At 38.9% G+C, this 144179-nt stretch overlaps 8 protein-coding genes across 11 annotated transcripts; 3 read left to right on the forward strand and 5 right to left on the reverse strand.

Annotated features, from left to right (window-relative positions):
• Positions 1-2500: 2500 nt before the first annotated feature.
• Positions 2501-19645, reverse strand: plpp1a (phospholipid phosphatase 1a). Of its 3 annotated transcripts, none has more exons than XM_042508765.1 (6): positions 19379-19645; positions 15801-15955; positions 11419-11699; positions 8068-8125; positions 5668-5844; positions 2501-3789 (listed from the first exon to the last, which is right to left on the reverse strand). In XM_042508765.1, the coding sequence occupies exons 1-6, from the start codon at positions 19434-19436 to the stop codon at positions 3670-3672; spliced, it is 849 nt and encodes a 282-aa protein (XP_042364699.1). In that variant the 5' UTR covers positions 19437-19645; the 3' UTR covers positions 2501-3669. The 3 variants fall into 3 exon arrangements, with proteins under 3 accessions (XP_042364699.1, XP_042364698.1, XP_042364697.1); XM_042508764.1 differs by lacking the exon at positions 15801-15955 and adding an exon at positions 13373-13524 and having other exon boundaries at positions 19379-19518; XM_042508763.1 differs by lacking the exons at positions 15801-15955; positions 19379-19645 and adding exons at positions 13373-13524; positions 13949-14048.
• Positions 19646-21097: 1452 nt separating this feature from the next.
• On the reverse strand, positions 21098-59436 carry csgalnact1a (chondroitin sulfate N-acetylgalactosaminyltransferase 1a). Its single transcript, XM_042509546.1, has 8 exons — positions 59321-59436; positions 45048-46317; positions 40105-40321; positions 38038-38139; positions 27263-27441; positions 25835-25929; positions 25516-25597; positions 21098-23192 (listed from the first exon to the last, which is right to left on the reverse strand). Exons 2-8 carry the CDS (start codon positions 45862-45864, stop codon positions 22897-22899), a joined length of 1788 nt encoding a protein of 595 aa, XP_042365480.1. The 5' UTR covers positions 45865-46317; positions 59321-59436; the 3' UTR covers positions 21098-22896.
• Positions 59437-64470: 5034 nt separating this feature from the next.
• nxnl2 (nucleoredoxin like 2) lies at positions 64471-67977 on the reverse strand. Its single transcript, XM_042509764.1, has 2 exons — positions 67370-67977; positions 64471-64904 (listed from the first exon to the last, which is right to left on the reverse strand). The coding sequence occupies exons 1-2, from the start codon at positions 67669-67671 to the stop codon at positions 64736-64738; spliced, it is 471 nt and encodes a 156-aa protein (XP_042365698.1). The 5' UTR covers positions 67672-67977; the 3' UTR covers positions 64471-64735.
• Positions 67978-68895: 918 nt separating this feature from the next.
• On the forward strand, positions 68896-71155 carry gng10 (guanine nucleotide binding protein (G protein), gamma 10). The gene is made up of 3 exons (XM_042509799.1): positions 68896-69109; positions 70743-70870; positions 70966-71155. The coding sequence occupies exons 1-2, from the start codon at positions 68933-68935 to the stop codon at positions 70866-70868; spliced, it is 303 nt and encodes a 100-aa protein (XP_042365733.1). The 5' UTR covers positions 68896-68932; the 3' UTR covers positions 70869-70870; positions 70966-71155.
• Positions 71156-72955: 1800 nt separating this feature from the next.
• Positions 72956-79894, forward strand: btc (betacellulin, epidermal growth factor family member). Its single transcript, XM_042509798.1, has 5 exons — positions 72956-73288; positions 74046-74153; positions 77428-77545; positions 77742-77888; positions 78660-79894. The coding sequence occupies exons 1-5, from the start codon at positions 73249-73251 to the stop codon at positions 78805-78807; spliced, it is 561 nt and encodes a 186-aa protein (XP_042365732.1). The 5' UTR covers positions 72956-73248; the 3' UTR covers positions 78808-79894.
• Positions 79895-89463: 9569 nt separating this feature from the next.
• Positions 89464-90814, forward strand: rxfp3 (relaxin family peptide receptor 3). Its single transcript, XM_042509879.1, has one exon. It carries the CDS (start codon positions 89597-89599, stop codon positions 90812-90814), a length of 1218 nt encoding a protein of 405 aa, XP_042365813.1. The 5' UTR covers positions 89464-89596.
• A 4499-nt stretch (positions 90815-95313) lies between these two features.
• slc45a2 (solute carrier family 45 member 2) lies at positions 95314-119067 on the reverse strand. 2 transcript variants are annotated; one of them, XM_042509451.1, is made up of 9 exons: positions 118442-118489; positions 118139-118204; positions 116536-116985; positions 112706-112882; positions 104853-105223; positions 102630-102773; positions 101492-101615; positions 99454-99659; positions 95314-95604 (listed from the first exon to the last, which is right to left on the reverse strand). In XM_042509451.1, the coding sequence occupies exons 3-9, from the start codon at positions 116930-116932 to the stop codon at positions 95383-95385; spliced, it is 1641 nt and encodes a 546-aa protein (XP_042365385.1). In that variant the 5' UTR covers positions 116933-116985; positions 118139-118204; positions 118442-118489; the 3' UTR covers positions 95314-95382. The 2 variants fall into 2 exon arrangements, with proteins under 2 accessions (XP_042365385.1, XP_042365384.1); XM_042509450.1 differs by lacking the exon at positions 118139-118204 and having other exon boundaries at positions 118442-119067.
• Positions 119068-127058: 7991 nt separating this feature from the next.
• Positions 127059-138599, reverse strand: amacr (alpha-methylacyl-CoA racemase). Its single transcript, XM_042509347.1, has 6 exons — positions 138331-138599; positions 136469-136725; positions 134846-134989; positions 133180-133340; positions 130495-130681; positions 127059-129122 (listed from the first exon to the last, which is right to left on the reverse strand). The coding sequence occupies exons 2-6, from the start codon at positions 136713-136715 to the stop codon at positions 128713-128715; spliced, it is 1149 nt and encodes a 382-aa protein (XP_042365281.1). The 5' UTR covers positions 136716-136725; positions 138331-138599; the 3' UTR covers positions 127059-128712.
• Positions 138600-144179: the final 5580 nt, after the last annotated feature.

Here is a 144179-nt window from a genome sequence, read left to right on the forward strand (position 1 = left end):
GCTTTTTTTGGCCCTGTTTTTCAACATGATACGCTATGTTGCGTCTCTAGAGCAATAATAAGTGGTTTCCAGCCATTTTTGGGACATGTCAAAATTTTGAGATTTTTGCCATAATTTAGATGATTTTTGCCATTTTTTCAACTATAGTATGCGATTTTTTGGCCATTTTTCAACCATTTTGCTATGCTTGGTGCATCTATATGAGCTATAATAAGCTTTTTTTGGGACATGACAAAATTTGAGATTTTTGCCATACTATAGTATGCGATTTTTGTCCATTTTTTCAACATGCTAAATTAACACTTTTTGGGCTTTTTTTTTGGCCCTGTTTTCAAAATAACATGCTATGTCGCGTCCCTAGGAGCAATAATAAGTGATTTTCAGCCATTTTTGGGACATGTCAAAATTTGAGATTTTTGCCATACTATAGTATGCGATTTTTCGCCGTTTTTTCAACATGCTAAATTATGACTTTTTGGGCTTTTTTTGGCCCTGTTTTCAACATGATATGATTTGGTGCATCTATATGAGCTATAATAAGCAGTTTCCAGCCATTTTTGGGACATGTCATAATTTGAGATTTTTGCCATTCTATAGTATGCAATTCTTCGCCATTTTTTCAACATGCTAAATTAGCACTTTTTGGGCTTTTTTGTTGGCCCTGTTTTCAACTTGATATGCTATGGTGCATCTCAATATGATATGCTATGGTGCATCTAAATATGATATGCTATGGCGCATCTATATGAGTTATAATAAGCAGTTTCCAGGGGTTTGGCCCTGATATCAACATCCTACGTTATGGCACATCTCCATGCAATGAGGAAAATTGCAAAATTTGACGTCATAAAAATGGCTGAAAACTGCCTGTTATAGTGCGTACCGTCATGTCCTAGTGTAGCTTCTTAATAAAATGTTCAAAAAAGGCCAAGAAATAATATAGCATGTCGAAAAAACTACCGAAAATGTGATACTATAGTATGGAAAAAAATGTCATAATACAGCATGTCCAAAAAACAGCTGAGAACCACATAAAATGGCAGTACAGCCTCTAACAAATGGCTCCACAGAGACGGCAACAACGACGCCAGACAGTTGGAAAAAGTGTAAAAACAACACTTTATTGATTATTGTCAAAGCAACTGGTTGAAAACCCTTTTGTGGTGGCTCTCTGTAAAGAGAAAAAACTAATTATAACAAACAATCAACAGAACAAACCAAAAGGGATGGAGGTCACGGCCAAAACGAACACAAAGGTGAAAAGCCGCTGAGCCAGCCCACAGAGGGCTGTCAGACTCAGCGCCTTTCCCATAACTCCCTAAAAGAAAAGAAACAAGGGACCTAACTAAAGTTAAACAAAGACCGAAAACTGAACTACCGGAAACCTGCAATGCAAATTAAAATAACAAAACTACAACAACAAAACCCTGCAATCTAGACATGCCGGGGGAAGAAGAAAATGAACAAAATCGAGGGAGAGAACCCCTACAAACCCGGCTGCTGTGCTGCCTCCTCCTCGTGTTGCGCACGTGTCAGAGAGAGACGGCCTAACACTCCGCACCTCCTTACCTGCCCTCCCCAATAAGGGAATTGGCAACAGGTGCACAGGAGGGCGGAGGGAGCGCACAGAGAGAGGACAGCACACAGCAGCAACAACACACTGTGTGCCTAATTGCACACACAACCAGGCTGCACGCAACAATGCCATGACACGTCATGGCATAAAATGTTGCAAAAAAACGACAGAAAATGTCAAATTGACACGTCCACAAAAAAACAGCTGAAAGCCACATCAAACAGCATGTCGAGAGACATCATAATATAGAATATCTAAAAAAACAGCTAAAAACAATATAACAATATAATAATATAGCATGTCGAGAAAAAAAAGGCAGAAAACGTCAAAATATGACATGTCCAAAAAACAGATGAAAACCACATAAAATTGTACGTGGAGACACAGTTCAGTAATAAATGTTGAAAAAACGTCCAGAAACATCATAATATAACATGTCGAAAAAATGACCAAAAACGTCAAAGTATACTATGTCGAAAAATCTCAAAATTTGACGTGTCCGAAAAACAGCTGAAAAACCACATAAAATAGCATGTTGAGACACATCATAATACAGAATGATTAACAAACGGCCAAAAACGCCATACTAGAGCATATTGAAAAAATAACTCCAAAGGCCATACAGTATATTATGTTGTCATAATCATAATATATATTCTCTATATTATTCATCTTGACTTAGTAGTATGGGACCTTGGAAAAAACCTTGCCTTTTCAATTGGCTTTTGCAGTTTATTTTTCCTTTCCCTATATATATATATTTCCAATATATATATATATAACCCCATCATGAAAATTTGTTTCACTTCCGCTCTATAATGTCCTGTTGAGTTGTGATCCCTCTTAAGTTGTAATATCAATGACTGAGGATGTAAACAGAAATGTTTTTCATTTAGGTGAATGCATCTGCATGGAAAGAATACATTGAACATTCATGCTTTTATTATTATTATTTTTACCACGAGCAGAGTTGTTCATAAAATAATTGACATGATTGTTTATATATCTGGTTGGTAAAGTTGGCAAATCTACTTTTTTTATGGCTCATGACATAATACACTTACATATCATTTCTGTTCATGTTAACAAGTAAAATGGCTTTATTTTTCCTTATTTTAGACATTTGTACATATTTAACTTTTTTTCAATAAAAGTCTGTATGCTGACTTGCTTTTACATACAGATTATACAAAAGTACATTGTTTCTGTTCACTTGATGTTTATATTAGTTCTAAGATACACAGGCAGCTGTGATAGCAGCAGTAGCAGTCCAGCAAAGGCAACACGGGGCTTTAACTGACCGTCTACTCTCCAACTCTCTAACCAAACATGAATCAAGTCAAGCTTCCTTCCTTGACTTTTAGGTTAGAAGGTTGGAGAGTGACATGGCGGCCTGGAGGCAGCAGCTCCAGATGTGAGGCAGCGTTGCCCTCTGGTCTAGGATCAGCTTTAGACTCCAGCACTTGGAGCCTTGAGAAGCAAACATTCCTCCTATACTTAGCCCTTAAATTAATACTGGACCTAAGGCATAAAAGTTATGAGACTTGGACGTCTCTTTGGGTGCTGGAGTCACCTGAAAACTGATCCTGAATCAGATCCTTGAGCAGACTGACTCCAGGTGAGGGAAAGCACAAAGCAAGGTTACATTCACAGGTTTCCAACCCTCCTCTCTCCCAGCAGTGGTCAGACCCTTTAGTGGGCACGTGCAGGTAAATCTTCCCACCAGTGCAGTAGATAAATACATGCTAAATGGTTCCTGTCTTTACAGGATCTCTAGCCCCTAACCTACATCTGTCTCAGTCACTTCAGCATATCTACAAGGCTTGGACAGGTAGTCGGGTCCAGACGGAGAACTGGTGGACAAGACAGCCTAAAAGTATAAAAATCTTAAAATCTGAACAAGCCTGAGGTGCAGCACCCAAAATTTTCTTCTGGGATGCACAGCCATCCACTGAGTTCCACAAAATAAGAATCAATCGTAAATCCATGCAGGGTATTCAGGGATGAGAGTTTGGGAAAAATAAAAGGCAGGGGTCCTGGGTGTGCGTTTGGACAGAGCAGTGAGGCGTCATTCCTCCACCTCTTCATTTAGCTTAATTGGGACTCTCAAAGTGGTTTCCATTTGTCGGGGTCTCCTGCAGAGTTGTGTGTGGAATGTCGGCCTCTTTACGGGCATCTACGCGTGGCTTGAAAAAGTCAGACACGCAGAAGACCTGCAAAATACAGGAGGAATGTGAGGCTTAATTATTTACATCTGTGGTTTGAAGGAAAAACAACATTTGAGGGCGATCAATACTTTTAGACGAACTCAGATGAGCTCAGGGAGAAACAGCAAGGTTGGCTCAATCAATGTCATAGTAAAGTGGTCCATAAATAATCAATTTAAAATGTCATAGTATAGTAAGTCCTTTAAAAACTCATTAAACATTGCAAGGAATGTTATTAAAAAAATAAAAAAACAAAATGATTGTATGCCACGGAAAAATAGAAAGAAAGCGTCACAGTGTAGTATGTCCTATAAAAAAAATCATTAAAATGAAAGTGTCATTAAAAATGTCATAAAAATATCATAGTATAGTATGTCATGAGAAAAATCATAAAATGTAATACTAAGTATGTCTTCCAAAAGAGCACAAAAAAGTCATACTGTAGTATGTCGTTCAAAACACCACAAAAGTCATACTATAGTATGCTGTCCACAACACAATAGAAAAGTCATACTATAGTATGCTGTCCACAACACAATAGAAAAGTCATACTATAGTATGCTGTCTAAAATACCACAAAAAAGTCAATATCTTGCCCAAAACTGCATTAAAAAGTCATAGTTTAGTATGTCATCCAAATGTGCATTAAAAGAGTCATACTACAATGAAAATGTCAGACTATAGTATGTCGACCAAAATACCACAAAAAAATAATACTATAGTATGCTGTCCAAAATACCACAAAAGAGTCATACTAAAGTATGTTGTCCACAATACAATAGAAAAGACATACTATAGCATGTCCTATAATGTGTCTGATTGCCTGAAGAATGTCTTCCAAAATACAATAAAAATGTGATTGTACAGTATGTCTCCAAAAAGTAGAAAAAAGGTCAAAGTATATGATGTCTTCCAAAATAGCATAAAAATGTCATACTATAGTATGTCATCAAAAAATACCCACAAAAGTCTTAGGATAGTATGGCGTCAAAACTAACACAAAAATGTCATATATCATAGAATACTGTCAAAAAACAGCATCAGAAAGTCATAGTATTGCATGTCATCCAAAATTGCCTAAAAATACATAGCATACTTCAGTATGTGGTCCAGAAAGAAAGAAAGCATGTCATCTAAAATAGCATGAAAACATACTATACTATGTTGTCCAAAAAAGCATTAAAAAAGTCATACTACAATATGTCATCCAAAATTGTATACATATAGTATGTTGCCTAAAATTGCAGAAAAAAGTCATAGCATAGTAAAATGTCACATTTAAATATGTTGTTTGAAAAATCTTCATAACATCATAGAGCATGTCATATACAAAATCATCCAAACGAAAAAGTATCTCTTTAAAAAAAAAAATCGTAAAAACATCATAGTGTAGTATGTCAATAAAAAAAAATCATAAATGTGATCGTAATTATGTCATTTGAAAATCGTCAAAATATCATAGTATACTGTGTCATTTAAAAAATGATCAAAACATCATCGTACAGTGTACAAACGTCATAGGAGAGTACTTTGTTTAAAAACATTATCTAAATGTAATATTGTTGAAAAAAATTAAAATATAGTATTTTTGTATAGTATTTATTTATTTATTTAGAGTAATGACATCCCAACAGTCACACAATTATGTCCAAGGATCGAACAGTTTTTTCACACGCACAGCGCATCATCCCCCCATCGTAGTTTCAAGGACACCTTTTACAACTCTCTACCTCACTTCCTGTTATCTTTCCACTACTGCAAACTCATTAAGGCAGAAAATGCCCCAAAAACAATGATTTAATAAAAAAAAAAGCAAATTTGCATATTTCCAAAGAAAAAGTCAAACTACTTCTTTAAAAAGTCAGGTAAAGTCACATGACTCACCACCAGGATAGCCATGAGGGCACCCTGCAGGAGTCCCGTCAGCACATCGCTCCAGTGATGTTTATAATCAGACACCCTCGACAATCCCGTGTACACTGAAGCAGCAATCAGGAAAAACTGGATTGTGGGTCTCAGCAGCCTTGCCCATTCAACCTGGAGTCGAGCCTGCAGGTAGAGCTGAGGGAGACACGGACACGGATTACTGGAAAGAAAATGAGCTGCAGTGATATGCAGATGACTCAGTGTTTTTACACTACGGCACTACGGAAAAATCTTTGAGCAAACTGTTGTAAACATTTGTCAATGAAACATCCTCTTTTTCTTTTTTTTTTTTTTTTTAAATCAGCTATTATTATTTACTTCCTCCTCTGTCATCTAAAAAGGGTGAGGAAATCTGCGGCAGGCCACATTTCATTTCACAAAACTGACCTTGAATCAATAAATGTTACTGGAAGAGGAAACTGGTGGAACAGATTGTTTATTCTCACAATCTAATCTGATGATTAAACATCAAACCACCCCGGAGCATTTATCATGAAGGTCAGCTGAGCGTCATACTACTCTGTGGCACAAACTTCAAAACTTCTGTTTGTATTAAAAGTAGGGCATGTCTTATTTTTGGTTTCAAGAATAAACAAGCTTAACCGCTCCATCCAGACACTCCTCCTCTCTTGTTAGTCTTTATTTGTGACACAGATTCTGTTGTTTAATTGTGTAAAAAAGAAAAGCAGGCTTGACGGTGAATGTTTAATTGCCAGTCACTGCTTCTCGTACTTGAACTTCCACTTTATGCAGAGGGAGTTTTGTGCTGGTGCCAGGACTTTGTACCCGTGCCTATTTATATCTGCTGGTGTTGAATGAATCAGCAGCCTATAAAGTTTATCAGGGATGGGCAGTAAAATTAGCTCTGAACAAACACAACACAGGAATGATGCTATAATTCTCTGAGCTGAACAACTGTCATCAAGCAGGACATGCGGGCATATAAAAAAAATCCTTAAACACCGAAGTTCAAAGCGTAGTTTGGCATTTTGGTAATACATTTATATGCTGTCTTGCAAAGTGGTACCAATTTGTCATACTGAGAGGCATTGCAAACTAATGATGTATCTAAGAATTGTGTATTTGATTTATTCATTTATATGATGATTTAAAAAAATATTTTTAAAAGTTAAATACCTGTACATACATTTGAATTATTTCCCCATAAAATTTGAATTTTAAAATATTTTATAGAGATTAGATTATGTATTAAGATAAGGTTATCAATTAATTCATTCGTCAGAACCATTTATACTCTTATGGATTGCTGGGGGGGTTGAGCCTATCCCAGCAGACATGGGGCGAGAGGCGGGGTACACCCTGGACAGGTCACCAAAGTGTCGCAGGGCTGACAGAGACAGATTAGATTATTTATAGAGGATTAGGTTATTCTGCAATGTGTAAAGCAATCCTCTTCTTTACACTGAGATTGTAACTGCTTGTTTAACTTGTCACATAGCTACTACTGGTAAAGGCTATTGACGTTGCAGAATTACTACTGAAACTCGGCCACTGTAGCCTATCAACAAAAGCATTCCTCCCTCCTCTGCAAGGGGCCTCCCGCCCACCCTGGAATTCGGAGCCCTTTTGAGTAGCTCTGATTACAATGAGAACGTGACGTCTTACTTAAACGAGACAGATCCTTAAAGCCATAACCCTGACCCTGTCTGCTAAATTAAAAGCTACAGCCATGAGACTGTTTGCATTAAGACTGGAAACAGTGGGAAACAGCTAGCATGGCTCTGACCAAAAGTTAAAAGATAAAGCCTACCTGCACCTATCATCATTAATAAACACGTTACATCTTATTTGTCTGATCCCTATAAAAACTATGTTTCCCATAGATTGTAAAAACAATGGATGTAGGTGTCACCCATAGGTCTGTGTGACTACTGTTTTAAAGCCTTAATTTCAGCCCTTCAGCTGTCACCATCTTGGATTTTTGGAGCCAGATGGGACCATATTCGGACGAGAGGGTGGAGCTGTGGGGGATTGAGGGTTGGATGTGACTCACAGACTGTAGCATCGCGTCGCATACAGCTCGTCACTCAAAGCGGGCCACCCTTAATGATGCATAACTTTAAGACTTTTACCCAACGTACAGGAGTCAGAAATGCTGAAATTAGCTTTAGAAACTAAAAATGGTTTTTTTTTGTACCAGGCAGCAAACATGTTTATTTCCCCTGTATAGTTGGGCATTTTAACATAGGGGTTTGACAGTCAGTCTGGTTTCTCAGTCAGCCTCAAGTGGCCAATCAAGGAACTGTAGTTTTTGGCACTTGGCTTTATTTGTCAGCCCTGAAGGCTGTCGTGTGTGATGTAAAATGATTGCCAATCAAAACTGGTTCAGTTACTTACAGCCAAGAACAGCATGCAGTACATGGAAAAAGAGGAGTGGCCGGAGTAGAAGGATAGCCTGCAATGGAAAGACAAAAGCATGGCTCAACACTCTGTTATGTGCTTAATTACTCTGCTGCAGTAAACATACAAGACATCTAGTCTGTCATCTGTATTATTAAAACTGTTCATTAGTCAGATACACAAACCCACACGTCATTCTGGCGCACCCGTATTTGGGGTTGACGTTCTTTGACAGGTGCGTGTTTGCTGCATTAATAAGAAGTGATTTGTGAGAGGAATGTAAGTGATGTGATGAAGAGTGACAGCGAGGCAGAAGCAGGCTCTCCACTTCACTCTACTTCACTCTATTTCCTGTTCATCATGACAGTGCCGTGTTTTATACGGTTGTCTGGACCACCTCGCAACAGCACAGTGTAATATTACTGTACACCACTTTGGTCCTCACTCAAATATCTCAGCAACTATTGGATTGAACTGGGTGCAGATATTTATATTTCCCAGAGGGTGAAATGTAAGAACGTTGGTGATGATTTCACTCTCCATCTAGTGTCATTAGTAGGTCAAAGTTTTCAGTTATATATTAAAATATTTCAGCACGTTCGATTAAAAAATTGCCATCATCAGGTCAAAAATTGTATTTGTAAACGGTAAACTCAGTGAACATGGTAAACATGGTATACCTGCTGAACATCAACATTATAGCACGTCTGCATTTAGTGCAGACGTGTTAAAGTGTAGGTAACTGGATTTGATCTCAGAAGTTCCTTGTATGACAGGTAAAACGTCTTTACGAAACTCGAGCAATGCCAGTTGCTTACGATTTAGCACGTAGAATTACCACGACCTGGACGACTGAGAATCTTACACAGATAACGATTTGAGCATTAACACTGATAAAATACTGTCAACAGTGGTGCCAAGCAAACACTGCAAGCTCCAGCTGTGTCACCCTGAACATTCAGATGGATTTGGATTTACTGTCAGTGTTCCTGTTATTCAGCAGTCTGCTCTAGAAGTGATCCCAATGATTTTGTTCAGCACTGTTAGTGTTGTTATAGTTGTGGTGAGGACTCCAGGACTACTTACGTTAAAACGATTTTTGGAACCATATGTTTACAGTTATTGTTAAAGTTATTGTGCTCGGTCATTTGAAGTTATTCAATTATCAGCTAATCATTACAGCACCAACAGTGTTTGTTAGTCGACAATCCAGGCTTGACCTTAGTAACAAGACCCAACTGGCAAATTAAATAATAATGTTGAACTGACCTCTATACATCCTCTGTGATATCACATTAAAACTGCAGGTTGTGGAGGCTCCACTCAGTGTACATTTATAATGTCCGTTTGATAAAAAAAATTAGCATGCATGACAAGTATTATTCATCAAACCCTCCAAATTTGAGTTCCTACAGTTAAATATCTACTCCTAAATGCAAAAAAAACACACGTATAAACTCCAGGCCTCTTCTGTCCTGAGGAAGTTAAACTGAGGCAAAGGACGCATCATATTACAGTAAGATGATCCAGACCTGCTCGCTCCTCTCCTGCTGCTGTTTATTACCTCTACTAGTGACCGGCAAGCCATCAAAAACACACACATACACACACACACACACACACTGTATAAGAGCTGGAAATACAGTTTGTCCTGACATTACTCTTAAAAGCGCTGGATGTCTGCCTTGAATCAGCAGATTATTTTTTTGGCCAGCTGGTAAATGTTTGTCTCATTATGCTTTATTAAAATAAGCAGACTGCAGGATAGTGATGAGGCTCCAGGAAATATCAATAATAGTGCAACACACCCAGGGAAACGCCCAATAGATAATTTAGATAGATGATAAAGGGGTCGGTGGGCACATTTTCATTAAGCTCGCCAAAAACTGTTTGAGAGCGAGGCAGAAAATAAAGCACTCTAGCCTTTAAGCAGAATAACCTACTTTACCTTTACGCAAAGTGGAGCTGAAAAGAGTAGAAAGCTCCTCACAGCTCGTAATAAACCCTTCTTAACACTGATACAATCTGCACAGCTCAAGTCACTATTTAGGCCCTCTGCTTCTATAATTACTGCTGCTCTCGGTGGTCGTGCCTACATCAGAATGAGAAGTGGATATCCTCTCCTCCCACTATATTTCCTCCTGCTCTGAGCTGATAAGGGACGGTGACGTTAAATCAAAACAAGCTTTACATTCCTGTGACATTACTCAATTCTGCTAGTCTCGTGTGCTGCGGCATTTTGCTAAAAACACTTTCACAATCCATGAGCAGATACTGTACTGTGAACTAAGAGTTGCACTTAATGGGGCCTGCCATAATAGTTTTATCACCCCTATAAATAACACCATCATTCAAGCAAAACAACAAGAACCTGGAGGGCCAGATATTTAAATGAGGAGCTAATTTCAACAGCAAGCAGCTAAAATCTAAATCAATGAATTTCTAAAACTTTTCAGCGCATTTTTACCCCATTTCCATGACTTTATTCAGGTAGTTTACGATGGGTAGGGCTAAATCAAGACACAGCCGTTCATTATTAAACATGCACTTCTCAGGAGTTTGTGGAATTGCTGGTGCTTGCTACCTTTACTCGCTTGTTAGAAATTCCCGCTGCCAACTAGCTGCATATGCCACTGGCAGGCTTGACCCGACATAAGGGTACTTTTTAGAGAATGGAAAACCGAAGATGCTAGAGAAAAATTACAATCCATTTTGAAGTGTTCGAATTGTAATTTTTGCATTTATTTCTTTATAAACAAAGATTTATTTTTTATTTTCTAAAAATTGTTTTGCAACCTTGCCTGAACCTGAGCTTTTGTGACAGCTTTATAAATGAAGGCTGATTGCTGTCATGTCCCTTCATGCTTCCTTCATTTAAGTGGATCAGTGGCCCAATACCCAGATGTTGCTCCAGATCACGAAACTTTGTGATTCAATCAAATGTGTGCATCTGATTGTATCAATTAGGTTTCAGGTATCCTGGATCAGAGATCAGGTATCTTTAGTTTGAGTACTGTCCTCAAACAGCTTGTTCATGGCTAATAGTTTGATCTGCAGACTGGAGGGATTTCAGTTTCTCTCCTGATGTGACAGCAGGTTTCTTTCTCCTCAAAGGGGGCTTGATGTGATGTTGATCTGGTCTATGTGTATCAAAAAGGAAGTTTACTATCATATATGAAAAAGAAAAGCGCCAAATCTTCACATTTGAGTAGCTGGAGACAGAAAATGTTGAAAAATTTTTTTTTTTTTTCTTTCAGTTTATCGATTAATTGTTGGAACTCTGCATTCATCCATACGCATTTGAATGCTATAAAAGACACACAAGGTTTAAAATGAAGCAATACATACCTGCCCTCATTGACCATCGTGGCGTCTCCACTGCAGGTGAACTCTTCAATATACTCCCCTTTTGTGCAGTTGATAAGTTTCCAGTCAGGTTTGCACACATCCAGGAAGTGTGGCCTGAGACGTCCAATAGAGTACTTGGCTATGTCGGTCAGAGACTGGCTCATCGCAGCACCAAAGAGGAAGGTACCGACAGCTTTGTAAACACTGGAAAGGTAGCTGCCGAAAGAGGACTTGGATTTGATGCGCTTTAGATAAACTGAAAGGCACTCGCCAAAGATCATCTGTGAGGGGGAAGGGAAGGAGAGCGAGGAAAGGATACAGAGTCAGAGGTTTGTACAGAATTACAAAAATGGAAATTACACATGCAACTGAATAAAGTTAACGTCAGAGCCTGATATATTCCCTAAGCTGACAATCGCTAACTGAGTCGAAAAAAACAGGTATGGCGTTTTTAAAAAAATCACATTTTCACAAAATTTCTCATCTTAGAAACCATATTTAAACAGACATATTGACTTTTTGGGATTTAAACACATTTGCTTTCTTGCCAAGAGTCAGATGAGAAGATTGATACCACTCCCACATCTCTGCGCTGCTGCTACCACCAGCAGCTTGTTGACGTAGCTGGTGGAAATATATAATAATATATAGTTTTTGTACGGTTAAGCAAACACAACATTACATTTTAGTTGGTGAGCTGGTAGACAGATTTTTTTTAAAACAGAGGCTAGCTGTTCAGTCGCAGGGGTTCCTACACATTCATTAATTTGTGACGGCCCTCCCTATGAGTTACACTGCTGCTGAGGAAAAAAAACCCAAAAAGAGCTTCATTTCCAGACTTCTTGCTAAGCTAAGCTAATTATCTCCTGGCTGTAGCTTCATATTTAATGGGCAGATATGGGATTGGTATTGATCCTCTATTCTAAAGCTTGGCAAGAAAGCATATACGTTTATGTCCCAAAATATCAAACTATTCCTTAAAGTACACTCTTTAACTCTCATCTGACAGACAGTGAGCACATAATTTTGGAAATACACGGCAACAGGATGATGTCCACTTAAAATAAACATTTTGTTTGATCCTAAAGTTTAAATTACATCACGCCTTGATCGCAAAGTGAATCATATTTGAGCTTGTACGGTTTACTGTATTCATTATGTGACATGTCAGAAGAATTATTCATGAATTCCTGTTAAGGTTTATGTGCGTGTGGATGTGTTTGTTTTGCAATACTTACGACAGGTCACAGGCCCGGAGGCCGTACATTCGTTTAACAACAATGCTGTTGATGGGATCTTATAGCTATCACTCCGCTGTCAGTATCTTTAAAATCTATTAATAAGATAACTAGCAACTCCTGTTGATAAGTCACTAATTATTACAGAAAAGCTGCTTTGCCTTAACTAACCTCAGGTTGTTTTACACACATTTTAAATGGAAGTTGGTCTGTTTAATTATTTTTTTAGGTAAATCCTGCAGTATGGTAAGTCTTTAGTGAAAGCATATTTTCTCTTTTTTATACTGAACTGACACGAGTCTCTCTTTTAAGTGCCGTCACATTTTTTCAATTCTATTCAGCGTCAAATGACTGAGGTTACCACTGCGCTGCTTGTGAACACTTTCACATCTGTGATATTTATTGTTGCAGCGGCTGCAGAATCATCTGGGGCTCCTGACTTTCACAGATAAAGTTGTGTCTCAGGTCACCTTTCTGTTTCACCATCAAATGTTAGCGTTATGAAAACGTCTACGTTTTCTACAACATGCAGTTAGCAAATTAACTCACAGTTAATGGTAATGAGGCTTATGCAAGCAATTCAAAACAAATACATCATTGCAGAATAATGTATTTAGCAGCAATCGCTGATAAAGAGAAAGGAAAGTGTGAAAGTGGATGAAGGTAAGCACTGCATAAAGAGAACTGTTAGCAGAAAACAAAACAGATGCACTTACAGTGATTATTGTGACAGGAATCATAACACCTCCTAACAAAGCAGCAGAAATGGTGTCTTCTTTAAGGGGGTACTTGATTGTATCATCATTACAGAAAAAGCCCCGTCGGAAAGGACTGTGCTGCACATTGAGTACTACAAATGGGACTCCAGCTAGCAGAGAAGTAATGAGAGAAAAAAATTCAGGTTACAAGAACATGTCACCCGGCCACGGACCCCTACCCCTCATGCAACATTGTGTGCCTGTGCAGAGCAGGAGACAGCAGCCACATGAAAGATGTTTGCATCCTGACCAACTTTCATGAAAATCAGTGTGAAAATATCAGTGGTTAAAGTGTTGGCAACGAGACAGACATTGCTGATAAGGAATCAGATGAATCAAACATAAAGTCACAAATCTGACATTTCTGAGCAGGTTATCAAGCTCATCACTTTCTCTGTGATGCAGTGAGAGATGGGTGTCATTGTGTTTCGATGGTCGAATTACCACCAACGAACCCACAGCGAGAGAAAGGAAACAAGACGCCCGCAATGTACGTGACTGAAACGGTCATATATTGCACACTTTCTCACTTACTTCTTCTCCCACAAGTGACATTTGACGTTTCTTCTTTAGAGCAAACTGACACACTTAACGTCTTCTTTATACTGACTTTCCACATATTCTCCCACACCTTCTTCTGGCAGACAGTGAACCATGAAGTGAGTTAAAAAAACAGACGAAAAGTGTCACAGACTGGGATTTTAACAACTCATGAGACATTAGAACCCACAGACAAGAGATGGAAGAGATAAATCGCAGATACCACAAAGCAGAAACAGAAGGCAGACACACACACCAGCAGCACTTTCTGCGTCTGTCGTTCTCCAATAACAATCACTCTCGTCCAGAAGAGCATTCCAGCTATTTTAAGGAACAGAGGGACGCAGCACGCAGCTTGCACGGCTGATGCACTAATGAAATACAGTGACAGAGAGCTCACCCAATAGATTAACATTAAATTGAAATTAAAAACAAAAGCATGCCTGTTCTTACTTCACAGTATCCATATTTTATTAGGTTTTCTGGAGTATAATTAGCTAATTCCCTAATGGCTTAACTAATCTGTGGTTTACGTCTTTTGTATGAGTTTGTGTTTTTGGCTGGTCCAAATGTTTAGTGGTTGAACTGTTCATGAAAAAATAAAACCTCATGAAATCAAACGCTGACCTGTAGCAGTGGTTCCTGACCTTTATCCTTAAAGGACTCCTTTTCAGTTATTGTTGAAACAGACAACCCCTGACTAATTTTATATGATATCTAAGGTATAGCAATAACATCACAGAACTGATAAACTGCATAAAAACTGCATAATTGCAGGAAGCAATTTACATCAATATTGGGCAGATTATTTAACAATAATAACATACTTAATAGGCTTATTTTTGTTTGACAAATTCAGTATTTTCTTCATCCTGACTCTTGGCCATTGTTCTATTAGCTTTTAGTTGTTTTAAGTATGTACTTTTCTAATGCCTTTTTTTAAAAAGTTCATATCTTGAATAATAATCCCGAAAAATGCAGTATTCCTTGAGGGAATGGATAAAATATTGAGAAAATTTTTTACTGTATTCCTATTTTAAACATTTTCTTATATTCCCCTTAAATAAAAGCTGGATTTGCAACCCCCTCATGAAGGTTTTGTACTTTGGTGGGGGTCTGGGGTTTTTTTTGTTTTTTTAGCAGAACGCTCAAAAGCCAAAAGTCACCCCCATTTCCGAAAAATATGATTTTTTTTCGTCAGTGGTTAGGGTTAGGGTTAGGATTAGGATTAGGTAAGTAGAGGTTAGTTTCCAGGAAATGAATGTTTTTCCCCAAAGCAGCTTTATGCGTGCGTGTGTGTATGTGTGCAAAAAGATTTCACATTTACTGATTTCGTTGTATTTGTTGTTTTTAAGTGGACACCCTCCTTTACCTTAAGCTTTTCATACACAGCTGTGAGAGCTGATGTTGGTGAACACCTCCAACAGTCTCACAAGCTACATATGAAACCATAGCAGAAGTAGATAAAACTTACTTTGCTCATCTGCTTTCAATACCAGGTAGCTGTGCTATTGTTAACAACCACAGAATAACTGTCTGTATTATGAAAACAGGAAGCTTGCCGTTCTGAATACACACTACATTATTTGGCTCTGGAAATGTACTGGTATTTCAATGTGCCGGTCTATCAGTCCCAACAGACCGTTCTCACAGCAGACATTTTGACTCGCCATCGCAGGAAAAGCAGAAGTGTAGCTGATAATCGATTACAATGGCTGCTTTCCATGTAGGTGCGCCAGCTACCGGCGTCAATGCCCTGCCACACCCTGGCATTTATCTGTTACACCTGCTATTGACAAGTCAACATATTTGCCATGGGAAAGGTATTTCAGTGACTTCTACTTACGCAGCTAATGGGCAGGCTGAAGCCCACAGTGTAGAGCACTGTGGAGGTGATTGTGCTGTGGTGGAAAGGGTACTTGATGCTCTCATCGTTACAGAAAAAGCCCCTCTGGTAGGGACGGATCTTACCCAGGTTAAAGGCTGCCAGAGGCAGACCCCCTGTGGACGGAGAGATCGGGAGGAGTTACCGCTGGAGGAGGTAAAGAAAAATGCACGGCAGAGATCGAGAAGGTCCCAAAGCAAAGTGTTGAGGTCTTTAAATCTGTCAACATTCACACAGACGTGGATGATGGTGCTCTTTATCATCACAGAAAATTAATAAAATTTGTGTGACAGAAATAAAAGACCCCAACCTTTCTAGCAGCCCAGTTACAGGATAAGACTGTCTATGTTTTCCTAATGTCATCAAATTCAATGAAAAGACCAAAACCAGCAACATGAGCCCTCAATATGTAACATTTGCTCTGACTTCAGACATTAACAGTATAAACAATACCTATATAATGTATAATAGAAATGGTGAATTTATTTGGCATAGGCCAAATGTGTCATGAATGTGGCACTGTATTGAGTATTTCCCAGCAGTGGGACCAATTCATCATTTTGCGAGTCACAGGTTAGTCTCAAGTCTTTGCACACAGTTCCTGAAGTCAAGCCCCTATTCCTAAACTTTGAGCTGAAACCTTAACCAGTCATTATGCACTCTTCACCAAATCTAATGCCATTTTAGGAGTAATATATTACATTTTACCAAAAACCCCCGATTTTTTTTTTTTTTTTCCAATTTTGTATTTCTTTATTAAAACAGGTTTGTGGGTAGTTGTGTCTCAATTCATTGTTAGTTTTGGTCTTGGAGAGATTTGTTAACAATAGGAAAAATACTGCCAGTCATATCCTTTGACATGGAGCCTTGAACAGACACTCTGCAGCATTAAGAAATTAAACAGCAAACACACCCGCCAGCTGTGACTTCATAACACAAAAAAATGTTGAATGTTGCTTTTGGTAAGTTTCTCAGCAGAGAGGATTGAGAAGCTTTTTGTTTGAGCACTGACTCATATATTGATGTGAAAGGAGCTGTGGACACAAGCTAAGCACTCCCTATAGATAAAATACCATAAAGATAACAGATTATGCTAATAGGACTTGACAGTTTAGAGTCTGAATATAAAGCTGCTGTCGTTCCTCTGGTTGTTTGGCCTGTTTAGCCCTTTGTGTGCCAGCAAAAAGACACAGTTGTTCAGCCAGTCAAGCAGAAAATGACGTATATAATGAGGTATACATTAATAACGAGGCACGCACACAGAATACACACAAACACATGAAGATAGGCAAACATCCTACAACAAACTACATTTTAAGTCAGTCTGGTATCTCTGTTCTGTCTGCCATTTCCGCAGCTGTTGACACCGTCAGCTGTGCCATGCTAAGTTGATCGCCCACAACAGCTGGAAATGCCAAAAAGTCAGGACAGAGACACTCAGGCCAACAGCGGGACTTGCAAGTCACTTTGTAACTGCTGCAAAAGCAGCCGTGTTACACTTTAACTTGTTCCCACAACTACTACTAAAGGACAAACACACAGATGATAAGAAAAATGCAGATACCTAACATAAATACATGAGGACATTTAGCAGTCTGCTCAATAATTGTGTTAAAAACCAAATTAAATCAGCTAAGTAAGAAAACCAGAACATAAATAGTTCATCGCTGCATTTTATGCACTCGAGATGATCGCAAATTCTTTCAGTTCTCATATTCATCAAGCTTACGAGTCAAACCTTGCTATATGTACGTGCATGTTTAGTCACATGCACTGTGGAAACAGCCTGGGTCTGGAAACAGATTACCACTGATGCTTATAATCTAATTTGTCAATATCAGAATAATCCAGTTTGCTTCTGCATCAGTCAGCCTAATAGCACACTGAGATGGTACGGACGTACTGCTCCACGCTGCACAAAGCACTTACAAAGTTAAACAATATTAAATAAGTCTGTAACCTTGAAAGTACAGGAACAATTTAAAGTCCCCCTCCACTCACGAAACACTGATATGATTTTTGCCACAAAAATGTTAAATTAGTCACCTGTTGATAACAATCCAAACACAATTAATCACTCTATCTGAGTATTTTCGTGTAATACTATGTTTGAAACATGTCTGGAGGGGATCTTTAAAACATCTTGTACACGGTGTAAGGGAGGCCATCGCTGTGTGAGTCATCGTACGCAATGATCGTTCATAATCAGATTTTCAAAGCTCCGGGGACAAAATGTCTGTGCCTACACTGCAAAACTAAATGTACAGCGCTGTGAGAATTTGTACAGTGATTCATATATCCAGACATTAAAGACTTTAACACTGGATGAGAAAAATTAAGAAACTGTTAAGTGTCACCACACTTTCAGATAATGTTTAACATTTGAAACAGTGTTAAGATAACTGGAAAAATAAACTGGAGTTCACAAATTCTTCAATTTGAATACAGTTTCCGGACTGATATGACTATGGGCTCTCGCATGTGATGTCTTTAGACTTTCTAAGGGGAAGACCTGCGGTTACACAAAACAAGAAAATGTGAGTGGCTTGAAAACATTAGCCTGAGAACCATTAAAACACTGTTTCTCAACACTAAGTTATATTACTGATAGAAAACTTGTGTTTTGCAGCTGAATCTAAATCAGTTTATAACCATAAATGTGGACTTTAATGGCCAGAATTTAAGACAGTAACTGTAACTTTTAACTTCAGAGAGTTACAGTGCTGTGAACAAGTCTTAGACCACCATGGATTCTTTAAGCAAATATATGAGACTGTCTCTTTAAGATACAAAGAATTCAGAGAACGTGTATAATGCATTTAAATACCCCAAAAAGTAAATAAACCAGAGTATTAGTATTGTAAATCTCATTTTGTTTGCTCAAGGGAGTTCAAGACATGTTAAGTGAAAAGGGAGCTCACATGAAATATTATAGCCTGTTGAATTTATTTTATTCTGAAACATTTGCGTTTTTTAATACTGTATACATATTTCCTGTATGTTCGGGGCATAACTTAATAAAGAGACTACTGAGAAATAAATATGTAAAATAAATAAATAAATAAATAACGAAGTTTAAGGTGGCCTTTGACTTCTGCACAGCACTGTACTTCAGTACAATCATGACAGAAGTAATAATTTAAACACAGCCTCATAACTAACTAGTTAGATGTCTGTGAGCATCTGAAACAGCAGAAAAGACGCTGAGTGGCACTCATTAGCATACAATGGACACAAAGGACATGTAGTCCTGAACTGCACTGGAGCAAAAACTACAGCAACTTAAGGGCTATTTAAAAAGATGCTACACATTTATTTAACACATGATATTGTTTGATTAGTAGCTCCATTAAAAGGTCAAAATAAACCATATTAACCCATTAAATGACACTCGCGTGCAGCTGAACATTCACCACTCCCTTCACGTGATGGCAAGCCGATAAATATCTAAACAGTAGGATTATATCAGATCACAAATCGGCTTACGACAATAACAGCAGCAGCAAACAGTCAGTAAAAAAAAGCATATAGGTACATACCTAGAATGAGACAGGCTATGTCGAGCAGGACAAAGGGGATTCCTCTTGTCTCGAACATGTTTGCTCTTGTCTGTCTCAGTCTCGACTCCCTGGTTCGTAGTGTGTCCTCTCCTGTAATAAACACCAGGAGGATGCCCCTCCTTGGGACGTCGCTGCTGCCGCAGTTGTTTCCGACGGAGTGCGAGATTAAAAAAAGGTCGCAAATAGTGTAAAAACACGATAAAACGTCGACGCCCTCCTCGTGCGTAACCAAAACAGCGTCCGAGCCGCAGGACAGCACATATCAGGAAGAAATGTTGTTGTTGTTGCTGTTGTTGGTGGTGGTGGGCGGTGAACTGCAGCAGAGCCGATAACTCCGCACGTCTATCATGTTGGTTTGAAAAGCCGGTGAATAAAACAAAACACTCTCACGGAGGCTCGGTCATTTGCGGTGACACTTGTCTTGTGTCGGTGTGTGTGTGTGTGTGTGTGTGTGTGTGACCTGTGGCGGATGAGCAGTTTAACGACAGTCGGAAAGCGCCGCCGAGGGCTGCAGCCATGGACGTATTGGCTGCAGCTGCTGCAGGCCTGCCGTGCCGCATTCAAGTGCCAGCGGAAATGTGGGAGATACTTGGATTAATCAATTTTGAGCGCTCATAAAGTTATTTCATTAGTAATAGAGTGGGGAGTAATGAGTCCTGAAACGCGGAAGAACATTATATGAAGTTATACATGTAACTATAATTAATTGTCTCACTTAACTAATCTCTGTATGCATTAAATTAAAAAACAGTGTTTATTGTTATTATTACCATGGTTTGTTTGAACACTTCAGGGACGAAGAGGAAGGTACTTCAGCAGCACACCTGACATTTTTATCAGCTCACTGACACCATCTAGTGCTTTGGAGTTTAAGCTACACTAAGAAAATAATAAAATATTACTGAAAATGGTGATTCACATCAATAAATAATGGCTACAAACTTTTAGTTACTTTTGAAATATATTTCCATCAACAGGTGCAGCCAAACTAACAGGAGAGCGAGTATTCAAGCAGTCAGCACGTGCCCACATTGTGCAGAGAGAAAGTTTAATTAGTAAGTGATTGAAAGCACCGTCTGAATTGTTCCTTTTAAGAGTCTAATAAAGAACCGGATTAATTTTTTTCTGTCTTTTGTTCTCTCATGACTGTCTTTTCTCCAGCTGTTTTGATTGACAGGTGCAGACTTTGCAATTAAAAGTATCATGAAATGCAGCAGCCATTGGGAAAATGTGAGCTAAGAAGATCAAATACTAGAAAAAGAAATTTTGAACTAAAAAAAATTAAAAATTAAATGAGCTCCAACATAAACTCTGCTTTAAATGTGAATAAGCAGAATAACATAACACAAAAGATAATAAGGGCTGACGTTTGAGAAATGTATTTGTCCTAATCCCATGGTTAAGTTATGCATTTTATTGACATATATTTATTTATTTATTTTCTATTTTTTTTAAAATATTTTTTTATCAAAACTGAACACTTTGGTTGCCATATTCTTTCCTCGCATGTCCCTGAAAGAAAAATCAAGGCCAGTTAATCAGTTAATGACATTTTTCTCTTACAGCAATGGGCTTTCCAAGAATAAAAGTAATAATTTTAACATTCTCTCATATCTTTGTATTATATTCCACCTTAAAGCTGGATAAGACTAGATAATGACAGCAGATGGCATAAGCAAATATCACAATGAAACATACTCAATGCACAAATATGTTTAATTCAACTCATTTACATGAAGTGGAAAAATAACGTCATTCAGTCATTCAATGTTTTTTTATATACAAGGAATGTTTTAATGGCTAACAATAAAAAACATGATTTAAAAAGTGCCTCTTTTCACATATTTGGTCATCCACCAAGAATACAGCTTGTTTTGATTGAAGTGCTGTAGCTGTATTTATGGGGGATTACATTAAAAATAATGTAAAGTGACCAATGAGGCACTAATATATCTACACCTACAACGACTCCAGTTTCGGTGACTGCTCAGTGATACATGTAATATCATTTGATCGATTTAAGCAAAAATATTAGATCCGTACATCTAATTCTGACTTGTAACAGTAAGTCATCGTCAAAGTCAGGAAAACAGTGTTACTGTCAGTCAAGAGTCCTTTCCTTTGTTCATCCATTATGTATCAACAAATTAATATTGTGACAAAAAAAAAAAAAACAACAACAACAAAACACAAATAAGTCTACATTATGTTTTGTCCTTTAAACAATCTCAAAATAAAATTATCTTTATTTGGGCATAAATACATCTGTCTCAGAAGGCTTACTAGGAAAAAACAAATTTTGTTTGTTTTTCTTTGTCTCAGCACCGTTCATTATTGAGAAGAACAACTCACACGTAATACTGTCCAGGCAATAACTGCATTTGCAATTATAATCCTTATACATGGTGGCATTTACAAAATAATAACAAACATAAATTATAGGAATGAATAATTTATCAAAAATAATGTTTTACAAGGTCATTCCAGGCTTTAAAAGAATCCTTCATTGTTTATGCACTGACATGTTGCTCACTTTCAGTCCACTAGGTGGCTCTGTTTCCCTAAACATAAAAATACACGTGTTCAGTTCTCACTCTGAAGAGACTGTTTAGGGTTTATTCACAGAGGGCACTTGGTTTAGAGACACTGTAGAGCTCAAACAAAGGTGCTGTGTTTTCGTTCTGAAAGGCCTTTCTGCAGTTAAATACATATGGACATTATATTAAATGTACAGATACATGTTTCAGACGGGAGATCTGTTGATTAATGTCCAACGAAAAGTCCGATCCACTTGTATCGATGAATTCCTCAAGTCAGTTCTTTATTCATCTTTATATCATGGTTTCCTTTAAAGAGCAACAAAGTGCTCGGAGTCCTCGATGAGTAAAAAGTCTTCACATTTTTCATTAAAGGAAAAGTTCGCCTTTTTGAGAAATATGCCTATTATTTTCTTGCAGAGTCAACAAGAGGAACGGTCTCACTCTTATGCCTGGGCCACACTGTATGCGTGAGCAGCGCATGATGGCTACCTTGCTGAAATGCTGCAGCTCGCACGCTTGTGGTATAAAAAGCTGATTCTGCACTGTCAACAACAAAATATATTTGTATTTCTCAGTGTCTGTGACAGATATAGACATTGAAACTTTGAGGTGAAAGGTCCTATAATGTCAACATAATTATCAAAACACCATTTTTACTGTCTATTTTTGCCGTCATGCAGTAAAAATTGGCGAGACTCCGAATCTCTAGATGTGCCACAGCTGAGCAGCAATCGAGCCACGCCTCAGCAGCGCTGCTCTCACAGGCAGTGTGGCACAGGTGTTATATCTGAAAGTGGTTTCAGTCTACTCATCAGACTCTCAGCAAGAAATCCAATGAGCGTATTTTCCAAAAAGTGTTGAACTTTTCCTCTATTATCGGATGTGGTTTAGCTCAGTCGAATTCATCGGCATTATTTCAGCTGATTGCAGTCTTTGCAGTGACAATAATTCAACTCCTCATGTCTTCTTGGGGTTCGAGTTCTGCTGCTGTTTCTGTTTGCGGAGGTGAGCTTCAATCTCGTGCCTGAAGAACAGCATCCCCAGCTGGCCATGTGACGCCTCGTTCATGGCCTTAGACTGCATGCACATGCGGTACTGGTCTGGAGGGAGCTCGTCAGCACAGTGTTTCTCGTGCCACAGGTGAAACAAGCCTCGTGACGGTGCTCGGACCACTAGGAGATTGCTATGGAGGTACTTCCTGTACAGGTGGACATCTTCGCCGCCCCAGCCTTTGATGTCGATGTCAAAACCTCCTGGAGATGAGAGACGTTAAATGCATTATAAAACGCAACTTAATTGTACTATCATAGGATGTGGTATTGTGGAAAATGATAAGCTTTTTGATATGCAAACTTTTCTGAGTAACTTCAGTCTCTGGTGCTCTGTTCACTGCAGCTGATTGTGAATCCTGATTAGGGTTTACAGGATGTGATCATAATCAGTCTTCCCTCCCCTCTGCCTGGTTTGTTGTTTCATGAGGGGGCGGAGAGGACATTCTGGACCGATGCTGCAAAACAGTCCTCGACGAGGCATGTTTAAACCTGCATCTTTAAACGCCTGAACCATGGGTGTCTGCTTATGCTCACACTTTGTGTCTCTCTGCAGTTTTATTTTGATTATTCTGTCTGTCTCTGTCTCCATTTTCACACTCATGCTTCAGGGCTAAACACAGATAAGACAGGAATTTGAACCCAACAGATGAATTGTTCATTTGTTTATGCACTCGTGGCCTAAATAACATATTGCATCATAATTTCCGAAGAACAAAAAACAGCACAACTCAATTATGATTTTCAATGAACATTGATATGCCTGTATGGTAAATGTGCAGGCTGTTCTCATGCATAATTCGTATGTTTTGCTATGAAAAGTAATGCACTAAAATTCACTGAAATCTCATGTAATGACGACCCAGTAATTTGTGCAAATTAAATAGAAATATTTTGGAGGGCTGCAGTCATGTCATCAGTGCACTGACAGGAGTGAAGAAGGAAGCGGTCGTTAGGAGGCGGGTCAGGTTAGTGGATGGGTCACAGACCACAGGAGTTTCCCCATGAGAGCGGTGTTCAGAACAGTGTGAGCTTTAAGTCATTTTAAGTTACATCCTCATCCTGTTTCTCTTCCTAAATCTAACCTCCACAACTTAGACATAGACAGGTGCTAATTCATAGGATATCATACAAACCGTTGTGTGCATTTCTGTAGGATATCATACTGCTGCATGAGAATACTTTGAAATATGAAGCTGCAGTCAGAAGCTGGATAGCTTAGCTTAGCTTGGCTTATATATTTACTGTACCAATTTCATGTGATTTGGTAAATATAAAGTTGAAGTAGGGCGATTATTTTCATCGAATCTGCCAATCATTTTCTCTATCAATCAATGTGGTTTGGTGTATAAAATGTAAAAATGTAAAGGCTTATGCATACTTTCAAAAACTTATAGATAGAGATATTCAGTTTACTCTCATAAAATAGTAAAGAACCACAAAATATTCACATTTAAGAAGCTGTCATCAGAGAATTTTTAATTTTATTTTTCTTAAAAAAAAGATCAAATTAGTTGGTGGTTAAAGGTCTAATGTGTAGGATTTAGTGGCATCGAGTGGTGAGGTTGCAGATTGCGATCAACTGAAACTTCTTCCATGTGCAAAGTGTGTTGGAGGTCAGTGGCCAACACAAAACACAAACTGACCTATCTAGAGACAGTATTTTGGTTTATCCAGTCTAGGCTATTGTAGAAACAACATGGCGGACTCTGTTGGAGAGGACCCGCTCCATATGTGGATATAAACAGCTCATTCCATGGTAACAAAAACATGCTTCTCTGTGTTTATGTGATTATTGACAAATGAAAACTGTCTGCGCCCATTTCTGCAAAAATGTCCTTAAATCCTACACATTGGAGCTTTAATAGTTGGCAATTAATCCATTAATGGTTGCAACTCTATATGACATACATATGTATAAATATGAACATACATAAAAGCATGTACTTGCAAATGACTCTTGGCACATAAGTGAATACATATATCCCCAGACTACTCCTTTCAATCAGAGTTTTTGTCCTTCCTGCAGCTTGTTTAACATTTCGGCTCAGTTAAGTGAGAGCATTTTCATGCTGGCGTGTGTGCCTTGGCCCTAAACAATAAACCACTTTGAGTTTCGCTGTAGCCTTTAAGTGATGTCACTTTGGAGGGAAACTAAATTGATGTAAATGTGTCTTGAGAGCCAATATTGCTCAACTAGTACACAGATGGAGAGGACATGGGGGCTGTGAAATATGCTAATCTATGCTTCTGCTGCTGCTGAGAGCTGTTTCATGCAGAGTAATATAATCAAATCTCCTCCCAGTTAAGAAAAGTAATGTAATATTGAACCATTTGGGTTCTGGCGTTTTTCATATCCATTAAGCTATGCCACCATTAGCATAGCATCAAGTCATCCAGGAAGCCCATTTTTACCCCGCATTAAGTAACGCCTCTGCTCAGATAATCAAGCCCCAAGAGCAACTGTTTATCAATTCCTGCATTGCTAAAATGTTTTGATGGTTACGACTGCAGTGCAAATATTTACCTATGTTGATGAAGTCGGACCTGTATTGGCAGGTCATGCCGAAACCAAAGTCCCTCCAGAAACCCGTGTCTTTCTTGATAACCTGCAGGAGAAAAGAACAGCAAGTCTTAGGGAGCTTATGAACAAAAATATATCAGCTCAACACACTCTGGAGGCACATCAACAGGAGCATGCTTCTGTCGATTTTTAACAGCTGGAGAGGAGAAATATTTTCACAGCAATTTAGCACGGCAACTGAATATAATGTTTTCTACAAGTGTCTTGGAGAGTGTTTGAAGAAGAAAAGGGAGCGGGTAGGTCTGATTGGTGTGTGTGTTACCAGCTGCTGCTCCACAGGTGGGACGTGTTCAGGACTTCCGTAGATCAGAGTGGGGTTGTACTGGCTGAATAACACCGGGTAGAACACCTTTTTACCTGAGAGGGAGCGAGACAGCAAAGCAATGTCAGATAAAAACACAGTGATTTAATGAGAATTGTAGGGAAAGCACTTTAAATATTTATACATTTCACTTGACCATTTCTAATTACACTGAGAAATTAGAGACTAGTCATAACAGTTTAACCACTTGTAATTACAATTAAGATATCTGCCATTGCATCCTGGCTAGTAAAGATATGATATGTCCAGACAGATTTCGTCCAGTCGCAAGTACTTTTAAGATATCCATAAAACGTTCACTTAAGGCATCTGTAATTACATTTTAACTCTAATTACATTCTGATTAGTAAGAGTGAATCAATGAGTTGTTAAAGTAGCAGTGTGTAGGACTTAGTGCCATCTAATCCATCCAATGGCGAGGACCGCAGATTGCAACCAGCTGAAACATCTCCCTTGTGCAAAGCGTGAACTCCCAGTTAGAATTCCCTTTTTTACCAGGAGTTGAATTATCTACAGAGGTGTTTTCCTCTCCATAACAAACAGACCCGATGATTTAAACCGTTAAAATCACCGAGTAAATCAGGTTCACACTACAAGTCAATGTTTTGTCAGTAATGTTTAGCACATTGAAGACGGGCCACTAGCTTAGTCCGTGCTAATGTGTCACCATTTCTCACCATTTTTCCGATTTTCCGATCCAAATTAGCCACAGTGGTTTCTTTCTCTCGAAAACAAACCGACCTGGTAAAAAACTGGTAAAAACACCAAACAAAGCAGTGTCATGTTAAAAAATAGCGCTTTTCCGAAGCTGCTTGTCAAAGAGGGACTGCACTCAGGGACTCACAAGAACGCAAACAGCCCTAAAAAGAGCCAGTGTCTATTCTGGTCTACTGTAAAGACACGGTGGTGCAACATGGCGGACTCAATCGACAATGAGCTGCTCCATATGTAGATATAAACGGCTTAATCTAAGGTAAAAAAAACCCCACAATTACTCTTATTTTCAGGTGATTATAAACTAAAGAAAATATATTTATTATATTCTATCCCATTTCTGCCCATATATCCCCCTGAATCCTACGCACTGGACCATTAAAAACTACAGTGTAGATATCAAGAAGTTATTTCTTGTCATAATTATATCTACAATTTTGGATATCCTTTATCTTTAATATATAATAATATATCTACGAATACATATTGCCTTCTCGGAATGATTAATCCTGAGATATTTCCTTAAACATGCACAGTAATGTCTTTGGAGATTCTGGAGTGAAACAGTTTGACTCGTCATAAATGCATTGCTGATATCTCTCATGTTAATAACGTTGATCTTTTATATGTTAAAAAGGTGAAAGTATGTCACACCGGGCTGCGTGTTGAGTCGGCAGGTGTTGAGGAAGTCAGCGGTGAAGTAGATGTCTACGTCACAGAAGAAAAGCAGCACGTTGCCTCCCTTCCAGGCTCGGGCCCCGACGTCTAGACCCCGTCCCCGAGAGAACTCCTCATCCAGCTGCATTAGAGTGTAGTTCTTAAAATTAACTTCCCTGCAGAGAGAAAGAGAGAGACAAAGAAACCAGAAGTCAATTTTCTCACAGAAACACCCACAGAATGAAAATATCAATACATGAATATAGATTTTTTTTCAAGTTTATTCATATTAAAATGAGCTTGTTCGAAGTCTTCTTTGTGAAACTGCTAATGTAGCACAACTGTAAAGAGAATATACGACTGCAGGATTTCATAAAGAATAATAGACATTTTCACATTTTATAAGACAGATTCTTCCCATTTTTTACCCTGATTTGCAATATTTCTCACTTATGAGTGTTGGCAGAAACATCAGACCTTCTTATGTATTCATTGCATTTATTAATAAGTTATGTCTGTATCAAATTGAAATTAAAACATCTAAAGTTTTCCTGTGCTCTTGATTGATTGCAATGAATTTGGATAAGCTTATTACTCCATTTTTTACAGTTTAATTATCTAATTTTGTTTTAATTGATTTAATTTTCCTTTTATTGTGTTGTGATTTCCTCATTTATTGTTTTATTGAGCGAGAACGAGAGAGAGAGAGCGAGAGAGAGAGAGAGAGCAGGAAAGCAGAAGTAAGACGTGAATTGATTATAAATCTGTTCAGAAACTGAAGTTATACAAATAATCAACATGCAGTCTCTAAAGCCACCAAGCCCATTGTGCATCTAAGCTGTGAAATCTTCCTTTGTCCAATCTGCAGCCAGTAATATATTCATTTCTGAGTTTGGTTGTTATGGAATATGCACCACTAAAGTACAATATAATGTTAATTGTAATTTTGCAGGCCTTAAAGGAGCTGTGAAACATTCGGAGCTTTAACACAGCATCAAGTAACTATTTGCGAGGTAAAGGTATAGTGAAGTATTGACGTTCTAAGCAGAGAATGAAGTCGTACTGCCTTTGTGTGTGTTTTAATCTGAACTTCTCTGTCCAATGATGTGGTAGCCGGTCCGGCCGCTCATGCTTGTTAGTGAATGTAGCCCACTGGCTAGCTCATGTTATCACAATTAATCAATCAATCAGACTTTACTTGTATAGCACTTTTCATACAAATGAACTGTAACACAAAGTGCTCACAGATGCACAGCACCCATGTTCGGGTTTCTCCACAGGTAACAATGTTAGTTCTGTTAGCACTGTTGCTGTTGTTGTCGCTGTTGATTGAGTTTGCACTTTTAGCTGCCAGCTCAGCCATCTCCATGTTGATAGCCTTGTGCAGACAATCCCGACTCTGACTCTGACTCTGAATCGTCAGTATGCTCTGAATGTTGCATAATGTTGTTTAAAAAATGACTAATCAATCTACACTTCTACCTTCTTCTTTAAGATACTGCAGCTGGTACTGTGGCTCACGTGGTGCCTATAATGATGATGTTCTGTAGTCTTATTTAGCCACTTCTAGCAACCGCCTTTTTACATAATACATAAAAACTTCAAGGTTCACCAGTAGGGTATTTACTGACAAATTTTAAGTCTTAAGCTTGTTTTAACCAAAGACCTTGTTTCAGGCTTCTAACCAAAAACCAATTTAAAAAACCCAATGACTTTGAGACAAGGGAACTGCGAGTACTAATACTTAAACTCATTTCCAGGTTTTAGGCAAGGGGGGTGGAAAGAGAAGTCACTGTCTAAAATGAGGGGTACAGCACATGCCCCCTTTTTGGATGATTGCCCAGAAACTGCACAGAAACTGCTCCTTGGTTTTACGATTCAATCCTGAGTCACTCTATTCCTAAATAAATTAGTGTTAATCAAACTAGACAAACTTCAGACAGCATATGAAACATGGGGCTGAATAGCTTTACAGAATATGAGCACTGAGTTGTTTTTTTTATGGACTCTGGGACAAAATATGATGAAGCTGCCATACACACTGGATCTGATGAGTAGGTTAATGCAACAGACTGTGTGAAACCCAAGAGCCAACAGGGGCCCACAGCATAGTTGTGCCCTGGGCTTCCCTGTGGGTTGATTTGGCTCCAGTAATGCTTCATTTTCTGCCATTAATATTTTCTTCCCAAATATTAAAACATGAAGACCTCACAAAGTTCACATCAGCACAACTTCTTGTGGACGTCTTTTAACTCCCGCGATTCTTGTTCTCAGCTCATGTTCTTTTCTCCCGCGTTCTCATCATGATACGAACAAGTTTTAACTGTAACTGTAATTGCACGAGACAACGAAGCTTCCTCCATCACTGCCTTGAAGTTTTCTAAGGATGTGGTGAGAGTAAAGAGAAACAGCTGGATCCAGATGCATACAGCTGTGGCTTTTTTTCTCCCTTAACCATAACAATTCACACTGCTGGTGACTAATCCTTTACTCATGCATACACAGACCGAAACGCACACTTCGTATTGACTTCAGATACAGAGATTACTGAGGAAAAACTGGTTCACACATCTCTGTCCAAAGCAGAACAAACAGGATCTAACCACCTTCGTTGTTCATGTGATGTTGGGTGATATAACACGAGAGAAAGCAGGTAGACATGCACAGCTTTGTCAGAGGAAACCGGGATGACCAAAGGAAACATGGTCTGTTTGTTTTTGCCAGAGGCAGCGTGAATCATGTTTCCCACATTTCCATCTGACGGCTGTGTGTGTGTGGACATCTGTGTGAATATTGTGTATCAGCATATTTATTCATGTGTATGCTTTTGTCTCGCTCCTGTCCTTTCAGCTTCTCTCATGAATAAGACACAATAATACATTTTAATCCTGGTCAGAGCAGAGACACATGAACAGGATGCCACCTATGAGTGCCTTATTTGTCAGTCAGAATAACAACTTTATGTAAAACATCAGGAGCAATTACAAGATGTCCTTATATACCTGTCTATGTGTATTTATGTGCTGTCAGACAATACGTCTGCAGTCTATTCTCCACGTCTGTCTATAGTTTATGAAACCAAACAGAGTCGATTTGTTTCGCAGTCTAAACAGAGTCCCAGGAGAGGCTGACCCACCCGCTGGCACTCAACTGTCCACAGATGGCTAAGACGGAGCACAATAGCTCTGTTTGTCTCAAACAATGTTGATGCAATAGTAGTTTCATTCACATGTTGATTCAGTCTCAATTTTAACAGGGCGGGAAGCTCATTTGTCAAAGATGAAGAGAAAACTTTCAAGAACAGCATCTCACTGGCTAAAATACACTGCTTATTTCCTAACACAAATGTGATAAAATATGGATTTTATAATGTTTTGTATCAGCAAAATAATGTCCTACCTTGTTTTAAATGGATAGTTTGATAATTACTACTCTTATTGCTTTATTTACAAGAGTTATATAAGAAAGTTGATAGTGCCATAGGCCACTTAGACGCTTAAAACAAAGCCATAGCCATGGGTGGATTATGAGAAAATGGGCCCCTGGGCACACATACACCAAGGCCCAGTCAAGGTGCTTGCCATAGGCGATATCAGCAGCTGCTAAGCAACTGCTAACTGTAGCTTCATATTTACAGACACCCAGGTGGTATTGATCCCCAAACGTCAAACTATTCATTTAAAACAGATTTCTGGTCTCATTGGAGCCTTGTTTTATATTTTGGCACCTCTCAGAGAGAACATTTACATGTTTGTGTCACTTTGAATGTCGCTGTGACATTAGCATCTAGCCTAATTGATTTCACTTTGGAGGTAAACTAAACTGATGTAAATCTGTCTTGAAAGCCAATGTTCCTCAAATATACAGATACAGAGGATGTGGGGCTGTGATATGCTGATTTATGCTGCTCCTGCTGATTAAAGACTAACAGCTAGCTTGGCCCCGTGAAAAGGTAAAAATACCAGCTGAAGTTGTTTTTACATTTTGTTTTTTGAATGAATTAATCAAACAAGATATTTAATCATGTAAATTGTAGGTGGATTCTGTTATATCTCATTAGACTTATAATATTAGTAACAATTCTTCAACATTCGTGTGTCCACCTACCCATTTACAGAGTCTCTAAAATGTAAGCCCAAGACAATGAACAAAGGCACAGCTATCGTATGTCGAATGAAGTTCACTTAAATCCTACAACATCCTTATTTTTGAAACTCCTTTTCATAATATGCTCTTTTTCTTCCCTCTTCCCCCACAGCACCTCAATCTGGCCTAAAATAGTCAATTTGTTTACTGTGGGCGTGGTGGCTGGTACCTCGAAGGGGCTAAATTGTTGAAATTGTGTCAGAGTGAGAAGCCTGTTAAGAGCTGTCATGTTGTTTCTCAGCAGCAGTCCTGATCCTGTTAGTTCGGCTCAGGACAGGAGACAGAGACCAGATTTTCTCTTCTCTGTGAATCTGTGCCTCTGTGTAACTATTGCATGTATTGCGTGTGTGTGATTATAGCTCAAGGACTGACTGCAAACATGGTGTTTACTGAATGTGTGTGCTGTGAGCTTCTATATGTGGCCATATTAGATTAGTTTATTTCAGCATTTGTTAGGGACCATATATAACAACATTAATCTGACATGAGGAGAAGAGTTGCATTGTGGCTGATTTAGCTCTGAGCTAATTTCCATCTGTAGTCCCTGGACACAAACACTAATACAACTAATGTAATTAATATCTTCAGTCTAAACACATTTTCTGAGCAGGTGTTGCAAATTGGCTTTTTGCTGCAAACTCCAAAGACAGTGGTACTTCTACAATTCAACCATAAACCTAACTACACAGAGCTACACTAAACTAAACACGTTTTTAAGATACCAGTGAAGAACTCTTGCATTTTAGCCATGCTTGTTGCATTGCTCTGGTGATGGCACTGTATGCCAGTTAGGCGGTCCACCACTTTGGTCCAGACAGAGATATCTCAACAACTCTCAGGGATTAGCACACCTCTCTTCTGCTCTAAATGTGTCCATGTGGAGGTAGGGTCACTTCCAGTACAGTTTGTTGCAGTGTAGAAAACTGCTCAAAAAGTTACAGCATTAAGATTTTTTCTTTGTTTTCATGGTAGAGCGGGCGTCCCATATACAAAAGCTATGCCCTTGCCGTAGCGGCTGCAGATTCTATTCTGGCTTCGGCCCTTTGCTGCTTGTCATCCCCTCTCTCTCTCCCTTTCACGCTATAGCTGTCCTATCAAAAAAATGTTTTCTTTGTGACACCCACACACCAATGTGCTGGGTGACTGCTGTACGACTGAGAAGAGTAGACAAATCAAAGTATCCAGTCTTACATCGTAACTACCAGTTGAGGAATCATATAGGAAAAATGGACTGGCAGATCAACATGGCTCACGGTAGTGCCAACCAAAAGAGCTCTTGGTCCCCCACGTCAAATCACATTCATGTCTGCTGTATGCATTTCATTACAGGTGAGAATAATGAGACTAGACTAGACTAATGAGTCATACTGTAATTGTATAATTGTGTGTCGCTGAGTGTTTGGTCTTGCATTTTGGCAGTCTTTACAGGCCCAGAATTGGCCAATTTAAGTACTTTACTTATCCTTACTATCCGAACTAACTGATAATTTTTTTAAGTAAGTGCATTGGCTGCAGTACATTACCTAAGGCATGATTCAAGGCCAAACTTAAATATCATTCCTTAGATCCCCAGAAAGGGCTTCAAAATAATTAAACACCATGTTGGCCTCAATATTCTTCAATCAAAATGTTATTCAAGGTTGTGAAATTAAGCAGAAAAGACGAGAAAAGCACGATTTTGAATTTTACAGACCACCTTCGCTTCAAACAAAGATGGCAGCGATCTTGTGACGTCACGTTCCGTATTAGTAAACACCGCATCAGTTTAACAGCAGGACGTCAGCAATGTCATTGTGAATGTGTTAGCATGCAAGGTTTGCATTTAGCTCAAGACTAAACTCACCGAAACACCACTGCATTTCTTTTATGTTGTCATTTTATGACATACTGCGTAGTAGTTAAAAATGTTCATGCAAGTGTAATCGCATGTACATCTTCAGTCAAGTCAAGTCTTGTCGCCCCATAAATACATTTCAAGTGAAGAAGGTAAACTGCTTTCACCTCCTTCGCCATGTTTTCCTGCATTCTTTGATGTGCTCTCTTGGTAGCTCCTCTCTACCTGGGATTTTTTTTTTAAATGGCAGCAATAAATTATAAACAACAAATTTCCTCTGTTTGTCTGTCACCTGTCTGCTGTTTACAGAGCAGGGAGGCTGGTGTATCCTCAGTGGGCAGAATAAGAGAAAAAAAAGAAGCTTGTGCTTTACAGTGAGCTGGGGAATCAGCAGTCTCTGCATGTAATGGAGAGGTAAGTGCAAGCTATAAAAAATGTAGACTTGTTGTGATCACTCTCAGTCTGAGCCCTCAGGCAAGACAGCTACACGAGTTATCAACGGTGAGTAATTTGCAGAATGGGTACAGACGATCAGTTAAGAGTCTCTTTAAAATGAATATTGGACAGCTTTCAAAACTGCTCCGTGATTTGTTTATCATTTCATCCTCTCATAATCTCTCAATCTCCGTCTGCTGGACATTATCCTTTCAATTCCTCAGCTGTCAGGGGCCCTTCACAGTGTTGTCGACCTGTCTGTGAACTTAACAAAATGCCATAGTAACATGAAAGGCTTGTCTGAGAGGCTGTCACAGGCTGAGGTAAAACCTGAAAGAGTGACAGATTGATCTCATCCTTCGTTTCTTTGTCTGCCCAAATTTCTGATCTTTCTCTTTCATCTTAACATACCACTTCCTTTGATATCCTTGTTGATGCTCTTCTCCCATCCTCGGATTTTTTTTTTCCCCCCACCTCGCATCGTATCTTTACACCTCTCCTGCAACTTCCTTTCTCACTGTTTTTTCCCGTCTCTGCTCTGCCTCTGAAACACTTACTCATACGTATCGAGCGGTATCTCTTTAAAACAGATCACTCACTTCTCCCTCCGTTACACACAATTTCTCAGCGGTATCTCTCCCCCTCTTTATCTCACGTTCTTCTCAATCATTATTCTTGAGCATGTAAGGCTCAGAAACGTACATTCCCCCTGATGGTTTGAGCCTGAGTTCAGGCTTTGAAGTATGGATGTGTAAGCGATATACTTGAAAGTTCAGTAGCTGATCCTATCTATTTTAAACGATATCCCCTGTGTCAGGCAGAATGCTTGAAAACGGAGGCTCTGATTTTGCTGGAGCATTGCTTTTCTATCTCCCATACTCTGCTTTGGCTGTTTTAGTTTTTATTATAGTCAGACTGGTTTGGACTTTGATATAAACACCTGCAAACAATTAGCACCTGCAAATGAAAACCCATGCATTTTTTTGCCCTCATTTAATCCTTGAAGAGGTGTTGATCGGGGTTACAAAGCTGCCTGAGATCCGGGACAGTTTAGATCTCGTTAGACTTGTTAGAAATGTGCCTCAGGTAGTTCACATTGGCTGCTGATAGTCGTACAAATGCTCTATTGAAAGGATTTCAGCAGGGACGCTGTGCTACTAAAAAGCAGAGAGTGTGACTGCATGTGATAAAGGAAAAAAAAGGACAAATAGCTGGAGGTTGTTTGGGAGCAGACGCAAATCAAACCACTTTCTCGAGGTGAATTCCATTTATAGGATGGGCAGTGTAGAATCAGATCAGCCACTAATGATGCCATCACTGCTGGGAACAGATATTGACTTGTTTGTGAGTGGAGGTGTGTGTGTGCACTTGAACGATATGTTTGTGTGAACCAATTGGAGTTTTAGACCCTTCAAAGTGAGGACGTTTTCAACTCTTTTTTGTAGGATCTGTTCTTGATTTATAGGGTTAATTAAAGTTTAATTAGAGTTATCCTTGGATAAAATAAGCATCTGTTAGTATTTGCATGCAAGCGTGCCCTGTTGCTGAGTCGATTAGTGTAACAGATTAGTTGGTTGATAAAAGACCACTGTGATAGTTGATTAAGTTATTAAGTAAAATCACCTGATTTTTGTTCAATACAACTTTGCAAACACAGAGATTGGTTTGTGTTTTGCTCTGAATCTTAACGACTTTGTGATCCCCTGACTTTTTCTCTACATATCACAGCTCTTGCGTTGCTTGGAGGCTGCTTTTGCACAATGACAGGAGGCCAGGGGCAGGTCACAGCAGCTCTGCCCAGTTCAGGTGTACGTAGTGGTGTTTCTAGGAATTGAGGAAAATTCGTGGCTTAGACCATACCACTGTCAAGCTGTCCAGGGGATTTTCCCCTGGCACGTTGTTTGATAAATGAGCTCTATTTTGATTCCTCTTTATGCACTCTGGCACCTTATTTACATTTAAAGTAACAAAAAAAAGAAGCCTAGTTTGCATCAATTTATATTCACTGTGAATAAGAAAATGGTTGGGGGGCCAGATTTTGCCCTTGTGCTGTAAGTTGAGCATCGCTGCTCTACCGTTCGACAGGCCAAATATGTCTAAAACTTTCATTTATGACAATACACAACTAATGAGATTCCCATCAGCCTCTGTATTTAGGGCTAATCAGTGTTGGCAAGCTAACATGTTTAACTGAGACAGCAAACGTGGTGAAAATTGTTCTTGCAAAACATGTTACAACCGCCATTATGTAATGCTGGCATTAGCTCAAAGCCAGGTTTTAGCAGAAAATAACTAGTTTGTTTGTAATTTTTGTCTGACCATGTCAGACACTTATAATAAACAATGTATATATTTAAAGGTCCAGTGTGTAGGATTTAGGGGGATATATTAGCAGAAACAGAAAATAATAAAAGAAGCGTGTTTTCCTCAGTTTATAATCACCTGAAAATAGGAATATTTGTGTTTTCGTTATTTTTCAATGAGCTTTTTATATCTACATATGGAGCAGGTCCTCGTCTATGGATATCGACATGTTGCACCGTTATGTTCGTACAGTAGCTCGGGACACGCAAAAACACTGGTTCTAGATAGGGCCATTTATGGTTTCGTGTCAGCCATCATAGTTAGGAGCCCCTCTATGACAAGCAGTATAAAAAATAATACTTTTAAAACATGAAACTGCTTTATTCTGTGTATTTGCTGGTTTAAATCAGCGGATCTGTTTGTTTTGGAAAGGAAGAGACATCTGTCATCTGCAGATAATTTAGCTCCCGGTAAAAACCTCTTGAACATCTGGATCTTAAGTTATCAGACGAAAAATATTGAGCACACATTACCAGGTGCTGGGCTAGCTGCCCATTGCTGATATGCCAAAAAGATTCAGAGAAACACTAATTTATAACGCAAAACTGCGTTATTCTTAGTTTTAATTAGGGAGGAGAAGAGACTTTTGTGGAAAATTTGCTGCCTTGTAAAAACCTGCTGATCACTAAAGGAATTCCAACCAGGAGAAGTTTCAGCTGGTTGAAATCAGTGTACTTACTACACTACATCGCTACATTACATACATTACATCGCTAGATGACACTAAAAAATACAGGTCCCGTGTGTGAGGTTTATGGGGATATAAACCTCACACACGGGACCTGTATTTTTTCATACATTACGCAGTAAAGACAGTAACCCTGAGTTACAGTCCAAATGCCCGTGCACACATGCATCTTCCTCTGTGAGCCTATATGCAGTTTGTGATTGTATCTGTGGCTGTACTGTATATATGTGTGTGTGTGTGTGTGCTGGATAATGGAACCACAGGTTATCTAACAGAAATGACTCCTATTCATTTCAACCACAGTCTTGGAGCAAGATAAAAGAAAAGTAGGAGTACAGGGTTGATTACAGCCATCGATTCACGCCTAGGTAAGCTGCAGTATAACTGATGAATGAATTGTTCGGCAGTGAGAAGAATACGAAAAGCCTAAAAGGGTTCAAGGCGGAGCCGCTGCCAGGACAGTGCACTTTATCCAGCGCTGACTGTACCTCCACTTACTCCTGCTCCAACTGTTTTTTACTCAGTGTGCTTCTCTTACAAACATCCCAAATCTCACTTCTACACTAAAATCAATAGGGTTTGTTGTATGTTTGTGTTCTTCTTTTCTGATTTTGCCTTCTCCTTCTTCACTTCAAGTGTGTTTAACACTGCATTTTTTGCTTTGCAGTCTTCCCCCCCTCAGCGACAGCAGCAGGCAGACACACGGAGGGACAAAGAGCGACGCTGTGTGATACTATACTAGATAGTCCAACTGTATCAAGGCCACACAAAAACCTTCGGGGCTGGGAAATCGACAAGCGTCACCATAGCAACCCCCTCGGGGAATCTGAGGCTCTATCCACAGTGGATCTGACTTCTGAACAGCCGCCGGCGATCATCTCCTGAGGTGTGTGTGTGTGTGTGTGTGTCGAGGGGTCCATGTGAGAGGTTTAGCATGAGTGAGGGATGATCACAGGCATGTTGTAATTTATCTGTGTTGGCTGGTGGCTCGAAGCTCCTCAGCGTGGGTGGCACACTGCTCCATTATTCATCAGACAGATGACTGGCTGTGGCAGGACGCCGAGCCAAGAGGTGTGAGTGTGTGTGAGTGTGTGTGTGTGTGTGTGTGTGTGTGTGTGTCATAAGAGAGCGACAGATTAGAAAACGTGAAGAGCTTTCTAGTGTTATATGCGGGAAAAAAATGTTTTTACAGCAGCTGCTTCTGAGAGCACGACTGCGGCAGCACTCATTTTCATTACATAAATTGCCTTCCATATTCTGGCCCTCTGACTCAAAGATCTGATCTTGGCTGTGCTTTCAACCCACCTGGATGTGTTCTCCAGAGTGCTGCGGACTTCGCTCATCTGCTCTTTCCCAAAATACACCACTGTCAGATGGACCCGACCGTCCTGACGCACACAGACTTCCCTGTACATACACACAGAGAGACACACATACACACACACACGCACAGGAAGGGACATTATGGATGAAAGTGTACTCAAACAGAGCAGGAAGGAAGATTAAATGAGGGGTTTTAAAAAGAAGTCCTTGGTTTAGAGGTCTTGAAATGATTAGTCCAACAACAACTCGGATAATTGATGGCTTGAATCACTCACCAAGAAAAAAATATCAAGCATTTGCTAGTTTCAGCCTCTAAAATGTGATGATTTACTGCTATTCTCTGTTTTACATCACTGAAAATTAAGTTAGTAGGAACAAAACCTGCATTGAAAAGACAACACTTTTGAATATTGTTCTTGTTTCAATAATTCCAAACTAAAGGATTAATTATTTAATCAAAAAAGTAACAGACAATTTAATTGCTAATGAAGACAATCTTCACTCTCAGCTATGATACTCACTCTCCTCATTCTGACACTACATGAAAGCACAGAGGAGAGATTGTACATGAGTGAAAGAGAGACCAGGTGGTAGATGCCTGCAGGCACTTTGATGGAGAAATGTCAAATATATCACGCATATGCTGAAGATAATTCACCTCGTCTGCCACAGCACACACACATTAGAGTTTCTCCCCAGAAGCACATGGGGAGAAATGTCTCCTAAAACGCAACTAGGTAAACACAAAATGCTTAAAAATGACTAATTATAAGCAGAGGATACTGAGTAGTCATAAATAATGAGGTTTTTACTGTCATTATACACTCTGTTTTGTTAAAGGCTCTCTCTAAATGCCGGCATTATTAGAAGTAAATAGACTTTTTTTTTAGGATCTGATGAGGCATTCTTCATTTTGTCACTGGGACCACAAAATAGAAACGAAAACGTTATATTTTCTTTATGAACACCAGAGTGCCCATCTGCATTTTTTTTCAGCTTGTTTGTGTGAATTCATCATTTTATCTCCATATTTTGCACTTGGGAAATATATCACAGGGCCTCATAAACACTGCTATTTTCCATTCTAACTGTGAATAAAGAATATTTGATAAATGCGCAGTTACTCACTGTTATCGCCTCCTAAACACACACACACAGTTTCTCCTGGTACACCTTTAATATGGATGAGGGTAAAGTGTTTGCTCAGCGACTCACCCAGTCTTTCAAGTAAGTACACTTCTTGCCATGCTGTATATCAACTGCTGCTGGTCTGCCCAGGGGGGCATTTTAATGGGCTGCAACACTGCTACTAAGCAGGATTTACCATGTAAAAAGAGCTGTGATAAGCAGCAGCAGCTGCCCAATAAATCACAGACATTAAGGAGGATGTTTCCTGAACTGATGGTGATGGACTGCAGAGCTGAGACAAGCTCACTTTGCTGATTTTCTTTATCAAAAATCCTTCATGGTTTGGATCACATACTAGCCTGGATCTATTTGTATTATAATGTGGTTTATTTGAGATGCTTATTAAATCTGTACATTAAAGTATGAAATTACATTTCCTGTGGTCATGTGGTAACTGATAAAAACTGAGCTGGGATTTTCGTTCATCCTTTCGTCTGAATCATTTAAACCTCTTAGATTTGTTTACATTCTTTTTATGCCCACCAGCACCAAAATAAATTAACTGATAACGCCGCATTGGCAGTTTCAAAATATTAATTACATGTTCTAAAAAAAAAAAAAAAAAGAAAAAAGAAAAACAGCTTCTCTGATGTTAATTTTCTTTCCTCTAATCTCGCCTACCTCTTGTCGCTGTCTGCCTGATCCCCAATTAAAATGTGAAATGGGAATTGAAACTGGGTTTGAATAACAGAGTATCACATTTTCCTGAATTAGTTACGTGTGACACAACAAACCGTCTTGAATAATTCATTGTGGTGCTTCTGTTTATGTCACTTTGTTTGTGTGACTTTGCAATAAACTGCTGGAAACAGGATAAGGAATTCAAATATGTGAGAAAAGATTTCAATCACTGAGTCTCACCTGAAGTTGTGCATAAAGTGTTTGAACTTGTCTGTGCGTTTGGACAGTGGGACGATGATGTTGATCGGAACGCTGGCAGTGTCCACCCTCTCGTTTTTCACCTTCATCAGCGGTCCAAAGGGACGGAAGAGGACCAGGCGTCTGAATTCATTAGTCGACTCCCCTCTGAAGGTCAGCTCGTACAGCGTCCCTTTGTCCTTCTCTGTGCGGGTGATACCTGATGAGTGAGACACAGAGACATGAACTCATGACCAAACAAACTGATACAGAGCCAGTGCATGTTTTTATGACAGTCAGTAGCTGTATTAATGTATTTTAGCAACATTGAGTATATAAGCATGTTTAAAAGAATATGCTTATTCCATTATTTCTGATAAAATTCATGCTACGCTCATATCTGAGCGTGGAATCAATCTTTTCATCTGATGCCCTGCAAGTAAGAGCAGTTCACAAAATGCTGAAGTATTCCTTTAAATTTTGCAGCTTTAATTAAACAACTATGATAAACTGAACTTCTAGTAACTTTGGGAAAATATTATATTGTATATTAAAGTTACAGTTCACCCCAAAATCAAAAATACTATATAATATTTTTCTCTTACCTGCTCATCAGTCTAGATTGTTTTGGTGTGAGTTGCCAGATATCGGAAATATCAGCTGTAGAGGTGTCTACCCTCTCTCCAAAATAAAGGAAATAGCTGGCACTCGGCTTGTGGTGCTCAAAGCACCAAAAAATACATTTGAGAAACGCAACAGCAATGACTTTTTCCAGAAATTATGACCCAGTTACACAATATAATCCACAGACCCTGTTGTGAGCAGTTTAATGTAGGAACTATTTTCTTTCCACAGAACTGCACCTGTCGACCGTGTCACCCTGCAGAAGGAAGCGTGCATCTACTGCTAGCTCTCCTAGCACCACTGAGCTAGCTATATTAATGAGAAGGGCAGCATTAATGTTAAAATGTGGCGCCGTCACAAGCCTCTCGTCCATGAGTGGATGCATGTTTCCTGCTGCATGTTGAGACAGTTAGTGAGTGTAGTTTGGTATCCAGAAAACTGTTATTCCATGAAACTGTTCACAACAGGGTCTTTTTATTATCTTTAGTAACTGGCTCATGATTTCTAGAAAGAGACATTGTTGATGAGTTTTTTTTTGGCACTTGCCATCTTGTTCCTTATTTGAGAGAAAGCAGACATCTCTACGACCGATATCTCCAACAGCTGTCAACTCGCACCAAAACAATCTAAACTGATGAATAGCACTACAGGAAAGAGGAACAATATGTAGTGATGATTTTGTTGTGAACTGTCCCTTTTACATTCACTTACATACCAACATATTAACCAGTATGAATACAGTATGAATGCTGGATAAAATGTAAGTGTAACCCAGTGCAAAAACAATCTTTGTTTGTCCATAGTGAATTATAATGCCAGATTTTAGTTTCTGTGCATGTACGTAGCTCCTCTGTGTCGTTCTTTGTCGCAGTGATTTTGTTATCCTTTTTTTCTCCAGGGTGCGGCTTTTGTTTAAATCCCCTGAGAATTTCTGTGTTCCTAAAAGCCACAGATTGTGTTTTTCCAGTTATTTTTTAACATCCAATCTTAAAAAAATATCTGCAAAATAAACATCTTTTTTTCAGGGAACATCATTTTTAGCATCAGCTCGTGAAAGACTGATACTGTTTGTATATGTGGGGGGAGGAAGAGGTCATTCAAGGCAACTGGAGACATTGTCCATGCACTCTTCTGCAGCTGGGCAAAGAGCCGTGACTGTGCATACACATGTAACACACACATGCATGACACACAAGAAAAGTGAGAGGCTATTCTGGTCATCCAGACCAATTTTCTTGTTGCAGGCTTTACGTCAACTTGCTCCTCCAGAGAGAAGTTGTTTTTCAATTACTCTGCTATTACAAGGATTATTACTTGCAAATGGACCTACGTGAGGTCTGTGGGGGTGGAGAGAAAATGGGAAATGGAGTACAGAAAGTGAGAAGTAAGACCAGAGGGAAGAGAAACGGGGAGGGAGAAAGAGGAAGAAAACACAGCACTGGAAATAGACATCAGAGAGTGCTTGGATGACAAAAAAAGAGCAGACAGATAGAAATAAAGAAGAAAGTGAAGTGCAAGTCAGAAAACGAAGATAGAGAACAGAAATGTGTCTGTAAGCAACCACTTATAGTCTGATAGCAGTTTGAATTAAGGCCTTCCTGTTAAGTTGGCCAGCTTCCTGTGAGGACACGATAAGCTTTCATATAGTAAATAGCCTGAACAATTTAGAATAAATGCCTCCTCTTCCTGTTCCTGTCTTTCTGTCTCAGTATACTTTTCTGTCCCTTTTTAGGACAGAACCCAGTTGCTGGCGAGTTCATTTTGCATACCTCCTCTGTTTGTGTGCAGTTTCAGCTCACTAGCTTGCCAATGCTGCCCTGAGAGCTCCCCGAAGATGCTTTTGTCAGTCTGGACATCTAGACTGCCTTTCACTTGTCTGGCTTGCAGGTTGGATAAATTGCTGCTTGTTCAAGATTTGATCAAAATCGATGTCCGAGTCCATTAAAGGGCATTAAGTGCAAAAAAAAAATATGAGCAGAAGGGAGTCGCTATTTCATTAAAAGCTAGCTGCACTCTCCTGCTGTCTTCTTGAGGAATAGTGGAGGCTGTTTACACACAGATATGCGCAAATGTATGCACATCTATTAAAATCACTGTCGCATAAACAAGCACTTAGATGAAGCAGGACCACACACAAGCTCTATATACGCGAGTGACCTATGGCTCATTTCCTACGCACCAGGTGCCCCTATTGCTCACTTTAAAACCTCTACCCACTCACACACTGTGCATGGTGACCTTCACAGAGCGCACACACACACACACACACACACACACACACACACATACACACAGAGCAGACTACCACATTTGAAGAGATGCTCCACTGTGAATGAGCAGCATCTGAGTTCATTTCCTGAGGTTGTGATCAGAGCTGAGCAGAACAAATTAGGAGGATATCCTGGCTTCACTCGTATACAAACACACTCACATTTTTCTGACCTTCCAGGGATTCATGTATAAAAAAGAGATCAAAGCAACTCAGACATAGAGGAAGAAAGCAGATTATAGTGATTAGATGTAGAAAAAATCGGCAACCCTGTCGACAGGAAATTACATTTATATAGTACTAATCTGTTTTTCCAGTTAGGTGGTGGGGACAAATATTACCTTATTGTCTACAAGGCAGACAAATAGTGAGGTTTACTCTAAGCAATGCAAAGTACAACATATACATCAGTGTTTTCAACAATGTACTCTGAGGCATTTTGTTATGGTTAATATTTTAGGATACATTCATGAGTCAACAGCAATCCGGTTAGGAAAAGATCAGGGTTTCAGTTAAATGTTAATAAACATGTTCCTCATGCTTCAATTTACCATGAACATTTTGTACTAAAGGACTACTTCACCCGCCAAATGACATTTGTAAATCAATTACTCCTATGTTACACTGAATTTGTGAAGAAAACGTTTTTGGCACATGCCTTCATGGTTAATGAAGATTTCAGACGGAGAAAATTGATGATAAAATGGATTAAATGGAGTCTGTATATATATCGATATATCCGTTTACAATCTCTTAAACAACTCGTGCAGTGTAACCCAAGTCTCATTTATCCAGTCGTATGCTCAGTGCTTCCCAAACAAATGCATTTTCTATAAAACCTCACTATTTAAAACGATTCTGCATACGAAGAATGAGCTATAGACTGTATGAATAATGAACACAGCATACACTGACATAACCCACTGGTTTTTGGACACCTGTTTTAAAGTCTCCAGTTCTGCATTTTGTCTGTTGCCATCTTGTTTTTCTCAAGCCAAAAGTGACCATATTTGAATGAGAGGGTGAAGCTTTGAGCGGTGGATCTGACTCAAAGACTGTAGTGACAACTCGCAGACAGCCCTGCCCTGAAATATATGTACCTTAAAGCATTAATAAACTGATCATAGAAGAGTTATATAAACATTCACCCTCCATACAGTTGTCATGAATCCTGAAATTAGCTATAGAAATAAAAACTGTTTTGTTGTACCAGACTGTAAACATGTTTATTTCTGCTGTAAAGTTGGACATTTTAACAAAAGGGAATGGGGATTGACTCGCTTTTGGAGCCAGCCTCAAGTGGCCATTCAAGGAACTGCAGTTTTTGGTATGTCACGTCATTTGGTATTTCCAGTCTTTATGTTTTAAATTCTCCTTGTGCATTATATTGAGTTCATTTCAAATGCACATCCTTACCCAGGTGCAGTCGTGAGACTGTTTATGCGTTTGTGTTTTGAATATTTAAGGTTTTAGCGAAAATGCATGTGTGAGCATACTGAGCATACGATTGGATAAATGAGACTTGGATTATTCTGCACAATTGTGCACTTTTGGATTCTTCGTTCATCGTATCAAATCGGGATGTGATACATACTATTTTCTTCACGAGTTCAACATAACATAGGGTGAATAACTGATAGAAAAAATTATCATTTTGGTTAGTTTAGGGAAAAATTGTGGTTTGAGGTAAATGTAATGACATGGGCCTCATGTTTCAAGTTATCTTTCAAGTTATTTTTTATGCATTAAATCTGACAATAATATTTCCTTTTAATCTTAAGAAACATAACCATATAATAAGATTAACAATGCAGTCGTGAGGTAATGCTGCATTGCAAGATGGATGGAAACAAACAATTCTGTCATTAAAAATTATGCCGAACATCAACATTTTGCAACTTGAGTGATGTATTAATTAACATTTCCTCCATGTATAAACAAAAAACGTTATCTAGACAGTATAATATTTCCTTCAAAACATATGTAATGTTGCATTTAGCTGCACATAAACATAATTTCCTGGAGCAAGTGTTGATATTTGATGTTTTCTTACCTTCTATGAAGTCAGACGGTGTGTACACTTTGCTTGTTTGAGTGTTTTCCACTGCACTCCTGCTGTCTTGCTGGGATGATGGCATGTTGAGGCTGTGCAGGGCCGTCTCCAGCACCTCCCCCAGCGCCTCCCTCTTGTCCTTCCTCACAGGCTTCTCCTCGGGGTGACGTGTCAGCCCCATCTCTAGCTGGTACACCCTCTGCAGGGTGAAACTCTCAAAGGGCACCACAGCGTACTCACTGGGCAGCCTGGTGCCTGCGGTCACCTCGGCCTTAGACAGCTGGCTCCGCAGGAACTCCTGGAGGTCCGTCTGCTGACTCTTGGCACCCTGAGCCTCCCCAAGACCACCACCTTGGGAGCCAACCCCAGCTTCCTGTCCCTCAGCTGGTCCCCCAGCAGCTCTCTTCAGGCTCTCCTGCACTCCTTTCAGCTGCTGACTTCGCTCCTGCAAAGCCTCCTTGAGCTGAGCTATCTGCTTCTTTAAGGAGGAGATGTGGAGGCGATGCTGCTCCTCTCGCTCTTGAAGGAGCACCTGATAAGATTGAACACCTGGGGGTCCACCGCTTTGAGGAGCTCCACCTCGGGCTCCTCCTGTTCCACCCCCTCCTGTTCCAATCCCTGGCCCTGTGCCCCCAAGGCTGGGGTGGTTGGGTCCAGCGCGAGGGAGAGCATGGCTCAGCGGAGGGTCGTCAGAGTGCGGCGGACTGCAGGTCATCACATAGAGGAGTGACAAGGAGCAGCAGAGAAGTACCAGCACGCCTCCAACACGGGAGACCCAAGCTAGCAGCCCACGCCGCAACATCGCTGCAAGTAGCATCAAAGCTCACTCCTCTGAGTTAAACATCCACACACAGACAGAAATATCATGTAACCTCACACACTCCAGCCACGATGATAAGAGTCCATTTGTGATTGTGTTCCATCACCCAGTGAGGAGGCGGGCTACTTATCAGTATGAGGTCACTTCATGTGAATTAGGTCATTGCCTCTCCACGGCCTGAGATTGTAACTTGTTTTGTCATTGGCAAAGTGAATGTATGAGAAAAAGCATTTTCTCCCTTTCTGTTGGTCCAATTAGCTCCATGGTCAGCAACATTGTTACATCATCTATCACTCATACGTGACTCATCTGTTTGCCAACTCCCACAGTCAGTCTGCAACGTCCTCTTCACATCAGCCCAGATGAAGCAGTGTGACGGGTGGAGCAAAAATGCTTTGCCTCATGAGAAAGTGAATCCTCGGTGGTGAGCAGTTTTCTCATGTTGTTTTCCTGACAGAAAGAAGAGAGAGGTTTGCCATCAGAGAAACAATTAATGTTGACATTTTGACCTCCATCCAATCCACATCACGTGTGTCAATTAAAAGTCTGAAACATGCCAGGCCACTTTGACGTGTTAGTTTAGGATGGCAACTACCTTGGCCAAACCAAGCATTCCTTCAGGACTGCAGCTTCTGGTAAGCAATGTTGTCACTGATGTGAGAGAATATGAGGCAGAGTGCGAGGGTGTGTGCTTTAAAGTGCACAAATGACAAGTGTGTTATTGTGAGTATGTGTTCAGTGAATACAGAGAAAAGAAACTGGGACATATCCATACATTCATCTATATATATATATATCTGCAGCGTATATATAGTAGGTGACTTAACGTGCCATACTGCCAGACTGCTTTCTGTTTATCTATTTATTTTTATTTAAACACAGCGTCTCTTGAGACACATTATCTCTCCTGCAATTACATCCTTGCTCATTGAAAATCCATTACACTCACCATGAAGCGGATATTTGTATGTGATCTTTGAGTGGCTGATACAAATCAGTTGCACCCATCCTGGGCAGATCTTTTTTAGCTTCAGACACAGCAATGCTAGCTGTTTCCCCTTATCGCCAGTCTTTATAAAATGCTAACGTAACTGACCTCTGGCTGTTAACTTTTATTTAATGGACAGATATGAGAGTAGTAAAATTCTGTCCTCCTTAATCTGTCCTCCTTAACCTCCTTAAACATTTCTGCTTGTTTGTTTAATTTGTACAAAAAAAAAGACCCATGCTAGCTGCTTAGCCCTATTTCCAGTTTTTATGCTAAGCTAAGCTAACAAGCTCCTAGAGCTAACTTTTTATTTAATGGACATACATAAGAGTGACACAATTTTTTAATCTTACTCTCAGCCAAAATGCAAATAAGTGCATTTCCCAAATTGTTGAACTATTTCTTTAAATATAAAACTACAGCCGTGTGTGTTAGCATAGCTTAGCATGAAACAGGAAACAGGGGTGAACAGTTAGACTGGCACTGTCCAAAAGTAACAAAACACACTGTCAAACACCTCTTAAGCTCACAAATCAATGTTATATCTTGTTTATTTAATTAGTTCTCTACTGAGAAAATTTACATGATTGCCTTCTGAAGTCCAAACAACTTGGAAGGGCAACAAAAATTTTGGTACACTAGTGACGTCATATTAAGCAGAAACATGGCAGACAAAAGTAAATGTTTGGTTTGTGTTAAGAAACTTATTTTATTCAATTATTGCATTTTTTTCCTCATGCTTAATTTGCAATATAGTATAGTAGGTTGTAACTGTTAGATGATGTGCAGGTAGAATGACCTAGATTAGTCATAAAAGTTATTTATTAGCAATAACCTTGATAAAAAGAAAGGTAAAGTAACACTTTAGTGGTTTTAAGTGATGCACTTGTACATCAACAAGTCTGGGACAAAAATTGCTTTGTAATATCAGACTGTTTAAACAAACATGGATAACAAAATGAATCTTCTCTGGGACATTAAATGCTCTGAGCAATAAAATATGATACGTCTTCTTTGCAGCTCCCGTGCTGTTTCCACATTATGACTTAAAAGCTCATAAACACACTTAAATCCGAAGAACGACTTCCCAACTTGGGAAATGAAACCATCCAAGAAACATGAGACGCAGCATAAGATGTGAAACTGGAACGATCTTCTTATCCAACGATTGGCAGGAAAGCAAACAAACTTATTTCCCACATGATCTGTCTATCTCTTTAAGGGAACAAGAAACAAAAATATTTTTGATTTACTGCCTTATGTTTTTCTTTTCTTTTCTTTTCTTTTGCCTTTATGTTGCGAAATACTATAATTGCTTTAGGTCTCTAAAAATCCTTCAAATGAGTCAATTCAAGATGAAAAAAATTGTAGAAATATTTAAAGGTGGAGAAGAGAAGATGTTTAGAGACCTAAAGCCAAAAAGATGACTGTGATGTGATCATCACAGTCACAGCAAGAAATAAAATATAAGATAGTAATATCTATCAGCAGTACAGAAAGAGAGAGTGACACTATGGATATATTTAGATGTTTGAATGTGAGTCTTGAGTATGCATATACACTACAGCATATGTATTTGTGGGGAGGTGTTTCAGTGTTTGAGTTACAGTACATATCTGTAAATGTATCTCTGTGTATCAGTCTCAGTCTTGCTTGACTCGCCACACAGTCAGCTCTTTGACAGGGCTGCCTGAAGCCGAGCCTAATGAAAGGATTAGTATGTGGCAGGAGTGAATACTGGACTGTGCTCTAACAGACGGCTGAATCAGGAGAGACAGGGCGTCTCTCCAGCAGGACCTCCACTGCCGAAAAATGTTTGAGGAGAAGTTTCTCGGGGAAAAGTGAGTGATTGAGAGCTGGAGGGCAAAATATGGCTGCTGTGATGGCGAATCATCCTCTCAGTTCGAAGAAAATCCTTATGATGTCATTATATACGACCATAAATATGGCATCACTTTAATGACGCGGTGGCAGTTTAATCACTTTCTTTGGTTCACAAGCAGCTCTCATTTGTCTTGTATCCATATGATCACAAGCTGGGAACGTTTAAATAATTACATCACTTCTCCGGGGTGACTTTGACTTTCCTGGTGTCATGACTTCCTGTAACAAACTGCACTTTGGCACTGATGCCGGTGAACCACAAGCCATGCAAACAAATTAAAATGCGCACTTACTTCTGACATTGTGAAGGTCAAAATGTTATATTATGCAACAAATGCAATACTTGGAATTTTTTTTACTACAGCAAGCTTCAGTTGGGAGCAGAGCGACAAGCTTATCTTTGCACAATCATAGGAAAAAAATCACTTATAGTTCTGAATTCTAAAATAACTGATGACAGAAGGAATTTAACACATTTTTCTTCATGTATCTTTATACCATGATGTCTCAGGGCAGGACAGGGCAGTAGGAAGTAGGAGAGGGCTATTGGCTCCCTTATTTAAAGCCCCTGGCCCACATCGTTTTGAGTGGCGAATCGCTTTATTGTGACTGGAGTGATCGCAGCAGAAGATGGTTTCTAGTTTCTATTATCAATTAATTTGTTGCTTATTTTTCTGATGAATCATTTTGTCTGTAAAATGTCAGAAAATAGTGAAAAATGCCTGTCACAAGTTGCCTCGGCGTGATGGTTTCAAATTGCTGTTTTTGCCAGACAAACAGCAATAGTCACCCAAGAATATTCAATTTACAACAAAATAAAAAATACAAAACACAACAGATATTCAGCAAATCCACACATTTAAGAAGCAGTGAGTGTCTTGTTTGATAAAACAAGGTATTGACAAAAGGTGATTAGTTAGCTTAGCACAGTAAATACTGGAAAAACAAGGGAAAACATTCTAGCCTGGCTCTGTCAAAAGCTAAAATAATCCACCTCCCACCACCAAAAGCTTCCTATAACACTTTAAATCTGAGTTGTTCAATGTGCACAAAGACAAATAAGGGTATTTCCCAAAACAATGAACTGTTCCTTTAAATAATTGAGTTATTATTGCTGTAGATGTATATGCTGTTGATAAAGTGATAAATAGCTGATAAATGTAAAACCCATAAAACGCCCTTGTCACACACTGAAACAACAGTGAAGCATATCCTTGTTTGTCAGCTCAGTATTTCTCCCTCTGACGGTGGTGAGACGTGTTACTTTTAGAAACAATTGCCAAATGTATCACAAAGACAATAGAAGTACAGATCCTCTGCGGCGAGGCAGTCAATGCCTGCTGTTAAAACGACCAGAGAAAGATTCATCACTGGAGAGCTGCTGGTGTGACTGAGATTTATGAGCAGAGAGTCACAGTCAACCGCTGAGTCTCACCGGGAATGAATGAGTTGATTCAGTCCTGGATATTTGACTCCCCGTGGGGAAAGGCACGGCTGCAACACAGGAACACCGGCAGCTAAATAATCACGTTTGATTTTATTGGTGGTGTGATGTGGAAACAGGCGTCTGTAATTTCCTGATTTGTGTTACCCTACTTGCGCTTATGCTTATTTTCACTGAAAGAATGTGTTTGATATGTGATGTTGATATTTCAATTAGACACTGTGGAGAAAATATTATCATATTAGAAATTATTAAGAAATAATTAGAAACACAATTTTGGTCTGGAGTGAAATATCTCAAGAGCTGTTAGATGGCTTGCCATGAAATATGGTGCATAAATTTGTCTTTCCCAGACAAGGTCTTAGTTGGAATTTGGTAATCCCCCAACTTTTCCCAGAGTGTCATCGTGAGGTTCACATTTGTGGTTTTGAGTGGAATGTCTCGATAATTTTTGGATATACTGCCAAGACATTTTGTACAGAGATTCATGTCACCCTTAGGATTCATTTTAATTACACTGATGACCTGACCTGACTATTTATAAAAGTTAAATAGTCCAGTGCTGACCAAAGTTTATGACTAAATATTGGCAAAAGTTCTGACATTTCAATCATGCCTAGCTGTAGTAGTTTGTGTTTAAATTAGCAAATGTTCACATGCATGGTGAACATGGTAAACATCAGCATGATAGCACTGTCATTGTGTACGTGATAGCATGCTGATGTTAACATTTAACTCCACTGCAAAGCAAAGCACCACTATGTTGAAGTACAGCCCATATATTTATAATAAGATTTGCCTATTCAGTCCAATGGAAGTGCCTGCCTGGTGCAAATTTGCATTTCCTAAGATAGCGAAGGAATGACCGTCCCTACTCTCTGTCTGACTGGATAGTGCTTGTTGCCTTGTTGGTTGGACTGGTTAGATTTAGGAAAGAGGAGTGGGATGGTTAGGGTTAGAGTAACATTGTCAGGGTAAGCCAGTCAGAGGCAGAGTAAAGCAGAGTAAGGTGGCCACTTCCTTCACTATACTAGTAAACGTTAAGTTTCCAGATTCTGAGTTTACTTGCTGGTTGTGCTGCTTACTGAATATGCTTTCACACTGTTATGACATCATGATTTTTTTTTCTTTTCATGACTTTTACAAATATAAAACCTCCTTGGCTCAAAAATTCATAGTAGAAAGAATGATAACTGACCTTGTTTTCAGTGTCGTACTGACAGTTTTACAGACGTCTCTTTTACAGTGGAAGTCTAAAATGCTTTTTGGGCCTCCAGGGATTTTTTCAGTGCAATACTGCAAGTGGCCAGCGGAAAAAATTTCAAGCGGGCCTGAGCTGCCTTCCCAAGGGCCTGGCACAAAATTACAAATGAACAGCGTGACGGCATGCTCTTAGTCTTGTTAACACTGTGGAGCAGTTTCCTTGTGACAGTTTCCTATTTTAATTACAACTTATTTTTTGGATACACAAACTTTGAGATACTTGAGCTTCAAACAAACACACAAACCCAACCCAAACTCAGAGGAAATGACATCATCTGAATGTGTGACCTTACCACAACACCCTGCCCCGATTTCACCCAATATTATGCTTATTTCTTTGTGTTCTATCACTGCATTAGATTTTATCAGCAAAGACACATAAAAAATTTAACACTTCCTGTTTTTTTCTCTGTGCAACTCTAATTCAACGTGTGACAGATCAAAACACCAATCAACACAACAATTTCCTGGTGTTTGTTTTAACCTTTACTGTTACGACACGTCCTCTGACAAAGATCTCACAGAACTGCATCTGCCGAAATCCTCTTTGCATAACAGAAGTAATAAATCCACATACAACGCAAACGCTGTCAGGCTTGTTTACCAACAGAGAAACAAGGCAGAGGATACATTTCCTCCACTTCCCGAGATGACATAACTGATAAATGTGTTTTCCCCCGCACCACGTATTTCATTCTCCCTGCTAGGAATAGAAACTGAGATGCAGGGACGAGAGTCGGAGAGGGTCAGAGGCAGAGAGATGAAATAAATGATCAGGCTGTCATAAAGGAGAGGAAAAAGAGAGAGGACAAAGAGAATGATTTAGTATTTGGTGGCCGGAGATGTTTCCAAAACAGAGCTCTGCAGCATCTGGTTCAGCCTCGGAAATCACTTCCTCCCCTCCTGCTGCAGCTTCCTGCCCACGGGGCATTCGTGTGTGTGTGCTTCAATTAGTGTGTATCTATGTGGGGATATGTGCGTGTATGTGTTTCATTTGCAGCAAAAATATTAGTGTTACCCTCTTAACACCCAACTCCGCCATGTTTATCTTTGTGAAATAAGGAGAAAAGGGGGTGTGAGAAAAGAGGAACTTCTGTCGGAAAACACAGATTTCTTCTCAGCCTTCTGTCTCGTTTCTGGTTGTCGGTCACACTCGTACAGCAGAAATCACACTCAGGTGAGAGGTTATCTGTGTGTGTGTGCCCGTCTCTGTACTACAGCCTACACAGGTCAACCTTTAAATGTCTGAGGCATTTGAGAAGCAACCTTGTGACCCTCTCATCGTGATAAATGTTGCCTTTCAGCCCCGCTGTCAGATTTAAAGAGCCCTATTCTCTTTGCGCTCTGCTGGTATTTAATATATTCAAAATATAAAGAATAATGTATGTACTGAGACCTTACAGTGGAATGTGTTCTCTTCAAAGGCAGACACACTTTGCAGAAGCATTAATTGAGTGTGTGTGTTTGAGTGTGTGTGTGGAGAAATTGCAGGAAAGAGAGAAAACAGACCACAAGACCAGAAACCACACAGATTATATTGTATATCTGCTTCAAAGGATCTTATCAGTGTGCCTGCACATTTAAGCTCTTCAACCGAAAATTTGCTGATCATTTTCATTTTTTCAAAGAGTTGTTTTTACAAAGTATCTTTTCTGGAAACCTCTGTTCTCCATTAACTTCTGCAAAGGTATAAAAATCTATTAGCAGGCTCGTGAAACTTTCTTGAGTTATGTCATCCATCACAGGGAACATCCAATCTGCATTAGGTTGTGCCTAAGTTGCACAATCATTGCGAAATTTAATCAGTTTAAAGGGGAACTCCATTGATTTACTGCTGCACTTGAGAGAGAAATATTAAAAATAAGAATGCAGGATTTATATTTGTCCATACATCTATTAAAGGCATTTCCACTGCAAACCTCCTGCTCGCCACGATCTCTGCACAGCTAACATGGTGTTGCCTCATATTAGAGAAGTATTTCACAGCTGTAAAAGATGACCAGACTGTAGAAAGACGCAAATACTTTTGACTTTGGTGCTAAATGACCAGAGAAAACAGAGAAAAAAGGACGGTCGCTTTTGATCAACATATAGCCTACAATTATCAGAATGCACTGCGCCGCACTGATAAACGTCCCCACTGGTGGGTGATGTATGGTGCGTTCCATTTGTACGGGAAAGTCTGAATTAACGAGTTCCTACTCAGTTGATTTGACTGATTACTGATCCAGTATGGCGGCCACTTCCTGTTCACAAACTCTTAAACACTGGTGAGATAAAGCGAAGTTTATCACAGTTCAGTGACACATACTACCCACATTATGATTATAAAGCTGACTGAAAATCAGCAAAGTATCCCTTTAAGGGGACTCCATATCACAATGAGAATAAAAGAAATAATTAAACCATGATTCGGGCTGATTGTGCGCTATAAATCTGTCTAATGTTGCTAGTAATAAGAGAAATACGATGCTGAAACTACAAATCAGAACCTTCACAGCAGGCGTTTATGGCAGGGCTCTCATTAACCCCTTGGTTAACGAGTGTCAGCTATTGTATGATTTAAAATATCCTCACCATAAGCTCCAAAAACACTAAATCTTCCAACTAAAGCAGCTCTTTGTTAGACTATCCCTGACTGATAAATGCTCCAGGTCTTTCAGACTCAGTGCCCCCCCCCCAACCCCCACAGATTTTAACAGACAGGCTTTTTGTTTTAAATGTGTCGTCTTAAAATCCACACTGCGATAACCCCACTGATGACATCGTCACAGTCAGACATGAGACAACTGTTTCCACCGGCTGAGAAGCACTCAACTGTGGCATGTAAACTAATCTCGATGTGCAAAATGAAAGGAGTTCCCCTTTAAGAGTTGACTGATTTGAACAGTCTGTATGTTACGTCACAAATGACACGACTAAAACAAGATTCAAGACACAGCGAGGGGATTTTCATATTGTACAGAAATGAACGGAAACTGCTGCTGATGGAAGATGATGCGTAACCCTATGAAACTTCAAGTGACATCACTTTCCTTTTGCTGCTTTCAGATGCCTTTCACATGTATTTAAACCTTTAAACCCTGAGCGAATTTCTTTCAAAAACGGGGAAAAAAGGGCAATGAGCAACTCAGTAAGAAATGTTCTACAAATTGCATGAAATTAGCAGATTTAGAAAATTATTTTTTAAAAATGTCTGGGGAAAAAAGAAAAAAAAAAGCTAGGGTAAAAATAAATTTATAATTATCATAATTATATATTTAAATTACAAGATATAGGAGTAGACAGATTATCTGGCTGGCCAATAATTTGAGCCGATATTTGGCATTTTGACATTTCATTATTTTATTTTAATGATCCCCAATAAAAGTAATTAATTAAAAAGTGCAAAGAAAGTTTCAGCATGGGAGGAACTTTAACTTTATATAACCTCAGGGAGCTTTAATTCAAATTTTCATTTGACTTTATAAAAAAAAAGTTACTGGCAACTTGCTGTGTATGTTGAACATTTCAGTTTTGATTAAACATTTGTTAAAGGCATTTAAAGAAAGTTTTGTGTTGGAGTTTGTTATATTCCAAATTCTAAATATTGACAAAAAAGATTTTCATTTTATTGTAAATGCATATTGGTTCCAAATAACGGTTATCATTCTCATTAACCATTAATAATCAGTATTGTATTGGCCCCAAGAAACCAATATCAGTCGACCCCTTACAAAATTATTATCGTTTTTAAGCACTTTTTCCAAGGTCATTTCTATGTTATTATGTTGTTTTTTTGTTTTTCTTTTACTAACTTTCAAGTTATTTTCTTGCACTTTTTTAATAATTTCTTGCTAATTTTGAGGTCATTTCCTGTTTTGTTGCCCATTGCTCTCCTCCCATGTTTTTGAGAGCAATCAGTCCAACTGGCTAAGGTTTCAAACCAAGTACATTCCATTTTTTTTAATTGCAGTGGTTTGCAAAGTGATTATCCATTATGTGAAGGGCGAAATCATGCAAAACCACTGTCATCGTCCTTCAGACATTCCCTTCTCTTTACATTCTTTGTTTCTCATCCAATACTCAAACATGCACACATGTTTATATGAGAGTGCATGGGTGCATTAATCTTTCAAGCAACCCTCTCCTCCCATCCACATCCAACCCTCTCTAAGTAAGTGGTGTCTGCAATCATTACAAACAGCCTGATAAACCACAGAGCCGAGCGTGTTTCTGCTCCACACTGCCTGTCTGTGTCACTCTATCCTGCCTCCCAGCAGCCTCTGGTGGGTTGTGTATTTGTTACAGGTCAAGGATGTTAATGCGTTTATGTGCATGTTGGCCTCAGTGAATGTCAGCGCTCAGACAGCTCTGTCTGAACCTGCCCTGCGGCTATCTCACTGTAAAAATGAGGAATGTCCTCTAGGGAGAGAAGCGAGGAGAGGAGAGGAGAGGAGAGGAGAGGAGAGGAGAGGAGAGGAGATTAATTAAGATAAATTTAAAAATGAGTGGAGGATGGTGAGAGCTATGCCCACTGATTACTTGGGGGAACTATTAAGTGGGTAGATCAGATACATGGTGTGAGGGGAGAAAATGAAGAAGTCAGTATAAAGTGAGCATGTGGGAGGAGAAAGAGGGAGAGAGAGAGCGGAGAAAGGTTTCTTTGATGTCTCTTGTCCCCTCAGGTGATTCTCCCTCCCATTCATTAGGGGCCGGTTTCCCCGGAACCTTCCTGTCGACGTGCCATCTGGAGGGCCCTTAAAAAAAAACCACATTACACTCCTCTACTTCACTACAAGCGGTCCGTGTTAACATTCACCACCCACCCCTCCGCCTCCCCTCTCTCCCCGTCTCTCTGTTGGTCCTCAAAGTGTTCCCATTTCTTCACAGTTAGGTTAGATGGTATCAGATGAAACTTTAATGGGCCCCATGGGGAAAATGGGTCATTGCAAGAGCCGAGAACGAACAGTAGCATAGACAGATAGAAAATCTCAAAAATCAGGTCAAATATCAGAATGTCAGATAAATCTCAGTCAATAAACTCTCAAAGACAGGAATTCTGATATAAAAAAACTCAAAAATATATTCATTTCTTAACACATTTCCCAGCTGGCACTGGCACTTTGCATATGTTTAGTTTTGTTCTTCGTACCTTCCGACTAAATGTCATCATTTTACGTCAAGATGACGTTGGCATGAGACCTTTGAAGGACGTTGGATTTTGGTTAATTAACAGCCCTGAAGGGGTGGCCTCTGGCTCACCTGGTAGAGTTTTAAACCCCATGTAGGCTGAAGTCTCAGGACTCTCTCACCAAATTAAAGTAATTTTTATGAAAGGAAATGTCCTTTTTCTGTTTATGCTTATAACCTGATGAAATTGCTTCAAAGTTAGATGATACCTTTGAATAATATTAGCATTAAGAAATCAAGTTTGAGTTACAGCTAAATTTTGGGCACCCTGGACATGACTAAATTACTAAACACCACACAACAAATTAGTATTGGTTTTTTGAATGCGTTTTTGATTAGAAGCCTTAAATGAGATCTGTGGTTGACACAAGCTTAAGAGACGTTCACGTTTTCTTCTATGACATAAAATAAATCAGTATATACCCCAATCACAAACCTTTAAGATTTGATATGTCTTAAATAATACAGTTGCCAATAAGTGGCTAAATGAGACTACTTGTATGCCAACTGATAAGTAACAAAAAATAGCAATGGTACAGGGGTATCGGCTGTAAAATTCCAGTGTCTGTTTGTCTGTTATCATGAATATGAAAATGTGCTTAAGCATTTAAAAACAGAAGTGTCAGTCATCATTAACAGTTACTCTTATTTCTATCCAAAATGAGCACGAGGGAACACAAGCATTGATTTTAGTGCCTCTAGGAGTCAAGGAAAACCGATTGATTTCCTCCATAAACCAATAACACAAAAACAGCCACCACCCAATTCTACAATGTGCTATATACAGTCTGCCTGTGCAGAGAGGGGAAATTAGTGGGCACTCCCTCATTCAGTAAAACACAATAAAAAACCACAATACAATTCTGATTGGGCTCAGCTCATCTCCGCATAATTATGGTGCAAAATAATAAATCTCAGTTTGTATAGTAGGATGCTCCCCATGTCACATGCTTCACAGTTGCTGACAATGATTTTGCAAGTCGGACTGTATGAAAAGTTGACAACAGAGACAGCGGGTGAGCAAACAAATTGAGGTTGACATGGAATGAATGAAATCCAGTGTGTCTACAAATCACATCTTTTCATTTTCAGCCATTCACCTGCAACATTATAATTGCACATTGTAACCTTTGCAAAATTCTTGCCGCTGGTGCAACATTATGCAACGGAAATGTGTGGAAAACGAGTTGTGAAAGATGTTAACAAGTGTGAGCTAAGCTCAGTCAGGGCCAGAGCTCATTACTTCCTTCTTCTCCCCTGGACAGTTAACCACCACACAGACATTATTACCAGGAAGAGCTGTGGCGTTTCTCAGCTGTGGCGTCTTTGCATGCAAAGGTGTACATCGTGTGGTTTTAGCAGTTAAAACAGGTAGGCAACACTGAACTAGCTCCTCCCACTGCTGCTGATAATTTATACTGGTTTTAGTGAAACACACAGCCAGCCCTAGAGGCTATAAACCCTTCAGTGCCATTCATAAGCTCTCCATTCAATGTAATCGATTTTTATAAACCAGCATTATCTAACTGAGCGAGGGCAACTGTAATATCATCAGAGGTAATTTGTCAATACACTGCAGGGACGTTACATCAGCACCATTAAAATGTCCTGCAAGATTCCTGTTATCTGATCTGTGAAACATGAGAGTGCATGTGAGGTTTTGCACAGCAACACAAAGTGAGAACACACACTCCCAGACACACATGTAGGACAGACACATGTATTGAGCATCTAATAAAAGAGGGCAACTTTATCTTCCAGGCACAGTAAGCACATATATGTCATCAAGTATCACATCAATTTGTTTTCCAGCTAATCACTCCTATAGGGTAAAGGCACGTGCAGTAATTTATCCTGCTGGTGTGTGTACACTCTCTAGAGTCTCTTCTCTGCTTGCTAAACAACCTCAAATCCTACATAATCTCCGGTTTCATTCTTCCAATATGAGAAAAACAACTCTGCCAGCTTGCAAACCAAATATTTCAGGGTGCTAGGTGCCTGTTAGTGAGTGCGCTAAGCAGGATTAGAACCATTTTCCTGATAAAACCTCCAGCTTGCTCAGTATGCTGCGTGCATATGTGTGTGTGTGTGTGTGTGTGTGTGTGTGTGTGTGGGAGAGAGTCAGAGGCAGAAGCACGCACTCTTTCACTGAGTGCATGTAATTTTATTATCTAGATCTACCCACCAGAAATTATTATGTGTTTTTTGTGTGTTTTGTTGTTGTTGTTTTTTTGCCTGTTTTTTAAATCCTCCATGTGATTTTACTTTTAAGTGCCCTCATAACCTGACTGTCCTTGAACATACCCCCAAAAATGGACTGTTTTATTTATATTAAATCTATCAGAAAGTATGCATCCACTTAAATGATTAACAACAGCTTCCTCAGTGAAAACAAGCAAGCACTTACACGTACATTAAAGCCAGTTATACTCACAATTAGGCACATTTTTGTTTTCCATAAAATGTATACATAAAGTGCATTATAGGAAAATATAAACTTAATTACAACTGATAACTGCTCACGAAAAGTAGATGTCATAGCAAAGTTAAAGTTTACATTAAGCGGGACGAGCGTGATCAGCGCAAACTCACCACATGCTAACTATTAAGATTTTGTGATTGTTATTTCTTACATTATGGCTACCGGCAGGCTGTATCTGTAGTTTACAGTGTTAACGTGCACTCTCACCCGGACAACTAACCTCTCGCTCCTGCAGCAGTCTGTGCTTCAGTCCATCCTGCGTGGAGGTTTTGTTTTTGTCCCGGTGCTGCGGTCCGGTCCCTGCAGCCCTCCACCGGTCTACAGCCGACACTTGCGGAGGGCAAGAGCGGGTGTGAGCGTTTGTACCGCCGAGGAGCGTGAAGACAACCGGACAGAGGCGGAGTAACACCGGAACTTGACGTGTGCCGCCTTCAAAATAAAAAAAAGAAAAGAAAGATAAAATGTTAAAATATATATATATATCCCAAATTAAACACATTTTAATATCCTGACCAAGTCACACAGATATGTTTTGACCGTCTGTTTCATGTTTTAGGCATTTTAAAGGCTTAACATTGAAGTTTAAAGTTGAACAGGTTTTAAAGGCAGTAGAAATGCTAGCATTAGCTTAGCTGGGAAGCTAGCCTAGCGTCTCCAAAGCTCACCAGCTAATCAGGCTAAATAACATAATAGCATATACCTCGTTTGGTTTATCTGTGTTAAAATTCTTTTCAAAAATCACAATCACAAATCATCACCTGAGCGAGGCTAGCTGTTTCCCCGCACTTTCAGTCTTTGTATGACGCTATGCTAATTAGTTGCTGGCTTTCAGACTACACAACTATTTAAACCTTTAAACCCTGAGCAAATTAGCTTGATTTCTTTCAAAAACATGTATAAGCCACTTGTTCCAAAAATGTTCCACAAGGAAATGAGAGCATTTATAAATAATATTTCAAAAACCTAATATAAAAAATAGAAAATAGAGTGGAAAAAACTACATTTATATTATGATAATTATGTTACAGAATTATTAGAATTTTAGTGCACTTTTTCACAGGCCATTTACACAGTTTATGTTGTTGGTTTGTTTTACTAATTTCTCAACTTATGGGTATTTTTTTTCTTTTGTTGCTTATTGCCTTCTTTCCTAGTTTAATTAATTAATTACATTTTTTTAAGATATCAAGCCAATTTGCTCAGGTTTCAAAAGGTTAATTAATTAATATTCAGTAGGCTATGTGATAACTATTCCCTTTGCCACAAGTTGGCCATTGATGAAGGAGACACCAAAAATCTTAAAATATGTTATATCAAGTACGAAAGCAGTTTCTGTTTAATACATGATGGGGCTATGTGTAGAGAAATAGGCAATGTTTGCCAATACATCGCTCACGAACATAACAATTTACAATACTATTTGTATCCTACATAGTGACATTACTTGCGTTTGGAGTCAATTAGATCATGCTGCAGAGAGGTCAAACTCCCGTTTGACCTCTTCTGTCATAAACCTATAATAAAGTCTTAATTGGGATTTGGGTGGGGCAATTCTAATAAAATTAGTCATAAAGCTGATTTCAAAAAATAATATTAAATATTTTGACTGAAATTGTAATCTGACCTTATGATAAGTCTTATGATAAACTTGGAAAGTTTCCATATAACCACTCAACTGTATTAAGAAATATGGGTCTTATTTTGAAGGTTGTAAGCGGAAGTGCCATTCATAACTATGGCAAAAATTGACGGTAGCGCGCTCTCCGTGCAGGGTCCGCCGGTCCACCCAGCTCTCCGCCTCCCTCCCGCCCTGCTCTCACATAAAGAAAAGCCTTGTTAGTTGATGCAAACACCGTTACAGCAGCAGGAAAACACTGCTGCCTTTCATTTCTTAAGCCAACAAGAAGTCCGACTGACTAATGTGAAAGTCGACATAAAGATCCATCTGAATCTAAACTGAACCGAGAGCTTCTCTGCGGGCTGGGGTCTCAGTCAAACAGCAACGAGGGAGCAAATACAAAAAAAATGACATTTTCCGTATTTAATAAAGTCCCATGTGGATAAAAGCACGTGATTAAATTACCGTATCACATTTCAGCTACACAGCATCAGAAAAAGATCTTTTAAGTAAAAGTGTAAAACCATTAGTATTAAAATATTGCCTACTTAGTTTTTAAAAACGGCCCATTTCAAAATAATGTAAGCCTATGTGATATTTTTGTATAATAATTATTATTACTTTACTATTGCAGCTGGTAAAAATTGGATGATTATTTTAATTACAGTTGGGTAGCTTGTGAATGTTCACCTGAGGATCAATTAAGTCTTACCTTAATACATCAAAAAAGTAACTTAAGTTACTTCATATTATTAATCTGAATGTAAACGGTAACTTTAGTTACTTTAATTACTTTTTACAGTCCGATTAATAATATATTTGTGGTGTAAAAAGTAGAATATTTAGGAGTAGAAGTATGATGTAGCAACACATTGCAAAATACAAGTACCTCAAAAATGTACATTCTTGCAATACTTGAGTGAAAGTACTCAGTTACTTTCCAACACTATACAAGACAATAAATTAGCAGTGATGTGCCCTCCTATATTCATATTACACTGATAGATGGACACTAAACAAGTCTACCAGCCACAGGCCCAGGGGCCCAAAGTGTTAGGGGCCCTCCTGACCTTCATCTGCAAAATGTCACTCTAGTGAACACATACCGAGCAGGAAAAGACTAAAAATGAGCGCAAAGAAAACACACAAAAGATCACAAAGAGGCACAAATTAACTGCAATGACACAAAAAATAGCAACAAGACAAAATAATTACCTCAAAGAGACAAAACGGCAAAACTACCACAAACTATGTTTCTTGCTCCTATGCAGCAGAGGTGGTGGGGCTTTTTTTTTTTTTTAAATATTTTTTTACATACCTGTGCCCAGTGCCCTATTGTCTCATAATCCACTGTTGATTATATGCAGCCAACAGTATATGAATTGGTTCTACCTTCTTTATAAAGCATCCTGTACAAAGGGTTATATGAAATCAATAATTAATTTAATCCATCTCACAGCCCATCCCTCATTGGATTATGAGACACCTTTACAGTGCAACAGTGAACAGCTCCAAGCTGATCACAAATCTTTGTGTAGCTGCAACCATCCATTACTGGATCAGTCATTTCACAGAAAAATCCACAGTCAAATTGTTAGTTACAGCTTACAGACTTGTAATTCATGAGTCATCCATGTTTAGGTCCACTGAGCAAAAATAATGGGTATAATTTTGACCTTTGACCTCACATCATGACTAACACATTCTCAAAGCTGATTTGATAATGCAATAACACACACACACACACACAGCGTTAGACCCGACAGCATAATATAACTTCTATCTGGTCCTATTAGACAGACCGTCATGTGATATGAGGAATAAATGTACACAGATAAATGGAGCTGCACTCAGTCCTATATAAACCAGATTATAACCGACCAAGAGACCTGAGGGTTAAAAATCAACTCCAAACAAAAACACTCGAATAAAACACACTAATAAGACACTAATGTAATGTAACTAATGTAATTTCGTTTCACAACTTGTGTCTGATTAGGCGAAAACTGTCTTAAATGTGGGCAGAACCGAGAAAACACCATCGTTTTCATTTATGGCTAAACAGTGACCCCACATGGTCGACCACAAAACTACAACTTTCACAAAAGTGCTCCCGAGGAATAATGATTCAAAGTTCAGTTCAGTTTGTTATAAGTTGTCTTTTGCCAACAGGAGTCTTCATTTTTCCAACTCCCTCCATTACTTTGAGGAGTTGCATCATCTAATTCAATGTTAGACTGCGAGACGTAGGAAGTCCTCTGAGACGTGTGATGAAGGGGCGGCACAAACACCTGATCTGACCCTAAGGAGTGGCACCATCTCCAGCCGAATTCACTCCTGAATGAAGCCTGCGGGCGTTACCTGGTGTGACACAGTGTCCTTTGAAGACTTGCAGCATTAGACATTACAAAGCAGACAGGTACTGGAGGAACCGGTCTGTGCAGACTCATCATAATGTCATCATGCCTGTTGGATGCTTTACATACAAAATGATAACAGCAGTGTCAGCTTGCACAAGGGGGTGGGGAAGGCAATTAGGACAGAGGATATGTGTGTGTCAGCATGTTGGAAATGATGCCCTGTGGGCTTTCTGCGTCTTAACGAGGCAACAGGGGAATCAGTTTGTTTGTTCATAAAACATGGGACTTATGCTGAGACTACTTGACATGACAACAGAAATGTGAGATGAAACAAAAAGACAATACATCTCAGAATATAGATATATATATATATATATATATATATATATTTTTTTTAATAATTTGCATCCTCACAACACATATAAAATAAAAAATACAAAAATATACAGGCAGCTCAATGTGGAACTACAAGTGAAATCTTAAATATACAAAAGCAAGAAGATATCTACTTAACCAAAGCAAGGTTTAACGGTATGTTTAATTAGTGCACAAGCCTATAAAGAACATAAATTGATGTTTTTTAAATTAGGGTTAGATTAAATTAAATTAAACTCTGAAAATTATTCATACTAGACACACAATTTCCTTAAAGTAGATTTTTTTTGTTTTGTTTTTACATTTGAACCATATAATGGGCATGCCTGAGGTTTGATTTAAATGCATAGGATGTTCAAAGCAGCATTTCCAGCCTTTTATTGTCTTGTAAACGCTTAAAACAAATCCATATCTACTTGTAAACCAATCTTAAAAGCATGGCGTGTGAGCAGTTCAGTCAAAGTTTGATTTTTTTTGTTTGATTGTTTGATTTAAAAGATTTTAGAGTGTTTAACCCTTTGAAATCTGGGCAAATAGGTTTGATTTTCTTCAAAAACATGGGAGGAAGTCAATGAGCAACTTAGCAAGACATGGCCAAAAAATTGCCCAAAAAAACAAAGCCCCAAAAAAAACAAAAAACAAAAAGGTTACAAGAAAATGACCTGAAAATAAGTAAGAAATATACAAACTAAAATACAAGTAAAAATGAAAACAAAAAATGACCTAAAATGCACTGAAAAAAAGCTTTTTTTTATGTCTTGATTAGATTTGTTTTCTGTAACATAATTTTAAAAATGAAATATAGTTCGTGGGACATTTTCCCTGCCTTTTGGATAATTTTCTAATTATCCTCTCCTCTTTTTTAAAAACTAATTTTAGGTAATTTTCTTGTCACATTCTACTATTTTGGTCAGGGTCATTGCCTTTTTTTCCCCTTTTTTTTCTCCTCAGTGTTTTCGAAATGAATCAAACCAATTTGCTTGGGTTACACAGAGTCGTATAGCTTGTGAAAGGCGTTTGAACTCAGCACAAGAAAACTGATACAGATCCAGGTTTCAAAGGGTTAAAAATTAAAATATATCCAAAATCAACTAGCAAAGGCTAAAAATAGAGACAAAATCAGGATAGATAAACATGATTTTGTGTCACAGAAATGTAATTCGCTCTTTGATTTCCCTTTAACCACATCTTTAATATCTAACTTTGGTTTTGTCCGTCTCTCTAACGGGGCTGCAGAAGCTCTTGTGAGAACATGGGTCAACATGTTCCTCGTCGTTGGTTCCTAACCCTTAAAGTTCTGGAAGATCTCGGCAGCGTCGAGCCAGGACCTGAAGCAGGCCAGGCCTCGGTCTCTGATCTGTTTCCTGCCCTTGTCTGTGATCACGTCCCCGTTCTCCTTCACGATCACCAGTTTGGGCACCGCTGTGATCTTGTAGCGCTGCTTTAACTCACTGAGAGAAAACAGAGAGAGAAAGACAGATGATTATTACAGAATAACAGCTGGAACAGCTGTTGCTTTTGTGAATAAAACATTACATGCTTGATAATGCTGGAAAGCTGATACTTTTTACTTTTTAAATAGTCCTCTTCTTGGAGAGAATTACTGCACGTTTGACACCACTTCATTTACTTGACCGTTAAGATTCTTCACAGACTTATATTTTACAAACAGCGCACATGATCAGCTTAAAAAATAAACACTGCAACATTAGGACTGAATCTGACGATCGCTTTTCATTATTGATAAATCTGACGATAATTTCTCGACTATATTTGGCATTTTGCTTGAGGAATGCTTTAAGTTATTAATTGCGCATCAGTTAATTTGAATGTTGAAATCAACTTGTCAATCAATGAATTAACCATAATCATTGCAGCTTCAGTACTTTTATTTCATATTTACAATTTAAGCACCTGTAGTTTTTCTTATTTGACAGTTATATTTACAAGAAACCTAATAGATAGAAAAAAAATAAAACTAGCTTCCCGTTGAACTGCTACAATATTGAAATACAGCATACGCTATAAATTCAAATAATTAGCTGATTAATTGATTAGTTGATTGACAACGGATGAATTTTTTAAATTAATTTCTTTAAATCAAAGAAGCAAGAATGATCTGGTGCCAACATCTCAAATGTATTTTTTTTTAAAAAAAAGTTTTCTCACTCTTATTTTGCGTTTGTGCAATATATTGAAATTTATGTCAATATCATGACATAAGACTAGATATTGGTTTTGGATATTGTAATATCATAAGTGTTGTGTTTTCCTGGTTTTAACGGCTGCATTACAGTGATGTAACTTTCTGAACTCAGCAGACAGTTCCAGCTGTTTTATTCATTTTACCCACTTAGTCATTATATCCACATTACTGATAATTACTTATCAAAAATCTTCTTGTGTAAATATTTTGTTACAGGATCAACAGTCACAATATTGATATCAATGTATCTGGTGATAAATATACTGTGATTTTGGAGTTTCTTCTTATTGCCCAGCCCTCTCTTAGAGGGATGCATGATAACATCTGCAGGTCGGCTTTAAAATGAAATATTGGCATCAGGCCGATGAACATTTCTGCTGATGTGGCAGGCCGACAAATGACACTATATTATTATTATGCAACTCTGATCAGTTGAAATGGGTCAAATTTGCCCTGGTTTTGGCTATTGTCTACAGAGTATCACCTAAACCTGTTCAAATGTGGGATGAGTATAGTTTCTTTAACAAATATGGTATGTTTTACATGTAACCTAGGTTAAATAAGTTTTATTGATTTGCCCATTTAATGTGTACATTTAGAAAAGTATTGTATTTTATGTCTACCACCAGTGGTCCAGCATAACAAGACCAGTTGTAATATGTTTATTTCACCACAGGAGAGACTCGATGTTCTCTGCAACTATGTGGAAAAATAAATGTGCATATATTGGTATCCGCATCAGCAGTCAGCTCAAATGAGTTAGAAAATATCGAATATCGGTAACATCCCAATATCATGCAACGCTACTATGTTATGTGATCACAAAGTGAATATTCTGGGGTTTCTAATTGTTGGTCAAAAAAAAAAAAAACATTTTCTGACATTTTACAAATAAGGTGATTGATTCATCGAAAAAAGGTAAGCAGTGGATTAATTGATAATGAATATAAGAGTGTCAGCTGCAGCCCAGCATTGTTAATGTTTCACTACAAAACAAGTTTCTTTCATATTTACCATCTAAAACATTAAAGTACTGCTTACACATTCATTAATCAGTATTTGTTTTGATTTATTGATATATAAATTTGTACATAACAAAATAATAAATTAAATGAACAAACTAAGTGAATAAATCTAATGATTATAATAGCAAAATTGACAAAGGTAACATCACCTCCATATGAGTGTCTACTTTTAATACTTTTAAACAGTAATACATCTGCACTTCTACCTAAGTAAAACTTTGAATGCATTACTTTTACTGTGATATTGCTTCTTTTATTAAGGACCTGAGCACTTCTCCACCACTAAAAACTTTTTCACAACAGGAAAAGCATGCAAAAAAAAACAACACACAATCATGACATGCAACATTGGATGCTAAAATGTAAAAATAAACCCTAAACATTAAAACTGAACAGATCTATCTTGCACTCTCATCTCGTCAGACAGTTTGTCTGCCTTGCACTTAACCCTAATCCCTGAGAGGGTGACCCTAATAAGCATTTTACATAAGAGGGAGCGCAGACTAAAGAGCTTTATAGACACCAGTGTTACCTCCTAATAAGATGTAAGACAAATAAAGCACCGTCAAGTGCAGCTAATTAGATTTTTGACCCATCATATTGAGTTTAAAGTGGGTGTGCATGAAATACTTTATAATTCAAATACGCAGACTTTAATGCATTTTCATTTGATTTTGGTACTCACTGTTTGTAATCGTCCGTCCAGGGCAGCGCCAGCCAGTCTCCGTGCATATCGTGATAATATTCAACCATGTCATCGGTCGACTTGTCAGAGGAGATAAAAACTATCTCAAACTGAGCCGGAGGTTCGCTCTCCTCCACCAGCTCCGTGTAGAAATCGCACAGGATGGGTGTAAAATCGCGACAAGGAGGACACCATCCTGCAGAAAAGTAGATCCCCACCACTTTGTTTCTCAGCGCCTCCTCAGGATCCACTAAGTCCCCGTCTTTGTTCAGCAGTGGCCGCCCGGTAAACACCTCTACCATGTCTGCTAAAGTCTCACACACACTTCACACTGAACAGTTTTGACAGCTCACAGTGTCGCTCATATTTCCCCAACGCGTCGCCGCCTGTCAGAAGAAGTGCAGCTCCTCTAAAGGAGGCTCTCCTGTAATGTTTACCTTTCAGCAAAAGCTACTTACAGCCAATCCCGTGAATCAGCTGCAGCGCAGACCAATGAGGACACCAGCAGACAGTGTTGTAGTTCATTAGCCATGTGGATTTCAGGGGCAGAGCTGCATTCAAACGCTGCTCCGATGCTAGTAATTTCCAGTTCAGCTGCAGCACGACGCCTAACAGCACTTTCCGGCAGCCCAGGCAAGCGCATGCGTGCAGCCGCAAAGGACCCGACCATATGAACCCGACCTTTAACCCTTTAACACCTGCCATCGACATCAGTTTTGTTTTGCTGCCCCTAGACGCCTTTTATAAGCATTTAAATAATTGTTTTTCCTCCCTCTTGTAATTTAATGTTATCTGGATTATTGTTTTTGTGTTGTTTTTTTTTTGTTTTTGTTTTTTTTTCTTCTGTGTGTATTTGAAGTTGTTTCTGATTTGTTACTAAATTTACCATTTTTCTGGGTTTTAAAATTAATTAGATACTTGTACAATGTACTGTATATTTTGAAAAATGATCAATACAAAAATGAAAACTGAGAAAATTGGTTTAATTTCTTTAAAAAAAAAAACATGGGGGAAATGGCAATGAGCAACTTGGCAAGAAATATCCTGCAAATTGCAAAAAAAAAAAAAAAAAAAAAAAAAAAAAAATATTTTTATATATATGTATGTATAAATGTGAGAATCCCATTCCTCACTTCCTTGAGTCTTCTCATTTGTTCTTTTCATCCTCCTTCTTTGTCTCCTCATCTTCCCTCTCAGGACTCATATAGACAGATGATCGGCAAAAGCTAATTACAGCCAATCCCGTGAATCAGCTGCAGCGCAGAGAGAAGAGTTGGGTTTCAGTGCCACTCCTTTTTTTCTATTCTAACACACAGTGTGGTGCAGGAAAAAATGCACTTTTTTTTCAATCATAAAAACCAAAGAAAGAGACAAACAAGTAAGTCTAAGAAAGTTCTGATAAAATGATGACCATATAATACTAATGTCTAAATAGGCCCACTAGTGTGGGCTATCGAGAACATGAAAGTCAAGTCTTAATTCCATGTCTCCTCATTTCTTTAGTGAAGTGGACTAAGGTCATTTGGAAAGAAACCCGGCCTCTCTTCCTCCTCGAGCCTTTCCATGCCCATTAGTGCCGTCAGCTCCAGTGTTGAAAGACTGAAGGGGATTTTTTCACAAGGAATTTTTTTTCTCCCACCAAAACAAATTTCCAACAACATGACCTCTAATTCCAATTTATCCAACATGCGACGGCTGGTGGAACAACTGAAGCTCGAGGCCAGTGTGGAGAGGATCAAGGTAAATTAAAGAAATGCAACAGAAAATGGACAAAGATATGTGAGGGTTTGGGGTTTACTAATTCACTTTTTTTAATTTGTTAAACTTTGTTACATTTATGCAGAAGCTTACTGTATTAGATTTCAAGTAGGATACCGTAAGATAATCTTTTATCTGTTCCCCAGCAGAATAATTTGCCGGAAACATTACAGTAAACATTTTTTTGCTTTTATCTTACACAATATATTAATCTATTAGCCACCCACTTGTTTTGTTTCCGCACATTCATTTAATACTGTCTCACACTACATAAGTTTTTGTTCTATACTCCTATTCCACAATTATGCGCATTATACTGTAGTGGCTGCATAAAATGTATCAATGAAACATTTTGAAGTGCATCAAAAAATGTTGCTATGTGCTCTCATCATACATTTTGATACATTAGATAGTAACCAGTTTAGATAGGCCTATTTTTAAGGAAGCTGAGCACATTTCACATATCTAATTCTAAATATTTGAAATCTACTTGTATGACATCGTGTCAGAATGTGTTTTTTGTGTGAAGACAGTAATCTTAATGGTTTTACTAATGCCGTCTGTATTATAATACGATTTTATGTTGCACTGACTGCTGCTTATTACCAGTTTTTTTGTAATAATTGCTCATACTGTACTTCACATACTCTGCATGTCGCTTTATACTCTGTTAAGCTTTTTATCTGCTCAGCTGCCTTTTACGTTGTCTGCTTTATTGTTGTTTAAAGGCTAATTTAACAACAGAGCAGAAATTTAAAATGAGCCCTGAATTTATCATAATAATGGATTTATTAATTTTTAAATGATAATTAGGATTTGGGAGGGACCCCCCCCCCCCCCCAACAATATAAACATGCATGTCACAGAGGACTTTTATTTTGACAAAATTATAGACATTTGCATCATAAATTGATGCAGAAAATGCACAACTATGCACTAGACTATTTTAAGCTCATTATGTCATTTAGGGAGACCCCTCCTTATTGGTAAGTTGTGAATAAAGGCATCAAGTCAGCTAATAAGTAATTTATAAAGGACCTTGTTAATATCTCATTAATAAAAGGTAAGTGGCAAAACAATTCAGAGGAGGGGTCTCCCTGTCTTTAAATAGCTAGCTTATAAGACAAAGCATGTTTGGTACTGCAGGCACATGAAACTAAAGGAATCCCAGAGTTTTTCTTATGAGGCCTCCTAAATTGTGCCATCTAACAGTGAGGTTGTAGAACTGAAACGTCTTCCGTGTGCCAAGCGTGTAGGAGCACATTGGTGACCGAGGTGAAAAAAACAAACCCAAAAAAACAAAAACGCAAAAGTGCTACTGGCCCTATCTATAGCCAGTGTTTGATTCTGGCCTTCTGTAGAAACAATATGGTGGGCTCTGTGGATCTGCTCTGTATGTAGATATAAACGGCTCATTTTAAGGTAACAAAAATACAATGATTCTTTTTTTAAGTGATTATAAACTAAAGAAAAACATGGAATATTACTCTGTGTGCCAATTGAACCCCCTTTACCCTGGACTTTTAAATTCTATTTTGTATTAATAAGCATTAAGTATTGCTTAAAACCCTTTTATAAACTCTGACTTACAAATATTATGTCTATATGTTCCCAGGTGTCCCAGGCGGCTGCAGAGCTCCAGCAGTACTGTCTGCAGAACGCAGGCAAAGACGCTTTGCTGGTCGGAGTCCCCACAGGCAGCAACCCCTTCAGAGAGCCACGCTCCTGTGCTGTAGTGTGAAGGTCAGAGGACACAAAGTTTAAAAGGCAATTTGTAAGTAACAAATTATAGTAGGATTTTAAATGAGAAATGAAAAGATTTGCACTTTTTTTTGCAGAGGAGGAAAAAGTGGACACAACTGTGGCATCTCACTCGCAGAAGAAAGTGATGCGAAATTGTTTTTAATTATTTTTGTTTTTGAGAAAAGCATGAAAAAAAAATTCTCACAAGATTTTTTTAAAAATAAATGCCTTGTTTTAGCACGAAACTGTTAACCTATTTCCACATTAAAGGACATTACAGAAACATACTGTATCTTTTTATTTCAGTAACTTTTGAAAGTCTGTAGCAGAATTATATTATCTATGGATTATACAAAGCGGATGTTTACAGCCGGGCTCTAAATTACGCTTTGGAATCTGTCTGCGTCGGAGCTTCCTGATGGTTCAGTCTAAGTTAGGATCACAGCCAGAGAGAGGAAACTGGGTCTTCCTGTTCAAAACTGCAAAGACACTCAACAAAGAGGAGCACTGACTTCACTCAGCTTTTAAGATTTTAGACTTTATTTTGAAGCTCAAGGCTATGCTAAATTAGAAATTAAACATGAATCACCATTGTGTGGAAAATGGATATTATGAATCATGTTGTCTATTTATTTTTTGTGCGTTTAGTCATTTAAGTCTGTTTATTTTATCTATTTGCACATATTCTGTATAAAATGAAACTTATGTATTTGGACAAGTAGACAGATGCCCCAGAAACAGTCTACATCAGCCTAAAAGAGGTCTAGTCTGTCATGAGACGACTCTCTACTTTGTCACTTCCTTTTCCTCTCAGTACACTGTTCTTGGACGAGTCTCAATAGTGTTCACATTTCTATGCCTCCTTTCCTAACAACCTTTGTTCAAACGTGTGTCACACTAAAGGCATCAGATGTTCCTCCTTTAAGGCACTTTTAGCATGAAAATGAGCAGAAACAGAACAGAATATATGTGTGTGTGTGTGAGAGAGAGAGAGAGAGAGAGAGTGTGTGCATGTGTGTGTTTGTGTCTGTGTGTGTGAAAATGCAAAACTCTTTCTGAGACAAAACCAGAGAGAAATGTGAAACTGTTCACTTGAGAACAGCAATTTTCTATATTTCTTTTTAACCCTATGTTGCATAAAATGGTCCAGGTTTGACAGAAGCTTGCCATTACAGTGGCAGCTGTGTACTAAACCACAGGAAAGGCAAGAGAGAGGCTGGCTTAATAATAAACTTTTAAACCATAATAACTTAACCATAATTACAATTTTAAGTGTCACAGGACATGTTTAAAATATTTATTTAAGTGTGAAATGGTGCCATCTTCTGGTCATGTGTGGAAAACAATAATATCACAATTTCTCCTTCAACAGCTTAGCCAGTGTTATACATAATATCATGCAATATCACTGATGCACTTCACTGTAGGCTACTCACATGGATGGATAACTGAACTGGGCATATGTCCAGAGGCCTGTGGCTTGTAGTTGGTCTCGAAGGAGCTAACTTTTAGTATTTTCGTGCATTGTGTTGGGTGATTAATTCTTTAACAATGTTCTGTTTGTAAAATCTTAATTTCACAAATGTCATCTAACTTTAATGGAGTATGAAGTACAATTCTTCCTTCTGAAATTAAGCCTGAAATTGGAAAATGCTTCAATAAAAAAACACGTTTTAGTTTAGTAGCCACTTGACCTTTCACATTAAACTTTCTTCCAGTGGATTCATACCCTGCAGAAATCCGTCTCTAGACTAAGAAGAGGTCCAGCTCTATTTTACAATGTCTGATTTTGGACCAGCAAATCTGCTAAACTCAGGTCATACATTTACATGTTTCTTCTAAAGACAACCCAAAGGGAAAAAAGCCTAGAAAACTGATCCCGAAGTGCTTTGCTGTTGAACTGGCTGTTACTTATTGTCAATGAGTTTTTCCGCCTCTCGCTTCATTCTCAAGAAGACGAAAGTCAGGTGTAAAGGTGGAGCTGCTCTTTGACTAGGAACTAACCTGAATAGCCTGAATGGAGTGGTGTACTCCTTTAAAGGTGTGGGCGGGGAGCGGAGAGCAGAGTTGGGTTTCAGTGCCACCCCTTTTTTTCTGTTCTCACACACAGTGTGGTGCAGTCCAGTCACAGTCCAGAGAGACACTTCGGACTGTGTGTGTGCTTTGGTTATAGCCTCAAGCTTTCCTGGATGACTATGAACCTAACCGCCATCAATGAAGGACCACAATACAACTTTCCACTGGGGAACTTCTACAGCTTGCCCACACCTTTTTCAAAGGTCAATGACCTCTGAGGAAGGACTTATCCAGTTTCATCTTTATTTGTTATTGATACTGAGCTTTCATGTATTGGATGAGCGCTTTTATCAAGTGAGGACATGGCCAAGGTGTACAGACTCTATTTAGGAATAGCAGCAGGTAAGATTTACTGTTTATCCTATTTACCTCCCCACCTTATTGGTAAACAGATGAATATAATATCAGACAGACATGTTAGAGTGATGTTCATATATAATTATCAATTTTAACATGTGCTCCAGTGACCATTTTCCTCATGAGGGACATATATAAAGTGTTATAATGGCATTGCATGAGTCACTTATAATTTGTTTTGATTGTTGCCACACCTTGTCATCATCTACGTGACCTCAGAGTAACACAGGTTTGAAGGAAGGGCTCATCCTCCTGAGCTATATTTGTCCAGTAGACTTCAGTGTTTGTTAATTATTAAAAGAATACATCAGCTGTATATCACCTGTGATAATTAGTTTGTCATAACAGCTTTCCCTAGTGTGAAACTAAAGATGACACTATATCCTTAACTGCCTTTGCTCTCAGAGTGACCAGGACAGTTTATATGATTTTGTTTACAGCAGTAAAAGTGCGTGTGTGTGTGTGTGTGTGAGGGAAAGAGAGAGAAAGAGAGGGAGAGACAGAAGTGGGCGTGAATGAGAGAAATCTGCCCTACAAGGCAGGCTGGCATCATGACTCAGCAGCTATTCTTCAATAACTGATTGTGATTATGGGTTTTTTCCAAGAAATCCTATACTCAGTGTGAAATGTGGTCACAAACTGGTTAAAAATGTTTGCACAATTGTGCACATGCATATATTTGTTTCTTGTGTGCGGGTGTGTGAGAGTGTGATCGGCTTTTTGTTTGTGTTTCTGGTTGCAGCTCTGGCCTTATGCAAATACTCCCTGGCAGAATGGAATGCCACGGACGAGTCTGCCAATCGGACTGTGTCCCACTGTCATCACCATGGCAACGGAGACAATTGCACAGGTAGATACGGGCAGGAGGCGAGGGGGGCGGGGCCCTTTAGGGTGTCATAAATGGTTGCTTTGAAGTTTTAAGGAGGAGGTTTTAATGGAAGAATGAGCAATAACAGATGTGGATGTAAACATGAAAACACACCTACACATTGAAACACTTAACAGGGAAAAAAAAATTGGCGAGGAGACATAACACCGGCTGTCCAGGAGTAATTAAAACAAAGGCATAGGTTTTGTGTCAGAACACATCAGAAATGGGGACTTTGGGGGTGCTACGCTATGAAATTTTGAGCGCCATACACTTAATTTCCTGCAATCTAGTGATTTTTTATGCATTGATTTGTGCCTTTCTGCATCAGTTTATAGTGTGAATGTCTTATTTTGTCAAACTTAAAGTTGTTTGCTACTTTGAAATGTTTGTGAGGGACACATCTTCTAAATATTAAGAGGGACACGTCTCTTGTTTGCAACTCTCTGTTCTTAAAAAATACATGAACTCTTAAATGGAGGCAGGCTCAACTCACTCGTCTGTATTTGTTTTAATTACTACAAACTGTACTGGTCAAGGGAATGAGTCCTAAAACACAGTAGCATTTTAGCACTCCAGGTTCCTTCATCTTGAAGCCAAGGGTTTTTTATAATAGTTTTTTGGTTAGATGGTTAATACAATGGTAAAAGAATTTCATGGGGTTTTTTTTATAACATAAAATGGGTCAATAAATACTGAATGTCATCATGCTGAACATGGCTTTACAGCCTTGTAGTGGTGGGGATGTTCAAGGGATGTTAAATCATGCGACAGTTGTGCAGTTTGTTTATAGCCTGCCTTACCTTTTTACTTCTGGCGATTGCATAGGCTTTAAAAATCATGAAATTTGTGTTAATTTGTGAAGATTGTCTTGCTGAACAACATAAGTGTCTATCATAAAATGTTTTTTGAGACAGAGCTGATTATCTGAAATAACCCAAAATCCAATGGAAAAAGCCATCAGGCTTTTTGACGAGCGTCAGCCTACAGAAAAATGTCATACCAGCTGCACTCTGTTCCTTAAAATTATTGTTGTTTTTTGTTTGATATAGCCTATTAAATGAATCAAAGGAGAAAACAACGATATTGTTTCATTTAACAAGTGATTCCAAAACTGTTTTGTTAAAACTAACTTTAAAAAAAAAAGTTAAACGTTTTGAGATGTGCATCTTGTCTTTCTTGCTGTCACTGAGAGCTAGTATAGAGGATGCTAAATATGAAGCTACAACCAGAAGCAGTTAGCTTTGCTTAGTGGAAAGACTGGAAAGACGGTAGACTAATTCAGCTCCCTTTTAAAACATTGCATTGTCATTTTTGCAGCTTGGTTTTTGATCAAATAAATTTTATAAGTAATATTAAATAGTTAGCTTAAGTGCTACTACTTTTTTCTCCTGTCCAGGCTAGTCGTTTTCCTTTTTAAGGAAAGCGAATTCAACACCCTCCAAGACTACATGACATTTTTACAATATGATTTTTGTATATATTAAACAAATAATATATACCATGTTACAAAAATAGCTAGTTTAGGTAAAGGTAAATGCTTTTATTCCTTTCCAGGTAAGCTGTTTCCCCTGCTAAACTAAGCCAAGCTCTACATGCTTTTATTCAATTTTGCAATGAATAAAATCATAATAATAACTAAATAATATAAAATAATAAACTAACCAATTTCTGCTAGAGTTTGCGTCATATTTAGTAAAATATTAGAGTGGCATCAGCCTTCTAAGCTAACCCAAGCAAAAAGGCCAACATATTTCCCCAGCTATTCCTTTGAACTTTGTAACTGGATATTTTCCTTTTCAACAATGGTCATCAGGCAGCAAGCCGGATCTAGTTTCAGCTAAACCGAAGCGCTCTCATTGATGTCACCTGAACAGCAGTATTTTTTTACGAGCTCATTTTCAAAGATAATGGTGTTGTAAAGATAGCGGCAGCGTGTAGTTTAAGAAGCACTATGTGCAACGTTGGGGGTCAGAAGTTCAGTGTTATGTCCCATGAGCAGCTGTGTCGGGGTGTGGTCTGTAGACTGACTTAGAGTGAGGAGCGGGAAGACATAGACAGGAAGACTGGGAATCGTACTGTAACTTTATCCCACCTTCGCACGTGTTTCATTTGGTAAGGAATTGTAATAAATGAAACACGTGGTTAATGAGACCTTGATGACACCAGGCTTTCCTGGCACTAATTCATTAGGACTCCTCTCTGGATCATATTGCAAGCAGTCTATTTATAACTCAGGCTCTGCCAGAAGTCCAAGGTGTCAAAAAAAGCACGCTGACAGAACGTGACGCGGTTACAGAAATAGTTTGACATTCTCGCTTTCTTGACGAGAGTTAGACGAGAAGAATGATGCCACTCTAATGTTTGTTAACTAAATATTAGGCTAAAGCCAGCAGTTGGTTTGTTCAGCTTTAACAGGGAAAACAGATAATAAGGAAATAAAGTCCACAAGCACTTATTTGACATGTTATATCTCATTTGTTTTGTTTTTTGTTGTGGTTTTGGAGGGATTTTTGAGCTAATCTGCTGCGCTAGTGTCATATTTAGTGATGGTTGCAAATTAACCTTTGTAAAAATGTAAAAGGTATCGTGGGCCAAACTATTTTATTTACTTACAAAGTAATGTAACTTGTTACCTTCGATGAATTTTTCATAACTTATACTGACCGGTGACATTAACCCTTTGAAACCTGAGCATTGGTTTTATTTCTTTCAAAATCATAAGAAGAAGGCAATGAGCAATTTAACAAGACATGGCCCAAAATTAGCAAGAAAGTTGCACAAAAAAAACATTCCAAGAAAATTACCTGAAATTAAGCATAATAAGCATTTATATATAAATTATATAAAAGTTGAGTGCATACTGCCAAATGAATGAAGCCTGTCTGGATTAAGAGACAGCTCCTTGTAAGGCATCCTACCCTTGATGATGTTGCACGCAGTTCTGTTCTGACTGCTTTGCTGGCCAGCATCGTCTGGATTTGCCAAAAGAAGGCGTTCCTGCACAGAGACAAGGTGCAAAGTAACAGAATTATTTCCTCTCAGTACTGTAACAGATTACAATTCCATTTATTATGTAGTTAAATTATGTACCTATAGCTTTAGAAGTCCTGGTAGGTGGATTTTCTCAGGCTTTCTTTGGTTGTTTATTAGTTTATATGGAAAATGCAAAATGTAACAGATGACAGAATAGTGTTGTCCTGAATTGTCTGAACACAATCCCTCCCTTTTAAATGTTATTTCATTTTTCCTGCAGACACAACAGACACGGGGCAGTGGGGCAGCCACTTCTCAAAATGCCCCGAGGAACTAACAAACTACTGCATCCACGGAGAGTGCCGTTACATTAAGGAACAACAGGCACCGTCTTGCAGGTGAGAGACATCCACTGCGTAAAGATGAAGATAAAGGAGAAAGAGAAAGATGTAGCAGTAAAAAGTAGAGAGAAAAGAAATTCAAAGTTAGGAGCTTGGCAGAGAAAAATGACAGGAAAGAGATAGAACAGATAAAAGAGGCAGTAGTGTTTTTTCATCATCTTTTGCTTGAAATGACAGTTGTTTTCTTTCTCAGGTGTCACCGTGGTTACATTGGTGCCAGGTGTGAGTATATGGACCTGGATTGGCTGATAGGAGAGAAGCGACAAATCATAATTGCCTGTGTCATCGCAGGACTCGTTTTCCTCATTCTCGTCATTGTATTCATCTGCATTTGTTCAGGGTAAGCTTCTGTGCTTGCTTGACAGAAAAAAAGTTATTTACCAATGTATGAAATGTACTTAGTGTCACATTTTGGAAACCATGCTCATTAGCTGTCTTGTTAAGTGGAATGACAGCATAATTACTGAGCAACTGCTTTTGCCATTACTGCTGCAGAGTGGTATCAATAAGCCTGGATTAGGCCTGGAAGTCTTTAGGGGGGGACGGGAGGGAATTATTAGAAAATTCTGCCCAAAAAGACTGTTGAGAAAACTATATTTAGAATTATTACAATTAAATATTTTAAATTAGGATTCTAAAAAAATTGTACACATACATTATTTTTATTTTCAGCACATTTTGCAGTCATTGTCTTAGTTTTTATCACTTTTCTCCCTCTCTTTTTTTTGTCACTTTGAAATGATTTATTGCCAATTTTTGGGTCATGTCTTTCACGCTGCTTTTTCTCCAATTTGCTTAACTTTCAAAGAGTTCAAGATTTTTAATGATAGAATTTGAAAGTATTTTATTATCAATAGGAATTACTAACAGCTCCGAATATTTTGAAAGTAAAAGAAAAAAACATTTTAAATTTTTTTTCACAGGTAAATAAGGTGCAAGAGTGCATAAAAAGCACCAAAGTAGAGCATGTTTAGCAATAAAAATTCCCAGGGAAAGATTTCCTTGAACCCCCCTCTTGAGGTCCATGCAAAGCCCCCGATGTCCTCCATTCCTGGAAACACCCCTGCTGCTGCATACAAAAGACATGATTACATGTGTTTGTCTCTGTCAGTCGTAGATGCAGGTGTTGTTGGCGGAGGAGAAGACGGAGGGAAGAACCGCGAAACGGGACAGAGAAGCTCAGAATGATGGACACCAACGTGACACACACAACCTCAACAGCAGACTCAACAGAGCCACCGCTCACCAACGCTGTGTGAGAAGTGTGTGTGTGTGCGTCCACAATTCTGGGAATTGTTTAGACATGAGAGATTTTTGTCCTTCGTGTCACAGCTGCTGCCTTTTGTCTCACGTGTGACAGCAGTGTGTAAAAGGAGGTCCCCCTGTGACATACACAACTAAGTCCTGCTCAGAGGTGGGGGGACATTTCTGGATGAAGGCTGTGTTGGATCAAACAGGAGTCTGCACCCTCCTTTAAAGGGAAACTTGTCTGAAACTTTGATGAAGCTTCAGAACAAAGAGGATGATGAACACAAGCTGTTCAGCTGTTTTTTTGTTGATGTTGTTTTTGAAGCAACAGGCGCTTGTAGCCTTTCGCTAAGCTCTGCTAAATCAGCTGTTGCTATGTTGGAAAAAAAGATGTGACACCAGCTGGCAGCCGATGCAAAAACTTTATCAAGTATGTCGTGGGAGGCAGACACTGAAAAATGAGAGGAAAGGGACTGTGTGAAGATAAGACACTCCACTGTATAAAAATATGCAATATTTCGAGTACCAGCAGCTGCACAACTGTTTTAATATGCTGTATCTTTGTGTCATATTGTTTTGTTTACTGCTGGTAAACTATTGATCCACATCACACAAATCAACAGTTATCATTTATTCCTCTATCCACACTAACGTCTCTTTGTAAACTCACGCAGAATATTGTTACTCATCAACGTTAGCAATGCAAAAAAGGGCCGTCTATATACTAAAAGGTTGCAGTCCTGGAGTCCCGGGTTGGAGGAGGACAAGGAGAACTTGTGCGGGAGGCTTTTTTGAACTGTATATTTGGAGCCCGGCAGCCTCCGAGCTACAGGACGCAGAACAGCCGAGCCTGTGTGTGGAGGCTCCACTGAGGTGAAAATGCTCCACTGTATGAGACGGTTTCTAGACTGTCAGCCTTTCACTGGCCTTTTTAAATGTGTATCTGTATGTGTGTTCTGCATCTAAATGTAGAATGAAGAGAGTTAGGGCAGAGTCAGTGACGTCTGCACCTGCCGTCTATATGTCACCTAGCAATAAAGATGTCTATTGTACATGTGCTTTCAATTAAAGAAAAATAAAAATTCAAAAATCACATGACTTGAACTGGAGTCACAAATTTGATGACTTTAGACTCGATTTTTTACTTTTAACACTAATGACTTTTGTCCTCACTTGGACTTGAGCCTTTTGACTTGAAAAAACTTGATACCAAGTCCAAACATTAAAAAGTATATTATGTAAAAAGTGCTCCAGAAATCAATTCATTTCCCTTATTTCCTGAATCAACTAACGTTAAAGCTATTCCCAGGAAATCTTAATCCTCCGGATCCGCTTTATTTGAACCAACCTGACAACATCCAATCAAGTTGAAGGAGGGAACCATGAAGAACTAACATTACATTAACATTACTGGGTGCCAGTTGGAAAAAAAATTATACCAAAGATAATCTTGTTTGGGTACAAAAAACTATTTGGTGGTCAACAAAAAATTAATTGCAGTATGCAAAATTTGCAGGTCGAATATTATAATTAGATATAAAGATGGATGACACGTCTCTATTTCCTCCCACTGTACAAAAATGAAGCCAAACTATACCACATATGGCCGCTGCCATCTGGCGCTGATGACATTTTGAGCCACCGTCTGTGCAGAAGCGATCTCCGCGGCATCACGTTTTTGCCCATACACCTGCCTCACCAATCACGAGCAGTGCCATTAAACGCGGGCACTCCAACTGGCACACACAGGGTTTACAGCATCAAATAACTAATTAAAACTATACTCATCAGAAAAACAAACACTTTAACACACATAAGTGTGATAAAAACTACCCAAAATGACAGGAAAACTTTATTTGACTTGTACTTGAAGTTTTTGCCCATTCACTAATATGGAGGGGGCGGGGTTTATGACCTACACTGCAGCCAACCACCAGGTGGTGATTTAGATTTGGCTTTAATTTGGGTAGATGTCATATCGTAATGTAATGTAAATGTAATATTTGTCTAAAATGGCAGTAAATTTGGTACACATTATGACTTTATGACTCAAAACTTAAAGTTTAGGACTTGTCTGTCTTCACTTGGGACTTGAATTGGGACCTGACTGCAAAGACTTGAGACTTACTTGTGACTTGCAAAACAATGACCTGGTCCCGCTGAAAGTTACTCAACGTTACGTGGCGTTTTTTAAGAAATGTTACTTAACATCCCCTCAGTTGGTAGACTGTTTTGATCTCACCACAAACCGACGAGCTCAAGTTCACGAGGCCACTGCTGACTTATCACAGATAAACGTCTCCATGAGCTACTGTAACCCTGGTTCCAGTTACAATTTTTAACTTTTAATCAAATACATACAATATTTACGATATTATTACGTCGACAAATGAACACCTCATGCTCTTATTAAGTAATGATTGTGCTCCCTTTCATGTGACTGTACTTTGGTTACAGTTTTATTGTGTTGTTGCGTTGCTATGGTGCTGTGTTATTAGCTGGACTCGCCAGTGTCTTGTCACAGGAGCCAACAAATTCCAGTGTGAGGGTGTGAACATAAAACAGTATCGTCCTGTGGCATAATGTGACTTAATCCAGTAGGCACAAGGGAATAATCTCGTATCTGACTCTGCCCTTGTTTCCAAGTTTCTTTCAAATGTCATTCTTTGAAAAAAAAAAAAAAAAAAAAAAGAATATCAATGACATTTCTATCTGCACCTTATCCGGTCTATAAAGATTTAAATGTCTGAGGTCAATAGCATCACAAGGGACCGTGGATGAACTGGTGGAAAAGCGATGGTCATACACAGTATTTTAAGTAAGATAGTGTAATTTAAAGGAGTAGTTTGACATTTTGGGAAAGACAAGTGTCATTCTCGCTGAATGTCAGATATACCGCTCTCATGTCTGCAGGCTGCTGATATGCTGGTTGTGTCTTCATATTCAGTGTGCTGACAGTAACAGAGGCACAAATCTTCTTATCTAACATTCAGCAAGAAAGAGAATACATTTCTTTTACAACATGTCAAACTTCCTTGTCATGTTTGTCTTGTAGAAGTGGCATCTGACGACCGCTTTATTTTTCAGGGTTAGTTCAGTGTTGTGCCACCAGCTGAATTTTTATGCCTCTGTGCCAGCAGCAGCTGTGGCAGGGCGAATTATGTTTTCGGGTTGTCCATCACGCTGTCAGTCTCATTCTCATGAATACAATATGTCAGGGATGCCTCGAGGAAATTTCACTCAAACATCCACCTGAGCTGTGATATAGTCACAAAAAAAGCATCCTGCCTTTTCCTAAATGTTGGAGAATTCACAAGGACTTCCAAAACAGACAACCACCGTGCTAAAAAAAAACACCTGCCTACACTAGGCTCCGTAATTATGTGACTGCTGATGATGAAGCCTGTTTAGCCCTGGTATTAAAATGTGTTTTGATAATCTAATGACAAGTGGATAGCCAAGACCTCCCTAAGCATAAAAAAAAGACGATTTGACTGCAGCCTCAGACTGGATAAATTGATGAATTTTGAATGTGTTGGTCACAGGTCAAAGGCCATTTTGATCTCACACAACACATTTTTGTCTGTAACTCAGGTAAGCTCTTTACACAGAAAAGCCTAGTAGGATAAAATGTTAAAGTAATGACATTTCATATCGAAAAAAGTTAAAGGTATCTACTTCCTCTTTGGCGTTGTGGCTGGAAATGATTACGCAGGGCTGAAACGGGAGGGGGCCTTCGAAAACCCTGGAATGAAAAGTTTTGTTTTGTTTGCAGTTTTTTATTTGTAAGTAATTAGTGCCACAACTAAGTTAAAACTGGCTTAATACATCGGTATAAAGACTAAACTTTTTATTGAAAAATAGTGGAAGCTCTGTGAGGCCCCTCTCACCCCTTAAAGGTCCAAAATGGTTTAGTTCGCTCTGTCTAAAAACACAGCTAGAGTGGAGTAAGAGACTGTTTATGCTGCTGGAGCACCAGCGTACACTGTCATGTTTTCACCCCCCCTGCCAAAAGAAATTTGGATCCAAAAAGAAAGAAAGAAAGATGTGGATCAAGAGAGGATAGTGGGGGGCCCACAGAGACTGCTTATGCACAGGGCCCAGAATTTTGGTGCTACGCCCCTGCCTCCTTCTTTTTCTTCTTTCTGGTCATCCAAGCTCATCAGTTTTGCTGATATTGAGCCTCAGGTGATTAGTCATTGCACCATTTGACAAAGCTCACTTCATTATTTGCAACTTTTATTCTTTTTAGATGCAGGGATCTGACTTATGTGAGCTTCAGTTATCGTGAATCGCTTGAAAGAGTAAGCTCATTTTTAAGTATACCCAGGTAGCAATGAAATGAAGTATGAGGAGAATGAATTAAAATGCACTGAAAACACTGCCAAGAAGCATTACTCACAACTTTATTAATCCGGTGTAGGGATATTAGTCTCGCCTGCAAACACCAGTCTTAAGTTTTGTACCCAAGGACATCTATTCCCCGCTCTGTTTACAACAAACGTGTCAGGATCTTTGACCTAATTTCAGGTGGCCTGTGTGCCCGGCTGTCTTCAAAACAGTGACAGCTGAGGAATGCCGCCGGAGTTTCTATATGAGGGGTGTGTCAGCACGCTGATAAGAGAGACAGATACTAGCCAAACTGTAGTAGATGTTTGTTTTGGAGCGGACGTGCAGTAAAAAAATCTTTCATAAACTTGTTGTGTGATTATGAAAGTCCCGAAACGATTTTAGGATAGTGGATGTTAGACCTTGGATGAAGTGTGACTGTGACCGCAGGGTTCATTCAATACAGTTTTCACACTAAACGCTCACAGCTCCATCTGTTCTCTGGTATGTGCGCAAGCTGGTGGCTCCAGCAGCTGTGTTATGACTAACAAACAGTTTGGCAGGGAGATTCGGCACCGCTCTGGGTTCACTTGGGCGATATGCTCAATATGTTTTGTGTTAAATCAATTTGTTTTGTAGTTTGCATGAATAACACTGGAGGTCAGCAGAACACCTGTCTCAAGTTCCACAATACTGAACACAGACATTTGGACTTAATCAATGACAGAGTGTAACAAACTGTACAATGTGTGAATATAAAAGTACACACTGAAGGTACCTGAAAATTAGTATTCCAGTATTTCCAGTATTTCCAATGTGTGCTACTTGATACTTCTACTCCACACAATTTAAGAGGGAAATACTGAACTTTTCACTCCACTTCATTTATTTCAGCTTTTGTTTCTACTAACTGTGCTGATTTAAGGGTTACAGAAACCTAAAATGAGCATATAAATTATGAAGCGTTTTTACACAGTAAATCAAACTGCCCAAAAGTAAGTAGTAAAAAATACAGTAGTAAATACAATACTTTGAATAAGATCCACCTCAACTAGATATGATATTATTGATTTGTTTATCAATTTTCTTCTCTTTTTCTTAATTTTTTAAATTTCATTTTTTATTATTTTATTATTATTATTTTTACAAATAGCTCAGTATGAGTAACTGCTATACAAACAATGATTTTGTGGGTGAAATATTCCTTTAAAGTAATAATATTTAAACTGGTTCCCTAATGAGTACTTTTTTTTAAAAAAAAATGTAAAATACTCAAAGTAAATGTCACTGTACGTTTTATTTGAGTAAAAGTTTGAATGCACGACTTGTACACGTAAGAGAGGGTTTTCACTCTGTGGTAATTTTTACTTTTGCTAACTGATCTGAATTACTTCTTCCACCATTGGGTTTTATTTTTAACATGCATTACTCTGATGGTCTGTTTTTTTTTTCTTTTCTTCTTTTTATTAAAAACTAGTTGCATGGCTGGAACTATAATTTAAATTCCATTAGCACACTTCTGTTGGTCAATTAGTGGCCAGGAAAATGAATCAAATCTGTTTTTGACAAAGGGATATTTTATTTAATTTTTTAGGAGTTGGTAAATAAAGTGCGGGCTGTGCAGCTATCACTCTCCCTCTCTAAATCCATCCACTTCATAACATCAGCCGTCACGATATCCTCCATAATATGGAGGACCAGGAAACCGTCAGAGGGATGGCACGTATTTGGAACAGATAGCAGATATTTTTTTCTCCTGTCAGTGATGATGCTGCGGAGCTTCACAGAGGATCTGAGATGTTGATTCCTGCAGAGGATTTGTGGTATATGAGCCTCAAATATAGGGTGAAGGAATATCACAGCGGTGACTCAGAATTTCATTTCTCTTGTTTAGTTTCCCAAATATAGAAACTGGATCAGGGGCTAAACACACCAGTACTGATGGAGTTCACGTCCTGCTGATGCCGCCTGTTTTATCAAACAAAACTGCAGCCTACAGTATGACGCGTGTATGACTCATCTCACATGTCACTTTGAGCTTAGATATTCTTTTATCTACTTATTTGATCTGCATCTGCAGAACCAAACGTCAGCTGACATACATATGTCATCTTTAAAATTGCAATACTAACTTTCCTTGTGTTGCTACAGTTATCAAGCAAAATTGTTATTTATAAAGTTTAAAGGGAAAGTTTGCTCACATTTTATCATAACATAAATGATTTCCTCATATTTGATGTGTCATAAATAGGTTTGCTGAAATGGAGTCTTGATCACAACGACTGTCAAATTTGAAGTTCTTTTAGGTTTGTTTTTTTAAATTAAGAAGGGAAATTCTCCTAAAAATACTTTCTCATGCCCTTTCCTAAAGTCTTTATACTCAGAGGTTTGCTGAAATTGTAAATGCAATCCTCTTCAGGATGATCTTGAATGTGACAATAGAAAGTCGGAGGTCATTTTACTCGTACTCCAAATTAAATTGAAAAGTTGGCAGCCCTGAAAGTTTGAAAGGTTGCTCATGGGGACAAACCCACAGAGAATTACCATTCATGGCCTTTAAGCTGCAGCAGACAGAAAGCATGTCTCTTTCCACCCTCCTTGCCCAGAACCAAACTGCAGACTGACAATATTAGCGGCCAGCTGGTGAACATAATGGAGCATTACACAGAAACACAACTTAAAATTAACCCTTTGAAACCAGAGAAAATTGGCTTAATTTCTTTTAAAGTTACAAGTTACGAGTTACAAGAAAATTACCGGAAATTTTGAGAAAAAAAAAGAGGTAAAAACAAAAGCAAAGACAAATATATAGATAAAACAGTTGATAATAATAATAATAATAATAATAATAATAATAATCTGGAAAAATTCCCTATGTTTTTTATGATTATTAACTTTCAATAATTTCCCCTTCTCTCCCTTAAAAAAAACCCAAGTCATTTTCTTAATTTCTTGCAATTTGTGTTACATCTCTTGCCAAGTTGATTTCCTTTTTAGCCATGTCTAAAAAAAATCTCAGAGGTTTAATTGAAATCTTATGAAAGGCCCATTGCTCCACAACATAGGCAGATCCTTTCAAATGCATACAAATACATTTAACCTAAATGTTGAGAAGAGCGATGCACTCCATTGAATATTTTTTCCCTGGCTCTGTTGAGATTGGAAAAACATGAGTAAGTAACCTGAACAGCAACATGTTTGCCAGGCCCTTGAGCCATTTGTAGCTCCTTGCAAGGTTACTTTTCTGCTCCTGATTTGTCATGAGGAATACACCTTTGCAAGTCTTGTCCTGCACACCCATCACATCCAATGCTGTTTTTATCCTCTTTTTAATTTTCTTTGTTTTTGTTTATTTCTGTTTTCTCAATATTCTACCCTACCTTTATTTCTTTCTACCTGTGCATTTCGTCTTTGTGTCACTTAATATAATCTTTTCTGTCTGTTTATATGCCTCTGCACTTGCCCTCATTTGTTCCGTTATCACTGCATTTGACAATAAAGTAAGTCAAAACAAAAGAACTGAACTGAATTCACTATCGATTAGCCATGCGAGAAGTGAAACTAGCAAAATTTGAGGCTTTTCTCTCATTTTTCTTTAAATAAAGTGTTTCAAAAAATATATATTTTTAAGACTTTAAACCTGTCTTCACAGTAGACACTTGTTGAAAATGACATTTTTATCTATTTACTCTGACATTCTTTTGTATTATATTTTTCTTGCAGTCATACATACTGGAGCTGATAGACCCCCACACTAAAGGAGAATCTTATTTGATTATTAACACCTGCATGTCTCACACTTAATAATCCCCAAATCTCCCTAAATTGAAACAACACCAAACTTTAAACAAAAAACAGTACTTACCATTAGCCTTAGCACAATATACTCAAAAAGAGGTTCATTAATCTCCCACATAACTCTTCAAAAAGTGAAAATTCTTCTACCAGAGCAGAAGTTGTGAGCTGCCTGCAGCTGCACAGGTAATTGGTCTCCTCACTCCATTGGCTGCTCCTTAACAAGCTAATTAAGCTTCACAGAGTCACTCCCTTACTATTCAGAGCAGCTATTTCACATTCAGTTCATGTAGCCAGAAGTGCACATAATTGATAACAACATGTTGATCTATGGCATTGGAGAAAATCATAGTCCCTGGAGATGTAATCATCTACCCCTCACTGTAACCTTGGCAAGATTCTTTATGCAGTATAAATGTAAATACACACGTATGATATATTAGGCCTCATGCAGCAATATTCTCATACATTTTCTTATTCTATTATATATTTTTTCTTTTAAGTTTATGAGAAAATATATGAGAAGTCAACTCTAGATGCACCAAGTGCTCTTCACCATCCAAATCTGCTCCCACCCAGGTGTGCTCAATGATGAATCCCACCTGATCACAAGTCCCATGTTTGCAAATGTAACACCCCCTGAACACCATATAAGTGCAAATTTTGCGCCATGTGTGAAGAGCCTGACACATGAACACAAAAAAAAAAGGTTGTAAGAGGAAGAACTTCTGCAGTAGTGGAACAGTAACAGGGCCCCTGTTAAAATAAGGCCGAAAATTCAAAATGGTAAAAATTAAATACTAATAAATAACTAAAAGGGAAATTAGCAAATCCTCATATATATATATATATAGATATATATGTATGTATGTATGTATGTATGTATATGTATATATATATAAGAACCATATAATTGTTTATTTCTGCATTTAACATAATTGGAAAATATTTTTTTTTAAATGTTGCCAATTAATTAAATAAAATATTTCCTTCTAAAGTGTAGTGGAGTAGAAGTGGAAAGTGGCATGAGATTAATATACTCAAGAAATGTAAAAGCTCCTCAAATTTGTACTCAGGCACAGTATATGAGTGAATGTACTCACTTCCACAGTGGGATGCGCAGTAACTGAAATAATAGTAATTGGCATTAAGTAGAAATGTATTTCTTTAGCCATGAAATTTAGTAATTCAGTCATTATAATTATTCTAAAATATTATCTAAATTGGATTAACATATATTCATACATTTTTTGAATGTTGTTCCTAAAATGCAAAGTTATTTTTTTTTCTTGCGCTGGGCAACAATTTGTGGCCTGTGAAAACAAGATGTCTTTGTCTTATCTTGGTACGGCGGCTCATGACGAGTCATAAAATGTTCTCTTACTTAAGAGAATGGCAAAAATAAGAGAACATTGCTGAATCCCAGAAATCAGTGGGTACTAACAAAATAAGAAGAAATCATGGATATGAGCAAAAATAAGAGAAATTGCTGTTTCTTTTATGAGGGCCATTGATTCAGATATAGCCGGCTACTTGCATGCCTTATTGAGTATTGTTGAACTTTAATGCCTCCAATCCCAGCAGCATCCTCTAATTTCGCACAATCTAATTTACCGCACTCTTTTCACATCTCTTCTCCAACTCTCTGTGCTCACTTCCCCATGCTGTCTCATTATGTCTACATTTCATCCATCCTTCTGCTTTTAAGTTAATTCCACTCCATCCACCCTGTTTCATCTGTGCCATCTAGCCAGGTGAACTCTGATGAAACAGTGCTGACCCTCAGCCAAGGTAAGTGGAAGAAACAATAGGAAAGGAATCGAAAGTAATGGATTTGCTGAATTCACTGTGGAGGAAGCTTTTAGCATTTGACGGCAACTTTCACCTCCACAACAAATTGTTGGCCCTATGCATTAGCATTCTCTGCAGCGCCGCCTCCCTGGTGCTCCATGTCTTTCTTATGCAACTTTTCATTTTTTTTTACCATGTCTTTCTTGGAATTCAGATTCCTTTTCTTAGGGAAAGATATGCCAAAGTAAACTGGTAAAGCAAGGTTTAGTCTTTCAACCAATTTATTTGTACAGTTTTAATTTGGGTTTAGCATTACTTATTCCAATAAACTGCAAAGAAAAGCAAACTTTTCACCCCAAGCTTTTTGGGGGCCCCTCTCCCATCGGGGCCCTGGGTAATCAGCACCACCAGTATGATTTTGTTTGCATTTAAAAAAGAATTCTCAAGAACATCAGAGGCGGTTTGTACTCCTACAAGATCATGTCGGTTTACATAGAAAAACGAATGCAAACATTATTTTTTTTAATATCTTATTCAAGAGCGTACTTTTTTCATGGTGTTCTCCACATGAAATGACGTCTTCTTGTTTTCCACATGGCATCTAATCAGAACCAACCCCCAGCGCCAGATTGCGCCTGAGCGCTGCGTCAGGGCGCTTTGTCACATTTGGAGAGCTGAGGCGCACTAAGAAAAACCTCAGAGCACGGCGAGCAAAAGTAGAGCTCACCTGTCAGGGATAAAGGGCAGTTATTTGGGTACATATCTGCACCGCTTCTCTTTATGTTCAGTGTATGTTTATGTATTTAAGGAGGCTGGCGCAAAGACCTGAAATCCGAGGATTTTGAAGCATGACATTAGGTAGCATCCTCACGGATTGAAGTTAATATGTCTGGAGAATTTATAGACACCAACTACGAAGCAGGAATAGTGTATTCTGTAAACTTCAGCCTCAGCTGTATTTTAAACACGACCAACCGCTCGGACGGTGACTTCTTCCCGCTCAACAGGACAGATTTTGTGGGAGATGGCGCTGCTGTTGTGAGGATTATCATCTCCATCATTTACTCGCTGGTGTGCGCACTGGGTCTTGTTGGCAACTTACTGGTCCTGTATCTTATGAAGTCGAAACAAGTGTGGAAAAAATCCTCCATCAACCTTTTTGTAACTAGTTTGGCGGTGACGGACTTCCAGTTTGTGCTGACTCTGCCGTTTTGGGCGGTGGAGAACGCGCTGGACTTCACGTGGCTTTTCGGCAAAGCGATGTGCAAAATCGTCTCCTATGTGACGGCTATGAACATGTACGCCAGCGTGTTTTTCCTGACTGCCATGAGCGTGGCGAGGTACTGCTCGCTCGCCTCTGCGCTCAAGGGCAGCCGGCGGCGGCCACACTGCTGCTCCTCCGCGCGCTGCATCACCGTTTTCATTTGGTTTGCCGCTGTCTCCGCCGCTCTGCCGCACGCAGTTTTCTCCACAACCGTCACTGTCTCCAACGAGGACTTGTGTCTTGTCAAATTCCCCGAATCCAACGGAACCGCGCAGTTATGGCTTGGGTTGTATCATTCCCAAAAAGTGCTGCTGGGGTTTGTGTTACCGCTTGGCATCATCTCCGCCTGCTACCTGCTCCTTTTGCGCTTCATCACATCCAAAAACATCAACACCTCCAGCGCAAAAAGACGCGCCAAGGTCACAAAGTCTGTCACCATCGTTGTGTTATCCTTTTTCCTCTGCTGGCTGCCCAACCAGGCGCTCACAGCCTGGGGCATCCTCATCAAACTCAACGTGGTTCACTTCAGCTATGAGTACTACACCACGCAGGTGTACGTCTTCCCCGTGTCCGTGTGCCTGGCGCACTCCAACAGCTGCTTGAACCCCATCCTGTACTGCCTGATGAGGCGGGAGTTCAGGAAAGCGCTGAAAAAACTCTTCTGGAGGATGACTTCACCGAAAATAAGGCCGATCACAGGAACCACAAAGCCGGGGAAGGACGAGCAAGGGCATGTGCTGGTCCCCGTCAGCGCGCCCGAGGAGCCCGATGTAGAGTTTTATCCTCCGGGGGCTGTGATGTACCATGACCAGCGAGACCTGCCGCAAAACAGCACGTAGTCTAAACTGCCGAAAGGACTTAATCGTCTTAGATCGTTATTGATATGAATTTATGTTAAGTGCCCCGTCAGTTAGTTGGATGTGCATTATAAAGCAAGCGAGAAAAGGACAGATATGGTCATATATGACCCACTGGCATGTTACTGCACATGCATCTGTGAAATGGGCTCTGGAATTTCTCTTGTGATATTATGAAGGCAGATAAACAGTATTTTGAATGTGCTAAAATGTCCAAAAATGTATTTTAATGTGCAAGTAAAGTGCATCTAACAGGTGAGACACTTGTTGCTCTTTGTTCTTTCTTTGTTGTTTTGTGGTGGTTGCCAACACAGATTGACAATGTCCAGTGAGCTACACACAGATTTGAAACCCAGAAAAATTTGCTTGATTTCTTTCAAAAACATTTAACCATAACCCTCCAAACACAGAAAGCCCAAATACCCCCCCCCAAAAAAACAACAACAAACAACAACAAAAACAAAAAAATGGGAAAGTGAAAAAAAAAAACCAATGAAATAACCTGAACTGAAGAGTTTAAAAATGATAATCTTCATAATAATTTCAAATATTGTTCTCCACAAACTTTCCACTAGCTTAAAAAAAAGGTTTCTTGCCAAGTTGCTCATTGCCTTTTATTCCCATGTTTTTGAAAGAAATCAAACCAGTTTGCTCAGAGTTCAAAGGGTTAAATAGCTTGTGAAAGGCCTCTGAATGCAGCACAAGTAAAATGATGTCAGTCCGGGTTTCAAAGGGTTAAATATAATGTGAAAAGAGAACACTGGTGTCTGACAATGTGTCTGATGCACATAAAGAGGGCTTAATGGGTTACATGATTGCATTTGTATGAATTCACTCATAATTAATGAAGGAACCTCTTAGAATTAATGAAAAGTTTTTCAAGGGGATAAACTCAAACAACCCATTATTATATTTAAGTTCTTTACTTTCTAATAACCTCATGAAAAATTCAGAGGAACTTGCCATTAAAACGACCTTCAAAGTCTCTTATTGTTCCTGACATTTACTATTAAGGCACCCAAAATGTACTTTAAATGTCAAGTTGAGTGCAACTGCAAGTAATTTTCAATATATATATTTAAAGGAGCATTGTGTAAGATTTAGGGAGCTTTAGTGGTGTATAACAGTGATGATTGCAGATTTCAAACAACCTGGTTAGAATTCTTTCAGTGTTCATTGTTCAGGAGGTTTTCACTGAGAGACGTCTCCTCCTCTACAAAACCAACAAACCTGCTGATACCAACCAGTAAAAACAGTGCATAAAGCAGTTTTACGTTATAAATCAGTCAGTACATTTACATGATAGAAAAAACTCTAATGATTGTGTTAGTCTGACTAAAACAGGACTTCGAAAATACATGTAAACATGTTAGACTGACTGAAATCGTACTACGTCGAATTTCTCAAAGTCGGTCTGGCAAACCTAGATAATGCGGTTGGGGGTCCAATAACTGTTTCATGTATACGCCTCAATACCTGAACTGGCCAAGGCGTTCTGCGCATGCTCCACAGTCCCAGCGCCAGGCTTAGATGCGAGAAATAAAAGAAGGAAAAGGGAGGAAAACAAAACAAGAAGGTAGAAAAAAAGGGTAGGATACCTATGTAATGTACAGTGCCGAAAAGTTATCAATGTTTCACCATTCGACATGCAACCCTTTTGCCACTTGCTAACTTGTTTGGTATGTGACGTAGTAGGTCAACCGGATGAAGATCCAATAGTAACTTGCTGAAAGGGGGCATATCGCCACCCACTGTGGAGGAGTTGGACATGATACTGTTAATATATCGATACTCTCTGGTGTTTGTGTACTGGGACAAGGACAGTAGTAATAGCCTAACTGGGCTATAACCAAAGCTTGGCTGTGTTTTCCAAGTGTTTTCCAATGCTGTTTGGCATATTGGAAACGGCCGGCTCGCCCAGCACCTGTTTTTTGGATCTGGACATTCAGGAGATTTTTACTGTGAGCCGAATTATCTACAGAGGTCTCTTTCCCTCCAAATCAAACAGACCAACTGATTAAAACCAGTAAAAACACTGAATGAAGCAGTTTCATGCTAAAAATCTCTGTTTTTCCAACACTGTTTGGCACTTTGGAAACTGGTGGCTCGCACAGCATCTGCTAATGTGAGCTCCTTTTTTTCTCTGATAACTTAAGATCCAGATGTTCAGGAGGTTTTAAACATGAGATGAATCGTCCACAGATGTTTCTTACTCTTGAAAACAGACCCAATGATTTAAACCGGCAAAAATAAAACACTAAATAAAGAAGTTTCACTTTACAAGGAATAGTTTTTGATGCAGATGGGCTTCTAACTGTGTTAATGCGAAGGCCATATCCTGAGCCAGTGTTTGGTTCGTCCATTAAGGGCTACTGTAGAAACATGGCTGGTGAACATGGTGAGCTCTGCAGGTGAGGACCAGCCCTAAACGGCTCATTCTAATTCTAATCTTAATTTAATTTCAGAAAGCACCTACTCAGTGAATGTGGCCAAGTACAAGTACAATTTAACAGCAGTTAAATGTCAGAGACGGATACCTGTTTGACAGCAAGTCAGATATAAACGCATTTTAACTTACAGATTTGATAGAAAATGCAGGATTCCATTATACTTTGGATTCAGTGTAATTTCACAAATATCCAATGCTACTCATCTGTTTGAATTCCCTGCAATCCTTTATTCTCCTGCTGTTTCTAAGTATTTGATTTCCCATAAGCTGATGCGTGAGTATGTGTCTGACAGAGAGGGGGTTGCAGGAGTCCAGCAAATCCACTCTTAAAAATCAACACCCCGAGATAAACATTGCATTTAATCTTTTAATTTAGTAGTGGAAAACGAAGGGACTCATTTTCTGCACACACTGACATGCTGTCATTACAAATAAATGACTAATTGCACCAGGCCTTGGGCATTTAATTAGATGTTTGAATCCGTCGCCCACAGTTTGTGCACACACATGCACGTTTGTACACACACACACACACACACACACACACACACACACACACACACACAGAATTTCTTCTGTTTTCCCCTTTGAGGGGAAGAAAAGTGACCTGAATGTAAATCACATTGAGAAATTAGAACGTAACAGCGATGAGCTTGCATCTCCACTGATCTCCCAGGGTACTGAAGAAAAGCTTTCGATGTTTTTGGTGATGTCTAAGAAACCTATTTTCAAAGATATTTAGATAAATGGTTTTTGTTATGCACTAAAAATTATTATTATTATTTTTTAAAATCAATAGAAACAGATGTCTGAAAGTGCCTCATTCAAAGTTCTAAACACCTACAACCTAAAAAAAACCTCAAGAAAGATGTATGTAGAAATGTACATAGATGCTTTAACACTTACATATTACACCTATACCAATTTATCATTATTATTATCATCATATAAAAAAAATAATAAGGAGAAGGATCGTTTGCATATTTTTGCTATGATTTTGTAAAAACACTTGCATTGCTGACAGAGAATAATGAAGCCCATTACTACCCACTCTTTTCCTTTCTTTCTTTCTTTTGCAAAGTATTTCCTGCCAGTAGCTAAACAAACCACCTCAACTTTAAAGCCTCCCTCCAGACATGTTTTGAGACGCATAAAAAATACTCTGCTGTGAATAGTAATTTGTTTCCGATGTTTCCACCCAAAAAAAGATGAATTACTTAGTCAAAACTTCTTGGAAATGCATACTCTTTCTCCCACATCAAAGAAAAGAAAATCTATTGCATGAAGATGCAAATGTTTCTCATTTTCAGTATTGGAAGAAGTGCTCAGGTCTAAGTTCTGCTTTTAAAATGTTAGTTGGGTAAAAGTATGCAGTAATATGATCAGAAAATGTAGCTAAACAATCATAGAACGTTAATCGGTTTGTGGAAACGCTGAAGAGACATTTCACTCTCAAATCAAAAATACATATTTTTCCTCTTACCTGTAGTGCTGTTTATCAATCTAGATAATTTTGGTGTGGGTTGCATGTTGAGTGTTGGAGGTATCAGCTGTAGAGATGTCTGCCTTCTCTCCAAAATAATGGAACTAGATGGCGCTTAACTCAAAATGCTCAAAATGCCAAGAATACATCTGAAAAACTCAACAGTAATGTCTCTTTCAATAAATTACAACTCAAGATAATACACAGACCTCGTTGCTGTCTGTTTCATACAGGAACTATTTTCTCTCTACCGAACTACATCCGCCAATCATATCACTGCGCAGAAGGAAGCGTGCATCTACTCATGGACGATAGGCTCGTGCTCATGACAGAACGAGATGTAAACATTATTGACGTCCTCTGATGAGCTGTAACGTTAGCTATCTCAGAGGTGCTAGGCGAGCTAGCAGCAGATATAAAGGATCGATCATACTGAGTCGTATTTAGAGGACGCTGAGCTGAAGAACATAGATTCACTTGCAATTTCTGTGTCACCCTAAGGTGAAAACTTGCTGACAAACCCTACAAAGAGTCACGAATCAAAGCTAGTTCAAGGATATAATAAAGAATCTGTATTTATTAAAACAATACAATTAAAATACTTTTATATAAGCAAAATTAGTCCACATATCTGATAAAGAGGCCGATGAAGATGCAGCCGATCAGGGACATGGTCGAAGCCGAGAGGACCACCACGACTACACTTCCTGCCATGTTGACCAGTGCTCCGAGACCCGCGCCCACGATGATCTGAGCCAGCTGGACCATGCATGTGAGGGCGGCACAGTCCACCCCGGTGCCCCGCTCACTTCCACTGCTGCCTCGTAGCTTCACTTGCTCCTGGAGAGGAAGAGGGCGAAGGAAAAGCCGTTTTAAGTGTCATTAATTTCAGTATTACCGGGAATGCCAAGGGCAGAAAGCAATAAATAGTTGTGTAAAAAGATTCACCTTGGGGAGTCAACAGACCACCTCAAATATTTTTGTATTTTGTAACTATAACTAAAGCTAACTAAAGCTCTCCTCCTCCTCCTCACCTCAAACTTTTGATTTCATCACCAGCTCACCTGAATCAGGGTAATGAAGTATTGACTAAGCATGCCATGGCACATCAAAACTAACAAAAGAAAGTGTTTTTCCATCAACAATGGATTTTTTAGCCACTGCCTCAGGAAAAAAGTTGTATTTTATTATTTTTTTATGAGTACACACTTTTTTAGATGATTCAGTCTGTTAGTTTTCAGACACGATGTTGTGAATGGGGCTGACGCTGTTCAAAATGAAACTGAAAACCACTCGTTCAGCAAAATTAAAAAGTTTAATTTTGTCCTTCGTCTGTCAACTGGAATCGAAAATACCCAAGTCTCTTACCACAGTCTCTTTAATGACAGTGGTATTTTTAAAGGTCCAGTGTTTAAGATTTAGGGGGCTATATCAGCAGAAATGGAATATAATATAAAAAGTGTGTGTTATTTTGTGTATAATCACTTGAAAATAAGAATCGTCATGTATTCGATACCTCAGAATGAGCTGTATATAGAAGCAGGTCCTCCCATACGGAGATCACCACGTTGCACTGCCATTTTTATAGATTAGCAAAGAACACCGGCTCCAGAGAGGGACATTCGCCTTTTCATGTTGTTGTTGGAAGCCCCTCTGTGACGGGCAATGTAGGAAAAACTCTGTCTTTGTCTTTCTTTTTTACCGCTTTAAATCAGCAAGTCGATTAATTTTGGAGAGGAAGAGACGTCTGCAGATAATTTAGCTCAGAGCAAGAACTTCCTGAATGTCTGGATCTTAAGTTAACAAAAAAAAAAGGTGAGCATTCATTACCAAATGGTGGGCTAATGTCATTTCTACAACATGAAACAGAGTCGGAGGAACCCTTATTTGTAATGTTTATCTGCTTTATTCAGTGTTTTTACCTGTTTAAATCACCACGTCCATTTGTTTTGGAGATAAGGACACCTCTGGGGATAATTCAGCTACTGGATAAAAACTCCTGATCAACAAACACTGAGGGAACTCTAACTGGTAGAAGTTACAGCTGATTGCAATCTGCAATCCTCACCCCCAGACGCCACTACATCTCCCTAATTCTTTCACAATATTCCATGAAATATAAGCGACAAAAAAGATCCAGCCTGTCCCTGGAATCTCTTCTGCTGAAGAGGCTGCTTTCAATAGCAGCCTCCGGTATAATGTAATCACACAGATCGCCGAGTTCTTTAATGGTATTTGTACAGGATTGTCAGTAAAAACACTCGCCGGGGAAAGTGAATGTAAAAACTAACCCTAGATTCACTTTCATTTTGTCTTGCTATATTTGCATTTTTTCAGCATTGTGTCTCTCATTAAATACGTTTCATAGGAAATCCTGTAAGTCAAAAACAAAATGATCTATTATCTAGCACATAAATCAGCACAGAAGCTAAATACATATATCATTCAAAAAAATAACATAAATGTGTGGGCAAAAATGTGTGGTAGACAGTCGTTGCAAATGAATAAACTGAAAGTAAACAGAAATGAAGGAATGTATATATCTAATGAGAAGCATTAAATAAATAACTCTCACATAAAATAAAAGTACTGGATTGACAGCCTGTTACTGTTATTTGATATATTTGAATCATATTACTGCTTTTTTGGTTATTCTAATTTCCCAGGGCTTTCTGGAAAACAGTATTGACGCTAAATGATTCATCCTTGTGTAATAAAGTAAATTCAGTTAAATGGGTACTAAACCAATTTCACAAGTCAATGTTTTTTGAAGTCTTCACAACGAGCACTGAGCCTGTGAAAGTAGTTGTGTAATGTCCTCTGTGGCTCTGGGGAAGTTTTAAGGGTTATCTCAGTTTTGGCTTTAGACTTTAAATGTATAACAGAAACAGTGTGATACAGTCTGACGGTTTGGATGTTACCAGACAGTGAGGGTCGACTGGCAGCTTCTGTTCAGTTGCATTATTTGAAGGGTATTCAGGGTTTTCTCAGCTTTCTTCTGCTCTCAGTTCAATTAATGTTTTTTCTCCACTGAATCCTCAAGCATTTTGCAATTAAAATACTAAATCGAGTTCTTTAAGTTAAATGAAACGTTCGCCTACTCAAATCATTTAAATAGTAAATGGATCTGCACTTATATAGCTGTTTTGTATCTGTTAGACCACTTAAAGCGCTACTCACATCCACACATTCACAAGCACATTCATACACTGGTGGCCATGGCTATTGTACAAAGTGCCACCTGCTACTCAGTTTTTAACTATTCATACACATACACACACCGATGGAACAGCCACCTGGAACAATATGCGGTTCGTCCCTTGCCCAAGGATACTTTGACATGTTGAGCCTGGGATCGAACCCCTGACCGTCCGAATACAGAACAACCCGCTCTACCACTTGGGGCAAATTGGTTAAAAATTAGGGCTGCAACTGGCAGTTGTTTTAATTATTGATCAGTTCTTTGAAACAAAGGAAATTGACTTGATTCCTCTAAAAAAAAAAAACATGAAAAGAAAGCAATGAGCTGCTTTACAAAAAATTGCCAAAACATTTGCAAGAAATCAGTAAACATTTTCTAGACAAATATCTTGGAATAGAAAAAAAAAACTATGAGGAACAGGAATACCATGAATACATATTGTGTGACCTAATTTCAAAAACATAATACTTATAATACTTATAAATATGGTTTTATTGATATTTTACCATAGTTATTTGATAGTTATATAATGCTTCTCCCCTTTTTTAAGGCTAATTTTTCCGGTCATGCTCTTGTCACCTTTTACTATTATTTTTCCAGTTTATGGGACAGTTCATGCAAAGCTGCTGACCGCCTCTTTCACTTATTTTTGAAAGAAATCAACTAATATATATAGTTACATTTGAAAGGTTTAAATGCTTGTAAAAGGCGTCTGAACACAGCACAAGAAAACCGTTATCAGCAGGTTTCAAAGGCTTAATCTGCACATTACTTTCTCTAATAACATATCATTTTTGTCTGGGAAACTGTCAAAATTGCCTGTCATTATTCACTTCCCACAGCTCTAAGTACTGCAATCATCTGACTTGTTTTTTTCTGAACAGCAAATTCAAAGACATTCAGGTTATTCTTGTGCATGTCATAGAAATGCACATTATTTTCACATTTCAGAACCAGCAAATATCATATTTGGTTAAAAAATAGCTGATTCATAGCTGATTAACTCCCCATTGATCAACTAATCAATCATTAGACTCACTGTTGCAGCTTAATTTGAAATGGTTGCAGAATTGCCCACATGGCTCACACAAAAAAATGTTGATATTGTTTAATTGTCTTATTTGTGTATAGTTTTATGAATGCATGGCGTTGTTTCTGGATAATACATTTATGGCATTTGATGTTGGGAAAATGTTGCATGCCTCAGACTGCAGGTAAGCACTTGATGCACCTGTTGATAAGAAGCTATTTGGCACTTTATGTGGGTGAAGAGTTAAAAGGATTCAACCATTAAACTGAAGCAAAGCTGCACAGTGCACACACAAGACGGCTGAGCAGATGCATTCAATTTTGGCCCTGAAAACTAAAAAAACCAAACATCCTAATTGATTCAGCCTAGCTTTGTTGCACACACCCAATTAATGTTATTTCTCTCTACTCATTTACATCTCAGCCCTGAACACCAATTTCCCCTGCCAGCCCCATACCTCCTCTTCCCGCTGATACTCCGCTATCAGATTGAATGGGATGGTGTAGAGCGTGCTGGACATGACGCCGAACACGCTGCAGAGGATCAGCGTTGCGATGATGTTAGGGAAGAGGCCGATCAGGCTGGTGCCCATGCCGAATACAAAGTAGCCCATGAAATATAATCCCTTCAGGCCGATGTATGGGAGGAGGAAACGCTGCACGTCTGAAAACACACAAACACACACATCATTACAGAGAAATAGTTTGAGTTGGATTATGGGACAATGGCTTTGTTTTTAATGGCATTGTGCCTCTAAAAGACATTAAACCCTCCACAGTTTGCAGAGCTGTGTCTGACTCCCAGGTCATCATATACAGACGCTTTGCATGTTTTTCGGTTGTTACAACCCAGCTCGCAAAGGGAAAGGAAAGCAACAGCAAAAGAGAAGTTTCTGGTGAAATTAAGTTATTTATTAACAAAAATGTGTGGCGTACTACAAAGGAAAAAGGGCTTTTGGGTGCAGTTCAACTTAAAGACGGAAATAAAATCAAAGGGGGGCTCTTGAAAACAAGAGCTGCTAATGCTATCTAAAAAGAATCAAAAGCGAAAATAAATACCTAAATGTCCTAAATAGCTTAGTGGAAAATCAGAAACAGAAATGAAAGAGAACTCCTGCACCTAATGTCTCTAAAAGCCGTGACACACAAAACAACAACGGGGGCGATGAAAGCCCACTGCCACGTCGGCTCACATTGTTGTGTCTTGGCCAAAAAGTTGCACTGAGCGCCGTTGTAGCCCACTACTTTACATTTTGTCAAGGGTTAAAGTTGTGCTTATTTAAGGGTGGAGCCGCTTAAGTGACAGGCTGTCAGCCGATAGTGTCTTCGGCTTCTCAGGTAGCTCTTCGCCTCACTTCTCCACAGCTCTACCCTCTTGTCCAAATATGGTCACTTCTGGATGGTGATGCCAAAATACCACATTTGCAGCTTTAAAAACAGGAATCCACAAATCAGTGGCTGACATGACGGTAGCTACGGCAATTATTTATTTATTTAGTTTTTTTCTTTCTACGCCAAGTATCTTTACTTTCTACGTTCCTGTGAAACAGTTATGGCAAAGAGTGACAAAGTCTGCATACAGAAGAGTTCAGGGTCAATGGCTGGGTCAAACAAACACAGGACTTTCACCCAGGAGAACGCTGTTGGTGTCCCATGTAACATGAAAAATATGTTTGACTTCTTTAACGTAACGTTATGTAACAGGCGTATGTCACATTCTTGTCCTTATGCTGCTTTTTTTTCCTTGAGTGTTCTGCATAGTCTCCCGTCTTTGGTGCTGGTTAATGTTTGATGTGATGAGTTCGAGCCAATCACAGAACAGTGGGGCAGCACTGAGTCACATTACATTTCAATGTGATCTTTTCTCTAAACCTTATCAAGTTGTTTTATTGTCCTAACCCAACTGCTACTTTTTCACAACATTTTTTATGAGTTATAACGTGTTTCACCCAGGAGGGAGCTGTGCATCTCATACAGACACCTTCTGCGTTGGTATCAGACGACGGAGGGCCACAGCCTATCTTTCATTTCAGAACAGCAATGTCACAAAAAAAAACTTGTAAAAAGACAATTTTTCTCAGCATCCAGAATATAAATAGAGCCAATTTCACACTCAAGAAATGCAGGGACACCAGCACTTTATGTGACTGAGCTCTTATGTCTCTCCCTCGCATTTCATTGTTATTTTTATTTTTACATAGCTGCTGCTATAGCAGACCTACATGCTGCATTTGAATGAAACATTAATCAGCATACCTCTGGGAAAACGTGTTTCTTTTGTGCAGCTAATGAACGGCAGCGGCACACTACCACCTGTGATCCCGACACAAAAGAGACAAGGAGGTGGTAATTGCTGACTGCTACTCATTTCTTTGCCAAACCTTGACGGGTTGTCATTCACAGAGGAACTAATGATGTCAGTGTGCTGGGCATAATGATACTAATGGATGGTGACTGCTGTGAATTAAACACATACATAATGTTTCATTTACGTACAGGAGTAGAGAGCAGAGGACACAGCATTGATACACAGCCCCCAGCAGCCCACTTCGACTCCTCTCTCGTATGTGGCGTAGGCTGTGGAGTTATGGTCTGCATAAGGATCTCCCTTGTACACAATCTGAAAAGCAAAGACAGCCATTATTTAGAATGTTAAAATACAAGCTTGGCTTTTTCAAGGGAGAAGTTAAAGCACATGGCTTCACTGATATAGATATTTAATGACAGCCACCCTCATTAAGACAAGCTTTCATCTTTTCCTTTCTTTCGGCCTCCAACAGGAAGCGACTTACTATACATAAAATGCTGCCTCAACAGTCTAGCCCAGTTCACAATGACATGAAACACATGAAAAAGAATCCCCACGTTTTGCCTTAGGCTCAAATGACTGAAATGATTATAGAATGCTAAAAATAGTTAAAACTCCTGCCAATTAATTGCCTTGTGGTTTAAGCACTAAACGTATTAATACCAAGTACACAACTTTTTCTTACACAGGATTGTGCTCAATACAGTCATTTTTGTTATAAAAACCTGGGTGTTCAACCGGGGGTCTACGACTCCTAGGAATCTTATTATCATTATATTCTCTTAGGAGAATTATAAACACACTTTATCACCCCATTGAGGGTCATTTAAAATTTGTTCAAGGGCCCCAAATAGCCCTTGGGTGGACCATGGACATGCATGCCTGCCCATAAACGTTGGATATTCAGTTTTACTGGGATGTACAATTTGTTTTATGAGTTTTAAGCTCTTAAATTTTTTTTTTTTTTTCTAGCAGAAATGATCATTATCATTATCACATTTAACCAGACTGTAAATGCACTGTACTAACCAAGCTAGCAGCTAGCATTAAGGTTAGCTCCATCCTAACGTCCAAATATGGTCACTTCTGACATCAAAAATCCAAGATGGCAACAGCCAAAATTTAAAGCCGGAGGCTGTAGTCCACAAACCAATTGGTGACGTCACAGTAGCTATGCCCATTACTTTATAAAGTCTGTGGTTAAAAGTGATGTCAACAACACAATGCCATCAGCCACTGCAATCCACCACCAACCTGCCACACTGATGGGAACATAAGCCACACCTGAACGCCAATCACACCGAGCCACACTCTTAAAATACATACCTGTCCCATAAAATCAGTGAAGAAGAGCATATTGCAGAGGAAAGCCGTCCATCCCAGCAGGTGACTGACACACAGGTAGCGATAGTGGTTCGGCATGTTGATGATAGTTTTCATCATTGACCTGAATGTCATCCTTTTCTGAGCCTGTAGATACACAAACATCACAGACATCAGCGCCAACGGCTACCACACTGACAGAAGTACTAAAATAAAATAAAAAAGCTTCTTCTTTCATAGCACTCATTACTCTCCTTGTGTTTCATTGCTGGTGGTGCTTAAGTGTCAGCTCAAAAGCTTAAAAAAAACTAGACGTCCACATCCTAAAGATCTTAATTGGAATGAATGAAGGAACATAAACATCTCAGAGGAGTCACGTTAAGGACTCTGATCAAGGGTAAGAGACAGGAGATGTTGAAAGATAAAACAGATAATACCATACGGTTATGCACACTTCAGAAGCATTAAATGAAGTCCTGATATGACATTGTAATCGTTTGCTTTTATAAGTGAAAAACTTTGCATCAGTAATAATTTTTTTTATTACAGAAACATTCACTGTTTAAACTCACCGAAGTGTGAAATAAAGGGCAGAATAGACAGCCAGAGCAATGAGAGCTAAGATAAGGACTACCAAAGCATGAAATATTAGAGATTATTAATCAAACATCAAAGCAAGGCTACCAAAGTGAGTTGTATAAAAAGGATGACACCAAGTCTTCTGATAGATCCCGTTTCTTTTCATCAAGACACATTAAACAGAAACCCGGCTGGATGGGTTTGAGGGAGCGACTGATGATCAGAGTTTCAGAAAAGAATTCATGAATACTGTAGGAAATCACATGACAATTTTGCGTTGCACAGGATATATTCACAGAACACTTCACATCATCTTCATGAGGCTGTTTGAAGAGTTTCCACTCTAGAGCATGGCCTAATTACTCATTTGAACTCAAACATCCTCGGGGATATTGAGTTATGAATATTCCTGTGAAGAACTGGCCGAGCGGTGGAGGGAGAACACAGAGGTGTGTGGACCAACTGCGGCCCCGCTTCCTGTTTTTAAATGGCGCGAGGCAAGTTTTAAAAATAAACTAGAATAAGCATACTTCTAACAAATTGCACTGTATGTAAACTTCACAGCTGAGTTTAAACATGATGTCGATGTCACTTTGACCAACTACGAGCACTTCTTAAACTGAACACCAAATATCGCTACTTCACCTAGAGTTATCGATAACCGGTTGATAAAAAAATTTACCTCTGTAAACATGGTGGCGGACGTGACAAAACAGTGATAAAAGTACACTTTTTGTAATATGTGGGCACACCAATAAACTACTGTGATGTCAAACATTAAACTGTAGTTTTGATAGAAAACGAGCTTTTTATGGTGAGCTTTTCTGGTCTTGAAACAATGTCTTTGTTGCTGTGTAACTGGTTGAAAACTGGACATTTACTATTGTTTGGCCTGCGATTCCTTACATTGTTCTGGCTATGACTCAGAAAAAAAACAGTTGGTCACCCTGTCAAAGAGATGGCTTGGGGCACTCTGAAGCTGAAACTGCAATGCTTGAAATCTTTTTAAGCCCTAATTGCACTCGCTTGTTGCAGGGCCTTTTATGTCACTGTGCTTTAAGCACCATAAGAACAGCATTTACTTTAGTTTTCATTTTGTGAAATGAATTTGAAGGGCGGTTAGTGCCGTCTCCTCTCAGCAGAAAGGTCGTGGGTTTGTGTTTTCTGACAGGCAGAATGGATGCATGGAAAAACACTGAATGGATCTGCAAGTCAGTGTGAAAACAGTGTTTAAGGAAAAATTGAATCCTGAAGCGAGAACTACGGACATATAGTATGTATGTTGATGCTTGAAATGACTGTTTGTCGCCACTTTTATGACTGCACCGTGAGATCAAATGAAATTATTCAACAGTCATTCTGTGACTTTCAGATGCCACCACTAAAAGCTTTTGTCTTTGATGTGTAAATATACACACCACATTGTCACTGTGCTCACATCTTTCAATAAAGGCAACATGTTTACATGACTTTCCCCACCACTTAGCTTCCAATAGAACTGATATTAGGACTATATTCCAAGTCCATTTCCTCTTAATAGCTTCATAAAAATCTCCCTGTGACCATGAGCACAGATGGATACATAAATAAAATCTGTTCCACATGTATATAAACACATGCATCCTGTTTATCCTGCACATCACATACCTCCTTGTTTGGCTGCTTGGCACTGGAGGTCACTGAGTTGGCCTCTCCGAGAGCAGAAAATGACCTTGGCCTGAGGTCTGGGACAGACGATGGGGCTATCGGTGAGACGGGCTCTTTGTTAACCAGTGCCCCATAACCATTGCTATGTGACCCCAGCAGGTGGAGGGCACTGGGAGGAGAGAGGTCGGAGGTGGAGCGGTCCTTGCCCAGAGGTTGCTCTGGGATACTGAAGAGATGCACGGTGAGAAAGATACCCCAGGTCAATGCTGAGAAGAAATAGATGACTTGATACTCTGAGCCCAGCAGCTGACCCATCACAGAGTGACCCCAGTCCATAGCTCCCACCAGGTAGCCAAACGCTCCGCCCAGACCTGAAACACAGCGGCAAAGCTTAAAACACTGTGGGCAGAGAAGTACACTTGTTTTAAAGTACTGCACACATTCAAAGTCGACTAGAACATTCCTCCTCCGGGTATATTTTTTTCCATTTTAAAGAGTTGAGAGAGTTTTTGCCACAAGAGGGCAGCAGAAACAAGTTGGGAAACAAAATTTTAACATATCATCACCTTTAAAGTTAATACAGCAAACTTGGTAAGAAACAGTTGCTTATTTTCACGTCCAGCAGTTACAGAGCAACATTGTAATTCATTTGAAGTTGTTTTTGTGTCCACCTGATGAATGTCGGTCCAATATCTAAGGACACGATATTTATTAAAAAAACGACAACAAAAAAACAACAACTAAGAAGCCCATCTCCAAGTTCCATCGCAAACCAGGATGTTCAGGTTGACACTTATTTATATTGAAACTCACTCTACATAGTAACACAGTAGTTAATATGACTTCTGATGTTGAAACACACCAGTTTCATTGTCTGATAATTAGCACATAATGGTTTAGATGAAACAGCTGGTGGTTTATAAACACAGAGAGAATCTGAAGAAGTGATATGCAAGAGGCATAATTCACTCTTCTTTTTTTTTAATGTGAACTATTAATAAATAATTGTCAACCTGAGCACCTTGGTGTGCACTTAACTTTCCTTGATACAAGACATTTATTCGTTTGTTTGCTTGTCTTTGTACTACATTCAATTGAGTACTGGTTTAAAAAGATTTGCAAATGTTGTTTTTATTTATGTTTTACACAACCTTCCCCTTTTTTTAATTGGGTATGTATAGTGGACTTACAGCACTTGGCATATTGTCATCTTTTCATTTTTACACAGACACACCACTGGAAATACAAGTATAAAAAAGGAAACAAAATCAACATTAAATGATGAACAAAACATCAGCATAGAGAAATTCTTATTTTAGACTTCAGCACTGCAGTAAGTCATAGCTTCATATTTTAGAGAATACTGTATGCTTCAAGCTCAGTATCCAGGCAGAAGACATGGAGCCATCAGGAATTTGGATTCAGCCTGTTTGCTGCTAACATGAAGGTTCACCAGCTGCAGACAGCGTGTGCTCTGTGCTGCGGTAAATCTCATATCTCTCTGCTCTCACTGGCTTTCATGAACAGCACAGCCTCCTCTCTTTACCACCAAAGGAAAGTTTAATGCTGACAGCTTTAGGAAAGGTGAGCGACCAAAAAGACCATTGTTTTTTATGTGAGGGCTGTGGGCCAATGGCAACCCTCAGAGACATTTTTTTAAGATGCCCTAAAATATAACATTAAATGGATTTATTATATCTCAATCATTTGCCATCCATTTCAGTACTTTCACTTTAAATAGCTTACATTCAACACACTACAGGAATGACAACTTTTAGAAAGCCATAGGTGCATACGTAGACTGTATAAAATAAAGGACGTAACTTTTATGACATCACCCACTGGTTTGTGGACTGCTGTTTTGAAGCCTCAAGTTTGGCATCTTGGATTTTTGAAGCCAAAAGTGAGCATATTTGGGTAAGAGGCTGGTGCTGAGGAGTGAGGGTGGATCTGACTCACAGACTGTAGCGACACCTAACAGACAGCGTATGACTCAAAGTGGCCATGCCTTTAAATATGCATAATTTTGGGACTTAATAAAATTCAAACAGTTGAGTTTAATAAAAATTCACCCCCTGTACAGTTGTCATAAATACTAAAATCAGCCAAAACATTTTCTGTGGCAGGCTGTAAACATGTTTATTTCTCATGTTAAGTTGGACATTTTAACATGGGGGATCTGTGGGGTTTGCCTCTGTTTTGGAGCCAGCCTCAATCATCATCATGGAAATTACGATTTATCATCTTTGCTAGTGCTGCCTTAATCATATGCAAAACTTTCAGCACCCCTGGAGTAGAAAGATCCACTGTAACTGAACCAGCACCACTTTATATGTCGGTTGCCTGTGCAGTATATGAGTGAGCAGTCTGTTTGTATGCAACACAGAATAACTGGAGAAAAAAAACTAAGATCATGTTTTATTTTGCTGTTTTTTCTTTCATGCACTAGAGTAAAAAGTCTATACAGGTGGATGCTTCTCTTAAATGGGAGTCAGTGGTCAATCGATTCAATATATTGTAAAAAAAATAAAAATGTACATGGTTGGTTGACTGATGGACTGAGTGACTGGTCACTTGAAATGGAGGCTATTTTTCTACATTAAACCACCTGGCAGGTAAACTAATAACCACTTCACGCTTCACGTGTCCCATGACTGGAGCATTGCTGTTTGTGTAAAACATCAATCACTCGTCTTCTCTGAATCAAGCCTGCTCTGCCCTTTTCTTTGTGTGTCATTAATGTCACCTCACGTGTTTCTGCCCCTGCAATAACATCTCATTTCAGCACAGTGCAACAGATCAAAACAGAAATATCACTGTGGCTCAACTTATCTCAAAAGTATACACAGAAAGATTGAAAATGTGAGAGGTAGCTATTACACTGAAGTGCTTTTATATTATAGAAGTGGAAATTGCTTTCTGTGAGGATGGAGAAGCTCACGGAGGCAGGCCCGTGTAGTTTGCATACATTAGTGGGAAAACCTTATCAACAGGTTACAAAAAGTATCTCTTTATTGCAAGCAATGCAAATAAGAGCCTACAGCCACACTGTGATTCACCACCTTAGTACATCATAAACACAGATTCTGATTGATCTGACTCCACTGAATCACTGGGAAAACCCACTTAAAACCTCTGGGAACATGGCTTAAAGTAGTCAGAATGCATATATCATATCAAAGTTGAGTGTCTTATTAAGTATCCACAGAAATTTGAGTGAAAATAAATGTTCCCAACTATTAGAAAACAGAGCTCAAAACAGCTCATTTTGAGGACAATGGCATTTTTTTCCCAGACTGTGTGGCCGTGGCAGATCAGATCCCACCTTTGTCAATTGTCTATCGTCTCCATGCAAAGCTGAATCTATGTGGCACAGCCCTACCTGTTTGCGCCCGAAATCAAATTGGACACTCTACACTAAGATGACAGAGCGAAGTGTTCTAGTATTTCTCCATGAGTCAATGAACAGTGAAGTTCATGACAAATTCACTCCATTCGGCACTTTGCTGCTCTTTGCTGCTCAGAGTACACTGACACTCCCAGAGTGGGATACCAGAAGGGTATTCCAACAGCGCTCCAAATTTACAAATGATCCAGTTTGTGCTGGAGTACGCTCCAGCACTCAGAGTGAGTGTTTCTGAACGCACCCCATTGAAAGGAGCGTCGAGGGATTTCAATTTGGCATGATAAATTAGTATCAACTGACACCTGATTTTGAATTATTTATTGGCTTTATCCATATTACCTGACATGGATCAGGGATAACCACGCCCAAATCAACCCAAGTTCAGGAAATTGAAAAAAATAAAATGAACACATCTCAATTTGGACTGAGGCTAATGTCTGATCATTTCTGATGCTTTTTATTATGCATGTAAGACCCTCAATTACATATTAAGAAAGTTTACGTGATTTGAGTTCCCAGAGGCTTTAAGTCCAGCTCCAAAGTTGAAAGATGCTAAGTTTATGCAATGGAGGCAGATGTGTTCAGAAGAGAGACGGAGAACAAAATAAGCAATGCAGTGGTGGGCTGTACAAGTACATCGCTGGAGGAGAAAATTCTTATTGTTGGCATCCAAATAGAGTACATCCCCAGAGACCCCTGTGTTAAAATGTCCAATTTAACAGCAGACATAAACATGTTTACAACCTGATAAAGTGTTTTTTGGTGTCTTTAGTTAGTTTCAACATCCATGACAACTTAACAGGGTGAATTTTATTTTTTTTTATTACTCACCCATTTACATCTTTATTAAGGCCCAAAGCTGTGCATGTTTAAGGACGGGGCCATTTTTGTGACAAGCTGTCAGCAAGGTGCTATAGTTTACGAGTCAGCTCTACCCTTTTGTTAAAAAAAAGTCACCTCTGGCTCCAAAAAACCAACATTGCGATGACGGAAATGTGGAACTCGAGGCTTCAAAATGGCTATCAACAAACCAATGGGTGACGTCACAGTAACTACATCCATTATTTTTACATTTTTACTGGATTAAATCACCAGGTCTGTTTGTTGAGAGGAGGAGACCTCTGTGGATAATTTGGCTCCTGGTAAAAAAAAAAAAAACTCCTGAAAATCAACACTGAAAGAATCCTCGCCAAGATTTTACGCTTGGCACAAAGGAAAAGTGTCAGCTGGTTGCAACCTGCAGTCCTCACCTCTACTTGCCACTAAATCTTACACACTTCTACTTTAATGGATAATTATAGATAGACAGCATTAGGGGCGCCAGACAAAGTGAGGACAGAAATAATTTAGGGGGCACTGGATTATTTATGTTATCGCATATTATTACCACAATGTCAATATTTTATTTCTAAATATCACAGTTGTCGTCAACACTGGTTTATAACAACACCCTTAGGTCAGAGTGTGTGATTAGAAAGCTCACGCAACAATTCCCTCCTCAAACATTACATACCAGCGGTGGTAGGGGCGTCTAAGGAGTCATGTGCCTGGCTTCTGTCTCTCTCAGCCCAGACCCATGACTGCAGCACATGACTAGCTCAGGGCTGGATTACTCCCTGACTAGCATGCTCACACCACCCCGTGCCTGCTGACAGCTGAGCGCACCACTGCCGCTCGCTCACACCCAAAACATCATCTTGCCACCTGGCAGTGCATTATAAGATATTTGCTTGATCTTGTATATTTTTAGACTCACTGTCAACACATTTTGTAAGGTTATGGTGGTTTATAGATTAGGTTTAAAGGAAAAATGACATCTAAATATGGCATATGTCTCATATATGCTGCATAAAGTAGTAAAGCATGCAGTCTTTTGATGTGTAATCCTAACCTATGCATTCACTCATCCATATATGGCCATTCTGCCAAAATCTCTTCAAAGTGTCTGATTAATCTTTAAATATATTAAAAAGAAAATGAATCTCTTCACTTAGACTTTAGCTATCTCTGACTTCCCTGCTTTGCATTTTCCTTTGCACTTGAGCACTGTTGCACTTCTTTAAAATTCTGTATTTTTCTAATTTTGTGCATTTTATAAACTTTATTTTTTAGCTTTATTATTGTCTTAATGGGTTTTATTTTTCATCTTATGTTATGCATCATTTACACTCTATTTTTATCCTTATTTTTGTATTACTTTTTCTAGTGTTATGAAGTGGGTTTTATCCATGTGAAGATACAGTCTAATCTTATCCTTATTTTTACATGCATGTTTTATTGTGTCTTTATGTCTTCTGTCTTTTCATGTGAAACCCTTGCATGTAAAATTTTGTTGTAAAGCTGCATGGGGGGTACTTTTGTTGTATGAAAGTTGCTATACAAATAAAGTTTATAATTATTATTAATTATCCAGGATGTGAAAATACCAACCTTGCTCACCTTAGCTACATGTGGCACTCTTGATTTTCCCTTTAAAAACGTTTAGCAAAGGAAAATCTACAACTAAGGACTCAAAATAAACTGGCAATGCAGCAAACATGGGTCTACATCCAGTATGTCAGCTTAGAGCCTCAAATTTCTTTTCATTATACAGCCATGAACTTTGGACAATCTTGGCTGCTAAGTGGCGAATCTATTCATCTATTCAGCACAATCTCGATGTTCTGAAGGTGAAATGGATGGATGGACGGATGGATGAATCCATCAAGAGAATGTTACAAAACTTCGAAGTATTTATGGGTCACAGTGGCCGAAGAGCACATTGTTAGAAGTTGTGGCAAGGTTATGAAAGCCCACTCTGCGATGTCACGCCGGTTACAGAAACATCATGTTCACAAATCCCTGAGAAACATGAAAGGGTGAACCAACCCTACTGTGAAATTCCCAGAGAGACTTATTATAAAAGAAAGAAGCTTTTGGTTACATTTGGTTATCCTGAGGTGATACAACTCATAGAGAGGAATATTTCTCACATGTGGACATTGTATTGGCAAGATTTCAACGACAAATTAGTGAAACAAAATAAAAATGTGAGTGTGTGTTCATTCTGGGGTCTGTTTTTCTATCTTGAACGTGGTTGTATTTGATCTATTAACATGTTTTTGCAAACAGTGTCAATGCTGCCGAATGTTGTATGGAGGTAAAAGTGTATTTAGAGTAAAGTGCTGATATATTATCATATTTTGTCTGTAATGAAATAATATAATTATTTACTGGAGTCATGTTTATGTCCACTTGCTGAATGTAAGTCTAGTAGTCAATCTATTTTAGCTTTGTCCAGATAGCAAAAAGGACCCGGCCCGGCAACGGCCCAAACTCAGCACGCTGGAAATGATAAATCCTGGCTAAGACTCTGGATAATTGACGTCCCAGAATCGGGCCAAATAAACCAGTTTGGTTCGATCGGCTGATATTGACACCACTGGGTCGGTCAAAAATGACCTGGCCCAAACAACAAGCAATGGCCCAAACTTGGCACGCCGGATGAAATAAGTCAACATCCGATTGCCCGACTTGGCTGAGATAGGGACATCACTGGGTTTTTTTTTCAGTCTCTGCCAATTCTGGTAAATATTTGTCTCTTTAGCAGCTAATTGCTCCGTCATGTTGACCTGCTAGTCTCTGACTGTGTCTTTCTGCTGTTTGGTACTGAGCAAGTTGTGTATGGAGCTTTTTTTTTTCTGAAAATAGCTGCAGCTGAAAAACAACACTGATGGGAGCAGTGAGAGTGAACCAAAACAGTTAAGTTCTGGATTGTAAAACCTAGTTAAAATGCACTAAAATGTATTAAGAAACAGGACTTACACTTTATATTTCTTTATGTTACATGTCCACACAGTTGGGGCACTCAAATAAAACAGCAGACAGTAAATGCAGTGCACTATATTTAAATAAACTCATTTTGGACACAGCTAGAGAGGTTGCACTTAAAGTTCCTTGGTGTTGTTTCATTACTGTGAGGCTGCCAGGCAATGAGCAGATGAAAGTCCGGCACATAACTCCCACACAAAGCTACTTGTCATTTTACATGTTGGGTTTTGTAAGGATTAAACAAGCAACCTATAATGCGTTAATGAGGGAGCTTTAGAGATACTGGAAGGCGGGTTTCTTTACCATTGGACAGAGACAGCCTCATTGTTAACAGTCTTTGTGCTAAGATAAATGTACAGTCTCGATGATAAGAGATGTATCAATCTCCTTATCTTATTATTGGCAAGAAAGTCTCAGGAAGTCATAAGACAGACACTCAGTCTCAGCAACACAGTGTGTGCTCCACCCACAAGCATCACGCCTTAGGTATGTGTTATTTGAGTTATTGCCACGGAAACTTTCACCATCAAGATTCATGACATAAGCAGCCGGCAAGAAATGATTCATGACAGTAATAAGCAAAATAAAAATTGGAGCAACAACAGTGTGTGTTTATGTGCTCGTCCGTGTTACACACCTGTGAGCAGAGCGTGGTAGTGCAGACCTCTTTCCTTGTCTTGATGGGAACACACGTCAAACAGGTAGGCCTTGATGGGCCCATCAATGAAGTCTGCAGCGAAGTCAAACAGCACGACCCCGAACATCACCACCACTATGGCCCATATACTCCTCAATGACCTGTCAGTGACCAGCGCTGCAAAACAGAACAATACACCTCATCACTCATCAAGCACTGCAGCCAGTGGTGTACATAACAGTACAACGGTACCCATGGGCGTAGATTTCAAGAGGGATGCAGGGGGACACCACCAGCTCAATATTTATAACATGTGCATTTGTCCGCCCTAATAAAAGCACGAGCAGAGGACATTTCCGTCATAAACTGATGCAGAAAAGGTAAAAAGTAAAGCATAATTCTCAACTATGCAGGATAATGAAGTTCAGATAAAGCAAAAATGTGTGCCACTAGTCTGTTACACAATTACAATTAACCACAGAGCCAAATTTCAATGATTAAAAAAATAATCACCAAGTTAATAAAATAGGTTTCAAAACTGTGAGTAGTATTCTCTGCTCTGAGATGCTAGGGGCATGTCTGCTGAGCGAGATGAAACTTTGTTAGGGTTATAACGTTTGAGCTTGTATCATTATTCTATATAAATATCTGCCCCAATAATCTGCAAGGCTGATAATCTGTCCACCCCTAAAATGTAGTGGGGGCAGGATTGTTTTAAGGATGGCTCCTGTCCGTCATTGCACATGCCAAAAAGATCCTGAACGGTCTAAACTCCACTTTGCAGTACTACACAGTCCCCAGACTTAAACATGTTTTCAACAAGTATTTTCTATCATTTATCATCTGTTAAGAAAGAGGTGATTTTGCTTTTCCCAAACTTTTTAGTGTTTGATGCTACTTCTTGGTGAGGGAACCCAAATTCCCAGTTTCATATTTTTTACCTCAATAATCAAAAAAACCCTGCACCTTTGCTAAGACCTTTACTAAAGTGTCAAAAAGAAGAATCCCACCAGATCAGCACACTTGGAGCTTGTCAGACATGAATACATTTTTTTTCATGAAAACCAATTGAAAACTTCACGATCTGCCTGTTTGATCATTGAGCCAAGTCTTATTCTGTGTTCTCCTCAACACCTGCAATTCAAACAGGATATATGATTCAAGCAGAAAGGCAAAAACAACATAATAGCCTGTTAAAAACTTTGAAATAGATGTACTGCAGCAGAAAAAAATACTTTAACAGAACATTGCTCTGACGTTTCTCTGGCCATAAATGAAAAGAAAATGCTATTTATGAAATTGTGAATTATGAAAGGGCAGTTCAACGTTATTATTACGCTGTGGGTAATTACAACAATTCAAACATTATGTAACACAATTCCTGTGGCTTTTTCTACATCCCTGAGAAATACTAAAGGTAATCAGCTTATCCGGCATGTGTCGGAAGAAAGAAATACTTCATAGCGTGAACGATGATTATAGAAAGACCAGAGCCTTTTAAATAGAAACCCAATCAACAATCACAGCATTCAACAACGAGAAAAATGTATTTCAAACACGCTGATTTTGGTTTTCTCTTGACCTATGCCCCAGATTTGAAATAAGAATCCTGCACTTTGAACCAAAGCTCGTTTAAATTATGTTGCTTTTTCTCTTGTTAAAAGAGAACTCTCAACCTAATGTGCCAAGCTTTTTCAAACTTTGACAGGTGATTACTGCTTTTGTCCTCAGATCTTGAGACATGACTGAGGTATTGATGATGAGACGCCATCATTAGCAGCTTCCAGGGCCAACTGTGACATACAAAGTGGAGGAAATGATCAGTGAATGTGCACTTAACCCCACATTGATCCTGTTCAGCGGGACACAATACAGCAGCACTGTATTTCTCAGCAGTGAATCAGTGCATGTGGCTGTGAAGGTCACAGATTCTTTTGTGAGGAGAAGCTTCTCGTGATGCTGTCCGCTGGATTCTCAGGAAACACTCCGGGTTGTTTTACATGTTATCAGTAGTTTTACTCGAGAGTTTTATTTCCCACTTGTGACTCATCGCCGTCTTTGCCAGCGGGCGTCGGCTCAGGGCCACGCTAACAAGTTACACATTTGACTTTAGTCACAGGTTTGAAGTGTGAGCTCTGGAGATGCTAAGGACTTTTTGCACATTTAAAATGTTGAAACTTTCTTGATTGATGTGTCACTTTCTTCCAAAAATGCTATTACTTATTCAGTTCAGTGCTTGAGTCTATAAAAGCCAAAGAGATAAGAGAACACTTTGGAGGCAAACAGGAACATTTATATTCATTCAGTCACTTTAAAATAATAGAATTAAGTCATTGGCATATGGCAGGTGAAAGCTGATGTTCTTTATGGGACAGGAAAGGCATTTAGGAAAAATTGGAACTGTTAGGGACTAGTATGGTGGTTTTACACACACACACACACACACACACACACACACACACACACACACAGAGAGAGAGAGAGAGAGAGAGAGAGAGAGAGAGAGAGAGAGAAAAGTCTCACTTCCCATAACAAACGCTGCCACACTACATAACATATACACGTAACCCGTTTTAAAGGGGAAGGCTTAAGTTGTTTGGGCTAATTTGCCTTATTTGACATTGCAGGTCCTTTGATGTGACTATTGTGCATCACAGTATCGATGCCAAAACGATATATCGTGCTCCCTTAAATCGCTGCACATTAGAGCTACGTTATGTCACCAGCTAACTTACAGAAAATAAATTTGCTGTTATGTTACATTACGTGGAAGGTTATCCCCAGATGATTACTGCAACAATTCATTACACACAACAAAATTTCATAACTTTGCCAAAACTTTCAATGATTTGAACTAATCCCATGACTTTTCCAGCCCTGGAAAATAAGATTGTTAAATTCCATGACTTTTCCAGGTTTTCAATGATCATGGGAACCCTGCTCATATAATTTTTAGGGTGGAGTTTGAACTTAAAATGGTCATATTTTATATTTATTTTAGACATCCCCAGAACAGCCAAACCTTCATGTGGATTTAAACGGCACAGTCTAAACTACAGCACTTATCACAGCCAAACACTGTGAAAAATGCTTATTTTTATGGTGGTGGTGGGGGGGGTAGCTCAAGTAAAAATATTTGTAGCTCCAGGAAGGTTTACACTGCAGCCACTCTTGTACAAGGTGTTTGAGGTGCTTAAAGTACTTGAATTTGTCTCTCAGAAATTGAAGCCCTGGAATACTTCCTGAAAATGTACTTGAATATAGCTGAGAGGAGAACAGAATGATAAATTATTTTTATAAAACATTTTAGATATATGTTTTAAACTTCTTTGTCCTTCATTTTAGCACCTGACAGCACGTTTGCTCCATTCACAAATTTGCACGATTCTCTTGCAACAGATGGTTGTGGAGAAAACCATTTCATACTGTCAAACATTTGAAAAGCTTAAAAAATACTTAGAAAGTCCTTGAATTTTACTTGCAAAACCATGAGTATACTCCCTTAGTGCTCCTGTGTAGAAACATTAAGATGAAACCTTATATGTTTGCCTTTCTTGAGTTTTACAAGTTATTATTGTACATATTTCCAAGCATAAGCAGACATTAGAATGAGTTCAAGGTGATTTCACATTTCAACAGTGATATTTCGTTTTCCCTGATGGAAAGAGCTGATTATTCATTCTGTTTTATCCCCTCTAAATCAAAGCCACCCAAAACAAAGACTCACTTTCTGATGTGTCGAGACTAAAAATACATCTGCGCCTCCCCCTCTCACTGTCTGTCTATCTTCCATTTCTTCTCATTCTCAAATCCTCCCGCCCATCCCTCACCTGAGATGACAGCGTCTCCGTTCAGGAACAGGGTGATCCCCAGCAGCATGAGGATGCCCAGGGCGAGGATGTAAGGCCTCCGCCGGCCCCACGGTGAGCGGCAGTAGTCGCTGGCCGAGCCAATGACGGGCTGTAGCAGGAAGCCCAGGACGGGGCTGATCAGCCACACCAGGCTGTACAGGCTGCGGGGCAGGCCCACGCTCAGAAGCACCGGTGTGACGAACGCTGCCTCCACGGCGTAGCAGAATTCCCTTCCGAACATGACCATGGCGTGAAGGATGAGCCGGCCCCGCGAGCGTCTGGGGGGCTCCACTGCTCCAAACACAGCGCCTTCTCCACTGTCCATGTAGTCCTCTTTGGAGCCTGTGAAGTCTGTTGGGTACAGAGACGTGCTCATGTGTTTGCCAGGCTCCGGGAGCCGGCAGGGTTGGGGCCTCGCAGACTGGTCCTCTGATAAAAGGGTCATGGTTTAGAGGGGGGAGAGAGGGGTGGAAGGAGAAAGGGAGAAGAAGAGGGAGAATGACAAGGGAGTGAGGAGGAGATTTAGGTGAGTAGGAACAAAGAGTATGTTGGTGTTTCTCTCTCAGTCTGCCAGGTGATGGATAAATGGCCAAATGCCCAATCCTTGCACTGGTGCTCAGCTTGAGCTAATCCTCCTCTCTACTGCATAGCTGAGCAATGAGTCCCAAGATCCACACAGCTTTTCTTCACATGTGAAGGTCTGCCTCCTGGTCTGAGCAGAGCCGAGGGGCACTCATTGAAGAACAGAGGGAGAGGGGAGGAGAGAAAAAAGTAGGTGTATTTAACCCTCTGAAACCTGAGTAAATTGGTTTGATTTCTTACAAATACAGGGGGAGAAGGAAAGGAGCAACTTGGCCCAAAAACGAGCACAAAATTTGTAAAAAAAAAAAATAAATAAATAAAAGAAAAAAGTTACAAGAACATTACCTGAAAATTTGCAACTGAAAAAACCCCACAAAAAAACAATCAAGAAAATTACTTTTAAAAAATGCTGAAAATATATTTATTTTATATATTTTGTTAGATTTTTCTGTAACACAGTTTGAATCATAAAATTACCATAACAGTAGTTTTCAGGACTCTTCCCCCTATTTTTTGGATAATTTTCTAACAATCCTCCTGTTTTTTCTTAAATATTTTTTAGGTAGTTTTCTTGTCACATTTTATTAATTTGTTGAAATCTGTGGGGCATTTCTTGCCAAGCTGTTTTTTGCATGTTATCGAAAAAAAAAATCAAATTAATTCACACCAGTTTCACAGGTTCAAATAGCTTGTGAAAGGCGTCTGAATGCAGCGCAAGAAAACGGATGTCGATCCAGGTTTCAAAGGGTTAAAAAGTGGCATTGAATGGAGACTCTTACTCTTGTTTAAAAGGCATTGATAATTTATCATTTGAGCAACTAAAATATATGCAGATGATTCTCTCCAGTCTGTAGATTCATAATTAAAAAGTTGCTGGTAAAATGGAAAAGTTAATGAAGATTCAAAAAGACTACAACTGCAGAGAAATTGGAATTTACTGGAGTCTATTTGTGTGTGATATTTGGTGTGTGTGTGCCTGTGCAAGGGTGTGTGTCAATACCTTTTCTTTCTTCTCATGTGGTGAGTGAAAGGAAACTCAGTCTTAAAGGTCTGACTCCTTGGGGATCTTGGAGAGACAGCCAATCCATATCAATAAATACTAACGACCTGTGCCGTGTAGTAGATGAGTCATTAGATCATCATGTGCCTCTCCAAACAAAATAGTTATTTTCCGCTTTGAGAGGTGAGATGGTATAAAGAAATACATCAGGGAATGGGGATGTTGCATTTAAATGCTAGGTTTGATAACTACCTGTGAGAAAGAAATCACAACTTGCACCATAAAATATTTAGAAAATCTTACTGTTTTTCCTGCTCTTGCTGGGATCATCCATCAGTTCTGTCAGAATTGTTGTGTGCTGATCCGTGACTAACCACCTGTGTTCAAGCTGAGGCGAAGCCACAAAAAACTAACTCTTCATTGGGAACTTCGTTTCCGTGAAACGAAGTGTTATCAAAACACAGTTTCCTCGAAAGGTCAGGTTCAGGTCCGATGACCGTTGTTCTCAGAATCAGCAGACCAGCCCTGTAAATCACAAGAGCATCATTAAGACTCAAGCAGACACACAGTGTGGGAGCATTAGGAGACATAAAACTGTCTTTGTCCTTCATTCTCTTTCATTTTAACTTCCATCTTTGTTGAGCTACAATGCTGAAACACTTTCTTTGTTTTCCATAGTACCCTATCTTTCCTGCTGTGTTCTGGTCCCACTGTGCTGAATGATCAGTTTTCTGCACCTATATCCTAATTAAAAACCACCAGATTAATCTTGGAGTACAAACCAGTGCTAAGCGTGACAGAACAGCCTGCAGTAATGTGCCGCTCTGCACTCGTCCAACTTGCAAAGTATAATTGGTTGTGACCTGTCATATAATAGGTGAGCTATAATAACTTGATTTATTTCAAACATGTAATTAAGAAAATAGAGACATGATGATACAAACAAGCAGACAGACAAAAAAAGTAATATTTACAGACAATAGAAAACATAAATCAAAAGGAATTGGTAAAAGACAAGACGACTTGTTTTACATATTTGAAAAGGAGTGAGAATACGGACTTATTTAATCACATCCCTTCCCCATAACTCACTGGATTTTAATAAACCGGCTTCTTTATTTATTTAAACCTATACTGAAATTAACTAAACAAATATGGATACACCCACATATCCGAAATGAAATACCTACAATTATTCAGTAATTGCATTTTATGTATTTTCAATTTTATGCTACTATACTTTACACTATTACATTTCTGAGGGTAATATTGCACTTTTTACCTTTATTTGACAGCTTTTAAGTATTTACTTGACATTTGTTTTATTTTGAGTTAATCCCAAACACAACATCCTGCTGCTGTACTCACCAGAGCGCAGATGTGTATTAATGCACAGCTAAAAGTAGTCCCCAACTGCAGTATTGACTCCTGTAGGAGTAAGATTTGCTAAAAAATTACAGTACCCAGCTGTTTTAGGTAATCATTTAGCTTTTTTCTTTCTTTCTTTTTTTTTTTTTAAAGTTAAAGTATATCTTTTTCACCAGGTTTTAAAAGTGTTCATCCTCCATAAAATATAATGATTAGCAGGGTACCACAGACAGTTGGGAAGTCAAATGATGTTGAGAAATGGATTAATGGGTCTTTTAACCAGATTTGTTAATAAGAGAAACTTATTGATAAGAACTGTTTTGAGTGCTAGACATTTACTTAAAATAGGGTTGTTGTTGTTGTTGTTGTTGTTGTTGTTGTTGTTGTTGTTGTTGTTGTTGTTGTTGTACAGTGTATAACGTCTCTTACACATGGGAAGAGGAAAAAAAGCAGCATCCAATTAAGTGACTAGCTGTTTCAACACTACAGACAACAAAGAACCTGATACACTGGCAGGTCAGGGTGTTATGTAACCACAACACGCCTGTCTGAGCCAAAATACACACAATTGACGAAGGCTTTCACCCTGCCAGCAGAAAGGGATGTGATATGCAATCACAGGCAATAGATGAGCATCTAGTTAGAGACGTTTTACCCCCCCAGTCCTGCCAGGTGCATGATGCAATGGAAAACAAAAAGATTTTGCGATCTCTCTCTCTCTAGAGTTTGATTGGGACCTGGAATATCAGGACATTTTGGAGAAAGCAAAGTAGTAAACTTAAAGCAATATACAACATGAAAATTTGCTGACTTTCAGAGTTAGATGAGAAGACTGATACTGATCTCACTTCTCATCTAACTTGGCGAGACAGGGAATAGCCGAAGCATAGTTCCCCAAAATGTCAGACTTTAAGAGATTTCCCATTTTAGCTTCAGGAAAGATAAACCAGTCTACGGCCTTGTTTACACCTGGTATTAGCATGCGTCCTTGGTGTGGACGGGCGTGAATGCGCTCTCAATGAGTCTTGAGATTTGAACACTCAAGACAACATTCAGAGGTGGTCTGGAAACCATTAAGTATTTTTTATTTGACCACATTCTTTCAGCAGCGTGAGCGCTCATGTGAAGTGGACCACATTAAAGAACCATCCACTCAGCTGACGCCACTGGATAACGTCAAGCAAGGTGTTGCTGCTGTTAAACAGGTAAGACGCAGCGCTAAAGGACCGTGTCCAGAGCTGCTCTACTTCTGGCAAACGGTCAGTTCAATGTCTGCCTGGTTAGCACAAGCTAAGGCCGCAACAGCTGTTAAACAGTCCCAATGTCCACTACCATCGAAATGGCTCGAAGATGCACAATACTTGGTGTAAACAGGCTCTGTGTCTTTGCACAACTAATGCACTGGATTGCCTTCAAAATGAGGGTCAATGTAGCTGTTGAAAAGCAAGTTAAAAGGAGTCTCACAATGTGGTGCTTTGAGCCAAATGCTAACTGCAACATGCTAACATGCGCAAAATGACAAATCGAGCATGCTGATGTTCTGAGGTATGATGTTTACTGTGTTTTCCATCTCATTTTAGTGTGTTAGCATGCCAACATTTGCTAATTAGTAGCCGAGGCTAATGGGAGCTAAGGTGTCAATATTTGGAACAGGTGCATGTGCATATAAACATTTAAGTAGCAGCAGACTTCTATATTTAAGAAAACAACATGTCTGAAAAGACATTTACACCCTAAATTCATGCAGAAAGGTGCAAAATAGTGCAGTTCACGTCACCAGAATGCAGGAAATACTGTGTTTGATCCCTGAGTTTTTGGGGAAGAATCCCCAAACCCCCTTACTTATGTGTCCTTCTGCAGTGTGGAAACCCTTGAATGGTTAAATTAATGCTGATCGACAGGTATCACCATAGTCATTTAAGTTTCTCCTGAACAGAAAATGTATGTCTGGACAAAATTTCATGGCAGTGTAGTTGAGAAATTTCAGTTGAAGTAAAAGGAGCCACACCTACAGACATCCAGCCAGAAATGCCACACTGTCCCATTTCACAAACACTGCTGAAGCAGTTCTTAAAATCCCCCTCATCTTTGTTCCCCGAGAGAAATGTAATATTTTTTTCCACTCTTCAATTTCTAATGATCTTCAGTATTAAAAGGCAGAAACTGCCATTTCAGCTCATAAAGCAGCAGCTGCTGCACCTTGACACTGTTAAAGGTTATCTTCACATCAATACTGCCTGGATGACATCTTGACATTCTCATTGTTGAGTAGAGAAGTAATTCTAGTAATCCGTCAATTTATACCTCACATCATTTTGTAACTCTGACAACAGCTATTGTGTCAGGCAGCTTCAAACACCTCACTGTTAAAACTGACACAATACTTAAACTTTAATATCAGGTTTTAGTGTTTGAATGCAGCACAGGATTGCATTCATGAATAATAATGTTTATTCAGGGATGATTCAGTGCGGCTTTAGAGCTGAACTCAATGTCAAAACTACTCAACGTTCAAATCCACTTTAATAGACTGAGGAGAAATAAATGCTGTTACACACACACGCACGCACGCGCACGCACACGCGCGCGCGCACACACACACACACACACACACACACACACACTACAGTACACATGATATGCTACGTGCTATTTAAAAAAAGGAGAGATTTTTTTATAATTCAACTTAAGAAAGAAAGAGAGAATTAATCCTGACAATTTAATTATTTTTTTACCAATTTGATTGAAAGTGGTCCTCAAGGACAATTACTCTCAGTTAAGATACATTAGGTAAACCATTAAGGAAATGAGCTTTCTTGAATCTGATTACATTTATAAAAAAAAAAAAAGGCTACAGACAGGTCTTTGAGCAATACGTTTTGAAGAAAGTTTGTCAAAATGAGCCACTCTGATCAAAGATAGAGACAGGCGATACCAGCATATTGAAAATGTGAAATATTAACATTAACGTCAATTTTTTTTTTTTTTTTTTAATTCACACCACCTTTGTGCATACTGAAATATCTCAACAACTACAGGACAGATTGCCATGAAACTTTGCACAGACATTCATGATCCCCAGAGGATGATTCTGAACGACCTTGCTGATCATATGTCCTGTTTGTAGTAAGTAACTAGAAAAAGTGTGAAAAGGAGAGAAGGGAAATCTTGAAAATTTCGAAAGAATATCCTTGAATTATAATAAGTCAACCGCCCTGCCCAGATAGCCATAATGTAATAATAAAGTAAGGATCTACCCTCCCCCCGAAACCACTGATGGATGAGTTCGTCACCAAACCATGAAATCACAAGGGCTCTTCTGTGGTCGGCTACAGCAGCACTAAAGCTAATCAAGTGATGGTCCATGTGATCCCCGCGGAGGATACTGACAGCAAAGAGAGAAAGGTGGGAGCACAAGGAAAAGCTCATTTTCCATCTTCTGAACGCTAGCCTGAAAATATTAATATGAAGAAAAACACAGGCATGATTACTCAGTTATGAAGGGCACACGTTGATACTGGCAGATTATCCTCCTTCTGTCATCGTTAGATTAGATTTATAATGAGATATTTGTTTTCACAGCCAGTTCACAGAAACTTAAGCCATATACACACAGAAAATATACAGGAGATATCCACATACAATATGTAGACAGTACACAAAATCTCCATGGATGTATTCATCCAGGCTCTGGGCAGTGTCAACAAAGCAGACTGCTTATATGCTGTTGCAGAGGAAATAAAACTAGCTGAACTAAAAAGAGCACGATAGCAAATGAGAGATATCACTTTATGAACTGAAGCGATCAGTCCATAGCCTGAAAACTGATCAGCAACAATTTTGATAATCAATATAATCATTTCAAGAAACAGCAATAAACATGAAAAAAGCTATAAGCTCTAAACAACACTTGTGGATGAGCAACAGCATGCAAACCTTTTTTCATGTTGTTCAGAAGCCGGAGAAATTAAATGCTTTTTACTGAAAAATAATTTAAACTATTATCAAAATAGTTGCCATTTCATTTTCTGATCAATCAACTAATTGTTTCAGCTGCACTTGTATATTTTAATATAATTTGTGCACAAAAATCTTAAGCTGTAAAGTAACTTAAGTTCTGAAATTATTGTAGTGGAGTAAAAACTACAATATTTCCCTCTGAAGTGTGGCAGAGTAAAGGTAGAAAGTGGCATGAGATTAACATAAAAGTATCTCAAATTTGCACTTAAGTACAATATATGAATAGATGTAATAAGTTACTTTCCACCACTGGAGTGTGGGGAAAGAAATATTATGTAACTAGAGTGCCTTGTTAATACAGATTATTCAATCTATTGCTTCATATTCAAAATTATTTTAAGGTTATGTCTGTCAACAAATCAAATTTCCTCCATTATTAAATATTTTAAAGCACCACTCTGCATTGAGACCAGGTCTATAATACACCTGCTTATGATACAAAATGTGATAACACTTGGCAGGTGAAGATCTGTCTCATGGATCTGTCCTCCATGTGTGAACTCTTTACATGTTGCACAATAGAGATCTAACAGGCTGAAACTGCTCTGTACAATTTGGCTTACATATACATCAAACCACGTTTGAGGCCTGCACTAATCTCCTGCTATATGCTTACAGTCAGATGGCCTGTGCTTGGCCTGGCAGGGTGAGAGTCAGATGTTCGGAGTCACACCGCTGACATTCTTCACATACCTCCATGCCTTAAGGTTTAATACTACAACCGCATATGTGATAGTAGTACAGTCATGAAGTGAAAGATGGCTGAGTGAACAGAGCTCTGTTAATGCTGGAGGGAAACGCTCTGTTGTTAGAGCAATTATTTAAGCAGCAATTTTACGCACATCTGTACATTATAATAAAGATAATAGTCTGTAAAAGGTCTTTAAATATTAACTGTAGCAATCAGACTGCTTAGTGACAAGCAGATGACCTGTAGTTTTTACAAATCGTTTTTGTATGAATTAATCAACTAAGATATGACATCTTAATTGGTGAGGTTTAAAAGTGCTAATAAGCACATTTTATCTTGAGACAGATGAGCCAGACTTGCTGTTTCCTCCTGTTTCCACTCTTTATGGTAAACTAAGCTAATGTCCTGTTAACCCTTGTTTCCTATTCACCGTAGAGACACAAGATTAGTATCAATTTTTTCATCAAACTTTCAATAAAGTGTAAAAGCATATTTTCCAAATTACTATTATTGTAAATTGTTGTTAAATTGTTTTTTTTACCTGAAATTACACCCACAAAAAACATTTTCTCACTCAGCTCTTCATGCCAATTGGGCAGAATATTCTTAAAAATGCAGCGATGCATCAACAGAGGCAGTGAAGAACACTGCTGGCAAGCAAACAGGTGTAAACTAGCAACTCTCAACAAGGGGGGCCGCTGCCCGCTGGTGGGCTCCACAGCGTGGTCTAGTGGCCCACAGAGGTACTGCTAAATAAATAAAATAAAAAATTGGATTTCTTGGTAATTTACCAAGTTGTTTATTTTTACATCAACATTTAAAAAGCTGGTTATTTTTATATCTAAATGCGCATCATGTTTTCAGGTTAATCCGTCCATGCTGTCAACATTAACCGCTAAATTTTAATAAACCACAGTGAAATGTATTATTCAGAGCAACCACTTTGTCCTTCGAGACAGATATCCGATACGCTGAAAAGGAAATCCAACATTATCTGCAAAGCAGGATACCATCTGAGGCAAGTTAGAAAAGTCAACTGACCAGGTAAACTTTGGTTCATTTCAGCTATCTGCTGATTTGAACCTGAAATCCTGCTAACATCTGTATTCTTTTGAGCTTCGTGATGAGGTGGTTCATTGTACAGTAAGTCATGACATTCTTGTTGCTGACCTTTTACAGCTTATAACCAATTGGCTCATGACAATACACACAATGGAATAAAGCTATAATCTGCATTATACCCTATTACCTAAAATCCATAAGCTTACTGTTTAGCTACAAAAGTCATTCATACATTCAGTTTCTCGCGTGCTGTTTGTTTCTAGTCATCTTTCCTTCACATCATGTGCTCACAAAGTATTTATCTCACATTTCATGCATGAAGATATTTGCATTTTATTGTTATAATTTTACAATGTTTTAATAGAGCCAGGTTTAAATTTACATGTATCTAATGCAGTGATTGCTTATTTAGCATTTCAATCATTTTAATTAAGGTAAAGGGGTTCTGGAGGTGTTAGCTGATTTTGTAAACCTTTGAAAAAATATTTGAAATATAGACATGCTGCATTTGATTTACATAAATGTTCATTAATTGTCATAAGGCATCCCTCCACAGAGTGCTCGAGCATCTTATCATTAAAAACTAATTATTTAATCCAACAGCAGCACCTCCAGGCTGCAGTGAAGTAATAACTGTTGCAAAAGTGGCACCAACTGAATAAATTACAATGTACAAACTGCAACTGATGAGTAAACAAAATAAAATCCCCAACATTTAGTTTGCCCCCTAAGGAGCTTTATTCTTTTGAATAATAAAATAACAGATCTTGTCTTTCAATTATTTTCTGCTTATTTAATAACTGTCGTCATCCAAGGGACTCACCATTTATCACAAAGGGAGCTGCAATACACAGCGTGTGCCATCACATATTAGTTTAATGTGTCTGGAAATGGAAATGAAAGTCAATAAAACTACGCTAACTAAACTGTGGTGTCATGTGATCAAAATCACATGTTGTCTCAAATGGAGCTTTTTTTTTTGTAATTTTGACCAAATTTTGAATTGTCCCAAATTAGGAACTATGGTTTGAAAAGTGGGACATGAGATTTGCCTCATGCGGGAAAGCCTGGATTGTTCAATAACAATGGTAATTTACAGAGTTTTAGTGTTGTAGTGAATTACAATTGTAAATTTTAGGGGCGTCTAGTAGCTCACCTGGTCAATTCCAACCTGCAGGTCTTTGCTGCATGTCATCCCCCTCTCTCTCCTCCTTTCACTCTGATGCTGTCCTATCAAATAAAGGCAAAAAGCCAAAAGAATAATCTCAGAGATATGCAAATTTAAGGCAAAGGGCAAATTATATTCAACAGTTGCTGGCAGCGGCACATTAAATTCAATTTATAAAGCCCATCATCACAAATCACAATTAGCCTCAAGGGCTTTATAGCATACGACATCCCTCTGTCTTTAGTGGATAAGGAAACAAAAAATATGTTTTTGCAACCTTGTTAAAATGGCTAATAAAATTACAAACAGTCTAAAATCACTCCCAGATCTGATCTAAAACAAACCATAATATCTGCTACAATGTTACAATATGTTCACATTGATCCAGGTTGCAACCAAAAACTGCACACTCTACCACGTTTGCTGTCAAAACCTTCACTAATGCAAATGGAGGCTGTTTAACCAGGTAGTTGTGTGTGCTGAACCGAGAAATAGAAAAAAGGAAACAAACTGTGAATGAAGTCATGGCTCAGGACATGGAATCAGCATGGCTTATATATCTTGCAGGGCGAACTGGAGGAGAGCTGGAAATAAAGTATTGCTGTTTATCTCTACCGGGGCCTATACGCAACTTTGGTGATACTTACAGCTCGCTCTGATTGGCTATTTCATCTTTCTGCTTAATATTCCATCAATGTTCCTTTCACACTACAGGATGTAAGGGCACAAAAGATTCAAAATCGAGGAGACTCTGTTCCAGTCGGTAACATTAAGATTATGTCCTTAAACCCTTCAGACTACAGGATCATTTGGGCAGATAATCTGGTCAGACTGGCCCGAATTGTGAACACCCCCGCAATTGTCGAGATGGGTGAATCAGACCTAAAATCCGTCCGATTATCTCCGAGAGTGGGCCCATCATCAGACTGCAATACATGCCAGTTCTCGTCTCTTTCACAAAAAAACCTAATCAAATGAAAGGACGTTGCATCAATGAAGTGGTAATGATTCCCCATCTGCACCTTTCTTGTAATTTCATGGCTCCTTTTGACATCTTTTCTGCCAAAATGATCAGCGAGGACACAAGAGACGAGTGAAGGTACAAATCAGTGTCATTCTGGCACAAACACTGCCTTTGCTCCTCCAACTATTCAAACCCAGTCTCAGCACAGACAGTCAGACACGCTGTGAAAACAGCGTTACTTAGCAAAGACACTCCCACCTACAGCTCTCCAAAATCACATCAGTGCCTCCCTTTGTCAGTTTGATATAAATTCTTGATCCACTAGACATGACTCCATACACATCAGTGGGTGATTAAGGCCATAATGCCAGTGAGGCTGAGTCTGCTCTCTGGCTGAGAGGTATCTGTCATCCACAGCTGTTTGTATGCTGTATGCACTTCCTGTGTGGGTGCGTCAAATGTCTGAGTCACAAAATCTTCTAAACTAATACTTTTCATTAGTCCAGTCAAGCAATGTGCCAGAAACCTACCCATTTCTTATACACTGATAGATATAAATTCCACGATTAACTGTATTGAATGCAGCACTCAAATCGAAAAAAAAAATAAAACAGCCAAATTGTTTGAATTAATTGAAAATACCTTTAATCTTGTGGTTTAAGTGCTTCAGTTGGTCCAACAGCCAGACTGGAATTTATCTAATAATTGTTAGTATTCGGGTCATATAGTTCATCAAAAACAAAACCTTCTTAAGAAGTTAAATTCAAAAAGGAAGATATTTTTGGTGCTGCTGATTTATCAGTCTGTGCATGCAAACTTCTTTTGGTACACAGAAACCTGGAAAACTGAGCACATCTTTTCCTAACACTGTTTTACTGTCAAAATAAGAAAGTCTGAGGACAGAACAGATAGTAAAAAAGAGGAGGCAGCAATTCAAATTGACAACTATGACCTATTGATAAGCCTGAACTGCATTTATGTGCCCTGCGAGTGCACAGGATGGCCTTTCATCTTGTCAAAGGCTCGTCTACGCTTAAGGCCAGAGTGATATGTAAATTCTTTAACATCGTGCATCAGGTTCCTTGGCTCCAAGAGAACGGAGATGGAGATAATGCTTTTCTGACACATTTGTACTTTGCTTTGCTTCTCAGTTTTAATTTACAAGTAATCAAAAAAGCTATTTATTCCCTTCCTGTTGTGATTCTTAAACTGCCGTGTTAGACATAATTTGAATGTGCAGGTCTTAACAAATCACTCAATTTGATTTTTGGTCAAAAATCAATCCCTAATATCAATTATGTCTACAACTTTGCTTTGACTACATTACACTCTACAACCCCTGCTGTCAGCATCTGGTCTACCTCTGCAGATGTAAAGCCGTACTCATTTAGGACCTCCACTGTGTGTTCTCCAATAACAGGGTCGGAGGTAAGGCAAGGCTCCGCAGGAGTCCTAGAAAGAATTGGGGCTGGCCGGGGACTTTCTTCCCCGCTGGAGTCCTTAAGGAAAGAGGCTCTTTCCTGGTTATGTGGGTGTGAGCTCACCTGGTCGAAAGACAACACAGGTGTAACACAGGCATCAGTCCCAACAAAAATCCTTGACCAATCCGCCTGAGTTTTTGAAGCAAAACGCTCTGTGAAGATCCGTCTTAGCTCTGGCCAATCGGTGAAGCTCATCTGAGGAGGTAAGTCTGCAGCATCCAACTCTAAGCCTAAGAATAAAAAAGACGTACACGGAAACAGGAATATAGACAAAGCAGGGAAAAATAAATAAATTAAAGAAAATATATTAAATAATAAAATGGTAGAATAGTATTCTTGCTGTTATAAATCTGCAAACCACATTATCAATAATAAAAATCCCAATAAATAATACTAATTGTAAATAATAAATAGTAATTCATTTTATTCAATTTTTTCTTTAGAGTTAGCTTCTCTCGTCATTATCCATGGGCCCGGGGCATCACAAGGGCTCAGTCGAATGTCAGTTGGACTGGGCCCACAAGCTCTCTTTCGTTTTTGTTGCCCCTGGCTGCACCCAGACCCTCAGAAGGTAACTGATCTGTTGCAGATACCTGTGGCCCCTTACAGAGCCTGGCCCCAGACACATGTGTTTAAAAACAAAGTGAATTTGGTGAAGAGAAATGTGTAACCAAATGTTAAAGGTTTACATTGAGACTTTTACAGGTTATGCATTGTACATATCACAGAAGTTAGCAATGCCACGATGCATCACAGCTTGTTGTCTTTATAACTCTGGGTACACAACAAGCTCTGCCCCCCCCCCCAATGATCTGTTTAAAAATCATGCTTATGGTCTAAAGACATGAGTGTCCCAACCTTACATTTGCCTGTGATCTGTTGCTTGTTTCTTTTGTTTGTATTTTGCATTTTTTAGAAGTTGGTGTTCTTCCTGGGCCTTTGTTTCCCCTGAGGTTTTGCTATTATTCATGGCATGGCAGAGGCACATGTGTGACACAAGCGACCACTGGCCAAATTAGCCCTTATATGCAGATTTTTAAAAGCAGGATTTAGGAAATAGACTGCTTTCCCACTGCACTTGTGTACCAGCAACTCACACAGCTCTGTAGAGACCAATATGTCATTCTGTTTTTGTTTTTTTTCCCATGTTCAACATCACAGATTGGCCCCAAAACAGAATAGTAAAAGAGAAGAAAGCAGCATGAAGGCCACTGAAAATGTTACAGTGGTTACTTCTTTTTTATATCTCACACCTATTCAGTCTCTCCCTCTTAAAGTCAGTGCTGACTAAATTTGGAACAATGTTCGAGTGCTGCTTGGATGGAGATGTATGGTATTCTGTGATAGCTCGTCATTGAATCATACCCACAAAAGGGCCAAAGATGTTGCGCATCCACCCGGTTGTCAATTTTTTTCCATCACTGCTGGCTGGAACGGATTGGAGCTGGAGCTGATAAATACTAAAGACTACTGCAGAGTCACTTGGGATGGGAAATAACGGTGCTTGAAACTTTTTCCAAACCAGGCGTTGGTGGGAGATGGGCTTTAGAGAGTTATTTTATTGAGAAAACAATCCAATCTGTACCTGTTTCATACACTTACCCTTAAGTAGTTCTCTGTAGAACTGTGGTTCTATGGCTCCTACAGCCATGTACTCTCCATCTGCAGTCTCGTAGGTATCGTAGAAAGGCGCTCCACTGTCCAACATGTTTTGTCCTCTGGGACGATCCCACATACCAATGCTACGAGATTTCCATGCAAATGAACCTACATATGCTGCTCCTTCTACCTGAGGGTTTTGAGAGACAGAGGAGAAGAAAAACTTAATGAGGATATATGATTTTCATCTCATTTTTACGCCTGAAAAATCTAGTCATGAATAAAAGATGAACGACGCCTACTTGTAAATTCATATAAAGTCCCATGTTTGTGGTGAAAACAAGAGCATCCATGTTTCTGTAAAAGTTATTCATGTATTCATTCTGTAAGCATCTCCTTTACCAATAAGAAAGTACAGAGAGCAGACCAAATGTTGTGTAGTTAAAATAACATTGAAAAGCAGCAAGTACTTGTTAAATACTAAGCTTTTCAGCAAAGCTTGTGAAAAGACTGCACAAAGGGTATTCTACTGACATTCACGGTAAACCATCAGCCACAAGCTATTATGCTGAAAAAACTCCTTTACCAAGCTCTGACTGAAAGCACTTCTAATAAACTTGATTTATTTCCCCTTGGTGGAATGTAATCAGTCGCCTTCAAAAATATACCAAAAGTGCTATCATACAGCAGAGAGCGCAGAGCAGAAAGTCAATGTCACTTTTTGTATTGCTGATTGCAATCATTTCAGTTATTGTAACCTCTTATGAAGTGTGTGCTAATTCGTAAAAGTCAAGTCAAAAGAGTGCTGGATCGACATAAAGAGTTTAATACTTACACACTAACACAATGTACGCAATGCACTGTTTTTAAAACGACTACACTATTTTCTACCACTGCTGTCTGAGTCATCAGGGACAAATCAAAGCAGGCAGGAGGGCATCTCTGTCACTGGTCAGGGCTTTGATGTTGTCTTGATTTGTCTGTGCTAAGTCATGACTCATGCATGAAATATGGAGTCTGTTGGAAAGCTGCTGTGATTGCCCGAATCTACTTTTCACACTATTTGAGAGATAAAAGTGAATTTGTGATTTGAAAAGAAATATGACATCATGTTGGCACAGAAAAACTCTGATATTTTTGGGGGGTGACGAAAGAGCATGACTCATACTACGACAGAATATGCAGCTTTCTAGCAGCAAACCACCAAATAAAAAGCAGAGGTACCTCGTATTTAAATAAACAGGTTTATCATTAGATGTGTTTGCAGTTTGGCATTGAGCAGGTAGTGCTCAGGGGGATTTCAGAGTTTTGTCACTGAATGCAGCTGCTTGCTGAGGCTGAAAAATGACACTATGAGAGCAGTGAGATTGAAACAAAACGGTTAGGTTACCAAACAGCTAAACAAGAAGCTTAAAATCAATATACAGCTCCATAAAGCTGAAGTGAGCTGCAGTTTCAGATAATGACTCTGTAGTTCCAGCACTGTAACCAACTCCTTTCACATTGTTTTCACATGGTTATATAAAAAAAAACATCACAATGAAACAGAAATTAAAGCTGCTCTGAAGTGCTTCTAATAGCACACAGGGGTGAATTTATGTGAAAATGTGTCGGCGTTGTGCTACACAACCTGTACAGTGTGAACAGTTCCCTGGCTATGGCCCAATGCAATGCATGCTGGGACTGGCACCGACACATGTACTGAAACTGAATAGATCTAAATAGATCTTTCAAGCACAGTTTAGGGAAAATTACACAATGTCTCACAACTTTTCCCATCAAAATGTTTAAATGGACTTAAGAAACCACACAGACTTATATAAACACAGTCACTTCCATAAGAAACAATGAAAGGAGGAGATCTGGAGATCTTCAAATTAAAGAGGACTACTACACTTAACCTTATGTCACATTAAACTTAAGGAGGGGACAGAGGTCCCTGTGTGCTCAGGCAAGAAATGGTACCTTGCCTCTGGCGACTGAAGTCAGGAGGTATAAAGGTATTCTGAATGTGTGATGTTGAAGCTGTTGAGGATGAAATTCATTTTTTTGCTCTTCTGCCCTCTGTATAGTGATCTGAGAGGGCATTTGTTTGAAAAAGTTCAGGTGAAGAACCCTGACTAATTTTGGCTGGCTGTGTGCGATTCTATTTTTTCGGTGGTTATCGTTAGTGTCTTTGGGCTGGGCACAATTAAGTGCATGACACTTGAATTAACTAATCAATCAATCAATGTAGTGTGTGATCCTATGTCGCTGATTGCTGGTGTAATGTGCAAACCATAACAACTTCAAAAAATATAAAAGACAGTTGTGTTACGTGATCAGCACAGCCATTTCACAACTTCAAAATTCAGACAGTGTCTCCTGCACTGTAATACCAGGGTTCCCACACATCTTCAGGGACAGAATTTCAAAACTTTTCCACGACTTTTCAAAGGACCAATAATTACAAAAAAAAGTCTTGCACTACCTTATTTGTATGATATCCTCTCTGTGGTGCCTGTAGCAATAAGCCCACACTAACACAGTCCATGCATTTGTTTGCTGGAGGGTTGTTTTGGTCAGAATGTGCCTGAGCCCAGCCTACAGTTTGTGCACAGCATCTCCGTTCTCATTTGCCTAAAGCAAACATATTTGACATTTTTTCTCGCATACTTCTGAGTATGAGTGAGTCCTTGACATGCTTACCATGCTGGCATCAATGATCTGTCCTTTCCCTGACTTTGTCCTCTCCAGCAGAGCTAGGACTATCCCCAGAGCACAGGTAAGACCACCTCCTGCAAAGTCGGCAATCAGATTCAACGGGGCGTAGGGCTTCTCTCCGCTACGACCAAGCCGGGACAAAAGGCCTGCGACACAAATGAGTGGAGAGAAAAGGTTCACACAAAATGAAACACTAGTGGAGAAAAACAGAGAATGTCCTCTGCCCTGAAAAAGAAAAGGTAATAAACTGGATAGCTCAGGGAGGAATGGCACTAAATTTAAAACTGAGAAAGGTTAATAACCCTTTCAAACAGGAATGCTTTGTTATGTGCAGCTCAGATAGCATACAAGTCTACATACCACCTTAGAGGATTGTTTCTTTCATTTGAATTTTTGCTATTTTGTTATCGCACAGAAATTATAAAACTCCTTGAACAAAAAAAGTCATGACGAGGTCAGGGTTCCTTGCTTAAGGGAAGTTACATTTCAAACGTTTTATGACTTTGAAATAGAATTTAAGACTATTTTTACAATAACCCAAACTGAAGAAAAAGATAAACAAGAACTGACATCAATTACTCGGGGTTAGTTTGGGATAATTTTGCCCAAATGTTTAGGTCATCATAAAACATGTTAGATGAGTTAAACATCAAATGCTAAAAATGTAAAAACTTTCTGAAGTGGAACATGCAGCAAACAAAACAAATTGTATAATACAGTATAATCATATAAGTATCCATTCCTCAAAGGAAGTGTGTTTATTTTTTACTTGACTGGATGTTGTAAATGTGCAGGAGTGTTGTTGGTTCCTCTATCATGTTTGTGTGGCGTTTGTTCAATGAATTATTATTATTATTATAAAATGTTAACAAAAATATATATTACAGATTATTTTGAGATTTTACAATGCAACGTCAAAAAAAAAAAAAACCCAAACACTTAATATCCTACTTCAAATGACTTTGCAAGACTTTTGAAAGACTGATTTAAGACATTATATGGCATATATGTTATTCCAGAATACTATTTCAGGCCTTATATCTAAGACTTTGGAAAGATCCACAAGAATCCTGTAGTTACAGCAACTTTCTTAAAAGTTATATTCCCACTTTTTCTTCACTTTAGATGTGTCATTACAAGTTAATTTAAAATGTTACTGTTTAGTTTTGATACAATTTGTTTGAAATTATATTGGAATTTGATTTTTGGTTTTGTCTTCTGGCTGGACTGATTGTGTTTTATTTTAATCACAACAGTGCCATTACATGTAAAGCAGACACATGTGGTAGTGCAGGTGCTACAGATGATAACCTAATAAACAATGACATGATTTACCTTTAGATTGTCTTGTTATAGTTCATTTTAAAGCCAACATGAACAAATGCTGATGAAATGTTGACATTATTGCGCAGCCCTCGCCCTAAGTGTTATCCAACATCTGGTGGACTAAAGGTGTTGGAAAATGCATTCCTGTTTACGAAAAGGTTGATGCACACTGTCACAGCAGTTTAGGTTATTGATGAATGTCAGTGATCAACCTTTTTTTTCCAGTTCAAAGGTCATGAAAAGATAAATGTGTTGAAAACAAATTACAGCTGCCAACACACTATTCCATCAGGCCAGAACGTAACCATTACGTGGATGTTATTACCCGACATGGCGAGGAAGTTGATGTCATGTCCAGCTGCAGTGGCCAAGGATCCACTCTGTCCGTACCCCGTCAACCGAGCGTAGATCAGACGAGGATTTTCCTTTAACAGCTCCTGTGGGCCGAGGCCCAGCTTCTCCATCACACCTGGGTGGTTAGAAGAAGGTTTATCTATGAGTGTATTCGAACATTGTGGTGACAAATTGACAAAAGGCTCCCACACATTTTCATGGACTAGGATTTCAAAACTTTTCCATGGCTCCTCAAGGACCCATAATAAAGATTTTTTTCCCCCACTTGCCCATGTTTTTCAAATGTATCAGATTCAAACTGTCTTTAAAAATAATTTCAGCTAGCTGGCACACAGGTAAGAAGTCACAGATCCAAGGAGAAAAGAAGAAAGAAATGCATGCAATGGTGAACAAAACATCACATATTGAGCTACACTGAAAACTACCAAAAATGAATTTACCATTAATTTGACATTACGTGGAAGGTTAAACGCAGAAGACTATTGTAACGATTTCATTATGCACAACAAAATTCCATGACTTTTATGGTACTTTCAATAATTACGACTGATTCCAGGCCTGGAAAATGTTTGTGGATTTCCTTAGTTTTCTATAACCATAGGAACCTTGTGACTATAGCACATTTTAGGCCCCTTTTGAGGATTTCATTTCAACAAAGTTTGAGGCTCAAAAAGGAAAAAGTATTCTTTCACAAATATCAAAACTTAAAGAATGTCAAAAAATGTCAATTTCTGTTCTATTAATCATCTCATATCACATAACCTAATCACGTAAAACACTGTATCACTCACAAGGGCCAGTTTTCTGCAGAAAAAGTACTTTTACTTTAAGTAAATATTGCTGCACACAGTTCTTTTACTGAAAAGGGATTCTGAATACTTTTACTTATTGCTATTAATTGGGTTTTTTTATATTAATGTCTTGGTGCTTTTACTTAAATAAAACAATACTTTTTCCACTAATGATTCTAACCATTCTATAATTTGTATTTTCAAGGTTCCCACACATTTTCATGGGCAAAAATCCCAAATTTTTCCATGACTTTTCAATTACCTTTTCTTGCCCTGCATGCCCATGATTGATTATAATTTCAGCCAGATGGCACATGGAGGGAGAGATGAAACGCATGGAGAAAACTAAGAAAAATATGCAAGGGTAAACAAACATCACAAACCGACGCGTATTAGAGCTACAACAACAGCTTCAGAAAATACATTTGCCGTCATGTTACATTAGGTGGAGGGCTATCCATTGAAGATTATTGTAACAATTTCATAACAGACAACAAAATTCAATGACTTTTCCTACACTTTCAACAACTTATACTAATGTCATGACTTTTCCAGAAGTGGAAATTGTGACTGGGAAATTCCATGATTTTTTTACAGGTTTTCCATGACTGTGAGTTTTTATTTGTATAAAGATCAAAGTCGAGTCTGCTATGAATGGTTTTTGTTTGTCGTGTTTATCCATGGTATTGCTGTGAGTGTGTATAACTGTATATGTGTGGACCCCAGAAAGAATAGAAAATGCTTATGCTGGTGCTGATAGGGACCCAAATAAAGAAAGACAGACACAGTGCTGGCGGTCTGACCTTTACGGTATGGCTCGAGGACCACATCAGACTGGACACAGAGCTTCCTGAGCAGAGCTACACCCTCTGACTTCTTCAGGTTGATGGCCACAGATCGTTTCCCCCGCCCTTGTGTGTCCAAAGACATGGCCACCTTGGTGCGGTCCACACGGATCACCTTGGCTCCAAAGTCCGCCAGGATCACGCCACAGAACGGAGCTGGAGCCAGGCCCGCCAGCTCGATAACTCTCACTCCAGACAATGCCATGATGACAGGACTGTGAAGCAGATTTATTAGTGAAATGCAATGCAACACCAATAGTTGGGGTGGGGTTACAGAAAGTTTTCCAAAGCAAAGGTTTTTACAAATCTTATTATGGATGCAAGAAATTCCTTTTACACTTTTCCAGAACTCTGGTTCTTTAAATGACCTGTTTTGTCCCATCAACAGTCCAAAACCTAAGAGGTATTCCATTTACTAAAAAGACTCCAAAAACAGCAAATACTCATATTTCTGAGGCTTGAGCTGGGATTTAAAGTTGATTGTTTCAGCTCTGGGCTTATGATTTTTGAAAGTTGTTTTTAAGTTGTTTTAAAATGCTGATTATGGGTAAAAGGGAATTCTAATAGCCATTAAAACAGAAACCAGTGCCCTGTACAGAGCTGCAACATCTGACCCGTCTGTATTTATCAGCTTATCAGTCTTTTTCTAAGGATGACCCCAAAAGAACTCCCTATTGTCTACATGTGAATGTAAATTAGAGCTAAAAAGAAATAGTCAATCAATAAATTAACTATTTGGAGCTATTTCAATAATCGATCAACTTTTTCTTTACATTTCATAGACTAAATCATAAATCAATGAAAATATTGGGGTGCTGCAGCCCATCAACACTGGTTTGTAATTTAACTGTTAATTGCTGAGGCTGTTTTTCTGAAGGATAAACCACAGTTTTTAGTTTATTTTTTTCTGTTGAAATGTTTGACCAGCCCGCTTTTATACGGAAAACAGGGTTCCTATAACTTTAAGCATATAAATTTAAGACTTTTTAAGATGTCTTTAATACTATTCTGAATGAAATGTAATACCAAATTTATAATAACCAAAATAACAAACTAAAAAAATAATAACGGGGGTTATGTTATTGTAATTTAAAACATGATTTTGTTGGTTCATCTACCCTGAAGTTAATGTAGGAGGCATTTGGTAATGCAACATAAGAAAAACCAAGGATTCATGGACTTTCAATGTCCCATCTAGACTACTTTCCCCATTGATGTCCCAAACATTTTTAATACTTCTGAAAGATTGCTAATAATCGTCTAAGTACTAATTAAGGCCTTATGCTTACATTAATGCATTCAATGCCTTTAAAACTTTTTAAGGTTCCCAGGAAAAATAAAGTACACAGACCCCTTAGAGGTGTACATTGTACATTGATATCTAATTGCTATGACAACGAGTTTTAGACTTTAGACTGAAACTGAGCTAAAGTACAAATCGTCTGCTTTTTCAAAGTCAAAGGTGACATACTCTGAAGAAATGCTCACTGCCAAGTTAACCAGAGTCCAAAGTACCAGCGGGTTTGGACCAAATACTTAATGTACTATTTGAACAGACCGTTTTATAATGACCGCCGGGTATCGTAAAGTTACCATTAACCGTTAACATTAACAACGGACTAATATCACTAAGTTATGTGCAAAACTGACCAAAACAAGCTATTTAGCTCAAATATTTGTACAGTCGCCTCTTGTTGAGGACGTCAAAAACCCGCCTGAAGTAGCTGTAGCATTTGTTCGGCTAACGTTAGCTTACAGCAGAGTGCTTGAATGAATATAAAAATGTCACTTGTCCTATCTACAGCTTAGCTTCACCTTACCTTTGCTTCCAAGTCGGGCACAGGTCACTGCAGACTTGTCTTGCTACACTCGCAGACCGTCGTAGACACGCCGGGTTCTGGTTGGAGAGGACTGCTTCGATATAAAGCCACCCGACGGCGGATCACGTGCTACACCGGCAACACGACAAACTCACCGTAAACAAGGCGTTAATAAAATATAACGTATGATAAGGCAAATATTGATTAAGCAGCAGCTTGAGGATGTTACTTTTGCCTGTGAACGGATTATAAACGGTGATTAAAGGTTGAACAGCTCTACCGACTCCGCCTGGTCCAGAGGGTGTCTGGCTATCGGTGTGCGCTGGTGTTGCATGTAAGCGAACCCTGTTTACAAGCTGCTTCCTGGTGGCCTGAGCCGACCTCAGGGCTATGATCGCAGGAATTCTGGGAAATGGGGTTTTCATTTTCATGTCGTGTGTGTGTGTGTGTGTGTGTGTGTGTGTGTGTGTGTGTGTGTGTTGTGTGTGTGTGTGTGTGTGTGTGTGTGTGTGTGTGTGTAGGTAATAAAATAGTAGCTGTACTCACCTATTAACTCTGACTAATTATAATAATGATAATAATAATTATATTTATAATACTTATAACACATTTAAAGGCACCTTTTAAAGTACCCAGGGACACTTTACAAGGAACAATAACAAAACAAGCAGCAATACATCATTAATAAACATTTATAAGTTTGTATAATAACTTGATAAAATCATTATCATAAAAAAACTAGATATAAAATAATTAGAATAAAGTCATCATCAGTGCAATTAAAATGTGTGTGTCAAATCAGACCAAACACTCCAGCTTTGTAAGGTGTGTTTTCAAACGGGATTTGAAGGTGGACAGGGTGTCAATATCCTGAATGTCTTATGGGAGAGAGTTTCATAGGCAGAGGGCAGAGTGGCTCAAGGCTCTAGAGCCCATGGTTGTCAAACAGGCAGATGGTGATGGGTGGATTGCAGAAGACAGTCTCAGAGGTGTGTAGACATGGAGTTCTGACAGATACACAGGGGCTTAGTTATGAAGGACCTTAAGTAGAATCTTAAAGTTGATAAACATGAAGCCAGTGAAGTTGCGGATGAACAGGAAGGATATGAGTCCTAAGTGATGATACAGCCAAATAGCTCTGTGCTGGAAATTCACTGTACTTCACAAGAAAGTGTGATTTTTTTTTTTTTTTACAAACCTGGTATATTCACAATAAAACACATTGCAAGAATGAAAAGACACAGCACTTAAAATAAAATTCCATGGTGGAAATTCGCTGTACTTTTACAAACTTAAAACATTTAAATGTCACTTGCGGCCCGTTCAGAATTGGCCTGCGACCCACTTTTGGACAGCTGCCCATCTGCTGCCTTCTTTCTTCACCAGTGCAGCTGGTCCTTCACTCTCAATGTCTAAAAACAAGGCAAGACAATTTAAGTTTACTTATATAGCACCCAAAACAAGCCTGCTACTCCTCTCGGTGGACCACGCCCACCCAAGGTTATGCTGTGACTTTGTATTTGGCAGTGATGACCCTCCTCTGTGGCCTTTGGCCACACTTGGCTAAACTTCCAAAACACTGTTGCCAGACTGGACATTCTCCACATCTTGGCTGAATGTTGATATCCTGTCCACCATTATCACAAACAGGATGCAGGACAAAGTGCTGACCATAAGTGATAAAATCCTGGAATTAGAGGTGGCCTTTAGAGCAGTTACATCCAGGTGGCCAAAGAGTTTAAGACTTTATTGCATTATAAATGCCATTGTCATTTTTCTTCAAAAGATTCTATGTGACCCATTTTTCTTACATCAATATATATACTGAAAATGTATTAAAATATTTAAATTTACAGTGAATATAAGATAGTGAAAATTCTGCCATACCTGATATATTCAACAATACAGAAACCTACAGCCAAAAGAAAGACTTTTTAAATTAACTGTTTTTACATAAGCTATTCTTTTTAATAGTTGGTGAACCCTTACTTTTTTTTAAAAAAACATGGTAAAGAAGGCAAGAGGCAAATGACTAAGGAATGGCTGTAAAATTACCAAGCAATTAGTGAAAAGTTACAAGAAAATGGGGCGGCACCCCATGAATGAAGGCAGTGTCCTTGCCGCAGCGGCCGTGGGTTCGATTCCAGCTCACGGCCCTTAGCTGCAAGTCATCCCTTCCCTCTACCCCTTTCACGCTATCAGTCTTCTGTCCTATCTAATACAGGCAAAAATTCAAAAAACATTTTTAAAAAAATGTTACAAGAAAATTACCAGAAAATAAACAAGAAAAAAGGGGAAATACCTGGTCACCGCCCGAGCAGGCCCACCTGAAGAGCTGTTCAGAGGGCAGCCATGTTTCCCCTGGCATCGCAGTTGTTAAGGTAGAGGCAATGTGCTAAGTCAAAGATAGGCATGCTTATTGCTTTGTTATTTACTGTAAAAAAAAAAATGAGTATAAGTCTCTACATGGACTCCCAGCCGACGAGGACAAAGAGCCGGGTGGCTAAATTTTATTTTTGATGGCAGCGTACCGCAAGAAGTACCCAAACTGCTGCTTGTCTGTGCTTAGCATTTTTCACCCGAGTACGAGTCAGGAGTGGCCAAGAAACTGTATCTGAGCCACGCCAACTATCCGAGGAGAGACTGCCGATGTGGTAGCTGTAAGTGTTTTTAAAAAATAATTAGTTATGTGCTGTGTTTTTCTCTTAACATTTACCGGCTAATGGTAACTGCTATTTTACCAGTAGCTAACGGTAGCAGCTAAATCCATTAAAGCAGCATTGTTTAGGCGGGTGTGTGTTAGACACTGTGTGGCGGAGCTGGGGAAAGGATTTGTGTCACGTTTGTTAGTGGCTGCCGCAGTTTTTACGCGATTGTTAGCCGCTAAAACACAACAGCAGTTAAGGGAAGTTGACGCTATGCTGCTCTAAACGCCTCAGGGGGGGTGTCAGAGTCAGTGTGTGTGATGGCAGACTGCAGGGCTGCTGCAGCTCTCACTAGGTGCTTTTACACCATGACAGCATGGTAGTTTTTATCAATAGACCACTAAAGTTATTATATTAAACTGCAAAAGGGGCATAAGCACAAGAAAAGTGATGTTGATCCATGTGTCAAAGGAGTAAAAGTACTCAAACATTTTGTTTTTTACAGCTAAGAGTGAATAGTAAAAAATATTAACATTCTAGTCCACTTTCCCTTTGAATATAATTACATCCCGTTGTGGCTCATCTAACAGTGGTTATATGACAATATGCATTGTAGTGTGGTCTAACAGAAGAAACTGGCAGGCTTTATTCACAGATAAATATCCAGCTGATGCCTTTATATTTTTCTACAATGCTTCCACCTTATTTAAATGTATTTTGCTCTGGCTTCATGAAAATGTAGGAACTTTGTGAAAAATTACTTGCGGGCACAGTCCACAAAGTGATCAATTATAGAAGATGAAGGAAGATAGATGTCTCTACCTCTGTGAGCCACAAAAGCATAAAGGAACTTACTTCTCATGTTCAAAGTTGGAAATCAACAATTGCCTCGGGCCACATAACCCACAGGGCCCTGAAACTCAGAGTTCATTGCATGCTGAGTGGTTTTTGCTAATTAAAAATGTGTGAAATAAAACAGTGTTAAAGCTCAATATCGACTGACGTTGGCCCCAGTCTCATCACCTTATTCTAAGACCCTGTCTTAAAGAGGGTCAAAATCAGAGGCCCAGTTGTGCTTATTGCTCTAGCATTTAAAAACTACACTTCTGTAAAGCAGGGGAGTACGAGGCAGCAGGGAAAGGACCCAAAAGCAGACAATCCAGGCAGACAGGAACATTTCAGTGATCTATTGAAAAAGTGAAGGTGCAAAAGGTTACTGGCATTGGTGGCAAGTCCGAACACAATGTACTTAGTATCTACAGCAACTCTGATGAGCTCCTAGGAAACACATGGGCCCGGGGGAAGTGAAAAGTGGCTGGACAGGGGCAGAGGGGCAGACTGAACAGACAGATAATGTGAAAGTGAGATTTAAAAGGGGTCCAGTCGCTAATTATGGGTCAATTAGCCACTTCAGTGATTGGCCAGGTTTGCAGAGGGTTAGGGTGAGAAAATAAGCAGGCCTCTCTGTCCAACTGTCTTTTGTCACTATGGAGAGGCTGTCTGTAAATATGCGCTGTCATCTCATCACTACAACCCTTTTTACACAGAGATCACGCTATACAAAGCCTCCATTTTAAGCAGGCTCTGCATTTTTACAGAGAACCAAACGAGCAGAAGCAGAAGAGGCGTTTAACAGCGTTGGCTCTTGTGTGACATACACGTTTGCAGCAGTTTTAAAACTATAACAATGGTATGTACCTGGGAGTAACAATCATTTACCATCCCTGTTATATGGTTGCTGATCTTATACTCATTTTTGGCCACTGTCTTTCCACTGAGTTAGCTGCTAACTGTTATTAGCTGCTTTTTAAATCTGCCACGGTAGGTTGCTCACATGACAAGGACATCAAAGCCTAACACCCATCCATGGTCCTGTCAACCAGTTCTCCCTTTTAAACTAACGGCATTTACGCACTGTTACTGCCTTTCTTGTCGGCATAAAGGGAAGACAGCTGAAAAGAGACACAAGGAGACTCATGACTGTAAAAAGGGGCAAAACAACCACAAAGAGAAGCAAAATTGCAACAAAGGGATGCAAAGCAACTTCAAAGAGACGCAAAATGACCACAAAGAGACATAAAATGACTACAAAAAGGGGCAAAGAGACACAAAATTACTATGAAGAGACATAAAACCACAGAGACAAGCTTCACAACTACAAAGAGACCCCCCCACCCTTTATTTTGCTGCATGGATAAAAACATCAAAATGAATTAGCATTCTGCAGAGTTCTTGTATCTTTGACTCAAGTACTGACTCAATTATTTTAACTTTAATTGTTTTAAAAGTCAAATTACTGCAGTCTAGCTCAATCTATGGAACTGCAGCACTTAAGAGAATAATGAACTGATCTATCATTTTTTTAGATTAAAAAGGAAAACATGAATATTAATTTCACAAAGCGTGCAACCAGTTCAGAAAAAAAAAACTACTCTTGAAAATTATCCGTCATTCAGTGAGATAAAAATCTATTAGCCACAGTTGGATTGAAAAGCAGCTCTTTGAATTTAAGAAGCTGACTGGCAGCCAGTCTGGTTGGCTGAATGTATCCCAGTGAACATAATTACACACACACACATAGAGAGAGAGAGAGGTGTGTGAGATACAACGGCAGGGATGGATTTTGGCAGTGAAGCAGCAGAAGCAGCACAGACTTAAAGGGCAGAGTCTGTGCAATAGTGACACTGGTTTAGAGGCTTGCACAAAAAAACTGCAACAAAATCTGAGTGAATGCAGCTAAAAATGCCACCTTGCAACCAGATGCCAAGTCAGATGCTGGAGGTTAGGTTCAGCTGGTCGGATAAAAAGAGAGAGAAATGCTGCAGAGTGCTGCTGCCCTCTGTTGGCTTTGCATATGAAACTCGTTGTTTTACAGTTAATTGAGCTGAGATTTAGATTGTCTCTGGGAAAGACTTGCTGTACTGAGACATCTTTATGTATTCCTGTAGAAAATTATTTATAAAAAGTTAAGGAGAGGAGATGAACTTTAAAGCTCACTGTGAAATGTGTCCATGATGTGACATTTAGAAGATAATTAACGCTCGGATTCAACTTTAATGAAATGTTCCCTCCTGTTGTGGAGGAACGTGGAGTTTCTTTGGAAGCATTAATCAGAAGAAAATAAAGAGAAATGTACCTGGCACCATATATACCTTGGCATTATTAACATCAAATTGTTCCACTTTATTGAATTATGTTTCATTT

The sequence above is a fragment of the Plectropomus leopardus genome, chromosome 20 (genome assembly GCF_008729295.1).
Source record: "Plectropomus leopardus isolate mb chromosome 20, YSFRI_Pleo_2.0, whole genome shotgun sequence".
Taxonomy (NCBI): domain Eukaryota; kingdom Metazoa; phylum Chordata; class Actinopteri; order Perciformes; family Serranidae; genus Plectropomus; species Plectropomus leopardus.

Coding starts and splice junctions, on each gene's coding strand:
- plpp1a (XM_042508763.1), bottom strand. CDS start 14,033: ATGTGGAAAGTCAGTATAAAGAAGACGTTAAGTGTGTCAGTTTGCTCT. Junction 13,525..13,948: donor TGTCACTTGTGGGAGAAGAA/GTAAGTGAGAAA, acceptor CTTCTCTGCTAG/CTGGAGTCCCATTTGTAGTA. Junction 5,845..8,067: donor ACTGCATGCTGTTCTTGGCT/GTAAGTAACTGA, acceptor TGTCTCCCTCAG/CTCTACCTGCAGGCTCGACT.
- csgalnact1a (XM_042509546.1), bottom strand. CDS start 45,864: ATGCTACTTGCAGCGATGTTGCGGCGTGGGCTGCTAGCTTGGGTCTCC. Junction 38,140..40,104: donor CACTTTATGCACAACTTCAG/GTGAGACTCAGT, acceptor GTGTATGTACAG/GGAAGTCTGTGTGCGTCAGG. Junction 23,193..25,515: donor GTCCGACTTCATCAACATAG/GTAAATATTTGC, acceptor TCTCATCTCCAG/GAGGTTTTGACATCGACATC.
- nxnl2 (XM_042509764.1), bottom strand. CDS start 67,671: ATGGTAGAGGTGTTTACCGGGCGGCCACTGCTGAACAAAGACGGGGAC. Junction 64,905..67,369: donor TGGACGGACGATTACAAACA/GTGAGTACCAAA, acceptor GTTTTCTCTCAG/TGAGTTAAAGCAGCGCTACA.
- gng10 (XM_042509799.1), top strand. CDS start 68,933: ATGCCCATTAGTGCCGTCAGCTCCAGTGTTGAAAGACTGAAGGGGATT. Junction 69,110..70,742: donor CCAGTGTGGAGAGGATCAAG/GTAAATTAAAGA, acceptor ATATGTTCCCAG/GTGTCCCAGGCGGCTGCAGA.
- btc (XM_042509798.1), top strand. CDS start 73,249: ATGGCCAAGGTGTACAGACTCTATTTAGGAATAGCAGCAG. Junction 74,154..77,427: donor CAACGGAGACAATTGCACAG/GTAGATACGGGC, acceptor TTTTTCCTGCAG/ACACAACAGACACGGGGCAG. Junction 77,889..78,659: donor TTCATCTGCATTTGTTCAGG/GTAAGCTTCTGT, acceptor TGTCTCTGTCAG/TCGTAGATGCAGGTGTTGTT.
- rxfp3 (XM_042509879.1), top strand. CDS start 89,597: ATGTCTGGAGAATTTATAGACACCAACTACGAAGCAGGAATAGTGTAT.
- slc45a2 (XM_042509450.1), bottom strand. CDS start 118,472: ATGGATGATCCCAGCAAGAGCAGGAAAAACA. Junction 116,986..118,441: donor CAGCAAGAGCAGGAAAAACA/GTAAGATTTTCT, acceptor CCCTTTTATCAG/AGGACCAGTCTGCGAGGCCC. Junction 105,224..112,705: donor CTACCACGCTCTGCTCACAG/GTGTGTAACACG, acceptor GCTGTGTTTCAG/GTCTGGGCGGAGCGTTTGGC.
- amacr (XM_042509347.1), bottom strand. CDS start 136,715: ATGGCATTGTCTGGAGTGAGAGTTATCGAGCTGGCGGGCCTGGCTCCA. Junction 134,990..136,468: donor CCTCGAGCCATACCGTAAAG/GTCAGACCGCCA, acceptor CTAACCACCCAG/GTGTGATGGAGAAGCTGGGC. Junction 130,682..133,179: donor AGATCATTGATGCCAGCATG/GTAAGCATGTCA, acceptor CAAAACCCTCAG/GTAGAAGGAGCAGCATATGT.